This window comes from Diplotaxodon limnothrissa, linkage group LG3, assembly GCF_057381915.1.
Source record: "Diplotaxodon limnothrissa isolate DT_005_m linkage group LG3, D_limnothrissa_male_GT1.1, whole genome shotgun sequence".
Lineage (NCBI taxonomy): Eukaryota > Metazoa > Chordata > Actinopteri > Cichliformes > Cichlidae > Diplotaxodon > Diplotaxodon limnothrissa.
In genome coordinates, this window is record NC_140598.1 from 46,311,469 (window position 1) to 46,450,504 (window position 139,036).

General features: G+C 41.6%; 8 protein-coding genes, 1 long non-coding RNA gene and 4 pseudogenes across 10 annotated transcripts; 1 reads left to right on the forward strand and 12 right to left on the reverse strand.

Moving 5' to 3' along the window:
• Window positions 1–766: 766 nt before the first annotated feature.
• On the reverse strand, window positions 767–6,134 carry LOC146636135 (uncharacterized). Its single transcript, XM_085349464.1, has 8 exons — window positions 5,885–6,134; window positions 4,966–5,099; window positions 4,769–4,815; window positions 4,219–4,372; window positions 3,894–4,130; window positions 3,572–3,796; window positions 3,118–3,181; window positions 767–2,045 (listed from the first exon to the last, which is right to left on the reverse strand). The coding sequence occupies exons 1-8, from the start codon at window positions 6,060–6,062 to the stop codon at window positions 973–975; spliced, it is 2,112 nt and encodes a 703-aa protein (XP_085205590.1). The 5' UTR covers window positions 6,063–6,134; the 3' UTR covers window positions 767–972.
• Window positions 6,135–7,730: 1,596 nt separating this feature from the next.
• LOC146636136 (tripartite motif-containing protein 16-like) lies at window positions 7,731–11,709 on the reverse strand. Its single transcript, XM_085349466.1, has 7 exons — window positions 11,434–11,709; window positions 9,918–10,292; window positions 9,725–9,820; window positions 9,224–9,457; window positions 8,510–8,672; window positions 8,352–8,411; window positions 7,731–8,254 (listed from the first exon to the last, which is right to left on the reverse strand). The coding sequence occupies exons 1-7, from the start codon at window positions 11,671–11,673 to the stop codon at window positions 7,731–7,733; spliced, it is 1,692 nt and encodes a 563-aa protein (XP_085205592.1). The 5' UTR covers window positions 11,674–11,709.
• An 8,609-nt stretch (window positions 11,710–20,318) lies between these two features.
• Window positions 20,319–21,362, reverse strand: LOC146636137 (GTPase IMAP family member 7-like). Its single transcript, XM_085350272.1, has one exon. The coding sequence runs from the start codon at window positions 21,360–21,362 to the stop codon at window positions 20,319–20,321; it is 1,044 nt and encodes a 347-aa protein (XP_085206398.1).
• An 8,910-nt stretch (window positions 21,363–30,272) lies between these two features.
• LOC146636138 (tripartite motif-containing protein 16-like) lies at window positions 30,273–35,319 on the reverse strand. 2 transcript variants are annotated; one of them, XM_085349472.1, is made up of 7 exons: window positions 35,071–35,319; window positions 33,155–33,529; window positions 32,983–33,078; window positions 32,040–32,273; window positions 31,015–31,177; window positions 30,883–30,942; window positions 30,273–30,799 (listed from the first exon to the last, which is right to left on the reverse strand). In XM_085349472.1, the coding sequence occupies exons 1-7, from the start codon at window positions 35,308–35,310 to the stop codon at window positions 30,273–30,275; spliced, it is 1,695 nt and encodes a 564-aa protein (XP_085205598.1). In that variant the 5' UTR covers window positions 35,311–35,319. The 2 variants fall into 2 exon arrangements, with proteins under 2 accessions (XP_085205598.1, XP_085205597.1); XM_085349471.1 differs by having other exon boundaries at window positions 32,983–33,056; window positions 33,133–33,529; window positions 35,071–35,310.
• A 3,720-nt stretch (window positions 35,320–39,039) lies between these two features.
• On the reverse strand, window positions 39,040–41,747 carry LOC146636139 (uncharacterized). The gene is made up of 2 exons (XM_085350273.1): window positions 41,741–41,747; window positions 39,040–40,643 (listed from the first exon to the last, which is right to left on the reverse strand). The coding sequence occupies exons 1-2, from the start codon at window positions 41,745–41,747 to the stop codon at window positions 39,040–39,042; spliced, it is 1,611 nt and encodes a 536-aa protein (XP_085206399.1).
• A 3,557-nt stretch (window positions 41,748–45,304) lies between these two features.
• LOC146636140 (GTPase IMAP family member 7-like) lies at window positions 45,305–47,500 on the reverse strand (annotated as a pseudogene).
• Window positions 47,501–48,192: 692 nt separating this feature from the next.
• LOC146636141 (tripartite motif-containing protein 16-like) lies at window positions 48,193–56,458 on the reverse strand. The gene is made up of 9 exons (XM_085349469.1): window positions 56,394–56,458; window positions 55,459–55,526; window positions 54,772–55,049; window positions 53,182–53,556; window positions 52,989–53,084; window positions 52,480–52,713; window positions 48,966–49,128; window positions 48,817–48,876; window positions 48,193–48,719 (listed from the first exon to the last, which is right to left on the reverse strand). The coding sequence occupies exons 1-9, from the start codon at window positions 56,456–56,458 to the stop codon at window positions 48,193–48,195; spliced, it is 1,866 nt and encodes a 621-aa protein (XP_085205595.1).
• Window positions 55,650–56,924, forward strand: LOC146636142 (uncharacterized). Its single transcript, XR_014905435.1, has 3 exons — window positions 55,650–55,697; window positions 55,775–55,850; window positions 56,715–56,924. It is a non-coding gene; the product is annotated as an uncharacterized LOC146636142 (long non-coding RNA).
• Window positions 56,925–65,927: 9,003 nt separating this feature from the next.
• Window positions 65,928–84,882, reverse strand: LOC146636143 (E3 ubiquitin-protein ligase TRIM16-like; annotated as a pseudogene).
• Window positions 84,883–89,894: 5,012 nt separating this feature from the next.
• Window positions 89,895–93,007, reverse strand: LOC146636144 (uncharacterized). The gene is made up of 2 exons (XM_085349470.1): window positions 92,992–93,007; window positions 89,895–91,480 (listed from the first exon to the last, which is right to left on the reverse strand). Exons 1-2 carry the CDS (start codon window positions 93,005–93,007, stop codon window positions 89,895–89,897), a joined length of 1,602 nt encoding a protein of 533 aa, XP_085205596.1.
• Window positions 93,008–96,002: 2,995 nt separating this feature from the next.
• Window positions 96,003–98,791, reverse strand: LOC146636145 (GTPase IMAP family member 7-like; annotated as a pseudogene).
• A 19,882-nt stretch (window positions 98,792–118,673) lies between these two features.
• Window positions 118,674–128,383, reverse strand: LOC146636146 (uncharacterized; annotated as a pseudogene).
• Window positions 128,384–132,334: 3,951 nt separating this feature from the next.
• Window positions 132,335–134,531, reverse strand: LOC146636147 (GTPase IMAP family member 7-like). Its single transcript, XM_085350275.1, has 2 exons — window positions 134,520–134,531; window positions 132,335–133,192 (listed from the first exon to the last, which is right to left on the reverse strand). Exons 1-2 carry the CDS (start codon window positions 134,529–134,531, stop codon window positions 132,335–132,337), a joined length of 870 nt encoding a protein of 289 aa, XP_085206401.1.
• Between the last annotated feature and the right edge of the window lie 4,505 nt (window positions 134,532–139,036).

A 139,036-nucleotide genomic window follows, 5' to 3' on the forward strand; every position in this document is an offset into this window, starting at 1 on the left:
AAAGAACTTTGAGAAGACTGTTGTGATTTGGGACTATGTAAATAACACTAAAGATTGAACTGAAAATTGAAAAAAGGGCCATATGACCAATTACTGTGCATGCTGGTAATGATACACTCAACTCAAAGATTCACAATGACAAAAGTTCATGTTTTTGCACAGGCAAAATTTCAGGCGGGGAAACATAGTTGTTGCACTTTGTTGGCAACACTCTGGCAGTTTTGTAGCCCCTCTAAATGTCCTTTCTTCACACCTTTTCTTCCTCAGTGTCTCATGTTAATCACAACATGCAAGTGCAGTACAACAAGAACAAAACTATGATGTGGAGGGAAAAAATCTCAAAACAAAACAAATGGGCAATGGGAAATCTTGTCAGAAATTAGTGCTTTTATTGCTTAATACATCATCTTTGATCTGTCAATCATATCACCAATATATCATACACATTTCAAGTAGTTCTATCAATATCAGATCGTTTACAATTAAGTAAAACTAGAGATTTGACAATATCAGAAAAAAACAGAAACAAAACCTAATTTCTTCAGTGGTTGTTGGAGTTTTTTAAGTCTGTGTTTCATGGTCATAAACAGTCTTGTCCTTTATATGGACAAGACAAAATAATGAGGCACCAGGGAGATCAAGCAACAACCTCACAAGCAAAACAAGCATACTGACAGACTTGGTGAGAATATTTTAAGCTCATCGTTTTACTTTTTAAGGACCACAAACCTATTGAACATAAATCTCTCATAAACACACCAAAGAATATGTTCCCACCACCAAATGGCAGTCAGGCAAAAAAAGTGTTAAGTGCTAAAGTGGCTAAACAACAAAACCCTCCTGTCTAACGGACTGGACTCCAAATTTTCTCTACCGCCTTCTAAATATTTAAACATTATATATAATGTACCAACATCAAGAGGTAATAAAATAATCAAATGTTCACATAAATATCTGATTATTATGAAACCCTTACATTAAGTGAGTGAGAGATTTTCCTTTTTCTTCTACAGCCTTATATGTTTTCTGTACAGCTTCTGAAAGTGACTCTGCATCCTTAGCGGCTTCATTTCCAATGACACCTCCCATTACTCCTCCTACTCCTACAGCTGCTGTCAAGCCTACTGCTCCAGCAACTACTAGTGCTTTTGGTTCGTGTGCAGCTGGCACTCGTGCTAATGTGGAAAGCTTTTTTGTGACATTCATCAGTTGTGGGTTCTTCACAGCTTTGATAGCAAATTCAGCCAATGTTACAACACCAAAAAAAGCACCGAGCAAAGCTCCTGTTGCAATCCCTGCCATTTGGATCAGAAACCTCTTAAACACATCAGATTTAGCCTGGTTTCTGATCTCTTCTGGGGTTTTATCTGGCATTGAGTGTCTAATGTGCTCTACCTGTTTCTGTATTGCCGTCTCCACATGTTGCAGCATTTTATTTGTGTAGTAACCTCCGTTTTTTTCCACCACCACTTTTTCTATTGTTTTCAGCAACTCCTCCACCTGGAACTGGTTGCTCCTGTAGTTGTTTGGCTGGTTGTTGTTCCAGTGTTTGTTATCAAAGACGTGACACCGACCATCACACTTTGACACCAGATCACTCAGATTTCTGTTCTGACTGACAAAATCTTCAATTTTCATCTTTTTCTTGAGCTGATCACCGTGAGTGAAAACAACTACAGCATATTTTAGAGCTTCTTCTGAGAAATACTGAACTATCTTAGTGATGACAGCCTGCTCGTGCTCTGTGAATTTGCCCACTTGAAGCACAATGAGAAAAGCATGAGGCCCAGGAGCACACTCTGTCATACAGCTCATTATCTCAGGCTTCAGATCTTCCTCAGACCTTCCTGTGTCAAAGAAACCAGGGGTGTCGATCAGAGTGATGCTTCTTCCACTGACTGTTTTGGTTTCTGCTTGGCATTTCATTGTCCCAGAGTTTGGAGAATGGTAGGTGGCAAAGAGCTCCTCTCCAAGAATGTTGTTACCCAAATCACTTTTCCCAGATCCAGTTTTTCCCAGCAGGACCAACCTCATCGTTGTTGACTCTAGAGGAGAACAGTCACTCTGTTAAGTACATTTGTTTCTTACTTTTGCTGCCTTTGAAATACTTTTTGGTCAGGGTTTCAGGTTTGAAACAGAATCAACAGTCAAAGTCAAACTTCTTTATATAGCACATGTAAAAACAACAACTGAGACCGAAGTGCTGCAAATTTAAAACAATCAAAAGATATAAAAGTAGGAAGATGTGATGCAATTTAAGAAAAAAAAACATTAATTTAGAAGATTTCAGGAAGAAATAAGGCAAATAAAAGTACAGTGCGTGCCAGTTAGTAACTGTGTTGTAGCGTTTTGGACCAGCTGCACTCGGCTAACTAATTACAGACTGAATCCTGAATAAAGACTATTACAAAAGTCTCTGAAATGGAAAAATGGCTTCACTTTTTTAAATAGCTGGAGATGAAAAAAAATAGTTTTGATTACAGCATTGATCTGTTTTATCAAGCGTTAGATTGATAAACAGATAGATAGTCAAAAATCACTCCTAAGTTCCTCGCAAAGGGTTTTTTTAATCAAGAGCCAAAGTCGTAGTGGTGACAGGGAGCAAACACAATAACCTCTCTTTTCTGTTCCTTTTAATTAAGAAAGTTTAAAGCCATCCATGCGTTAACATCCTCCAAACAATCTAGTAGAACCTTTGGAGGACTCACTGATTTATGTTTCAGTGGCAGGTAAAGTTTTTTTGTCTACATAACAGTCAAATGTGATGCCATGTTTTTTTTTTTTTGTTTGTTTGTTTTTAGGTTGAGCCCATAGGGAGCATGTAAATTCAAAAAAAGGGCTGGGCCAAGAATGGACCCCTGGGGGACCCCACAAGAAAGTGAGGTTTATGAGGGTGATATTCCCTGATCTGACAGAAAAGCTTCAGTTGGACAGGTAAGATTTAAACTTTTCCAACTGAATGTTTTTTATATTCCACATCAGATGTTGTAATTTCCTGTTGATGTTTTATTATGGTCTCTTTTTTAAAAGATTTTTTTTAACAAAAAGAATCAAATTATTATTTATGTCTAAAAAGCACTGTCTGGATTCTTATCTGTGGATATTTTCTACACCTACCTTGATCTTGGTCTTTATTTTGAACATCTTCAGTGAATTGTTTATTTTGGACAGAGCCAAATGTCTGCAAAGACAACAAATTTCCAGCATTAGTAATGATTCCTGTATATACTGTATATATTGCAGAGGAAACAATAGCTGATTGGTTAATGATTGTGTATACAGTATGCTGATTGGTTAATGATTGTGTATACAGTATGTTTCCAAGTTAAAGTCAAATCAGGTTTGTGAAGCCTCCTGAAGCCTTGCTGCTTTGAAAAATAAAATATGAAGGATAAACCAAATAGTGGGGTCAGATGAGACTGTTCCTGGCGACTGATATAGGAAAATGAGCTTTTCCAATTGTGAGATATTTGATTATTATATTCTGAGTTTAAGATAAGGAATGGTGGCATTCTTTAACTCTCAGCATTTGTCAGTAGTTGATTTTTAGGGAAAAAAATATTTCCATTACCTTGAGTGTCTCCGCGTCATCAAAGTGAATGACGATGCGGATCAGGAATGGTGTGATGCCTGTTCGCTCCTGTTCAAATATGTGCATTTCCTCTGTTAACACCCTCTTCACTTCACTGTCAGGAAATTTCAGAGCAATCCCAGCACCAATGACGGGAAGAGAGACAGATGTGAATCCTTTTGTCTCACAGGAAGATAGGATCTTTCTGATGCCCATTCGAAGAACCTATAGTAGGTAAAAGTACTGGATTATGGCAAATGACTCCATTAAAAGTGTCCTCACAAACAGGCAGTATAATAAAATCCCTCCTTTACTATCTCACCTGGACTGGCACGCCGTCTGGGTCACCGTCCCAACGAACAAGATTGAGGAAGAAGACTGCATTACATTGAAGTCCAGGTAAGCCCTCCAGCAGTACTGAGTCACCAGGCATTGTTTCATCTTCTGCTTCCTTTATAAACCTTGTGGTCAGCTGGCGTCCAGCTACTGCAAATAAAGCATTTCCAACACGGGTAGAGTGAGGATTATGGCCAACCATAGGAGACACCAAAGCATCCACCTAGGACAAGAGCAGGAGATTTGGTGGGTTTAGAAAATGTGTTTTATTGTGAGTTGTGATTTATCTTAATTACAGCAACATTTCTCACCTGTTGGCTCTCGATCGATCCCTGAATAACCTCCATGAGGACTCTGCCTCCAGGAGCTCTGGCAGTGGCTCCTCTTGCTGTATCTTCATCAGGTGCATCTATCCCTTGAAGAAGCCTGTCACATGGTTCCTGTATGGCCCTCACCGCCTCCACTCTGTTATCAAACAGGATGACTTGGCTCAGACTTTAACCTCTAACACTACCAAAGTCCTTCACAGCAGCAAGAGTTACTTCAGACTCTTCCCAGACTCATCTGTGTACACTTTCACCTCACAGTCTGAGGAGAGCTGCTGGACTGAACCAAAGCTTCAACCTTGTAAGGGTTTAACTCATAATGGCAAAAGTAGCCACCAAAGAAAGCGTCTACCTCAGCTTTCCAATCACTAACTTGATCTGCAGCACCAGGTTGAGCTCGCCTCCTGACTAAAACTCTCCCCTCCTCACAGTAAAGATCAGCAGAGCAGGCTAAACAGGCAAGCATGTTCTCAAGTTCTTGCTGAGCATGTGGACATATAGGTAACTAAGATAATTATTAACATGTAGTTCATACCCGTCATCGCTTGGTAGAAGAGATGAGGCAGGAATGTGCTCAGGAGTCTGTGATTGGGAAGACATGCAAATGAGAACAGCTATCAATTTGTAGCAAACCCCTGCTTACATTAATATTATAATAAAATGGACAATGTTCATTTCATATGGATGCATAAAACTATTAAAAATCTAGATAAACAAAAACATGAAATTTACCTCTGCTGGATTGGAAGTGGGGGTCATGAAGTGAGAGGAGGTAGAATTTTGCAGACTTTCTCGGACAGTGAACACCAAACGACAATCTTCAATCTCCAAAACATGCTTTGATCTCTGAAGGACTCTCTGCTGATCTGTTGACAGATATCTCAAATTACAGACTGAATTTATTATATAACTTTAACTCTTTCTTTTTGTTTTCTTTGCCCTTTTTTGTTCTTTTTTCCTCCTCTTTTCACCCACTGCCAGTTTGGTAGAAACTATAATTCAGTGGTCAAATCAAAATCAAATCAAATTTGTTGTCACACCACATTACTGGTGCACTGGTACAGCACATGTGAGTGAAATTCTTGTGTGCAAGCTTCACAAGCTACCAAGTCAGAACATATGAAGTATGTCCAACACAATATATTGCTAACTTCTGCTTTATAGCCTTTGCAACTCATTTCACTTTATCTACTAAAACACATTCAAACAGCAAATTCAATAAAAAAAAAAAACTGTATTTGCAATAATATCGTCATCTCATAGTAGCTCTCTCCCTCTAAACAGCCCACTCACAGAGGAAAGAGCTCAAATGTGACGGTGGGAAATCAGAGTTTCCCAAATTCCCTGAACTCAGCATTGAGGCAGCTGCTGATCACCGAAAACGAAACTTAACGTTGCGTAACAAGTTTCGGTTTCCAGACTAACGTTTGGTTTACGTTTCCTTTCTCACTACTCCCACCCACAGCTGTACTTCAACGGTGAAAATGTAATATTTCTTAAACAGCTGAAACCTTTCTGTTAGAAATGATAATAATAATAAATAAGATATTTCGTGCATAAATAAATCTATTTATTATATATATATATAAAATATATATTTTAATAATAAATATAGAATATTTAGATATGTTAAAAGGCATGATAAACTTACCTTTTTTATTTTGGAAAACCACGCTGTAGACGTTTGCGTCCACTCTCGTCAGTTGTCCGCAATCTCCTCCGCCTGATTTGCGACGATTACGGAAATAATTTTGTAATCTCGTCAGATGTTCTTTTTTAAGACTCTCGCACTCAAAGAAAACCGGGTGCTGGTAAAGATCAGCCATCATCCCGCTGTAACCGAACCAAACATAAGCAGCGATTTGTAAGAGCTCAGCACTCTCGGATCGGAGTAAAGGAGTGATGATCCTGCATGGCTTCCTCCGACAATCGTGTTTGTGCGTCACATGACCAAACAACAGCGCACGCCCAATGATGAATTTACAACAGTGATAACTCCTTTTTAGTAACTCAGTCTACAAGACGTTAGAAAGCTCACAGTAAACATCTTAAAACGAGTTTCTCTTCCAAGTCTTGTTTTTTTTTTTTTTTAAATAAATGCCCCCGCCTCTGTAATTAGTGATTTTGCTTATGAACACTTTGGAATACTGATTGTTCACAAGAGCCATTACCAATATTAGACTAACAGCAGGCTACTAAAAAGACACGGACAGAGGTAAACGTGGCAGGTTTTACATAATAACATGGCACATGTCAAAATAGATTACACTGCAGATGTCAACATGTTTGAAAAACAATAATGGTCTCGCTTTATAAAAAAAAAACAACAACTATATTTTCAATACATGTGACTTTGAGTTCAATTCAAATCTAGCCTTGGGACATGTCTTTGTACTCATGTACTAGGCGTACTCCTGCCTTTGTCAGTAGAAGATTATACATTGCTGAAAAGTGACGTGTGATTTTTTTATGACTTATATCTTTGCTTATTTTGACCGACTAGTCAAGAGGATTAACAACAGGCGTTGCATAAAAGAAGTGACCTGCTTTGAAAGTATCTTGCAATGACTGTTTGCACCTACATGGTAACCAATACAGTTCTTTTTGGACTCTTAAAATATCTAACTGCTTTTTACACTTACTGACAGCCTCGAGACCAGATCTCTTTTGAAGAAGACATTTTTAATATAACATGACACTTTACTTGGGAGTATATGAAGTCACTTTGTCAAAACTGCAGCTTCTAACTTGTGATAGGAACATACTTTGGCTCAAAAAGACTGGATATCATTAATGAGAGACACATTTGACAGATCATGGACAAACAAGTCATTCACAACAGTTTAAATATTGGCAATCATTTTTATTTATTGATTTATTTTTAGCACAACCTCAGATAAACAGGAAAGGAATCCTATGAAAGCAGTCTAAAAACAGTTAAATTAAAAATACAGGACCATTAATTTGGCAAACCTTTGAGAAATGAGTGCAGTACCTTTGCAAAAGTGTCACAAAAGCCACACTAACCTTTATCCTGCTTTCCCATCTTCTAGACTTTGGTCATAGTTCAATACAGCATCAATGTAGCTATAGCTGACTGCAAAGCTGACTTCATCTGAACCCATTCATCATTAGTACAATAAGCCCTGTGCGCAGTATGTTGTCAACTTTATTCCCCCCCCCCAGAAATTAAAGAAGTAAAATGGAAAGAAAACAATGAAGTACATGCAAGTGAAAAAGTCCATTTAAACTCAATTTAAAAAAAACAAACAAAAAACAAAAAAAACAAACACCTGTTAAGAATAGATTAGAGTGAAAAATCTTACAATTTCAATGTCCTATGTCACAGTGGAGCACCTGGGTCACCTTTCAACAGCCAAACAGTGCGAGTCATTCAGCAAATAAGTGTCAAGTTCAATGTGCTCACAGGTTTCTTCACTGCTTATTTTAGGTCTTGAAAGACATTAGTCAACATGGTAGAGGTGAAAAAGTTGGCATCACAACTTCACTTCTGCATAACAGCCAGAGCTTCCTTCCTTCAGCCCAAGGCCAGGATAGAGAGGCTGAGTGAATACTGTGCACACTTTGTGAAGCAGAGTCATGATGTCAGAGATGCTGTAAAACGACAGAGTACCTGACCTGTAATCCAGGTACACGCCAATCTGAGAGGTACGAGGACCTGACACCGCCTTGGTTACTGAGTCATGTCTGAAAGTATATCCGTTTGCAGAGCACTCCAAACTCCAGGACTTGTCATTCTTCCCAAATTCTGAGTCGAATGATGTCCGGCTGATGTTTTTGTAAGACACTGCCACTGACCAGGCGCCACCACTCCAACTGACCTCCCAATAGCACCGCCCTGTTAAACCCTCTCTGCACAGCACCTGCTTCACACCTCCAAACCTGTCCGAGTGAGATAAATGAAAACGCTCATAGCAGCCACTCGTCACTCGTTTAGATTCTTGTGAAATGACAAAGCATTTGTTGACCGAGTTGGGATCCAGTGTTAGAGGACAGTGATCTGATAGACAAGCAAACCAGGAATATCATCAGCCTTCTAGTATTTATTAAGTGATTACTTCATTTATATAATGATCTGCCTTAACAGTTTTACTTACAGCGCAATAACTCTCCCCTGGTCTTTGGCACAGGTGGCAGCACAACATCTGTAACAGACACTAACAGGGAAAAGAAATATATATAAAAATAGAAAACAGAGGAACTGTATTCAACTATTTAATATTTCCTTCAGGCACCTTTACATATATATGCGCACCTGTGGCAGAGATCTCAGGCCATGTGGTCTGCTGAAGGTTTTTCATGTCATCTGCCAGGTCAGACACATAGTCAGTCACCGCTTCCATTGAACGTTTAGGACGAATAACAGTGCCTCTTGGCAGGTCTGGCGATTCACATGAGATTGAGAGAGACTGGAAGATCTAGAGGAAAAATGACAAGTCAGAACAGAAAAAGCATATTAACTGCATGTTACATGGAACATTCTGTCTCAATTCATTAAAACAAAATTCCAGGGGAAAGACACTTCCTAATGGGAAGTTTCATGTCCCTGCTGCCAAGGTGAGAGTGTTTTTAGAAGTCTTTCTAGCATTGTGCTCCGGGAGTTTTAACTGAAAACTACTTGATCTAGGTCCTTCAAATCTGGGGTGGGGGAGTCTCCTGTACTATGGCTCTGCAAATTAACAGATTTGGAGGCCTGCAGAAACTGCCATGTTGCAGATAGGAACCTGACATGTTTATCTTTCCGTATATAAAGGCGCACAATATTCCCAAAGTCCAAATCAGGCAGCTGGTTTCACAGATAATATAGCCAAAATATGGAAACATGGGTGTAATATTCTCTAGCACATTTTACTAATACTTGTGTCTTGCAGCTATAGATGCTTGATTGATTCTGAATTGAAATAATAAAATGTGTACGAGGTGAAAATTATAAAAAGAAAGACTGGTTGGTCTAGAACACAACTTTTACCTGAATGAAATGAATATGGTCAGCTGTGTGAGAAACCTGCTCCACATCAGCATCTCTTCTCCTCAGCTTGGCTATCTCCTCCTTCAGCTGCATCTGCAGATCTTCTGCCTCAGCTATTGCAGTTTTCCTCCGAGCTTCAATCAACTCCTTCATTAAAGCACGTCGTTTTTGGATGGAGGAGATCAGCTTGTCAAAGAGCCTGTCATTGGACTTCACAGCAGTCTGACACCAAATCTGTTTATATATAATGTATAAAGAAGGTTCAATTTACAATAGATGCACAACATAGAAAGTTTTCTAGATTCACTTTGTTCCTGGCAAAAACATATGAACATAAAATAAATTCAAAACAAACGTAGCAGGTGTACACCAAAATGCAGGAATACGTGTTGCAATTACAGACAGTCATGTTATCAGCTCTCACTGCCAGATGTCAGAACCTGTACAAAAGACACTGCTGTGGTCAGAGCAGAAACATGTTTTCCAGTCTTATTTCCACACCTCGAAGTCCTTCACAGCTTGGACCAGCTCATTCAGCTCCTCTTGTCTTTCCTGGAATCTCCGCTTGACTGCACTCTGGATCTCACCAAGTTTTACCTGTAAGAAGCAACCACCAATGTGTCATTGTGAATATTTCAGTCACAGGAGTCAAATTCAACCACTCTCCAGATTTACATTGGCTTTTTGTCTCTACCTGCTCCGCAGCTCTTTCTGCTGCAGCTGACACTGTTGAGTGGCGCCTGTGATCGTCCAAGGTGCACAAATAGCAGATACACCTTCGATCAGTCTTACAGTAAACCTCCATCAGCTTGTTGTGCTTCGCACATATTTTTTCCTTAAGTGGCACTGTAGCAGACACCAGCTGGTGAAGCTTCAGCACAGGAAAACTGTGGTGAGGCTCAAGATGAGCAGGACAGTACGATGCCAAGCAGGTCAGGCAAGACATGCTGGCTTTGTTTCTTTTGGTCCCACAACAGAAATCACAGGCAATGTCTGTTGGTCCTGCAGGAGCAAGAGAAGAAGCTGGACGGGCCTGTTGGGTTACTGTCCTCTTCAGCTTCTCTACAACCTACAGTGATCAAATAAAAGCGGTCAAAGGTTTTGCACGACAAACAGAATCGAAACTATAGAAAAATGTGTTATTTATTTTAAGACAGCACTATCATTTAGATAGTGCTGTCTTTGCTTAGGCTGCTGCCCCCGCGACCCGGCCCCGGACAAAGCGGATGAAGATGGATGGATGGACTATCATTTAGAAAGCATGTGCTATGATGATAATATAATTCATTTAAGTATTTTAGGGGTAACAAGAGCAGACAATGCAAACACCCACAAGAAAATCTAATGACATGCCAAAGAAAATATAAAATTATGATTACTGGACACTTTATGAGGTGCATCTGTTCATCTGCTTGTTTCAACACAAATATCTAATCAACTAAACACATGGCAGCAACTCGCTGCGTTTAGGCATGTAGACATGGTCAAGATCACCTGCTGAACTTCAAACTGAGCAGATGATCTGCAACAGCCACTTCCACAGCAAAGAACACAACTCAGGCCAGAATTCACACACGCTCACCAAAATTAGACTACTGAAGAAGATTGTCGCTGGTTCTGAAGAACACATTTCTCCTGCAACTTTGGCATGAACAATATAAGAGCATGGATCCATCCTGCTTTGCATCAGTTCCGGTTTGTGTTAGAATGCTGTAGAGGCGATATCCTCTAGCACACTTTGCCTCCCCCAGTCCAAACACCACAGTCTACCAAAGTATTGTTGCCTACCATGTCCATCCTTTTATGACCGCAGCATGTCATCTACTGATGGCTACTTCCAGCAGGCTAACACACCATCTCAAAGCTCAAATCATCTCAAACGGTTTCTTAAACATAACAATGAGTTCACTGTACTCACTTATACCAGCTGCCCTTCCTGACTCAACCCAAAGGGATGTGTCTCAGACTAGAATCAAACCAAGCAAACCACCACACCATTAATGAAAATCTGTTTATAAATGTTGTAAATGAAAACAAACTAGAAATTGGATAATGATAATATCAGAAAGAATAATTTAGAAAAAGAAAAATATTTCTCATTAAGTATTTCTCTGAGCTCCGAGTATCTGAACTTTAGTTAACTTGCTACGTTTTATTGTCATTTTATTTATTTTTATTTATTTTCAAAAGCAGCACCGTGGATGCATCACCTCAGCCAGCATGTTGTTCCTCCCGAGGACAGGCCTTGGGCTGAAGGCCTCCCTACACTGAGGACAGCTGTACGTTCCCTTCTCCTTTTCCTGGTCCCAGCATCCCTCGATACAGCTTCTGCAGTAAGTGTGTCCACACTGGATGGTGACAGGATCTTTGAGCAGGTCCAGACATACCGAGCAGTAAAACTGATTCGGCTCCAACTCGACGCCACACTGCGGCTGCCACTTCTCTGCCATTTGGATGAAACCCACGTGAAGAACACTTCTCGTTTTCTCTGAAAAAGCGGAGGTTTAAAATCTTAGCGTTTCCGATTCATCATTACTGTACAATTTATATACTGTGGGAGTTACGAACTAGCAGATGCCACCGATAAACTGCAGATTACGAAAACTTGTACAGAAAATAAAAATACCAGGCTCGGCAATAGACCACGTGAACTGGACGGACACTCAACATTTAACAAGGAGACAAATTGGGTTGCAGAACCAGTCACATATTTTTTTTTCCCCTGGTGGCCCTAAGCCTCTTCAGTACATGCTCTACTAATACACTGTCTGTAATATGGGACCCACCAAATCAAAAGCGCAGTCCATTGACAGGAACCGCAAATAGTCGCACCTTATCTAAGAAACACTGTAATCAATTCACCTGTGAGCCAAGCGCGGCAAACAATCCGGGGTCTCAACACTGATTGGTGCTACGTGTCATGCGTAACAAGGGTGGAGGTGGCGCAGCAGCATCAGACCACAAAGAAGTTGGTCCGCAAAGCTGGGCGTGCTAACCAAAACAAAAGTCGATACAGACGTATTAAAACGCTCTTCTTCTTCTTCAGTCGAGTTTAACGGCAGCTTGTATCCAAAACTGTTGCATTACTGCCATCTTATTAAAACACTCCTCCGAAGTGCGGGGCTAAATACCCAGGTCACGTGACTACGACTAAACGAGGTAATGGGTACCTGCTGCTTCGACGCATGCCAGAGACATTTGGGGTGGTCTCCGCAATTGTTTAATTATTTATTTGATACTACCGCTTCTATTTATTACACATGCTCGAAAGAAAACACCATCTCTCTCATTATTATTTTTGCTGTGGATTGTAAAGAGCCTTAAAAACAGCTGGAAATCTGTGTGGTTATGTCATCAAACACGCAGACTTTTCTCTGTATGTTTTACTTTATAAATTGATTTATTGTGAGCAACACGAATGTTGCTGAAGCACATTGATCACCACAGTCACATCCTGCTGTCTGCAACGGTCTCAATACCTTCTCTCTTGTTTGTGCAGGGATTTCTCCAAAACGTGCTGATCATAAGTATTGTGCAGGGATTGTCTCTGTCACTGTTTCACAGAAATCTTTCAAACTTCTACTATATTTACAAAAACAAACAAAAAACAAGGTTATTTAGTTTAATTGTAACATTTAATGATTAGTGTCTACATTTTTTACAAAAAATAAAATAAAACTGCGGAATAACACGTATATGTCAAACAGCTAACATAACATCAAAACATTTAATAAAAATGACTTGACACAAAATCTGTTCAGACGAACAACAAGTAGATCACACGTCCTTTGCTGCCTGTTGAGATGAGCCATCTCAGTAAATTCAATCAAGAGTTGAAGAGTTTTCTTAAGTAGAAATGTTGTTTCTCATGTAGCATCAATGGTGAACTTTCTTGATCTCATCTGTTTGTTTAGCAGCTGGCTCGTATCTTCTGGATCATTTTTGTAGCTTGCAGTCACTTTAACTGAAGATCTAATTTGTAGACTTTTAGAAGTTATCCTGCTTTGTCTACATTGTGGCTGAATGTCAGGTAGTTCTGTAATCTACCAACTTACATGCTGTTTGCTTGCTCTGCAAAACAGATAAAAATGTAATTACTTTAGAGGTGGATGCAACTATTCAATAACTGATAGGGAAGACAAAGAAAGTGTGTTTATAGGACACAATTCATACGCAAATGGAATTTCTTGAGTTTTACCTTAAAGGAAATGACCAATGTAATTGTGAATAAGCAATCAAAAAAAGTGGGGAGTGCTGAGAAGCTACAGCTGGACAGAAGGAGAGTGAAATTGCTTCCTCACAAAGTTTTGTTGATTATTGTTTATAGATTTCTTTCCAGTGATATGAGGTCTAGCAGGTGTGTAGGGGAGACCGGGGATAGTTGTAACATTTTTGACATTTCTGTCTGTAAATTGGAGCTCTTTTAAGGTAGTGGATTCAAAATGTAATGCAAAGTATTTACATGTCTCTGCTATTAAATAGTGCAGCTATTTTCTCTGCAGCACAATTACCCATTGCATGGTATGGTCTCAAACACGAAGAGTGAAATGTTACGATTAACCCCGTAGTCTGGGTTAGTTGTAACATATCCTGGGGTGAAATGTAACACAATGAAATAAGGGTACTAACAAAACATTAACATGTAATCTTTGTTTATTCAACGCATGAATGCACTTACATCCATTTATGTAGCTCTGTGTGTGTGTGACAGAATGCAGAAATCTAGCTTTTGAACATATTCCAACCCCCCAAAAAAGACAAATTATGGAATTTTCTGCAACTGAATATTTCATTAATTTTGGTTGGTCTTCCTTGAGTTTGGCCTCATTGGCTCAGTGGGCATTATAACCTACAACTCTTGCACCAATTTTGAACATAACAATGAAGCTGAAAAAATGTAGTTGTTCACCAGCATCGCAATTCCATTACTTTTTATCATGGCTTACCTTGGTGTGGTTTGCAGAGTGCTTCAGAAAGATGAGGAAATCTGTTTCTTGCACCCATCCTGATTTATTTCCACTACCAGTACTTCCTACTGGTCCATCTCTGACACAGTGGTCTGCATAATGTATGTGTGGGAACACAAACAGTGAAGTAGTTGTGTTGCTAATGGCATTAACCGCATATACAAAAGCGACCAGTGAACCTCTCTCTGCTGATGTCGTTGCCCCAACTTGTTTAATATAAGTTAAAGTAATAGTGTGGTAAGTTGTAACATCTGCATTATTGTTACAACTAACCCAGACTGTTGCTGTTACAACTGACCCAGACTCCTATAGCCATGAACTAGCTAACATTACAGCCAACGGCTAAAACATTAGCACTAAAGACCTACACAGAATATATCCCCATAGACATACAAATAACATAATTCAAGTTTGATGAGTTTAACTGCAAAGCAGATAATGCTATTAGAAATTGAAATAAAGTAGAAAAACTTACTTTTTGGCATACAAATTACTTTTTTTCATGTTAAATTGTCTGTGTTTGACGAAATGTGCTGATTTTTCACATGTGATAGCAGAACTGAATTGGGCATGCACAGGATGAGTCACATCATTTGAAACTTAGCCCTGATTGGAGAAATTGGAAGTGTTACAACTATCCCCGGTCTCCCTACTCAAACTTATTTCAGAGGTATTTTGATCATTCTTTTGTTAGGAAGCAGAAGTTCTTCCAAGGTTTTCTGTAACTAATGGAGTCAGTGTAATGACATGACTACACATGCACACAGTGCACTGACAGTATGTGTAGGAAATCACAGTATTGTAGGGTGGCACAGTAAATATGCAAACTCGCATATAGAATAGAATAGAATAGAATAGAATAGAATAGCCTTTATTGTCATTGTACAGAGTACAACGAAATTGGAGTGCCACTCCCTTGGTGCAAGTTTCAATAATAAATATAAATGTAAAATATAAAAAGTACAAAAAAAACAATCGTAAGTACTCAAACAATAGTATGTACAATATATACAGGATAGCAGCATTAATATAATGACAGTATGAATAGCAGCATAATATAATGACAGTGACGGTATGGAATAGGTTCAATTGTTTTTGTGCTTATTTACTACGGTGATAGCTCTGGGAAAGAAGCTATCCCTGAATCTGTTTGTCCTGGTTTTATGTGACCTGTACCGTCGGCCTGACGGTAATAGTTCAAACAGTTGGTTGCTGGGGTGAGAGTGGTCCTTGATGATATTGCCAGCTCTGCTGAGGTACCGAGAGTTTGCAGTGACCTCCAGGCTGGGCAGAGAGCAGCCAGTGATCTTCTGGGCTGTGTTTTAGAACAACATGACAGTTTTAGAACAACAAAGCAATATTCTAAATGTTCATATACAACTATGGAGCACTGCACTACCATAGGCAGAGAAATACATTCAAATCCATATTTGTTTTATTCTGGAACAATCACTGCTAAGTAATAATGATTACTTAAAAAAATATATATATATCTTTTTTATAAACAGGAGTGTGTTCTTGTTCGGACCTTTCACTAGACTGGCATTGGTTAGCTTGTCTAGTCAATTGTAGTATGTGTAAACTATGATGTTTTCATTTGCAGTAGCAGACTTAAGTTCACCTAGCACTCACATATCAACACTTATAGTTGTCTCTGTCCCCGTTGCTTTATTGGGAAGGTTTCTAGGTTTTGGATAGGCAATGGACTCATTCAATCAGGGGTAGGGGAACTCCAGGCATCAAGGGCCGGTGTCCTGCAGGTTTTAGATGTGTCCTTGATCCAACACAGCTGATTTAAATGGATAAATTACCTCCTCAACATGTTTTTGATTTCTCTGGATGCCTGGTAAAAAACTGATCATTTGTTTCAGGTGTGTTGACCCAAGGTGACATCTAAAACCTGCATGACATCAGCCCTTTGGGCCTGGAGTCTCCCACCCCTGATTTACATGAACAAACTGGAGTCTATTAGATGCTCAAATGAAGCTTTCTGAAGCATTGAAGCTTGTGTTAAAAACGCTTCATACTAGCTTTTCAACACATTCCTCTCTGGTGACATCTGGTGGCCAAAATTATGAAGAACAGCTTGAATCTACAAATTAAAGTGTAGTGCTTCATTATGACTGCCCATTCTACAGAGTTCATTGTTCTGTCTGATATTGGGCCTACACGTTTGTTGCTTTGAATATGTATGTTTTTTGGGTGAAATAATTATGTCTATTTGCTTAATAGATAAATTTGATCAATAAGCTTCCCTTATTTAAACATGTGCCATGGTGTGGTCTTTCTTTGCTTGTGACTTTTTGATGTTGGTAAATACAATAAATGAAAAACACATTAATATACATATAATAATGTACAACACATTATGGTACTTATACAATTAATCACTGGACAGCTGGACAGGTATGTTTGTAAATAATATTATTAAAAATAAAATAAACACAATCAAAACAAAGACAAACAACAAGAATAAAAAGCTGGCAAACCCACCCGATTGAGGAAAATCAACTCAAAATACTCCCACACAACAGAACCTCCCCTCTTCCTTGCTGGCTCAGTATCGCTCAATAGAATGATGAGTAGTTTGTTGTCACTCACTATCAAAGCACTCCACAAATCCCGCGAATGATCCACTTCCTTATAAACCATCGAATCAGCTACGTTCTAAATGTCACTGATCACATGACTCTGGCCAAACAAATCAAACCTTGACACAGTGCTTCTGAAGCAGTGTGGTTTTTGACACACGTGCTGGAGCGTCAGCTTTAAGTGGGCCATCATTAGATATAATTATTAGCTTTGAATTAGGTATTGTAAGCATATCTTAGAGCAACGATTAAACATAAGTTTTATCATTACTCTAAGGGAGGGAGAGAGAGAGAGAGAGAGAGAGAGAGGCCATTATTCAGGCCATCTTAAACTTGACAATGTGACTTTGTAGTCTAAGTAAGAAAGTGTATGGAAGGTTTTGGGATGATTTTTGCAGCTGTTCCTCTCTTTGGAAACAGCAATTACACATTTATGTAGAAATGGGTTATCAGACGGTGCTTTGTTTTGTATGTAACATGAGATAACTTGAGATGCAGATAGAAATCCAGATGAGCCCCATGAACGCTCAGTCACAGCTCTCTCATACTGAAGGGTTTAGTTCCCCCACCCCTGTTATAGAGGTTCATTTGATAGTTGGGGTTTTCTCTGTGCTATTGTCTGATCTTTACTTTTCAAAGGATTTTGAGGACACGGTTACTGTGATTTGGTACTATATAAATGAAACTAAAAATTGAATTGAAATATGGGCCATATGACCAAACAACTGCACATGCTGTTAATGATAAATTCAGAACAGTACTGGGGACACTTTTCTAGTAAAATGGAACTCTGAATATCTCATTTGTGACAGTGAACGTTATAAAGCTTCCATTGCTTGAGCCACAGCAATAATACTAAGGGTAAAGCTCTAACCTTTTTCCATGCCACACCTAGTGGGATGTTATTACACTTAAGTTATGACTAATATAGGTGTGTGCTTGGCCTCACCTATATTTACATGAAATAACAAATAGCCTGTCTGGTGTGTACTTCCTCGAACTTACACAGTTTGCAAAGCACTATCATGCGAATTTGTGATAGAAATTAAACTTGATTGTAAACAAAAAAAGGCAAACCACACTTCATTTAAACATTTTATTCACCTTAAAGCTGTGGAAGGTTGCATTATGCTGCAACATGAGTGCTCAAGTAAAACCCCAGTTATAGTTAATAAACACCAACAGATTCTGGCCCTAAAGTAGCAAATGAGTTGCTTTAAAAAAAGGATGGGGTGTCAGAGTAACGTGAAAAAAGACAAGAGTTCAAGTCCGGCACTGGCAAAGTTACATCCTTCCAGTAACTGAAACACAATTGCTTTTTGCCAGGGAAAGATAGCCGTTGTCAGAATCAGAATCAGAATGGGTTTATTGCCAGATGTTGAGGTTTACAACATTAGGAAATTGCTGCGGTGCTTCAGTGCAAACAATAAGAATTAAAGTGCTATGTAGAAAGAAAGATATGTGCATGAGATATACATGAGATATATACATGAGAATAAGAATTATGAGTGCTACGTAGAAAGATATATACATGAGTGCAGGTGGTGATCAGTGCCAGACATGAAATGATGCAGTGACACAGCGTAGGGTCATGTGTTAGTGGCGGGGACAGTCATGTGGTTATTGTTCATGTGTCCAACAGCAGAGGGGAAGAAACTGTTCTTATGGCGAGAGGTTCTGGTGCGAATGGACCGGAGCCTCCTGCCTGAGGGGAGCAGGTCAAACAGACTGTGTCCAGGGTGAGAAGGGTCAGCTGAGATCCGGGCTGCACGCCGCAGTGTCCTGGAGGTGTACAGGTCCTGCAGAGATGGGAGTCTGCAGCCAATCACCTTCTCAGCAGAGCGCACAACACGCTGCAGTCTCTGTTTGTCCCTGATAGTGGCTCCAGCGTACCACACGGTGATGGAGGAGGTGAGGATGGACTCGATGATTGCAGTGTAGAATTGCATCATCGTCCGTGTTGGCAGGTTGAATTTCTTCAGCTGCCTCAGGAAGTACATCCTCTGCTGGGCTTTCTTGATGACGGAGGTGATGGTGGGCTCCCACTTCAGGTCCTGGGTGATGGTGGTACCCAGGAAGCGGAATGAGTCCACAGAGGTGATGGGGGTGTCAGTCAGGATGATGGGGGGGAGTGGGGCTGTGTGCTTCCTGAAGTCCACAATAATCTCCACTGTCTTCTGGGCATTTAGCACCAGGTTGTTGTGGCTGCACCAGGACACCAGACGTTCAACCTCCCTCCTGTAGGCAGACTCATCCCCGTCCGAGATGAGCCCAATAACGGTGGTGTCATCTGCAAACTTGATTAGCTTGACAGACTGGTGGGTGGAGGTGCAGCAGTTGGTGTACAGGGAGAAGAGCAGAGGAGAAAGAACACAGCCCTGAGGGGAGCCGGTGCTGATGGTCCGGGAGTCCGAGACATTCTTTCCCAGCCTCACATGCTGCTTCCTGTCCGTCAGGAAGTCAGTGATCCACCGGCAGATGGGATCAGGCACATTCATCTGGGAAAGCTTGTCTCGGAGATGGTCTGGAAGGATGGTGTTGAAGGCAGAGCTGAAGTCCACAAACAGGATCCTGGCGTAGGTTCCTGGGGAGTCCAGATGCTGCAGGATGAAGTGTAGGGCCATGTTGATGGCGTCGTCTACAGACCTGTTGGCTCTATATGCAAACTGCAGGGGGTCCAGGAGGGGGGCCGTGAGGGTCTTGAGATGGGAGAGAACTAGGCGCTCAAATGACTTCATGACCACAGATGTCAGAGCCACGGGTCTGTAGTCATTTAGTCCAGTGATCCTAGGTTTCTTGGGGACAGGGATTATGGTAGAGGACTTGAAGCAGGCAGGCACATGACATGCCTGCAGTGAGGAGTTGAAGATGCCAGAAAACACTGGGGCCAGCTCGTTTGCACAGTGTCTGAGGGTGGCAGGAGACACACCGTCTGGGCCGGGAGCTTTCCGAGCATTCAGATTCTTAAACTGCTTCCTCACATCTGCTTCATGAATATGAAGAGTTGTGGTCGGAGGAGGTGGTGTGAAATCCTCTTTTGTGTGGGGTGAGGAGGGGGGTGTTGTAGGTGAACAGTTTGAAGGTGGTGATGGCTCTATGGAGGGGGGAGAGGTGGGGGAATGAGTGTCCAAAGTGCCTCTATTGTTGGGGTCGTTGGAGGTGTGAAGGCTGCCTGATGGCACTATTGCTGTTTGTGAGCCCCTCCAAATATCTTTCCTCCAGATGAACCCTCTTACTGCTGGCAATGGTGTTGAATTAATCAGAGCCTTCACTTGCTTTACCCCACATTTCCCTTATTCCCAACTGTATGAAAAATTTTGACACAGTGGCCCAAGGCAAAGTAAGCGAAGAAAAAAGAAATAGGCGCCTAAATGACGGAAACCGCTGAATAAACCTTTAATAGTCCCAAAAACCTCCAAATAAAAACAAATTTATGTACTGCCTCCTAAATATGTGAACATTATATGTAATGTAACATTATCAAGAGGTAATTAAATAATCAAATGTTCACATAAATATCTGCTTATTAAGAAAATCTTACGAAAATTCAGTAAAAGCTTTTCTTTTTTCTTGGACAGCCTTATATGTTCTCTGTACAGCTTCTAAAGGTGACTCTGCATCCTTAGCGGCTTCATTTCCAGTGATGCCTCCCATTACACCTCCTGCTACTGCTGCTGCCAAACCTACTGTCCCACCAGCTACTAGTGCTGTTTTTCCTACTGTTGCAGCAGCAGACACACATGCTAACATTTCTGTGACACTCATCTTCACAGATTTCACAGCAAATTCACACAATGTTACTACACCAAATAAAGCACCGAGCAAAGCTCCTGTTGCAATCCCTGTCGTTTGGATCAGAAACCTCTTAAACACACTAGTTTTAGCCTGGTTTCTGATCTCTTCTGGGGTTTTATCTGGCATTGAGTGTCTAATATGCTCTACCCGTTTCTGTATTGCCGTCTCCACATGTTGCAGCATTTTATTTGTGTAGTAACCTCCGTTTTTTTCCACCACCATTTTTTCTATTGTTTTCAGCAACTCCTCCAGCTGGAACTGGTTGCTCCTGTAGTTGTTTGGCTGGTTGTTGTTCCAGTGTTCGTTATCAAAGACGTGACACCGACCATCACACTTTGACACCAGATCACTCAGATTTTTGTTCTGACTGACAAAATCTTCAATTTTCATATTTTTCTTGAGCTGTTCACCGTGAGTGAAAACAACTACAGCATATTTTAGAGCTTCATCTGAGAAAGACTGATGTATCTTAGTGACGACAGCCTGCTCGTGCTCTGTGAATTTACCCACTCGAAGCACAATGAGAAAAGCATGAGGCCCAGGAGCACACTCTGTCATACAGCTCATTATCTCAGGCTTCAGATCTTCCTCAGACCTTCCTGTGTCAAAGAAACCAGGGGTGTCAATCAGAGTGATGCTTCTTCCACTGACTGTTTTGGTTTCTGTTTGGCATTTCATTGTTCCAGAGTTTGGAGAGTCATAAGTGGCAAAGAGCTCCTCTCCAAGAATGGTGTTACCCAGGTGACTTTTCCCAGATCCAGTTTTTCCCAGCAGGACCAACCTCATCGTTGTTGAATCTAGAGGAGAACAATGACTCTGTTAAGTACATTTGTTTCTTACTTTTTTCTCCCTTCTTAAAAAGGTGTTTTGCTTATGGTTTGAAGTTTGAAACAGGATGCAATAGATACTGAACCGTTTTAGTCAGATACAGAATCAATATTAAATGATAAGATGAGAACACTGGTCCACTAAGGAAATTTGCTAGGTCAAGCCAGTGATTGGTAAGGTTAATGCAATCATTTACAAATTGGCTCTTTGATGATTTTTTTTTTCAAATGCTCTATTAGATGTCACAATTTACTATTCATGTTTTAATGTAGTCCCTTTAAAAAAAGAAAAAAAAAAAAAAGAAAAAAAAATATATATATTAGGGGTGCAACGATATTCGTATCGATATTGAACCGTTCGATACAGTGCTTTCGGTTCGGTACGCATATGTATCGAACAATACAACATTTGTAATTTATTTCATCAACTTTCCTTCTGACGATGCTGTCTGTGTTGAGCGCTCAGTGAATCTGCGTTCGACTACTCCGCCTAGGCTGCACTGTCCAGCGCAGATCCACTGAGCGCTCAACACAGACAGCATAGTCAGAAGGAAGAGCGCAGGGCAAGCTAGCAAGACAGAAGTTAAGCTCTCCTTGCAACATGGACCTCCCCCACCCTCATTCAGATCTGGCGTTTGGAATTATTTTGGTTTTCATGTGACGTATGACCCTGAAGGTAAGCGAGTCATGGACTAAAGTAAAACAGTATGTTGGATGTGCCATGCAATGCTCAATTACATGGGTGGGAACTAGTGTGTTAGCGCAGTTAGCTCGTTAACGTGTTGGCCGTCCAGCCCCATGCACGGGGCGATCGGTGGTAGCTCGTTAACGGAGATTTGCCGTGTTGTGGCGTTAAGGTCATTTCAACGAGATTAACCTGAAAGCACTAGTGGGAACACAACGAATATGACTGCACATTTATGCCGACATCATCCTAGTGCAAAGACAAAAACAACAAGCATGCTACTAACTTTAGCCGAGTCATTTAGACAGCTGTTAGCACGTGATTCTCCTTAATTATGCTGCTGAGAATATAGCCCAGAAGAAGCGGATAGTATAGCTTTTATTTTGGAAAGAGACATTTCTCTGTAATAAACTCTCTTTTAGAAAACAGGAAATACTTTGTATCAATAGGTAACTTCACATCTGAGCAGACAAGTATCACATGTGGAGTTCCCCAAAGTTCCATCTTGGGACCCCTTCTGTTTAACATCTACATGCTCCCACTGGCACAGATTATAAACAACAACAAAATAAACTACCACAGCTATGCAGATGACACACAAATATATATCACAATGTCACCAGGAGACCGAGGCCCTGTACAGGCTCTTGGTAAATGCATTGAGGAAATCAATGACTGGTTGTGCCACAATTTTCTCCAGCTAAACAAAAACAAAACTGAGGTAATAGTCTTTGGCGCCAAAGAAAAACGATTACAGGTTACCAGAGAACTTCAATCTATACATCTAAAAACCACAAACCAGGCGAGAAATTTGGGTGTAGTGAACTACAGTTCATTCAGAACTCTGCTGCTCGAGTCCTCACTAAGACCAAAAAAGTGGACCACATCAGTCCAGCTCTGAGGTCCTTACACTGGCTGCCTGTCCGTCAGAGGATAGACTTTAAAGTTCTGATGCTGGCCTATAAAGCTCTGAATGGTTTAGGACCAAAATACATCAATGACCTCCTGACCCAGTATGAACCATCCAGATCCCTCAGGTCATCTGGATTTTATCAGATTTTATCAGTTCCCAGAGTCAGAACCAGACACGGAGAAGCTGCATTCAGCTTTTATGCTCCTTATATCTGGAACAAACTCCCAGAAAGCCTCAGATCAGCTGAAACACTCAGTTTATTTAAATCCAGGTTGAAGACTCACCTGTTCTCAGCTGCATTTGAATAAAGCACCAATAAAGATCACCCATCATCCCGCTATAACTCAACTATACACAAGCAGCAATTTGTAAGAGCTCAACAGGGGCGGATCTAGAGAGGTGGCATAGGGTGGCATGTGCCACCCTGAAGTGATCTCTTGCCACCCCTAGTGCCACCCTAGTTTTTAATATAACATTGTTTATCAAAATGAGATTGCATTAACACTTTGAGCCTAGCTACAGTTAGCACTGAAAATAAATTCCAAAACTGAATATATTGCATAGTGTTACCCTGAAGCGCCTTGAGGCGACTTTTGTTGTGATTTGGTTCTATATAAATAAAATTGAATTGAATTGAATACCCCCCTCCACCACTAACAAATGGTTCAGCCCATAGTGTGGACCAGCTTTATTTCCTGTTTTCAGTAGCAACCAATGCCTATGATTGTCCCAGAGCACATTTGAATCAACACAATGGACATTACACACACACACACACACACACACACACAAATATGTATATACGTATATATGTATGAGAGAGAGAGAGAGAGAGAGAGAGAGAGAGAGAGATGTTGTGTTGAGCTCTTGAATAAAACTCCCGCTCAAGCGATAACGTGGAGCAACAACAATCTTTCTTTAATACAGCTTACTCTTGTGCTGTTTTACATGCCACACACTTCCCGTTGAGTGGGTAAGTACTGCCACCTAGTGGCGTATGATGTACATCAATATAGATTACACCACATCCCCCTTACTGAAGTTAGGCTGGTACATTCTTTTGCTCTTCAAACAAAACATAACTGCGTAATATTTTTTTTCAATACAGACATACCCCAGCATTTCAGGAAACATAAACTCTTACACTCTTAACACAAGTTAAACCTTCTTGTCCTTTTAAACATGCTATTCTCAAAAACAAAACTTAGCATTTCGAAATACAACTTTTCCCTTTCCAAACAATTAGCTTCACAGATCAAGTCTTTTTGGTTTAATCACTTCCCTACCAGACCGGGTTCTAACCACACCTGGTGTATGGGGTGCGCTTGGCTCAGAAACGGTCTCTATAGGGGTGGACAGGATCTGTTTTGCTTCGGTTTGAGTCTCTGTGGGATCGGCACAAGATGACTGCGGTTCCTTCTGAGGGCCCGGTGGCGCCTGTGTCCGGCAGCCTTGCCTCTGTCAGTGCGCCCCAGGGCAGCTGTGGCTACAATGTAGCTTGCTATCACCAGTGTGTGAATGTGTGTGTGAATGGGTGAATGACTGAATGTAGTGTAAAGCGCTTTGGGGTCCTATGGACTAGAAAAGCGCTATACAAATGCAGGCCATTTACCATTTACCATTGTCCCTTGGGGTCCACTGATGATGTACGATCGTGGAGTTGGGTGGACTGATGTCACTGTGCCTTGTGCTTTTGCATCCGTGATCCAGACTGGTTGCCCTGGCAACAATTTATCCAATACTCTTGTTCTATGTCTTTTGTTAAAACATAAACTTCATAGTTACACCTGGTAAAGCAGCAACGCTGATCGTTTTATTAAAGATGAAAGAATTTAGAGAGTTTTTAACTCTCAGTGATGCTGCAGTGTTGTTTGACCTGAAGCATACGGAGTTTAGGACCCAGATTACTCCCAGATTTAAGAGCATATTAGTCCGACAAATACGACAATAACGACGGCCGCTTGCATGTTCTGCAAAAAAATGTGCTTTGTCGTGTATCTGACGGACAAACACCAAACCAGTTCCACATCACTGAAGTTGCACCATTTTTACAAACCAATTCTGGTTCATCTGTTTCACTCAACAATCGGCCATGTGCGTATGAAAACAAAGGCACTGCGCATGTGCGTTTTACTCATATTCTATCGCGATATTTCATTTTCCTATCGTTGCCTAACATTATACCGGTATTACCGTGAACGGTATAATATGGCCCAGCCCTACCTGGGACTACTGGTGACATGCTCAAAACAGTAGTCCTTTGCAAAGTCTTTCATTTCTTGACAGGCAAATTGTGGGCCATTATCTGTAATCAATGCTTCAGGTATTCCATGGCATGCAAATATTGACTTTAAATGCACAATCACATTGGCTGAACGAGTTGGGCTGAGTTGAGCAATCTCGACATATCTCGAGAAATAATTACTACCAACAGATAGTTTTTGTCTTTTAGTGTGAACAAATCAACTCCTAAATTCTACCATGGCCTCTCAGGTAAACGTGTGGGCATAAGAGGTTCCCTCACATTAACTCTCTCCTGTATCTCTCCTGTATGCACAGCCTGCACTTAAGGACAAGTTCACTGATCTGATTACTTAAGCCTGGCCACCACACTGCTTGTCGGGCACGTTCTCGACACTTAACTACCCCTTGGTGACCCTCGTGTATTTTGTCCAAAACTGCATTTCGCATGTTTGCAGGTATGACCAACCTTGTGCCTTGCAGTAGTAGTCCATCGTGTACACTCAAAACTGCTCTTTCTGACCAGTAGTGTTTTACCACTCCCTGCAGCTGGTTCCTGTCAGGCCAGCCCTCTGCACAGAACTTCATGACTTGGGAACAGACGCTGTCAGACTGTAGCTGCTCACGGAGATCTGCAAGGTATTTGCTGCTAGTAGGAAGGCCCTCCAGCACTGCGTCAACGTAAATATCGGTGTCCTCCATAAGATCATTGTCTCTGGGCATCACGCTGTCTGCCAGCGGTAACCGTGACAGCGTGTTGGCTGTGGTGAGGCTTTTGCCTGGAATGTGCGTTATAGTGTAAGAATACCTCATTAGGCGCATGCAGAATCTCTGTATCCGCGGTGGAAGCAAATCCAAGGCTTGTCCTCCAAGTAGGCTCACAAGTGGCTTATGGTCGGTCTCAAGCTCAAAGTGTAGCCCTAGAATAAAGTCACTGAATCTTTCACAGGCCCAGGTGAGCGCCAGCACTTCTTTTTCCAGCTGAGCATAGCGCTGCTCTGTGGCTGTCAATGATCGCGAGGCATTCGCAACTGGTGACCACACGTCATTGTCTTTCTGTAGCAAAACTGCCCCCAACCCGTATGAAGAGGCATCTGCTGAGATCTTTTGGGGTTTGTTTGGGTCGTAAAGCTGCAGTACTGGAGCGGATGACAGTTCTTTTAAACTGCTAAACGCGTTTTGTTGCTCGTGCCCCCAATACCACATTTTTAGTTGAAAGCAAGTCTCTCAGTGGTTTGTCTTTTTTGGAGAGGTTTGGGATGAATTTCCCCAGCTGATTTCACCATTCCTAAGAAGCTCCTAAGCTCACTCACGGTGCTTGGCTCTGTCATATTCTGCACCGCACTAGTTTTGTCAGGGTCAGGACTCATGCCTTCAGATGACACAATGAATCCTAAGAATTTCACTGCTCTTTTGCCAAACTGACATTTTGACATGTTCAGGGTGACGCCCACCTTCTCTGCATGGTCGAGGACAGCGTGGAGTCTCATGTCGTGCTCCTCTCTCGTGGATCCCCAGACCAGGATGTCGTCCATGTGGCACATGTGTAACACTGATGTAGCGCTAATGAAGTAATACAGGCTAGGGATTGAGTGTGATTTTATGGTTATTATTAATCAGAAGATTTAGGGACGCCACTGGAGCTGATGGGCAGTAATTAATAAATACACACAACACAAAAAATGGTTTTGCAGGTACCATGTATTTAACCAAACCCCAAAAAAGAATAACAAGAAAAGAAAAACTTAAATAATCACTCCTGCTGCAGCTATCCAATTAATCAAAAACCCAGTGAGGGTACACAAAGACAACTAAACAGATTTATCTGGCTTATACCAAGCAACACAGGTTCTCAAAAAAAAAAAAAAACAGTTCCCCCATAAACACCACATGTTAATATCAAATCCACTGATCCACACTGAAGTCCATGAGTTTAATCTGAATGTCCATGAGAGATGTCCAAGCGCTATTGTCCATAAATGAAAGGAATGGTGTGTATGATTGCGGAAATCAGTGTATTTGGAAAATGGGGACAGAGCGTTGTCTTTGATAGCTTCCTACCCAACCGGTGGAAGCGTCAATTGCAGAATGTGTCCTGCTCCTAGCCGTTCATTGGCTCGCCATCCTTTTCCATACCCCAAAAAGGTTCACCTGGCCTGCATTAAATAAACAAGGCCAATAAGAAATCACAAGAATAATACAAAAATGTCAGCCAATTAAGCTAAATACATTAAGTTATTCTTGTTCCTGTGTACACAATTTATAAATAAATAAACAAACAATATATTGGTTAAATATAATATTTCTAACCAATAAGGATTTAACTGAAAACATTTCAACTGCTACATACATACATACTATGTAGCTCCACAACATTTGTTATTCAACAACTATCAGTCAAATCAAAATCAAATTGTTTGGACCGGCAGCAGCCGATTAGGGTCAGCTGGTAGCAATACAAACAGTCAATTAAAAGTTCAAACTCACCAATTCCGTTCTGTTCAGTGCACAACAACATTATGGCTCTGGCTCACAGTAATCAGCATCTAAGTTGCATAAGTTAGTTGGTGTTAAAAAAATGCATTAAAACGGGAAAAGCAAATGTTTGCCAATACACACCTGCAACAGCTCTGTCACCTGGCTTGCCTCCACGCATCTGACGGGAGGAAGCCGGGACAGGCTTACTATGACCTACATGCCATCCGATTGGCTGAGCAAAGTCATGTGGTTGGAGTCATGCATTTGTGATGCGTTCAATGGCAGGAAATAAGTGCAGGAAATTACTCTGGGTTACACATGACTCCCGCGAGGCCGGCTGTCACTTCCGTCATCATCATGTTTTGGAAATGCTCTGATGCACTGGAAATACCAAATGCCAAACGATTGAAATGGTATCTACCAAATGGCGTAATAAGTGTGGTGAGGAGAGCAGATTCTTTGGACAGCGGTATTTGCCAAAAACCCATGTTAGCATCAAGCTTGGAGAAATACTGCGCACCTGTGAGCATGCCTAGTGTTTGGTCTACAGAGGGGAGGCTATATCTTTCACGACACACCGACTCATTTAATGGTGTCATGTCCACACAGATATGGACTTTCTCTTTGTCCTTTTTGGGGGCTACGACCATGCCGCAACACCAGTCTGTGGGCTCTTCCACACGACTGATTACTCCCAACTGTTCCATCCTTTCCAGCTCTGTTTTGACTTTGCCCAGTAGTGGCAGTGGAACACACCTTGGCACTTTCAGTGAATAAGGTTTAGCGTTGGGCTTCAGCTTAATCGTGTATGGTTTTTGAACAAGCCCGAGCCCATCACATAGTTTCGGGTACGCTTTCTTCACTGTCTCAAGGTCAACATTGTCCATTTGGGCAATTAGTTTCAGTCTCACAGAAGCTGTCCTGCTTAAGAGAGCTACACGCAGATTTCTGACTACATAGATTGTCTCTGTAGTGCTCCTGTCACTGTAGGAAATGTCCTCCTTTGTAGACCCAAGTACCATCAGTGCTGCACCTCCTGGTCCATACAGTGGCTTTTCAGCTTTTTGCAAATGTTCATTTGGCTGCTTAATGTCTTTGAATGTCTCCTCTGAGATAGCTGTGACATCTGCCCCCGAGTTTAATTTAAATGTCATGCTTTTGCCTCTCATGCAGATGTTAGCAAGCCACGGGTCTTCTCCTGCCACCTCATGCACAGTTGTAGATCTACAAACTCTCCCGTAGGGTCCACGTTTTCCACAGTTGTGGCATTCTGCATTTTTGGCTGGGCGCTGTGCTGCTGGGTGCATCTGTGCTTTTCCACATTTAGAACATGTTTTATTCTCTTGTTTTGTTATTTGTGGTTTTTGTGGCTTGAACTGCTTTTGGTCTCTGCTTCTGAATTTATTTGGCTGTGATTTTCTGACATGCACGGCATGCACGGCTGTTTTGTCCGTGCTGCTTTCACCTATTAGGACAGTTTGCTGTCTTTTTATTTCCTCAGATTGTCTCGTCATTGTGATAGCTTTGGTTAGGGTCAAATCTTTGTTGAGCTCCATTCTCTCCGACAGTGATGAATCTTTAAGACCCACAACGAGCCTATCCCTCAAAAGTTCATCGTGAAGTTCACCATATTCAGTTTTCAGCGAGAGCATATAGAGCTGTTATGAAGGAGTCAACTGTTTCTGCTGGCTGTTGTACTCGCTTATTAAACCTTGCTCTTTCATAGATCACTTTCTTTCTGGGGACAAAATGTCTATCAAATGCGTTTCTGACCGCATCGTACTACTGGCACTGCCCGTCTGTTAGGTCAAGTCCCCTTAGCACGTCGTCAGCCTCGTCTCCCATGCAGTAAACTAATGTGTTCACTTGGTTAGCATCTGTTGAACTGTTCAGATTACTTGCTCGAAACGTCTGATCCACTTCTCCCATCCCTTGGGCTTTGCGAAGTCGAACAGTTCCGGTGGCTTGATGGTGAAAGTAGCCGCTGGTGGCACTGCCATAACCGGGCCAGGTGTCGCTGCTGCTGCCGGTAGCGCCGCCGCTTGCTCCGACATGGTTGTGTGTTTCGCCAAAATCTGAGACACTGAATTACTGCTCTTTATTGTGAATATTTTAATTCTGACATTAAAAAGTCTCAGACAAATGTTTTCTTTAGCAGTTATATTTTATACCATACACCAACACAAATGTAACACTTCTTTTTCCCCGAGGCATTAAAGACAAAACAGAACAAAGACAATTAGGTGCATGTAGCTTATAAAGTGACCGTTCAAAGTCACTTTTAAAAAAAAAAAAAAAAGCAAAACAAACCCGGGGTAATGATATTACTTAAAGCAACAAACTCTTACATTTACTTAGCAGTGATTTTATTTCTCCAATGTTCTAATCTAGAACCACAACTCTACACCTGCCTGGTGAGGATAGAGCACCTAGAGTCACGCCTTTCAACATCCAAACAGTGTGAGTCATTCGAGTCACTCACAGGTTTCTTCACTGCTTATTTTAGGTCTTGAAAGACATTAATCAACATGGTAGAGGTGAAAAAGTTGGCATCACAACTTCTTCACTTCTGCATAACAGCCAGAGCTTCCTTCCTTCAGCCCAAGGCCAGGATAGAGAGGCTGAGTGAATACTGTGCACACTTTGTGAAGCAGAGTCATGATGTCAGAGATGCTGTAAAACGACAGAGTACCTGACCTGTAATCCAGGTACACGCCAATCTGAGAGGTACGAGGACCTGACACCGCCTTTGCTACTAAATTATGTCTGAAAGTATATCCTTTTGCAGAGCACTCCAAACACCAGGACTTGTCATTCTTCCCAAATTCCGAGTCAAATGATGTCCGGCTGATGTTTTTGTAAGACGCTGCCACTGACCAGGCGCCACCACTCCAACTGACCTCCCAATAGCACCGCCCTGTTAAACCCTCTCTGCACAGCACCTGCTTCACACCTCCAAACCTGTCCGAGTGAGATAAATGAAAATGCTCATAGTAGCCACTCGTCACTCGTTGAGAATCTTGTGAAAGGTCCAAGTATTTGTTGACCGAGTTGGGATCCAGTGTTAGAGGACAGTGATCTGATGGACAAGCAAACCAGGAATATCATCAGCCTTCAAGTATTTAGTAAGTGATTACTGCTTTGATATACTGATATACTTACAGCACAAAAACTCTTCTCTGGTCTTTGGCACAGGTGGCAGCACAACTTTTATACCAAAAACTGATAGGAACAAAATAAATGAATAATACTGGATTAAGTGGAATCAAGTGGATGGATATTTCTCTCAGGTACCTGTTGCAGAGATCTTGGGCCATGTGGTCTCCAGAAGCTTCTTCATGTCATCTCTCAGCTGAGTCAGACATTCGGTCACGGTTTCCACTGAATGTTTAGGACGAACAACAGCGCCTGTTGGCAAGTCTGGAGATTCACATGAGATGGAGAGAGACTGGAAGAGCTGGGAAAAAAAAGAAAAAAAAAAAAAAAAAAGATGTTGAAATTTAATTTTTGAACATATAACATATTTAAATAAAAACATTTTATGTGTAACTATAAAGGAAAAAGAAGAAAAAAAATCCCAATAGGATGTGTGCAAAGTTTCAGCTCCCTGCTTTTCTCAAAAAAGTATTTCTACAATAGATCTAGTTTTTCAAGACTTGTTCTAATATGGCTCCATCAGTATCGGCTCTCAGGCTACGTCCACATGTACACGGGTATTTTTCAAAGTGCAGATTTTTCTATGCTTGGCACCACATTATTGTTTCAGTGAAATTAATTTCTACATTTGTACAATGGTGGACTGTCAGTAATTTTACTCTCTGCAGTGTTTTTATATATACACATACATACAGAGCGAGAGATGGTGCACCATATACAAAATGTATATCCTCCCTCTCATTTTTTCAATGTAAATGCTCATATTCATTGATGAACATTTGCTGCACAGCAACACATTTTAAATCAAATTTATGTATCCTCATAAACTCCCCAGCAAGAAGTTACAATGTGTGCTCAAACTGCATGTTTCACATTAGGTTTCTTTCACCTGGATTTTTCTTTGCTTGGGTGGGAAGCTTTGATGGCCTTACATGAAATGAGCGCTACAAAACATAGCAATTAACAAAATAGTGATAGTGCAGTGTTTATGTCTTCATGAGGTAATGTTTAAACAGGTTTTCCTCCACAACCATTTGAGCTTTTATAGCTCCAGATGTGACTTTTTGGTTATAAAACACTGAATTAAATATAGAGTCTAAATGGTGACAGAATTTTAGAAAGAAACATGAGTTGGCCTACAACACAAAAGACACATTTCCTACCTGAATGAAATGAATGTGATCTTCTGTATGAGAAAGCTGTTCCAGGTCAGCGTCTCTTTTCTTCAGCCTGGCGATTTCCTCCTCCAGCTGCAGCTGCAGAGCTTCTGCCCGAACAACTGCAAGTTTCTCTTGAGTCTCAATCAGCTGCTTTATTAAAGTACGTTGCTTTTGTATGGAGGAGATCAGCTCATCAAAGAGCTTGTCTTTGGACTTCATTGCAGTCTGAAAATAAATCTGTTTTATACAAGGAAGGTTTAGATTAGGAAAAAAATACTTTTTGGAGGCGAATTTAGAAAACTGCGGCAAAATTCATAAACCAATATAAAGAAAATAAAATGTAGCCACTGCATTTAGTAAATATGTAATAGTTAGTGTCTCATTGATGGATTTTAATTTCTGATTTTTACTCCAAGTGTTTTCTGGAGAGCTTTATTTTTACTTATGTTGTCCTCATTAGCTCCTTTAAGTGACCAATTAGGTTTGTTGTTAAAAATGTGTTTGTCGTGGTTCATCTGCAGTTTACTTTGCATCTTGACTCACTGTGAAAAGTTTCCATGTAAACAATATCTCAAAGTGTACATGCAACTATGTGCCTGTTGCACACAGATGAAATGGGCCACAGTCAGCCAATTCCATTTGCTGACTGAATCTCTTGTATTAGGTACATTGAAGATACAGGATTAAAGCCTGTTAATGCTCTTAATAGAAAAAAAAACAAAAAACTGTATAACTCATATGTATCATCTCTGTATGATTGTAGGGTCTTCACCTTACGGTATAAAGCACATTAAGGAGGCAGTTATTCTTATGAAAGCTGTATTAATCTGAACGCAGTAGTTGGAATTTAACCAAGTAATTTATGAGTTTACACTACCACAAAGCACATGTACTAGACAGCACTGTGGTCAGTAGAGATATTTGGTTTCTAGTCTTATTTCCACACCTTGAAGTCCTTCACAGCTTGGACCAGCTCATTCAGCTCTTTTTGTCTCTCCTGGGATTTCCGCTTAACTGCACAGTGACTCAGAAAAAGCCGTCCCTGCAAGAAGAAACCGCAGGATCAGAGAAAAATTAAAACACTCCAGATTCATTTTGGTTTTTTTATTGATCTTTACCTGCTCAGCAGCTCTTTCTGCTGCAGCTGACACTGTTGAGTGGCGCCAGTGATCGTCCATGGTGCACAAATAGCAGATACATCTTCGATCAGTCTTACAGTAAACCTCCATCAGCTTGTTGTGCTTTGTGCACATTTTTTCCTTAAGTGGCACTGTAGCAGACACCAGCTGGTGAAGCTTCAGCACAGGAAAACTGTGGTGAGGCTCAAGATGAGCAGGACAGTACGATGCCAAGCAGGTCAGGCAAGACATGCTGGCTTTGTTTCTTTTGGTCCCACAACAGAAATCACAGGCAATGTCTGTTGGTCCTGCAGGAGCAAGAGGAGAAGCTGGACGGGCCTGTTGGGTTACTGTCCTCTTCAGCTTCTCTACAACCTACAGTGATCAAATAAAAACGGTCAAAGGTTTTGCACGACAAACAGAATCAAAATAGAACTGAAAGAGGATGAAGTCAGCAAAAGCATCCCAATTGTGTATTTTCTTTAAAACTGTAGAAAATGCAATAATAAAAAAAACATAATATGTTGTTGTGTACAGAATAGCTGGTTATGAAAATAATGTTGTGTATTAAAATATTTTAGGAGTAACAACAGTGGGTGTGGTAATCACCTACAAAAAATCTAATGCCATGCCAAAATAAATAAGAAATTATACTCCTGGGACGTTATTAGACAGAACCAGAATGGAAAAAAAGACTAATTTCAATGTGGCAGACATGCTGGTGTCAGTCTTTCAGAAATTGCTAATCTTCTGGGACTGACACACACACACACACAGGAACCAAAAAATAAAAATACATAAGATATAAATAAAAGCCAAATAAAAGAAAGAAAAAAATGAATTAAATAACTAATTTAATTTCCATGGAAAACTAAGTCTCACTGAGGTTAAAAGCCAAAGATTAAAAGTGGGTTTTAAGACGCGATTTAAAAGTGGATAGTGAAGGATACTCTAACGTGCCAGGGCAAAGTACTCCATAATTTTGGACCCACGATAGAAAAGGCCCTGTCCCCTCTGAGCTTCCTCCTGGATCTCGGTACCTACAGGAGCAGCTGGTCAGGTGACCTGAGAGACCGACATGGTGTGTGGAGATAAAGCTCAGAGAAGTAAGGCAGGGCAAGATTGTGAAGGCATTTAAAAACAAACAGAATTTTAAAATTAGACACAGGCAGCCAGTGCAGTGAGGCTAGGACAGGGGTTATATGCTCTCTTTTACAAGTTCCTGTTAGGAGTCGTGCAGCAGCATTTTGAACCAGCTGCAGACGTGAGAGCAATGACTGACTGACCCCCACATAAAGTGTGTTACAGTAGTCCAGGCGGGAAGAAATAAAAGCATGGATCACGGTTTCAAGGTGCTGCCTCGAAAGAAAAGATTTTACTCTTGCCAGTCGCCTTAAATGATAAAAACTGCACTTCCCCACTGCTCTGATTTGGTTGTCCAATTTAAAAATCACTATCCAACTTAAAACCAAGTTGGATAGTGATACAGACTGCTGTTAATAATTAATAATTTAATGGTGTTGGGGATATTTTCTTGACACACCACGTGTCCTTTAGTAAGAGATGAGCTTATCTGAGAGATAGCTGCAGATCATGGCACAAAGCTGAAACCTGACATAAACGACAAATCTGCAGCAACTGTGTGATACTGTCACGAAATGTTGAACCAAAAAACACCGAGGAATGTTTCCAGCACCTTGCTGAGTCTGTGCCACGAAGAATTAAAGCAGGTCTGAAGAAAGGAGTGGGTCAAACACGGCACTAACCACGTGACCGGTAGGCGTAAATGTGTATTTAATTAACAAAACAAGCAAAAAAAAAAAAAAAAAAAAAAAGGGGTACATTAATTAACTCGGATTTTTTTTTTTTTTTTTTTTTTTTTTTTTCCCCCCCAAGCAGCACGGTGGATACATCACCTCAGCCAGCATGTTGTTCCTCCCGAGGACAGGCCTTGGACTGAAGGTCTCCCTACACTGAGGACAGCTGTACGTTCCCTTCTCCTTTTCCTCCTCCCAGAACCCCTCGATGCAGATTCTGCAGTAAGTGTGTCCACACTGGATGGTGACGGGATCTTTGAGTAGGTCCAGACATACCGAGCAGTAAAACTGATACAGGTCCAACTCGACGGCACACTGCTGCGGCCATTTCTCTGCCATTTGGATGAAATCCACAGGTGCACAGCGAGTTTTTAACTAATTGAAGGGAAACGCAAGGAAATGTGGGGTGGGGCTTCAACTTCTGCAAGTCTTAAACCAATTAGTATGTGACAGTTTTGTTATAAAAGCTTGCTAACGCCACTTAAAAAAAATTAATACATTAAAATAATGACAAATATAAAAATAAAAAGCAAACAATAACCACTGTTCCCTGCAAATGTTATGTATTTTATTTATTAATTTTTTTTATTAATTTTTTAAACCATAATCAAACTTAAAAAAGTTACAAAGTTAATGTAAATGTTAAAAAAAAAAAACATACACGAATGCATGGGAACAGGATGGGGACAGCTGAGAAGCTGGTAATTAAGGTGTTTCTTCTCTTGTTGGTATGATCGTTTTTGGGTTTTTTTTGCCTGTCCCGTTTGGCTCTTTTGCCATCAGAATTACTATCTAAAGGCAAAGAAAGATGCCCAACGGATTTACTTTACCAAATCGACCAACCCAGCCTTGCCGTATTGGTCTATTTGATTCGTCTTTTATTGTTTATTTTAGTTTAACCTGCTAAATGCGGGACAGATATGATTGCTGATATGATTCTTGTGTTATTTCCTCATTTCCCAGTGAGGCAATATACTGCAGACATTAGCATTACATGAAGCAAATGATGATTGTTTTCTAGTGCTGTAAGTTATGACCTTTGATATGTGTGCACACATGGGTGTGGCTACCTAAGAAAAAGACCTAATAGCCTCTGGCCAAAATGACTTTATCTTGTACATTTGAATATACATAAATGTACACATAAAGAAATAAATACATCATTCTTTTAGTATTTAAAGATAAAAGATAGATGTCAGTAGTTTTCTTAAGTACAGTATTGTAATTATGAATATACATTGATTAGTATGTAATTTACATCTTCCAGCAAACTGATGTGTTCGCATAAACCTAGAATTAATTGATCAAAATCAAAGGAATTTTTATTTGTGGTTGCACCTTCAGACTCATACCTACACCTGCTACACATACCTACAGTATGAAGAAAAGACACAATGTGACTGGCATTGAGGTAAAATGAGTGTAAATATTTGCACAGTAGCCTTTCACTAATGGCCAGACTTTAAGAGATAGAATGATTTTTAAAGTGACCACAAAGCTACCTGGCACTTCAAGTAATACAAGGCAGAGATGTAATTTAATCAAACCGTCTGAATTTTTGATGTCTAAAGTTTTTTTGATCTCTATGTCACAGTGTCCCTAATAAATAGGCCAGTGAGTGCTACTGCTAGTTTTAATATAAACTTTAGAATAGAAAAGCCTTAATAAAAGAGATGAAAAATAACTTTAATAGTATAAAAGTTACTTTTTTGCTGAACTGGATGTCATCATGGCACAGAAAGTTTAACAGAATTATGTCTGGGGAAAAGAAATCCTGCGATCTGCTGACATCTAGTGGTGACTCACTGTAATTACGACTCTAATCATTGAGACTCCTTTTGCGTCTCTATGGATCTTAGCGGGACTCTTGTTTGAGCAACACGATTTTGCGCCTACACGTCACCAGCTGCTGTAGGCGCAAAATCCCTACTGTATATTTTGAGTTTAATATTTAGCTCATGTTTAATTCATATTTCATAGAGATTTGTTGTTGATCATTTCAGGAGTAGTAATGTGCACATTTCAGTTATGTTTACTCAGGGCCAAGACAATCATATTGCACTGTTTGTGATTAGGAGATAAAATAGGTGCTTACCACTTTAAGAACAGAGACACAGTTGCAGGGGGGTGGTTTAGTAAGTTGAGGGCCATGCCTGAAAACATCAACAAATTTTCATTCAAGTGGAAGATTTTTCTTTTTGGATATCAGAACATTCACCAGACACTCCTTTTTTGGGCTTGTTTTATTGGAAATGACACTGCAACATTAAATGCCTCACTGTGAGCTTCACATCAGAGAACATTTTCAGTTACTTAAAGTGATGAGTTTCGTTGGAGGATGTGGAATAGGAGACTTTAAAAATATTCCCTAATTGGGTCACTTTATCAGAACAGCTCCTTTATCAGAGTTACAGGTTATCTGTTCTGCAGCCTCTAAGCAGCAGTAACATACCGATTACTTTTAGCCCACACGCTAAAGTTAAAGTAAAACAGGATGCTTCTAATAATTTCTCCCAACAGGCGATGAATAAAAATAAAAATTCACTAGATAAGAAATGACAGGTTGTTGATCAACATTTAAAATATATGTATTTTTAAACAACTATTTAGCTTAATTTTCAGTTAAATTCACAACAAAGCACAAAGAGACAAGAAAGTTTTATAGGAACAGTGAAGGGTACAAAGTTTGATCTTAAATAATGAAATGACTTCTAGGTAAAAAGGTCTGGCTGCTGAGTCCTCCCACCATGACTGGTACATTCCAGCTTTGTGTCACATCTCTGTTATAGTTAAAACAACCCCAAAACACTTCAATAAAACACACACCTGTGCATACACAACTATAGCTCCTCTAGCATGCTTCCTTTTTCCTCTGTCCTCCATATCAGTTTCACAACTTGTGATAAACTATAGCAAGACACGCTGAAGATAAATTTTCCCTCATAGGCAGCAGGACGAGGAGACAAGAAGGCACAAATTAGTGAAACAACAGTTGCCAAGTCATCTTTTTACAACTTGTAGTTAATGAGTCCTCCCAGGTTCAACTTTATATTGCTTGAGCTTTCCCCCTCTATTTGTAGTCAATTTCAAATGTGCTCCTTTTCTTGTTAATAACTTCCCTTCTCTGAGTAATCTTTGTTACATCAACAGACCTTAAAAAAGTCTGACCTCTAAATAAAATCAATAATAAACCATGATTCACTATGGCAACATGGAAATAAAGAACAGAGTTTTAATTTGAATCCACCTAAGCGAAGAAAATGAACATGCGTCAGTGCCAACCAACACGTTTACCTTAAAAAAAACAGGAAGGAAAGAAATAAAAAAATGACAAACTATATCATCATTATTAATGAAATAGAAGTTCAAAATATATCATTTATTTTTATACTTTTTGTGGTCATCATTTACCCAGCTTAAATGCATTTTTGAAGTTTTTAAATCTAATTATTCAGCTGTAATCTGACAAATTGTAGGAGATGAAAACTGAAGGTAAAAGTGTGGAGAAACAGGACAGACACAGTTTAATGCACCTGTGATATTAGTTGCCCAGACAAGAAAAGACTCCAGGGTTGATCCGCCCTCAAGTCAGATCTTTTATAACCGTTTGCTTGTTTTAACTATATTTTTTCATCAAAAATGTAATCTTAAAATTTCATTTTAAGAATATAATTATTTCTGTCATTACTAGATAAAATCCTTGAGATGGTTTAAAGGAAAACTCTGCTATAATGTTTCCCAGCCTAACCAGATCATGTTTTCTTAATAGATAGAATTAATACAATCAATAGTTTTATATTTAACAAAAAAAGAAGAAATTAAATCTCTGTATTTGAAACACTATCCATTTTAAAAACACAAAAGTAAAGCCAAAAATGTTAGCAACAATGTCTTAACTGCTTTTTTTTTTTTATTAAGAGCCAGCCTCAACTAGATCTATATTATAACTCATACCACCCATTACAGGGATGTAAGTGATTACACCATTGTTGCCAGTGTTACAATAATTTTAATAGAAATAGTCGAGTTGAATCGCTGAAAGCAGAAATTCTGTTGGTACAGGTTGATTCACTGTACGCAACAGCTTTCAGCTACCTTAACAGCTACATCCATCACTTGTACTACTCCATCTATTGCCTCCGCAACTACTCCAGCAGCTCCTTCTCCTTCTACTACTTCCATTTCCACTCCTTCAATTGAAGCTTCAGCCATGCCCTCTACCACCGCTGTTACTGAAAGAGCTTCCCCCACTGCAGACAACGCTACCTCCTCAGCCGCCTCCTCTGCTGCTGACAGCACCGCCCCAACTGTTTCTTCTTCGACTGCTGTTGTCAACGCAGCTGCTCCTTCTCCTTCTGCCAGTACTGCTGCCACTTCTGGTGTTTCTCCTGTCATTGATGTTGTCATCTCTTGTGTCATTTCCACTTTTACTTGCTCAGTTTCTTCTTCTTCTACTGGCACATCTGTTTCTATAGTTGGTAAAACTTCTGCAGTCCCAGTTTCTTCTTCGACTAGTTCCTCTGTTCCATCTTCTGCTTCTGCATCTTCGGCTTCTTCTTCCAGTGTCGCTGCTTCGTCTGTTATTGATGCGCTCACTTCCTCTTCATTTGTCTTCCTAAAAATTTTAAGTAGTTTTGAGAGAATATCAGCTCCCGTTTTTGCTCCAGCGACGCTCCTTTCCACTGCTGTTTCTTTTGTTGGAGTTCCTTTATTCGGTGTAGATACTGACTGTGTTTGTGCTTTTCCTCCTGCCTTTACCGCAGTTACTCCTGTACTTGTTTCTTCCTTTGACACTGTTTCTATTCTCTTCTTCCTTGCTGCTTGTTTGATTGTACTGACTCCTTTTATAGCTAGAGGTACAAGTGGAGCAAACTCCAATCCACCAAGCAAAGCTGCAATTAGTAGACCTTTACCTGCGATGCGTGCAAATTTAGCCACGTGCTGTTTATAGACTCCACTTTTAGCTCTTTCCCTGGCTTCTTCTGAAGACATAGTCTGTGATGTTTGTTTAATACGCTCTGCCTCTTTCTGTATTTCTGTCTCTACTGCTTGTAATAGGTCATTAGTGTAATATCCACCTTTGTTTTCCATCACTATATCATCAATGGTTTTGAGAAGCTGTTCCACTTGGAACTTGTTGCTCCTGTATTCATTCTTTGCCTCATTATTCCAGTATTTATTATCTATAACGTGGCATCGGCCTCCACACTTCTGAACGAGATCAGCCAGGCATTTGCTCTGACTGACGAACTCTTCAATTTTCATTTCCTCCAGCAGTTGGTCACCGTGAGTGAAAAGAATTACAGCATATCGTAAAACCTCCTCAGAGAAATACTGGAACATGTTTTCGATGACAGACTTTTCATGATCTGTGAATTTCTCCACTTTAAGAACAACGATAAAGGCATGAGGACCAGGAGCGCACTCAACAATACATTGCAGTATGTTGGGCTTCATGTCCTCTTCTGATCCGCTTGTGTCAAAGAAGCCGGGCGTGTCAACCAAAGTTATGGATCTTCTGTTAATGAGTTTGGACTTGGAAATGCAAAAGCTCGTCTCTGAGTCAGGGGAATGGCCCATTTTGAACGTGGATTCTCCAAATAAAGTGTTTGCAACACTGCTTTTTCCAGCTCCCGTTTTCCCGAGGAGGACAATCCTCCGTGTTGGTGGCACTACAAAAAAAAAAAAAAAAAGGTTTCAGAGTATTTTTTTAGTTTTTACCATTTTGTTTATTGCATCATTTCTAATGTTGCAACTGTTATCGGCAAGTTATTTTTCAACTCTATTCCTCAGAGACAAAAATGCTTCATGCAAGCATGACAGTCTCAGTCAGTAATCATATTACACTCTGCTCACTTGCTGTAAAAGTATATTATCTATGTCTCTGTCAAGTTTATAGAGAAAATTTAAAGTTCATAGAAATTAGAACTAGAAATGTAGGACATTATGTCTTACACATTACCTACATATATAATATCTTGGGATTACATTGCCACAGCCTCTTCACAATGCATAACTTCAACATTATGCACTCCACACTGTATATAAATGCCACTTGTTTTGCACATATTCAACTCTGTATATTTTATATATTTTATTATTATTATTATTATTATTATTTTATTTTATTTTTTTACTATTTAATTTGTAAAAATGTGTATACACACACACACACACACACACACACACACACACACACACACACACACACACACACACACACGTAGGAAAATATTTAGTATACACATCCAGAAATGCATACACTATTATATATTGTACATATATTTATTAGTTTCAAGTTGGCCATTCTTGTATTTTGCTCGTTTGTGTTGTTGTGTTTGCACATCTCTGTTGCTTGTGGGGCTCGCACACAAGAATTTCACTCGCATGTGCTGTGCCAGTGTGCCTGCACATGTGATGTGACAATAAAAAAGTGATTTAATATAGTTCCAGCTTTCCTTATACTGCACTTTACCATCCAGAGTGAATCATCATTATGGATATTTATTAAATAACCTGAGACTAGGACACAGCATAATGTTGCATAATGTGAGCCAACTGGAAGCAACAAAAAAAAGAATACATCGTTAACATAGAATAAATTAGCACAGTTGATAGAATTGCTTTTATTTTCTTGAATTATTAACACAACTTTAGTCACAACGATGCAAATAAAATTTGTATTGCAGTATCTGGAAAAAAGATATTGTGTGATGAATAAAGTAGCTGCAAATGTACATGGATGATAATAGAAACAAACTTAACTTACCATTCATGTTGGCAAGAAAGAGAAGTGCAACAGGCGGATAGATCCTCAAGTCTAAGTGTTTGATGTCCCTTACTTATCTGTGCTTGCATTTGGTTGCCTCTACCTTTACTTACAAACTTATACTGATTGACTTCCTTATTGGCTGACAGATGCTGAACTGCATTAACCTGTGAATGTGAGACGAGAGACAAAGTTTAATCAGATTAGCCTACAGATATCTTATGGTCCCACTATTGAAACTCAGTTTCACTGAAATACCTGGCACATCCCAGCCACTGCTATCCGGCTCCAATGGCTACTGGATATTTACACTATCAGTCAGTTTAGACACACCTTCTCATTTAATGTTTTTTTCTTTATTTTCATGATTATTTATATTGTGATCTCACTGAACGCATCTAAAGTATGAATGAAATATGTAATTATGTAGTAAACAAAAAAGTGTCAACAAACAAAAACTCAAAAGATGTTTTATATTTTAGATTCCTCAGAATAGCCACCCACTGCTTTGATTACTTTGATTACAGATTTCCACTGGTCTAATGTCCATTCCTTGTGTTTCTTAGCCCAAACAAATCTCTTCTGCTTGCTACTTTTCTTTAGTTGTGGTTTCTTAGCTGCTATTTGACCATAAAGGCCTGATTTGCGCTGTCTCCCCAGAACAGTTCATGTAGAGATGTGTCTGGTACTGGAATTCTGTGTGGCATTAATATGGGCTCTACTCGGAGGTGCGGTTAAAAAGTGGAGCGGAAAAAAACCCATTAAATGAGAAGGTGTGTCCAACCTTTGGCTGGTAGTGTATATATCTATTTAGATTAATTTCACCTTTAACTTATTAGTTGCATCTTCTTATACTGCACCATCAGGATCTCCTGGTGTTGGTAATGCCATTATTAAGTTTGTATTCTATATTATATATCTTGTTTCACTGCAACCTGGCGACAGCATACAACACAGATACTAGTACACTTGCAAACACACTCGTGGCCAGTTAAGTGGTGATGAGCAACTATTTGGTTCAGAAAAGACAAATTCTCTGTGAAGCAGAAGTGAAATGCCCAGAAACTGCCCTATAGGTGCAACTTTTATCATATTTAGAGATCAAAGTTACTTGCACTACTCATACCTCTAAAGTTCACTGAAGCATTCAAAACCATAAATCATGATAATAAAGATACACTGATTGAAAGAATTCCCATAATCCCTATCATAAATGACACCGCATTCCTGAATAAGACTGAAAACAAAACTAAAGGTTTGTCTTACAGCCCTTTACACAGAAAGAAAAAAAAACTGTAATAATGAGATGTGTGGACATTGTTGGTTGTTCTAACAATAAAGTTCTGGAGTACAGAACAGATAAGGTAAAACAACATTGCAAACAGAGGCTGAAAGACTACTCCTGATGCACGAGGCTCATGTGGAAAGGTACGGACAGAGTACTACAATTGTCCTTGGACCCACTAGTAGGCCTCTGTGTGTCAGAATCGACACTCTGGACCATATCATGATTTACACTGACATTTCTTTTTATTCCTACATGATTTTCCCAATCATTGGGGTTGAAGAAGAAGGCTATGTCTGATCACAGTATGACAATCACGAGAATGTATAGTCTTCAATGTAAAATTATTTTATTCCTTTAAGACTTTATGAACGTTGGACACATAAGCCAAAAGTGAAATGTGATGATAATATGACAAAGGTCAATGTGAGGTGGGGCCTGGTCTCTTATCTACTTAAGTAAACTACGATATCGCGTTGGATCTATTACAAATGACATCTTGTGTAACAGGATCATACAGAGGCCAAAGGAATGATATACCTCTAATGTTGGACACCATATCTGGTAGATATGATAGATACTTTGAAAAACAAAAGAATCTATAATTCTCTGATATTGTTGAATTGAAATTTCAGGCTGTATGTATTAGTTATTTGTGTGATAGAGAGATGATAGTGAAATAGTACAGCATAGGAGTGGACTTATGTAGTACACATAAGGAACAGAGGTCACTGACTTAGACACAAGATCTGCCCCTGTAGTATAAATATAAACAGTCAGTCTGTCCATACATACATACTCTGCATCTTATCTAGGTTTGGGTGGTGGGGGCAGCAGTCCAAGCTTCTCCCCAGCCACCTCCTCTAGCTCTTCCATGAAACAGAGCCAGCTGAAAGATATATTCTTATCAGTATGCTGTGGGTCCAGGACGAAACAACCCACCTAGCGGGTGTCTCCTTCTTAGATGCTTGCACCACGTTAACTGTTTTATTTTCAGCATGGAGAAATAACATCTCTGCTTCTCACCATATTTCAGAGACAAAGCCCACACACCCTGCTTATTTCTGGTGCGTGTATCTACTTGTACTCAGAAAAAAAAGAGAAGATTAAGTGACATGGTTACATTGTTAAAACAACTCCTCCCAGAACTATATTTACTATTTAAATAAAAGTGACTTGACTTGATTTATCTGACTTACTTTGTCAAAGACTTGTCTATTTGTCCGTGGCTTATGTGCTGACATGCTGAATGTGGTTGTGTTTACATAATGGGCACACAGGTTTGGGATAGAAGAAAGGATTAAGGGGGTGGTGTCTGCGTCTTTTAATAGATGATACTGTGACTGTGATTTGAAAGAAATGAAAGAAAGAAGGAAATTTGTGTTTACAGGCTTTATAATGAAAAACCGGTATTAATTGTGTCCTTACCATATGCATGTCTTTCTAGTATACTGGGGTTTCTCATAATAATAATGGAAAGTTGGACCGTCTGTCTTTCATAAACAAACAGAGTGGAGACATCTTAAAAGCTTGTAAAAGGAGTTATTTAAAAAACATACCAATCTTTAGGAGGGACAATGTAATACATTTTGAAGGCTAAAGCATAGCAAATACTAGAAATACCAAATCACGGTATATTATAACCAGCTCCCAGGTCGATATAATATTGTTCACCCTAAGAAACTACAGAGATTCATCAATAGTTTTTTTTTATTGCTGGAAGAAAAGAAAAGAAATAAATTCAGATATATACATTTCCGTTTAATATGTACCTGTTTCATTGAATTGTAGTATGACATAATCAAGTTTAAATCAAAGCATTTACACAAGTTCACTCCTGAAGGTCTTAAAATGTGTGTTTATTTATAAGTTGCTTAAAATATTTTTTCAAATCCATAGTAATTTATTATTCTGCTTACAGCTGACAGAAATGATTAAGAAGTGAATACCAACAAATATAATGTTTTACAAATATATTGTTTTACATCTGTGTTTATTGATGCACTTTGATAGATTGTAAAAAAAAAATGCATCAGCATCTATAACCAATTGTATAAAGAAAATTATTCTTGAAAAGTACCTGTACTTGCTAATATTTAACTGGAACAAAGTAGTGTAAGTGTTTAGCAAATGCTACTTTTCCTTGACTAAATACCTAAATAGTTCCTCTACTGCCACTATCTCTACTTATAACGTAATTACACAAGTCATAAGAAAAAAACACTCCTTTCTCTGCTTTCTTTGCTTTCCACTCTCTGTCGTTGTCATGATCCTAACAACTATTTAACAGTGTGTTCCAGGACAGCTTTAGCAGCTTTCTGAAAGGCTTCCGATGCACTTTCTGATTGTTCAGCTGCAGCATATCCTAACCGACCTCCCTCTAACCCTTTCTGTATAGCAGCTAGTGATACTGTTGCATCTGTCTGCACCTGCAGATTCAAAAAAGTTGATGTGACCATCTTTGCCACACCAAGAAAGGCTCCAACCAATACGCCTGTTGCTGTACCTGCAAATATAATCAGCAGCTTGTTCATCACACCCTTTTTAGCTTCAATTGCAATCTCTTCAACTGACATGTTTGCTGATGACTGTCTAATAAGCTCTTCCTCTTTCTGTAGTTCACTTTCTATCTTTTGTAGCATCTTATTGGTGTAGCAGCTTCCATTGTTTGCCTCACTTATTTTGTCTATTGTCCTGAGTATCTCTGCTACTTGGAACCGATTGCTCCTGTAGTCATCTTCTTTGTTGTTTTCCCAGTATTTATTATCAACAACATGGCATCTGCCTCCACACTTCTCCACCAGATTGCTGAGCTCTTTGTTATGACTGATGAATTCCTCGATTCTCGTTCCCTCTGGGAGCTGGTCGCCATGAGTGAAGACAACGGCAGCGTATTTCATAGCATCTTCAGAGAAATCTTGACATATTTTTTTGATTACATCTTGCTCCTGCTGTGTAAATTTCTCCACTTTGAGGACGATGAGAAAAGCATGAGGTCCGGGAGCGCACTCTGTCATGCACCTCACTATCTCATCCCTGAGTAATTGCTCAGACATGCCTGTGTCAAAAATACTACGAGTGTCTATAAAACTGATGTTATTTCCATTTACAGACTTAATTACTAAATGGGTTGGATTCTTTCAGAAACGGGTGAATGGCATACGTCGAAGACATTCTCTCCCAGTATGGTGTTGGCCAGACTGCTTTTCCCAGCCCCAGTTTTTCCAAATATCACAACCCTCTTTAAATTCAGTGCTAGAAGAAAAGAAACACTTGTGTAAATGAAGGGACGTAGAGGCCAATTTCAAAATGTCTTGTTGAGCTTGCTGCTGAATAATCCACTGGTTATGTTTTAGTTTATGTGTTTGCTTGAGTAGATGTATTTTCTCTGAAATTTCCTGCTATTACATCTGCAGTCAAAATGTTTAAATGGATATTTAGAGGATGTGTGCTCATGATATTCACCACTGATACCTGGGTTACTGGCCTTAATTTGTTAACTAGAAATAAGTGATGAGAAAATGATGGGAAATGCATTAATTGTGCATGTGTAAATCAAACTAATACTAATACCTCTACTGCTACCACTAATAATAAAAAACACAAACACTAAATCCTTCTCTTGTGCTGTTTTGTAGTAGTGTATACACCTGAGACTGTCACCTGTCTGTCTTGCACTCCCTCTCTTTTTCTTTCGCTCTGATTGTGTAATAAAAGTATGAACATGTGTTTATAAGTTACACTTGTGTTTGAATCCTGCAGCTTATCACACATTTGATATATTGATATATATATATATATATATATATATATATATATATATATATATATATATATATATATATCTATATCTATATATCTATCTATATCTAGATCTATCTAGATCTATCTATATCTCTATATATCTATCTATCTCTCAAATGTGTGATAAGCTGCAGGATTCAAACACAAGTGTAACTTATAAACATAGATATATCATAATAATCTAACAATAACTATAATATTGGCCATATTATATTTACATTACCACAGTGAGATGACTTTAGTCTCATGAACAACATTAACTAGTTATTTACTAACTAATCTCGAAATGACTGTTCAGCACAGAAATGAAGCCCAACAATCATGTTTTACAGTCCCGTGGTCTCAGCCTCAGATACTCAACTAATCAAAGTGATGTCATGAAAAAAAAATGAATGACCAAAAAAAACAAAAAAACCCAACATTTTTTCTCCTTCATTTCTGTCCCACAGTGCTGTATGAAACATTTCTCATGGTTAGTATCATGGTTGCTTGGCATCCTGAGCAGCACGACGAAGGCTAGACCGTTCACAAGCCTCTCACTTCTGCACTTCCCGTACTTATAGTACGCACCGTCTGTAGTACCCGTACTGCGCGTACTCCCAAGCGTGCGGTCCCTTAATTGGGATACAGCCGGAGAGAGCGGGCAAACACCCCACACACTCCCACAGCATCACAAGATGTAACACAGCTCATGGACAAACAAGTCATTCACAACAGTTTAAATATTGGCAATCATTTTTATTTATTGATTTTTAGCACAACCTCAGATAAACAGGAAAGGAATCCTATGAAAGCAGTCTAAAAACAGTTAAAAATACAGAACCATTAATTTGGCAAACCTTAGAGAAATGAGTGCAGTACCTTTGGAAAAGTGTCACAAAAGCCACACTAACCTTTATCCTGCTTTCCCATCTTCTAGACTTTGGTCATAGTTCAATACAGCATCTATGTAGGTATAGCTGACTGCAAAGCTGACTTCATCTGAACCCATTCATCATTAGTACAATAAGCCCTATGCGCAGTATGTTGTCAACTTTATCCCCCCCCAGAAATTAAAGAAGTAAAATGGAAAGAAAGCAATGAAGTACATGCAAGTGAAAAAGTCAATTTAAACTCAATAACACTAACAAGCAAACAAAAAACAAACAACTGTTAAGCATAGATTAATTAGAGCAACAAAATCTTCCAATGTCCTTTGTCACAGTGGGGCACCTGGTATTTCTTTCAACATCCAAACAGTGCGAGTCATTCAGTATTTAGCAAATAAGTGTCAAACAAGTTTGATGAGCTCACAGGTTTCTTCACTGCTTATTTTAGGTCTTGAAAGACATTAATCAACATGGTAGAGGTGAAAAAGTTGGCATCACAACTTCTTCACTTCTGCATAACAGCCAGAGCTTCCTTCCTTCAGCCCAAGGCCAGGATAGAGAGGCTGAGTGAATACTGTGCACACTTTGTGAAGCAGAGTCATGGTGTCAGAGATGCAGTAAAACGACAGAGTACCTGACCTGTAATCCAGGTACACTCCAATCTGAGAGGTACGAGGACCTGACACCGCCTTGGTTACTGAGTCATGTCTGAAAGTATAACCATCTGCAGAGCACTCCAAACACCAGGACTTGTCATTCTTCCCAAATTCTGACTCAGATAATTTCCGGCTGATGTTTTTGTAAGACGCTGCCAATGACCAGGCGCCACCACTCCAACTGACCTCCCAATAGCACCGCCCTGTTAAACCCTCTCTGCACAGCACCTGCTTCACACCTCCAAACCTGTCCAAGTGAGATAAATAATATTTCTCTTTGGAGTCACTCGTCACTCGTTTAGATTCTTGTGAAATGGCAAAGCAGTTGTTGACCGAGTTGGGATCCAGTGTTAGAGGACAGTGATCTGATAGACAAGCAAACCAGGAATATCATCAGCCTTCTAGTATTTAGCAAGTGATTACTGCTTTAATATACTGATCTGTATTAAGTGTTTTACTTACAGTGCAAAAACTCTTCCCTGGTCTTTGGCACAGGTGGCAGCACAACATCTGTAACAGACACTAACAGGGGAAAATATATATTTATATATAAAATGTAACAGACAACAGAGGAACTGGTACTCAGCTTATTTAATATTTCCTTCAGCCACCTGTGGCAGAGATTTTGGGCCATATGGTCTCCAAGAGATCCTTCATGTCATCTGCCAGGTCAGACACATAGTCAGTCACCACTTCCATTGAACGTTTAGGACGAACAACAGCGCCTGTTGGCAGGTCTGGCGATTCACATGAGATGGAGAGAGACTGGAAGATCTAGAGGAAAAATGACAAGTCAGAACAGAAAAAGCATATTAACTGCATGTTACATGGAACATTCTGTCTCAGTTCATTATGTTTATATCTTTCCATATACGAGGCACACAACATTCCAAAGTAGTGCAAATCAGGCAGTGGCTTTCACAAAAATTAAAGCTTGGCTGTAATGTTCCCTAGAAGACTTTTCTAATACTTGTGTCTTGCAGCTATAGATGATGATTGTGTCATACTGAAATGAAATAATAGAAGCTGTGTCCCAAAACGTTGGCTGCATCCTCTGGAGGCTGCATTTGAAGGCCGATTACGTCACAGCCAGGCGACGAAGGCTGTCCCAATTCGTCGACTCCTTCAAATGCGGCTGACAAATGCGCATGACAAAAGGGCATCCTCCCCTCCCTCCTTTTCCTCCCCATCCCCAGCTACTTCCCTCTTCCCACTCCACCACACAGGTAGGGCCTTGGGGTGCGGGTGTGTCACAAGTTGTGCAGGGGAGACATTCCCCCCCCCCTCTGTCCCATTCTGGCCACCTGTGCCTCAATTTTATCTCACAACTTAGACATCCACATTACATACACTCTCATAACACACACACATATATGTATGTATATGTACACACACACGTATGTATATGTACACACACACGTATGTATATGTACACACACACACACACATGTATGTATATGTACACACACACGTATGTATATGTACACACACACACACATGTATGTATATGTACACACACACACACATGTATGTATATGTACACACACACACACATGTATGTATATGTACACACACACACATATGTATGTATATGTACACACACACACATATGTATGTATATGTACACACACACATATGTATGTATATGTACACACACACACACGTATATATGTATGTATATGTACACACACACACACACACACACACACACACACACATACATACGGCCTTGAGGGTGGGCACGTTAACGGCGTCCAGTGGACGGTCTGTGTACTCAAACCTACCTCTGGCGCCGGTGCCCACCTCTCAATTTTAAATCCATGTAGACATTGAGGGTTCTCGGGAGGGGCCGTGCTAACACCTGCTGCTCTCTGGCAGTAGCACCATGCTCTCCCTTGTTTTAAATGCACTTTAGAACAACACGCAGCAACACTACACATGAGCGGGAGGAGGGAGGTATGGGGTCTTCATACACCCCCGTTCTCTGCTAGCCATTGGGGCGGGGGGGCTGGGAGGAGATGTTGGCTGTCCGATTGGCCTCTCTGCTGCTGCGGAACCTGGGACGGTCTGCTTGCCTCCACCCCGGGGGGAAGGGTAACATCTCTTGGGTCTGGGTTCTGTTTCCCCCTCTGGGGGCGAGGGTACCTGGACCCGGGGTATAGAGTATGTTTGGGGAGTATGATTGTGTGTACATGTCCATTTATGTCAGTCCTTACATTGGGTGAGTGCTGAGTGTTTGTATATGTGTGCATGAGGGTGGGAATGCATGTTTGTGTCTGTGTGTGCCTGTTTGTCTGTGTCTAAATGTCAGGTCGGGTCTTAGACTCCACCTCTCTGGGAACTCCCAGGCCCTCCAAGGCCTATCTCCCCTCACCACACTCCCTGCCGGTGACTGATGCCCTCAGGGGTCGGTGCATTGGTGGTTCTTGGTGTCCGGGTCTGGGCACTCAGGTATGTACCAGCTCGCTCCCGGTGGCTACCTGGCGGGGCCTGGTGCCTGTTGTTCGGTCAGGCCTCCTCCGGGGTGCGGGGGGCCCTCGGGCTTCCGGGCCTGCGGCTCGGTTCACTCTGGCACAGCTGGCTGCCGGCAGAGCCGGCGGGCACGCCGGTGCAGCCCCCTCTAGCTTCTGCTCGGTGGCTACTGGGTGACGCCTCGTCTGGGGATCCTCAGCCCTTCCCATGAGGGTGGCACGGATGCCCCTCCGGTGGTCCTCCTTGGGCTCTCGCACTCTGGGGCCTCTGGATGTCTGGGGCCTGGATCTCCTCCATGCCTGCTTCATGCCCTGGGGGACAGGGCTATGGCTCTCTACATCCTCTTGCAGACCATTACATGTGGAAACCATTTGAATACAAGCGCGCTGATCCACAGGTATGCACACGGGTGTTCACTGCTCGTAGACTTAAATTACACCTTTCTTGGCTGCTACTTCAAAGCACATTGTGCGCTGTCTGTCCTGCGTGCTGCACAACAACATTGAATATTTAGTATTTACTGCTGTTTACACTTGCTAGATTAATGTGGTGTTGTGTTTAGTATGTTGCTTTGGTTTTTTTTTTGCTTGTTTTCTATTCTTCTCTCAACAGGTGATCCAGGAGATTTTTTTTTCCTCCCCCCTTTCTCACTGTCCTTCTCCCCTTCTGTTTTTCTTTTCCTTCCTCTTTCTTTCTCCCTTTCCTATCCCTCACTCATGTCTGTTAAAAAAAAAAAGAAAAAAAGAAAAAAAAAAAAAAAAAAAAGACAAATGCGTCCTTCATTTCCCCGAATTTGAAGGATGGGTCGGGTGTGTCCTTCGTGGCCCACCATATCCCAGAATTCATAGCGCGGCCCAGCCAAATTTCAGCTGCGAACAATGGCGGCCACTACTAAGTTTTAAAATTACTCTTATTAATCTTTCTGGGCCACAAAATAAACTTCTAACATATTTTCAGGCGAGAAAGTAGCTCTGTAAACTTCAAATATCTGCTTGGTTTATCAAGACATCGCATATTTGCAAAAGCGTGCCGACGTTTTCGGAGACGTCTGTTACCCACCAGTTCGATAGCAAGCCGTGGGGTTCAATGGTCACTCCAGCCGGCGAGAGCAATGGACTCCCAGCTTCATCGTTTTCAGACCCCCGCTCTTTTGCTACTCAGGTTAAACATGATATAAGTCACTTGGATAACTTAAAAATGTAATTGTTTGCCTTTTATCTGTGTTTTATTTGTTCCGGAGTAAATCGGTTTGGCTGAGATCAAAGTTATTAGATTAAATAAAACTTTATTAATCCATCGGGTGGGTTCCTCCGGGATTTTCACACAGCTGAATAAACGTTGAACAGAAAACTGATTAAACAGAAGCGTGAGACTGTCGAGAATTTACGGCAGTGTCCTGTTATATTTTAGATAGCAAGGAGCAGACGGCCAAGTTTATTAAACTCCACCGAGACAGCGGTGACGCTAATCAGAAGGCTAGACCGTCCCATTTCACAGCCTCGCACGTCCGGCCTTTGAAGGACCCGGCCCACGTAGACCGCGAAGGCCGGGTCCTCCGAAGGATGCAGCCGACATTTTGGGACACAGCTACAGTGTGTTAGGTGACAATTATAAAAAGAAAGATGGGTAGGTTGAGAACACACAACTTTTTACCTGAATGAAATGAATATGGTCAGCTGTGTGAGAAAGCTGCTCCAGGTCATCATCTCTTCTCCCCAGCGTGACTATCTCCTCCTTCAGCTGCATCTGCAGATCTTCTGCCTCAGCTATTGCAGTTTTCCTCCGAGCTTCAATCAACTCCTTCATTAAAGCACGTTTGTTTTGGATGGAGGATATCAGCTCGTCAAAGAGCCTGTCATTGGACTTCACAGCAGTCTGACAACAAATCTGTTTATATATAATGTATAAAGAAGGTTCAGTTTAAAACATAACATAACTTAACATATCAGAAAGTTTTCTGAATTCACTTTGTTCCTGGCAAAAAAACATGAATAAAAAATAAATTCAAACAAATGTAACAAGTGTATTAAATACACCAAAATGCAGGACTAAGTCGTGCAAACAGTCATGGTTATCAGCTCTCACTGCCAGATGTCAGAACCTGTACAAAAGACACTGCTGTGGTCAGAGCAGAAACATGTTTTCTAGTCTTATTTCCACACCTCAAAGTCCTTCACAGCTTGGACCAGCTCATTCAGCTCCTCTTGTCTCTCCTGGAATCTCCGCTTGACTGCACTCTGGATCTCACCAAGTTTTACCTGTAAGAAGCAACCACGAATGTGTCATTGTGAATATTTCAGTCACAGGAGTCAAATTCAACCACTCTCCAGATTTACATTGGCTTTTTGTCTCTACCTGCTCAGCAGCTCTTTCTGCTGCAGCTGACACTGTTGAGTGGCGCCTGTGATCGTCCAAGGTGCACAAATAGCAGATACACCTTCGATCAGTCTTACAGTAAACCTCCATCAGCTTGTTGTGCTTCGCACATATTTTTTCCTTAAGTGGCACTGTAGCAGACACCAGCTGGTGAAGCTTCAGCACAGGAAAACTGTGGTGAGGCTCAAGATGAGCAGGACAGTACGATGCCAAGCAGGTCAGGCAAGACATGCTGGCTTTGTTTCTTTTGGTCCCACAACAGAAATCACAGGCAATGTCTGTTGGTCCTGCAGGAGCAAGAGGAGAAGCTGGACGGGCCTGTTGGGTTACTGTCCTCTTCAGCTTCTCTACAACCTACAGTGATCAAATAAAAGCGGTCAAAGGTTTTGCACAACAAACAGAATCAAACTAGAACGGAAAGAGGATGAAGTCAGCTAAAGTATCCCAATTAAGTCCACAAATAGCAAATATACCTTCCATTAGCCTTTATAACTATACAAATTAAAAGTAACTATAAAAAAATGTGTTATTTATTTTAAGACAGCACTATCATTTAGAAAGCATGTGCTATGATGATAATATAATTCATTTAAATATTTTAGGGGTAACAAGAGCAGACAATGCAAACACCCACAAGAAAATCTAATGACATGCCAAAGAAAATATAAAATGACTATCGGACACTTTATGAGGTGCATCTGTTCATCTGCTTGTTTCAACACAAATATCTAATCAACTAAACACATGGCAGCAACTTGCTGCATTTAGGCATGTAGACATGGTCAAGATCACCTGCTGAAATTCAAACTGAGCAGATGATCTGCAACAGCCACTTCCACAGCAAAGAACACAACTCAGGCCAGAATTCACACACGCTCACCAAAATTAGACTACTGAAGAAGATTGTCGCTGGTTCTGAAGAACAAATTTCTCCTGCAACTTTCAGTTGATAGTGAGTGTTTGGCATGAACAATATAAGAGCATGGATCCATCCTGCTTTGCATCAGTTCCGGTTTGTGTTAGAATGCTGTAGAGGCGATATCCTCTGGCACACTTTGCCCCTCCCCCTAGTCCAAACACAGCATCACCGAAACACCACAGTCTACCAGAGTATTGTTGCCTACCATGTCCATCCTTTTATGACCGCAGCATGTCATCTACTGATGGCTACTTCCAGCAGGCTAACACACCATCTCAAAGCTCAAATCATCTCAAACTGGTTTCTTAAACATAACAATGAGTTCACTGTACTCACTTATACTTATACCAGCTGCCCTTCCTGACTCAACCCAAAGGGATGTGTCTCAGACTAGAATCAAACCAGCAACCCTTTGCTTGCCAAGCAAACCACCACACCATTAATGAAAATCTGTTTATAAATGTTGTAAATGAAAACAAACTAGAAATTGGATAATGATAATATCAGAAAGAATAATTTAGAAAAAGAAAAATATTTCTCATTAAGTATTTCTCTGAGCTCTGAATATTTTAACTTTAGTTAACTAGCTACCCCAAATAAATGGTAATTTTATTTATTTATTTTCAAAAACGGCACCGTGGATGCATCACCTCAGCCAGCATGTTGTTCCTCCCGAGGACAGGCCTTGGGCTGAAGGCCTCCCTACACTGAGGACAGCTGTACGTTCCCTTCTCCTTTTCCTGGTCCCAGCACCCCTCGATACAGCTTCTGCAGTAAGTGTGTCCACACTGGATGGTGACGGGATCTTTGAGCAGGTCCAGACATACCGAGCAGTAAAACTGATTCGGCTCCAACTCGACGCCACACTGCGGCTGCCACTTCTCTGCCATTTGGATGAAATCCACGCGAAGAACACTTCTCGTTTTCTCTGAAAAAGCGGCGAAGCATGAGGCGGGGCTTCAAAATCCGCGCGTTTCCGACTCATCATTACTGTGGGAGTTACGAACTAGCAGATGAAACCGCTGAACTGCAGATTACGGAAACAATACAAAAATGAAAATACGAGGTTCGACAGCAGACTATGTGAACTAGACGGACAAATTTGGTTGCCAAGTCATTTTGGTATTCCGGAAAAAAAAGAAGAAAAAGATTAATACCTTTTTCACTTTTACCTTACTTTTTTACCCATTAATTCCGATACACATTTTTTGCCCCAGTGGCCCTGATCCTCTTGAGTACATGTTCAACTAAAACCCTAGCTGTAATTTGAGACCCACCAATTCAAAAGTGCAATCCAATGAAAGGCACCGCAAATAGTCACGGATACTGCAATTCACCTGTGAGTAGTGATATGTCCTGTGTGTCGAAGCTTCGAAGTAGTGACGGCCCACTTAAAGCTGACGCTCTGGGGAGTGTGTCCAAAAAAAAAAAAAAAAAAAAAAAAAAAAAAATCACCACACTGTTTCAGAAGCATTGTGTCGAAACTTGATTCGTTTGGTCAGAGTCACGTGATCAGTGACGTCTGAAGCTTCATTTAGAACCTAACTGCTTCGGTACCTGATTCATTGGTTTATAAGTAAGTGAAACATTCGTGGGATTTGTGGAGTGTTTTGATGGTGACAGATAGCAAACCACTGATTTTTCTACCTACAGATATGGAGCCAGCGAGGAAGAGAGGAGGTTCTGTTACGTGGGAGTATTTTATTTTGAGTCGATTTTGGTCAGTCGGGTGAGTTTTCGAGCTTTGTGCTCTTGTTGTTTGCTTTTGTTTTGTGCGTGTTTATTTTATCTGAAAATGTAAAAATCTTAAAATGTCAAAAACCTGCATTTCATAATATAAATATCATTAAATAACTTCCATTTGAGTCTTTACATTTGATATTATACAAAAATATTTTATTTTTAAAATAATCTTAAAATGTTTTTACATCTCCTCGAGGGCAGGAGGGGATAACACTACTCTGGGAACTCGGTACAGGTGTTCTAAACAGAAAGTTTAATGGCAGCGTTCTCACAAAACAAATAACCCAAATTCAAACAACAAATGTGGGGGAGAAAGGGACAGTTATGTTGTGCCAAAAAAACCCACCAAAAAGACAAAACCAAAACTTAACTGAGCTATTATCCTAGAAAAACAAAAACAGGGGGAAAAGACCCTAATCCTCAACTCAAAACAAGCTCAAAATTACACAGGTGGCACCAACCTACTTACCTAGTGTTTTTAACAAAAGAGGACTCTACGTGAATAAGTGTATGCGGTCCCCAAACTTACCTAGTCCACTTTACTCCCACCACAACCATGAAACAAAGGAAATACACCAGAACAGCTTTACACATGTGCCAAACAATTCAAAGCATGGAAGGAAGAGAGCCACACGTGAGTCTCGTTATCAAGGTGTGCACTCCTGGTTTGTCCAATCAAAGCCTCCTTCCTCTAATTAGCTGGAGATCCCCAAATTGACACCAGCCTGCAGTCTGTGTACCTAAGGGAATGGAAAACAAAAGGAGAGAGAAAGAAAACATACAGGCTGCAGACACGTAACAATGTTATTCTGCAAAATGTGCAGCAATTTAATTTATTTATTCTCTTTAGCTGACAGTTTGTGGAACCCAGGAAGACCGTATACCTGCTTCTCTACAGTTTCTGTGGACTCCAGCCTCTTCTATTCCATGTAAGGAGATTTTCTTTAAGGCAGGAGAAATTATCTCCACGAAAAGAAACAGGTTCGGCCATCGCACACTGGCAAGGCAAGTTTATTTATATAGCACAATTCAACAACAAGGTGATTCAAAGTGCTTTACAGAGACATTAAAAAACAAAAACAATAAAAAGCATGATTTAAAATTGATTAAAAAAACAGTAGATAAGATCAGAACAGTAGATAAAAGCAGTAGTTAAAATATAAGTTTTGAAATTTAAGCTTAAAAGTGTGGATTTGGTGCTTTATTCAAATGCAGCTGAGAACAGGTGAGTCTTCAACCTGGATTTAAATAAACTGAGTGTTTCAGCTGATCTGAGGCTTTCTGGGAGTTTGTTCCAGATATAAGGAGCATAAAAGCTGAATGCAGCTTCTCCGTGTCTGGTTCTGACTCTGGGAACTGATTAAAAAAAACGGATCCAGATGACCTGAGGGATCTGGAAGGTTCATACTGGGTCAGGAGGTCACTGATGTATTTGGTCCTAAACCATTCAGAGCTTTATAGACCAGCATCAGAACTTTAAAGTCTATCCTCTGACGGACAGGCAGCCAGTGTAAAGACCTCAGAGCTGGACTGATGTGGTCCACTTTTTTGGTCTTAGTGAGGACTCGAGCAGCAGAGTTCTGAATGAGCTGTAGTTGTCTGACTGATTTTTTTTTTTTTTAGGTAGACCTGTAAAGATGCTGTTACAGTAATCAAGCCTACTAAAGATGAATGCATGGACTAGTTTTCCAGCAAAACTAAGACTGACATTTTTCCACTGTCTGTATTCAGACATATGTCATTAAACACTTTGGTCAGAGCGGTTTCAGTGCTGTGGTTCTGTCTAAAACCTGACTGGAAGGCATCATAGCAGTTATTCTGTTTTAAGAAGTAATTGAGCTGTTGAGAAACTGCTTTTTCAATGATCTTACTTAAAAATGGGAGATTTGAGATCGGCCTGTAGTTGTTCATTTGTGTCTTGTCAAGATTGTCCTTTTTCAGTATAGGTTTGATTACAGCAGTTTTTAGTGATTCTGGAAACACACCTGATAATAAAGAAAAGTTGACGATCTGTAACAGGTCTGACTCCAAAGTCTTTGAGACCTTTTTGAAAAAACTTGTTGGCAGGACATCTAAACAGCAAGAGGAGGAGTTCAGTTGACCTAAGATGTCCTCCAGGTCTTTGCTGTTAATAGGGTGAAACTGTTTCATGGTGTTTAAACAGTTTTTCAGTGGACACAGTACATATCCTGGATCTGCTGTTGATGTACCAATTGCTTGTCTAATCTTTTGGATTTTGTCTGTGAAGAATTTGGCAAAGTCATTGCAGGCCATGGTTGAATGAAGTTCAGCTGCCACTGACACAGGAGGGTTTGTTAGCCTGTCAACTGTAGAAAATAAGACCTGAGCATTATGACTGTTTTTGGTGATGATGTCAGAGAAGTAGGACCTTCTTGCACTCCTCAGTTGTAAATTATTATTATTATTATTATAATAATTAAATTATTATTGTGAAGTTTCTCTTTATAGATGTCATAATGAACCTGGAGGTTTTTCTCCATCTGCGCTCAGCTTTCCTACACTCTTTTTTTTTTTTTTTCCCTCCATTTTTCACCAGTGTGGAGTTTCTCCATGGAGACTTTTTCCTTCCAGCGATAACCTTCACCTTAATGGGAGCAATAGTGTCCATTACATTTAACATTTTTGCATTGAAGCTATTGACGAGCTCATTGACTGAACCTCTGGACAGGTCAGGTGTTAATGGGAAGACCTGGTTAAAAATCAAATCAAATCACTTTTATTGTCACATCACATGTGCAGGTACATTGGTACAGCACATGCGAGTGAAATTCTTGTGTGCGAGCTTCACAAGCAACAGAGTTGTGCAAAATACAATAACATAAACAGGCAAAATATACGAATGGCTAAATCTGAAACTAATAAATATATGTACAATATATAATAGTATATGCAAAAAAAAAAAAAAAATTTCTGGATGTGTATACTAAATGTTTTTCTGTGTGTGTGTGTGTGTGTGTGTGTGTGTGTGTGTGTGTGTGTGTGTATACATATTTTACAAATTAAATAGAGTCAACAATAAATAAAATATATAAAAACATACAGAGTTGAGACATGTGCAAAACAGTGGCATTACTGTACAGTATGGAGTGCATAATGTTGAAGTTCCAGTAGTGAAGCTGAGGTGTCTATGAAGTGTTCAGCAGTCTGATGGCCTGATGGAAGAAGCTGTCTCTCAGTCTGCTGGTACGGGACCGGATGCTGCAGAACCTCCTTCCTGAGGGAAGTAGTCTGAACAGTTTATGGCTGGGGTGACTGGAGTCCTTGATGATCCTCCCCGCTTTCCTCAGGCACCGCTTCCTGTAGATGTCTTGGAGGGAGGGAAGCTCACCTCCAATTATCCATTCAGAGCACCGCACTACTCGCTGGAGAGCTTTGCGGTTGTAGGCGGTGCTGTTGCCATACCAGGTGGTGATGCATCCAGTGAGGATGCTCTCAATGGCACAGTGATAGAAGGTCCTGAGGATGCGGGGGCTCATGCCGAATCTTTTCAGTCTCCTGAGAAAGAAGAGATGCTGTTGCGCCTTCTTCACTGTTTTGTTTATGTGTACTGACCATGTAAGATCCTCAGCCAGATGTACCCCAAGGAACCGGAAGCTGCTCACTCTCTCCACAGCAGCGCCGTTGATGGTGATGGGGGTGTGTACTTCTCTGCACCTCCGGAAGTCCACTATCAACTCCTTTGTCTTTGCGACGTTGAGGGTGAGATGGTTGTCTTGACACCAGTGGGTCAGGGCGCTGACCTCCTCCCTGTAAGCCGTCTCATCACCGTTGGTGATAAGACCCACCACTGTAGTGTCGTCCGCAAACTTCACAATGATGTTGGAGTTGTTAGTGGCTGTGCAGTCGTAGGTGTAGAGTGAGTACAGGAGAGGGCTCAGTACACACAGAGGGAGCTGCTCAGTCCTAGATCCTGCAGTTTCCTGTCCAGCTTTGAGGGAACGATGGTATTGAATGCTGAGCTGTAATCTACAAACAGCATTCTCACATACGTGTCTCTCTTCTCCAGGTGTGAGAGGGCAGTATGTAGTGTCAGGGCTATGGCATCATCAGTGGACCTGTGTGGCGGTATGCGAACTGTAGAGGGTCCAGTGAGTCGGGTAGTGCAGAGCGGATGAAGTCCCTGACCAGCTTCTCGAAGCATTTGCTCACGATGGGGGTCAGGGCTACAGGTCGCCAGTCGTTCAATGAGGAGATGGTGGAGGATTTGGGTACAGGGACGATGGTGGCCATTTTGAAGCAGGCTGGGACTACAGACAGAGAGAGGGAAAGGTTGAAGATGTGTGTGTGAACACTCCAGCCAGCTGAGCCGCGCATGACTTGAGGACGCGGCTGGGAATCCCGTCCGGACCAGTAGCTTTGCGTGCGTTCACCTTCCTGAAGCACTTCCGCACATCCTCCTCAGACACAGTGTGCGCACTGACGTCATCCGCGGTGCGCACACTGTCCGGTCTCGTGGTGTTCGCTGTGTCGAATCTAGCGTAGAATACGTTTAGATCCTCACACAGAGAGGCCGTGGTCTGCGGTGTGCTGGTTTTCCCTCTAAAGTCTGCGATCATGTTTAGTCCCTGCCACATACTCCGAGGGTTGTCAAACTGTTGCTCCACCCTGTCCCTGTACTCACGTTTGGCTGCTTTGATCGTCTTCCGGAGTTGGTAATGTGCGTGTTTGTAGTCCGATGTGTTCGCGGAGGCAAAGGCGGTGCTCCGTGCCGCGCGAACATCTCCGTTAATCCAGGGTTTTTGATTTGGGAAGGATTTAGCTGTTCTGGATGGGACGACATCTTCCACGCATTTACTGATAAATCCGCAGACTGAGTCTGTGTACTCATCAATGTCCCTAGCAGCCACGTGAAACCTTTCCCAGTCCGCGTGATCAAAACAGTCCCGCAGCGTAGACTCCGATTGGTCCGTCCAACAGTGCACCGCCCTCCGGGTTGGAGCGTCCTGTTTCAGCTTCTGCCTGTAGGCGGGCAGGAGCAGGATGGAGCGGTGATCTGATTGGCCGAATGGGGTGAGGGGGAGGGCTTTGTACGCATCCCGGAAAGAGGTGTAGCAGTGGTCAAGTAGCCGGTCTCCACGAGTGTTAAAATGGATGTGTTGGTGGAGTTTTGGTGAGACTTTCTTCAGGTTTCCCTTATTAAAGTCTCCGGCTGTGATAAACGCTGCCACTGGGTGTGCGGTTTCCTCACTGCTGATCGCGCTGTACAGTTCCCTGAGTGCTCGGTCAGTGTCAGCTTGTGGGGGAATGTAAACAGCCGTAATAATCACTGCTGTAAATTCCCTCGGTAGCCAGAATGGCCGGCACTTAATCATCAGGTACTCCAGGTCCGGTGAGCAGAAGGATTTGACCGGGTGCACGTTCGCATAATCACACCAGCTGTTGTTGATCATGAAACACACACCACCGCCTCTGCTTTTCCCAGTAAGATCCTGTGACCTGTCCGTGCGGTGCACAGAGAACCCCGGTAGTTGTATTGCGGAGTCCGGTACCTTGTCCGATAGCCAGGTTTCTGTGAGGCAGATCACGCAGCAGTCCCGCATCTCTCGCTGGAATGAGATCCGTGCCCGAAGCTCGCATAGCTTGTTCTCCAGAGACTGTACATTAGCCAGTAATAAACTGGGTAACGGTGGTCTGTTAGTGCGCCGTCTCAGTCGAACCAGAACGCCAGATCTTCTCCCTCTGCGTCGGCGTTTGCGGTCTCCAGGGCCAGAGAACAAAGGCGTCTCAGGTGAGATGAATGGGGGGTCTGCGAACGGAGGGTCCGTGTTGCAAAACTTGAACTCCGGAAAGTTATAAGAAAGACCGTCTTTTATGTCCAGTAAGGTTTGTCGGTCGTACACAAGGAGACGTGCTAGTCGTGAAAAAATAAAGGAAAAGTAGAATTAAACACAGAAGAAAGCCGTTGCTTGGGGAGCTCGCGACGAGGCTGCCATACTCGGCGCCATCTCTATGTAAAATCGCACTACTGTCTTCAGTTATACACCGTTTTGTGATCACTGCTGTTGATATATTTATGTGGGCTGAGATTTTACTTTCAAAGAAAACACAGTAATGATCAGACAGGCCCACATCAGACACAGTAACCTTTGAAATGCTCAGGCCCTTGGAGATCAGTAGGTCAAGAGTGTGTCCTCTATTATGTGTGGCCTCTGTTACATGCTGAGTCAGCCCAAAGTTGCCCAGAGTGTTACTCAGGTCTTTAGTCCCTTTGTCCTGAGGGTTGTCCACATGGATGTTAAAATCCCCAACAATAATTACACAGCCGAAATCAACACAGATCACAGACAGCAGTTCACTGAGGTCATTAAAAAAGTCTGTGCAGTATTTGGGAGGCCTGTAAACATTAAGAAACACAACTTTGGATGGGGCCTTCAGCTGTAAAGCCACATATTCAAAAGACTGAAAACTTCCAGGAGATAGCTGCTTACATTGAAATGACTCATTAACCCTTTAAGACCTACCATAGAACCAAGTCCGCCAGAGCTGATATTATATTTTTACATGCTGTGGAGCCATTTTTGGGAGCATTTCAAGTTGCTATACATCAATACAACCATTATAGCCCAAATTTTAATAATATGTATGCATTGAGTGCATAGTAATTACATAAAGTGCAATAAACTACAAAAACATTTTAAATCGTTTTTGTTTTTTTAACATATATTTCTAGTTAGAGAAATTTAAGAGGTTTATCTCTCAAAACTGTAAATACAAAAAAGTTGCACAAAATAGTTTCCCACCACAGGAAATTTATTTTGAGTGTCTTCATAGTTTTATTTTTGAAATACACCAATTTTTATATACCGCAGGAAGAACGAAAATAAATATTATAATACCAATTTGCAAAAAAGCAGCATATGGATCAAAATAAACTATTTCCAGCACTGCAATAGAGTCCTAAGTCCTAAGCATCCCAGAAACTACACAGAAAGTCATAAAGTCAAAGATAACTTTTAAAAACACCGCACAAGGCGCACAAGTAAAAAACTAAATTTTCCGCGAAAATGACATCACTCACGGTTTTGGGCAGGTGATGGCGGACATGCGATCGTTCACGCTTATGTCTGTTTCAATGTGCGAAGTGTTACGAACTAGGGCTGCCACGATTAGTCGACTAGTCACGATTACGTCGACTATCAAAATCGTCGACGACTGATTTAATAGTCGACGTGTCGTTTGAAGCTTTGTAAGATCCTGAAAGACGCAGGAATAAGTAGCAGGATTTAAGAGTGTAATAACAGACTGAAACAGAAGATGGCAGCACTGCATGTACAAGGATGCCAACTGCCGTTAAACCCCGAAGAAGAAGAAGCTGTGTCCCAGAATTCATAGCGCGGCCCAGCTCAGTTTCCAACAATGGTGGCAGCTAGTTGGTTTTACTCTTATTATTCTTTCTGGGTCACAAAATAAATGTTTAACATATTTTCAGGCGAGAATGTAGCTGTGTAAACCTCAAATATCTGCTCAGTTTATCAAGACACCACATATTTTCAAAAGTGCTCCGACGTTTTCAGAGACGTCTGTTACCCACTAGCTCGATAGCTAGCCGGAGGCTAGGCTAGGCTAACTAGAGCCGTGAGAACACCGGACTCCCGGCAAATCGTTTTCAAACCCACCGCCGTCTTTCGCTACTCAGGTTAAATATATATATATAAGTCACTTAGATAACTTCAAAATGTTATTGTTTGGCTTTTTTTTTAGTATTTTATTTGTTCCTGAGTAAATCGGTTTGGCTGAGATTAAAGTTTTTACACAGCTGAATAAACGTCAAGCAGACAGCTGATTATCAGAAGTGTGAGATGCTCAAGAATTTACTCCGGTGTCCTGTTATATTTTAGATAGCAAGGAGTTTATTAAACCACAACAATCTGCAGATTTCATTAAAATTTAATAAACTATCATCTTGTCTTTATTTTTAGTTAGCACATACCTTAAACACTTAAAGCTGTAAGCTAATGATAGTTATATAAGAGCAGATGCATGCTGGTGCAATAAGCTGTATGTCCAATGGATGATCTGATTAGTCGACTAATCGCAAAAATAATCGGTGACTAGTCGACTATCAAAATAATCGTTTGTGGCAGCCCTATTACGAACAGCTAATCGGATCGGCAAAGCGTGTTTCTGGAATATTATGTTTTTGTTCCTGCAAGCGCTTTTTATGCAATATTTGCAAAGCTATATGTGGAAGGAAATCGTGACCTAGGACAAGCTGATGGCTTAAGATGTAAATACAACTCCTCCGGTTTTATATGCAAAAAAAATTATTGCGCTAGCTTACGCGGTTCCGGTTCTACAGGGATTGAAAAATAGTTACGCAAAATGGAGCGTGCCTGCTCCGACCGGCTTTAAAGGGTTAAATAAGACAGCAACCCCTCCTCTCCTGCTCACCCTGGCCTCACTGATAAAACTGTAGTTAGGAGGGGTCGTCTCGATGAGAACAGCTCTACTGTTACTTTGGTCCAACCAAGTTTCAGTTAAAAACATAAAATCAAGGCTGTGCTCAGTGATTAAATTAAAATGTTTTCCCAGCTAAAGATCTAACGTTTAATGAAGCCAACTTGAGTGTTTTAGAGGTATTATTTGCCCCCTCGTGTTTGGGAGCAGTCTATGGCACACAAGGTATGTTTACTATATTTAAAGGTCTTTTAGAGTGCCGCTCTCTGTGTTTTGACCAGGCCACATGTCTCCTTCTGTCACCTAAAAGTACAGAAATGTTAAAACCTTCTAGTAAACAGGGTCTCAGCTTCTCCTGGGAAAAGTCACCACTGCCATAATCCTCGCAGCCCGGACCCTTCACACATCAGACTGCAGAGACAGAGCATGAAGGTGGTAAGGAGGAACTAAGGGGGGCTTCGATTGCTCTGTTGAGGGCGGGGCTCGATGGCGAACCTTTGGTTGCTCTGGTGGGGGGCTTATGGGGGACAAAAAGGGATTGGGCCGGGGGGTAGATCTGAGCCCAGCATTGACCCGCTCCATCATCTCCTCAGTGAATTTCAGGTGTGGCGAGGAGGGAGAAAGGGAGGGGGAGGATGGTGATGGCCTATCAGGGGTTTGGGGGACTGGAGAAGGTCGTGGTCCCTGGTTCTGGTCGTTGGTGTTGTTGAGAGAGTTGGAGACAAATGGGGACCCCTCTTCTTGCCTCTGATGTCTCTCCTTTCTGATGCTCTTCCCAGGTGGGGGCAGATGGAGCTCCTCCTCAAGGTTTCTGCTGGGCTTTGTCTGTTCTTGGAGTACTGTTTGTTCCTCTTTATGAGATAACTCCTCGTTTATCTCAGCCTTGGCACCAAGCACAGATGGATGATGTATGGAATAAAAGAAGTTGGAGGTGAACAGTTTCACCCCTGACTTGTTAAAATTGAATCCATTTGCTTTAAACGGATGCCTGCGTTCCCAAAAAATATTAAAATTGTTGATAAAATGCACTGAGTGGTCAGTACATGCTGATATAAGCCATTTATTCAGTGCAAACAACCTGCTGAATCTCTCGTCTCCTCCTCTGACCGGCGGTACAGGTCCACTGATGAATACAGCTGCATTCAGAGAGTTTACAGTATTTAATAATCTTTCCCATCTTCTAGACTTTGGTCATAGTGCAATACAGCATCTCTGTACCTATAGCTGACTGCAAAACTGACTTCATCTGAACCCATTCATCATTAGTACAATAAGCCCTATGTGCAGTATGTTGTCAACTTTATTTCCTTATGAAATCCCTCCCAAGCATTAAAGTAGTAAAATGGAACAACGACAATAAGGTACATGCAGTTGAAAAAGTGAATATAAACTCAATATTTTAAAATAACAAACAAACAAAAAAAACTGTTAAGCATAGATTAATTAGAGCAACAAAATCTTACAATTCCAATGTCCTTTGTCACAGTGGGGCACCTGGTACGTCTATCCACATCCAAACAGTGCGAGTCATTCAGCATTTAGCAAATAAGTGTCAAACAAATTCAATGAGCTCACAGGTTTCTACACTGCTTATTTTAGGTCTTGAAAGACATTAATCAACATGGTAGAGGTGAAAAAGTTGGCATCACAACTTCTTCACTTCTGCATAACAGCCAGAGCTTCCTTCCTTCAGCCCAAGGCCAGGATAGAGAGGCTGAGTGAATACTGTGCGCACTTTGTGAAGCAGAGTCATGGTGTCAGAGATGCTGTAAAACGACAGAGTACCTGATCTGTAATCCAGGTACACGCCAATCTGAGAGGTACGAGGACCTGACACCGCCTTGGCTACTGAGTTATGTCTGAAAGTGTAACCGTCTGTAGAGCACTCCAAACTCCAGAACTTGTCATTCTTCCCAAATTCTGAGTCGAAGATGAATGAAAATGCTCATAGTAGCCACTCGTCACTCGTTGAGAATTTTGTAAAAGGTCCAAGTATTTGTTGACTGAGTTGGGATCCAGTGTTAGAGGACAGTGATCTGATAGACAAGCAAACCAAGAATATCATCAGCCTTCTAGTATTTAGTAAGTGATTACTGCTTTGATATACTGATATACTTACAGCACAAAAACTCTTCTCTGGTCTTTGGCACAGGTGGCAGCACAACTTTTATACCAAAAACTGATAGGAACAAAATAAATGAATAATACTGGATTAAGTGGAATCAAGTGGATGGATATTTCTCTCAGGTACCTGTTGCAGAGATCTTGGGCCATGTGGTCTCCAGAAGCTTCTTCATGTCATCTCTCAGCTGAGTCAGACATTCGGTCACGGTTTCCACCGAATGTTTAGGACGAACAACAGCGCCTGTTGGCAAGTCTGGAGATTCACATGAGATGGAGAGAGACTGGAAGAGCTGGAAAAACAAACAAACAAAAAAAAGAAGAACAAAAGTTAGGTTTAAATTTAATGTTTGAACATATATTTAAAAAAATAAATAAAATAAAATGTTATGTTATATGTAACTATAAGGAAAAAGAAAAAAAAATCCCAATAGGATGTGTGCAAAGTTTCAGCTCCCTGCTTTTCTCAAAGAAGTATTTCTACAATAGATCTAGTTTTTCAAGACTTGTTCCAATATGGCTCCATCAGTATCGGCCGCTTGCCCCTCCCTTTCTTCCCTCCCCATCCTCAGCTGCCTCCCTATTCCCGCTCTACTACACCCACTGTTACGTTCTGTGAGGCTGTGGGTCTCAGCCTGTTCCGCAGGCATCAGCTCCAGCTGTAGGTCCATTGGTGTCGACACCTGTTGATCAGGGGCTGCCTGAGGACAAACCCATGACATTGCCTCGCTTCGAACCCCTCTCCATTGAATCAAGTGAAGGCTCGAAGCAGGATGCTAAGCTCCGTGTACGCCTGGCTCGTCTCCAGTTAGAAAAGGAGGACCGTGAGAGGGAGTTCCAGCTAAAGAAAGAGCTGGAGCTTAGGCGTTTAGACGCAGAGCTTGCTAGAGCCAGAGAGGTCGAATTGAGGAAGGTGGAGGTGGAGGCAGAGACAGCTGTGAGGTTGCGACAGCTGGAACTCCGGCAGGTTTCCCTTCCTCCGACTGCCTCCATTCGTCAGGCAGACACCCCGTTTGACGTAGGGAAAAACAGTCGTCTGGTTCCGATGTTCCGTGACACTGAGGTCGACAGCTACTTCGAGTCGTTTGAACGAATAGCCACGGCCTTGCACTGGCCACGGGATTCATGGGCCATTTTGCTCCAATGTAAGCTGGCGGGTAAGGCTCAAGAAGTTTGTTCCTCGTTGTCAGCTGAGGACAGCTTGGACTATGACAAGCTGAAAAGGGCTATCCTGCTGGCCTATGAGCTGGTCCCAGAAGCCTATAGGCAGCGTTTCCGGGGGTTGAAAAGAGGTCAGGGTCAGTCCTATCTTGATTTCGCCAGGGAAAAAGGTGTTCTTTTCGATCGGTGGTGTGCGGCCTGCAAAGCCACTGACCTGGCTTCGATCCGGGAACTAATGCTCATAGAGGAATTTAAGAACTGCATTGCTGAGCGCATCGCGGTATATATTAATGAACAGAAGGTTTCCTCGCTACAGCAGGCTGCGACGCTGGCTGATGAGTTCGCGCTCGTCCATAAAACCAGTGTCAGTAGGTATGACCGGCGCGATGCCCCAGTGAAGGCTAGCGAGGTGCCAGTTGCACAGCACCCAAAGAGTGAGGTACTTGTGTTTCGTCCCAAGGCAGACCGAAAGTGTTTTTTCTGTTTTAAGTCTGGCCACCTGATCGCAGATTGTGAAGCTTACAGACGGAAACAATCAGTCTCGACTTCACGTAAACCAAAAGGGGTTGGGCTGATTAAAACCATGCCTCCTGTCAGTAGGCCCCCTTCCCCTGAGACCCCGGATGAGTGTTTTAAGCCCTTCATTTTTAAGGGGATAGTTTCGCTTTCTGGTAAGACCGAGGATAAGCGTGAAGTGACCATTCTGCATGATACTGGTGGCTCACAGTCCCTCATACTAGCTAGTGTGCTTGAATTTAATGAGAAGTCTGACTGTGACTCTAGCATCATTGTAAGAGGTGTTGGGATGAGTTTTGTGCCTGCTCCCCTCCATCGTATCTGGGTACAGAGTGAGCTGGTGAGTGGTTTCTTCTCAGTGGGTGTGCGGCCTTCTCTCCCGATTAATGGGGTGGATTTTATAATGGGAAATGATATCGCGGGTGGGAAAGTTTACCCTACCCCTGAGGTGACCAACAATCCTGTTATAGAGCCTGTGTTAGATGCCCTCAGCCTGCAGCACCCGGATGTGTTCCCGGTGAGCGTTCTGACTCGTTCACGTGCCCAGCAACAAGGTGGGGGGGTTGATTTGTCAGAATCAGTGATTGGCTCTATTCTAGAGAAGGATGTGATGCCCTGCACCGATGAGGGAGATAATGGAGCCTTAGAGTTAGCTCACAGTGTGGTTGAGCCAGCTCCTGTGTCTGGAGCTCCTTTTCTGCTCACCCGGGAAGCACTTGTGAAGGCTCAGAAAGAAGACCCTTCATTAGTTCAGTGTTTTACCGCAGCAGCTCAGGATAAGGGAGGTGAGGGGAGCAAGAGGCAGACATTTTTCGTTTGGGAAGGTTTATTGATGCGCAAGTGGACCCCAAGGCCTGGAGAAGACTGGAGCGTAGTGCGGCAGTTGGTGGTTCCGACCAGTCTGCGGTGGCATGTGCTGCAGTTAGCACATGATCACGCATGGTCAGGTCATTTGGGTGTCACTAAAACATATGACCGTATACTGCAGCATTTCTTTTGGCCGGCAATGAAAGCAGATGTAGTGCAGTTTTGTAACACCTGTCACACTTGCCAGCTTGTGGGTAAACCGAACCAGGCGGTGCCCCCCGCCCCCCTACGTCCTATCCCTGCTGTCGGTGAACCTTTTGAGCATATCCTGGTAGACTGTGTTGGCCCCTTACCAAAGACGCGGGCAGGGAATCAGTTCTTGTTAACCATAATGTGTGTGTCCACTCGATACCCAGAGGCGATTCCTCTGCGGAAAATCACGACAGCAAGCATTACCAAAGCACTAGTCAAATTCTTTACCACCTTTGGCCTCGCGAAAACCGTGCAGACAGATCAGGGTACCAATTTCATGTCCAGGGATTTTAATCGGACTCTACGGTCCTTTGGAGTTTCTCATTCTATGTCTAGTGCTTATCACCCAGAGTCACAAGGTGCACTGGAGAGGTGGCATCAAACTCTCAAGGCGATGTTGAGTAAGTATTGCCACGACACCGGAAAAAGCTGGGATGAAGGGGTCCCTTTTGTATTGTTCGCTATACGTGATGCGAAGCAGGAGTCTTTGGGGTTCAGCCCAGCTACCCTGGTGTTTGGACATGACGTGCGGGGTCCGCTAAAGGTGCTGAAGGAGAGTTTTCTCAGTGGTTGTGTGCCTAAAACTACTGTGGTGGAGTTTGTAAAAACATGCAAGGACAGGTGGCAACGGGCTACTTTGTTAGCAAAAGAGGCTCTCTGTGTATCCCAGGCAAACATGAAAAAACGATGTGATCAAAAAGCAGTGGAAAGACAGTTCCAGCCTGGGGACAAAGTTCTTGTGTTGTTGCCCGTGCCCAGTTCTGCCCTCATGGCTCGTTTCTCAGGCCCCTATGTGATAGTGAAAAAAGTGTCTGACACCAACTATATTCTCAACACCCCAGAACGCAGAAGGAAGACTCGCCTATGCCATGTCAACATGTTGAAACCATACCATACCAGAGACACCAGCATGACAGAATCATCAGACACTGCTGGGACGGCTGTCCCCGGTTCAGTCCCTGTTGCCCTGCTAAGTGTTGAAGTTAAGGGTGATGATGATCTGGGTACCCTTTCTGAGGGACAGCAATGTGGGCGGTTGTCAAATTCTGTTTTTTTAGCTAAGGCCGAGGCCAACCTATCTCACCTTCCTCCGTCCCAGTGTAAAGAGGTACTTGACTTACTGCACTCCTACCTGTCTCTTTTTAGTGACGTACCCTCGCGTACCCACGTTTGTGAGCATGACATTGACGTTGGAGACGCAGTCCCAATCAAGCAGCATGCATATCGTTGCCCCTTCGCCAAACGTGAGGTCATGAAAGAAGAAGTTGAGTACTTAGTAGAAAACGGCTTGGCACAACCTAGTTGTAGCCCCTGGAGCTCCCCATGTTTACTAACACCTAAGTCTGATGGCACACCCCGTTTCTGCACAGATTATCGGAAGGTAAACGCTGTAACGGTCTCTGACTCTTTTCCGCTTCCTCGTATGGAAGACTGCATTGACAGCATCGGCCCTGCCAAATTCATCACCAAACTCAATCTCCTTAAAGGCTACTGGCAGGTGCCTCTCACTCCCAGAGCTTCAGAGATTTCTGCATTTGTCACCCCTGACCACTTCATGCAATACACAGTAATGGCCTTTGGCATGAAAAATGCCCCAGCTACTTTTCAACGACTGATGCAGTTGGTGTTGGGAGATGTGCCCCAGTGCAATGTGTATCTAGATGACGTGGTGCTATACACAGACACATGGGCAGATCATATGTCCCTTCTGAGGACAGTGTTTCAGCGGCTAGCCGAGGCCTCGTTGACCCTCAATCTCGCTAAGTGTGAGTTTGGTAAGGCAACCGTCACTTACCTAGGTAAGCAGGTGGGGTTTGGGCAGGTCCGCCCAGTGGAGGCGAAGGTTGCTGCAATCCTGGACTACCCGAGTCCAGCCACCAGACGGGAACTAAGGCGGTTCCTAGGGATGACCGGATATTACCGGTGTTTCTGTAAGAACTTTTCTGTGGTCGTGACCCCGCTAACCAAACTGTGTAGCCCAAAGGTGCCTTTTGAATGGTCAGTTGAATGCCAGCATGCCTTTGAGTCGGCAAAATCTCTTCTGTGCAGCACCCCTGTATTGGCAGCTCCAAACTTCTCTCGCCCCTTTAAGCTAGAGGTCGATGCCAGTGCCACCGGAGCCGGGGCAGTCCTGCTGCAGGATGATGAGGAAGGCGTGTGCCATCCGGTCTGTTATTTCTCTGCAAAGTTCAAACCCCATCAACTGAACTACTCTACCATAGAGAAGGAAGCCTTAGCTCTGCTTCTAGCTCTGCAGCACTTCGAAGTGTATGTGGGCTCCAGCGCTTCCCCGGTGACCGTGTTCACAGACCACAACCCCCTCGTTTTTCTGAACCGGATGTACAATCACAACCAGCGACTGATGCGCTGGGCACTCCTGGCCCAGGATTACAATCTGATGATCATACACAAGAAAGGTACTGACAATATAGTGGCTGATGCGCTCTCACGCAGCTCGCAATAGGGTGTTGTTGTTGTTGTTGTTGTTGTTGTTTTGGTAGGGCTTCAATGTAAGGGGGGGGGGGGGAATGTTACGTTCTGTGAGGCTGTGGGAGTGTGTGGGTGGGGTGTTTGCCCACTCTCCCCGCCTCCACCCCTCTTGCCACTCCTACCCCTCTCTGTCTCTCTCACTCTCCTCTCTCCCCAGGACACAGCTGCTGCTGATTAGCCTCGTTTGCCACCTGACTCCAGTCAGCAATCATCCTCTGAGGCTATTTAAACTGGGGATGAGCTGTGAGCAGGGTGGCTTTTTCCTCGGTGGCTCTACGCGTTTCTGTGCTAGATTTTGGACAGACAGCCTCTTTCTGACCAGTGAGCAGACGGGCTTGTGGGCCCTGAGAGTGTCTGGGGAGTAGGGTAGGAAGTGTGGGAAGTGCCTCCTTTTTATTGTGTTTGTTTGGTAGTCTTCCTGCCTTTCGTGGCTGCGAGCGTTTTCTTTGTTTCTTTGGCGTTGTTGGTAAGACGGCGTTAAGTTAATGTCGTTTGTAATCCACCTGTACCATTTCGTAATAAAGTTCTATTAATACAGAACAACTCTGTCTGTTTTCCTTTTCATTCTGGTTCCGGACTCATTTGTTACTGGTCCCCTCACTCACATGCCTAGACCCCTTCGGGGGGAACGTAACACCCACCCACACACGCAGGGCTTGGGGTGCAGGTATGTCATGTTGAGGCCAGTAGTAAAACATATGTTATTTTATGACCAGTAGTCAATGTAGTTGAATTATGATAACAGCTGTAGGACATATATTATCCTTTAGTTTAGAAGGTGTGCTGTGTATGTAGTTTAGTCCTTATTATACTCTTGAGTAAAAGAACATAATCATTTTGTAGTTCATTAGATAAAGTGTGCATCACTCTGTATCCTTGATCGGCTGTGAATGTCTTACACTGTTTTCTTGACATGTTTTATTGTTGAATCATAAAAGAAGGTTGCAAGCAGGAGACTTGGTGTCTAGGGAGAAGAGATAAACCACATTCCATACCCCCACCTTACAGAAGAGCAGAAAGACAGGGAGCCGAGGTCATAACTTAGGCGCCGTAAGAGAGAAAGAATGTGAATGTTTAGGCTTTTACGACTAGGTGGGGGCCACTAGAGACTATGAGAGGCTGTGTAACCCGTCACCATTTTGAGACTCGCTGTGACTCTCTGCAGGCAGGTCTCCCCATCGTGATGGTTCTAATGCTCATAAGTATTGAATTGTATGGAAATAAATGATTGTTGATTGAGCATTTATACACCGAGTACTGTCCTTCCTTCAGCCCAAAGATTAAAAGAATTGGGAGATTTCAACAGTCACCAGGGTGCAGGGGAGGCACTCCCCCTCTGTCCCCTTCTGGCCGCCTGTGCCTCAATTTTATTCTGCAACCTAGACATCCACATTACTCACACTCTCACATAACACATACAGTGGGGCAAAAAAGTATTTAGTCAGCCACAGATTGTGCAAGTTCCCCCACCTAAAATGATGACAGAGGTCAGTAATTTGCACCAGAGGTACACTTCAACTGTGAGAGACAGAATGTGAAAAAAAAATCCATGAATTCACATGGTAGGATTTGTAAAGAATTTATTCGTAAATTAGGGTGGAAAATAAGTATTTGGTCAATAACAAAAATACCACTCAATACTTTGTAACATAACCTTTGTTGGCAATAACAGAGGTCAAACGTTTACTATAGGTCTTTACCAGGTTTGCACACACAGTAGCTGGTATTTTGGCCCATTCCTCCATGCAGATCTTCTCGAGAGCAGTGATGTTTTGGGGCTGTCGCCGAGCAACACGGACTTTCAACTCCCGCCACAGATTTTCTATGGGGTTGAGGTCTGGAGACTGGCTAGGCCACTCCAGGACTTTCAAATGCTTCTTACGGAGCCACTCCTTTGTTGCCCGGGCGGTGTGTTTTGGATCATTGTCATGTTGGAAGACCCAGCCTCGTTTCATCTTCAAAGTTCTCACTGATAGAAGGAGGTTTTGGCTCAAAATCTCACGATACATGGCCCCATTCATTCTGTCCTTAACACGGATCAGTCGTCCTGTCCCCTTGGCAGAAAAACAGCCCCATAGCATGATGTTTCCACCCCCATGCTTCACAGTAGGTATGGTGTTCTTGGGATGCAACTCAGTATTCTTCGTCCTCCAAACACGACGAGTTGAATTTATACCAAAAAGTTCTACTTTGGTTTCATCTGACCACATGACATTCTCCCAATCCTCTGCTGTATCATCCATGTGCTCTCTGGCAAACTTCAGACAGGCCTGGACATGCACTGGCTTCAGCAGCGGAACACGTCTGGCACTGCGGGATTTGATTCCCTGCCGTTTTAGTGTGTTACTGATGGTGACCTTTGTTACTTTGGTCCCAGCTCTCTGCAGGTCATTCACCAGGTCCCCCCGTGTGGTTCTGGGATCTTTGCTCACCGTTCTCATGATCATTTTGACCCCACGGGATGAGATCTTGCGTGGAGCCCCAGATCGTGGGAGATTATCAGTGGTCTTGCATGTCTTCCATTTTCTGATGATTGCTCCCACAGTTGATTTTTTCACACCAAGCTGCTTGCCTATTGTAGATTCACTCTTCCCAGTCTGGTGCAGGTCTACAATGCTTTTCCTGGTGTCCTTCGAGAGCTCTTTGGTCTTGGCCATGGCGGAGTTTGGAGTCTGACTGTTTGAGGCTGTGGACAGGTGTCTTTTATACAGCTGATGAGTTCAAACAGGTGCCATTCATACAGGTAACGAGTGGGGGACAGAAAAGCGTCTTACAGAAGACGTTACAGGTCTGTGAGAGCCAGAGATTTTCCATGTTTGAGGTGACCAAATACTTATTTGCCACCCTGATTTACGAATAAATTCTTTACAAATCCTACCATGTGAATTCATGGATTTTTTTTTTTCACATTCTGTCTCTCACAGTTGAAGTGTACCTCTGGTGCAAATTACTGACCTCTGTCATCATTTTAAGTGGGGGAACTTGCACAATCGGTGGCTGACTAAATACTTTTTTGCCCCACTGTACATATAGGGCCTTGGGGGTGGGCATGTTTTACAGCATCCAGAGGATGGTCGGTGTATTCCAACCCACCTCTGGCGCTGGTGCCCTACCCTCAATTTTAAATGCTAAGGGTTTTCGGGAGGAGCCATGCTGCTCTCTGAGAGGAAGCAAGTACCATGCTCTCCTGTGTTTTAAATGCACTTTAGAACAGCACACAGCAACACTACATATGAGCGGGCGTAGGGAGGTTTGGGGTCTTCACTCACCCCGGTTCTGTTAGCCGTCTTTGCTGGGGGGCTGGGAGGAGGTGCTGGCCGTCAGATTGGGGTCTGGGATGTGGGGCCTCCCTGCTACTGCAGATAAGGAGGTGGTCCGCTTGCCTCCACCCCAGAGGTTACATCGGTTACATTTCCTGGGTCTAGGTGCGGCTTGCCCCTCTGGGGGCGGGGGTACCTGGACCTGGGATATAGAGTATGTTTGGGGAGTGTGACTGTCTGTGCAGTGTCTATTTGTGTCTGTCTACACGTTGGGTGAGTGCTGAGTATTTGGTTGTGTATATGGGGGTGGGAATGCACGTTTGTGTCCGCGTGCACCTGTTTGTCTGTGTCTAGATGTCAGGTTGGGTCTTAGACTCGACCTCTCTGGGTACATCTCAGGCCCTCCAAAGTACGGAGGCCTATCTCCCCTCACCACACTCCCTGCCGGTGGCTGATGCCCTCAGACGTTGGTGTGTTGGTGGTTCTTGTCGACTGGGGCTGGGCGCTCATATATGTACCGGCTCACTCCTGGTGGCCGATTGGCGGGGCCTGGCGCCTGTGGTCCGGCTGGGCCCCTTCCGGGGGGTGGGGTGCCCTCAGGCCTCTGGGCCTGAAGCTCGGTCCTCTCTGGCACAGCTGGCCACTGCAACCCCCTCTGGCCTCTGCTCCGTAGCTGCGGGGTGACCTCTCGTTTGGGGCTCTACTCAGCTCTTCCCAGGAGGGTGGCACGGTTCCCCCCCCTTTGGTGGTCCTCCTCGGGTCCTCATACTCTGGGGCCTCTGGATATCTGGGGCCTGGATCTCCTCCATACCTACTTCATGCCCTGGGGGACGGGGCTATGGCTCCCCACACTCCCTAGCAGATCGTTACATGGAGAAACCTTTGGAATACAAGCATGCTGATCCACACAGGTGTGCACACAGGTGTACACACGGGTGTTCACAGACGCGGACAACACCTTTCTTGACTGCTGCCTCAAAGCACATTGTGCACTGTCAGTCTTGTGTGCTGCACAATATCGTTTAATATTTAGAATCTACTGTTATCTACTGCTAGCTAGTTTATTGTGATGGTGCTGTATTTATTATGTTGCTTTTTTTTTTTTTTTTTTTTTTTTTTTTTGTTTGCTTTCTCTTCTGTTTTTTTTTTTTTTTTTTTTTCTCCATACAGGTGATCCAGGTGTTTTGTTTATTTTTCTTTCTTTCTTCCCCCCTTTCTCACCGTCTCTTCTCCCCTCTGGTTTTCTTTCTCTCCCTCTCTTTCTTTCATTCTTTCTCCCTGTCCTATCCCCCAGTCATGTCTGTCTCGTTTGTAGCAACCAAAAATAAAATAAATACATAATTATAATAAAGGTCAATCAAATGGACCAATATGGCAAGGCCATGATGATCCACTTGGTAAAATAAATCCGCTTGGCATCTTTCTTGGTCTTAAGACAACGATTCTGATGGCTAAAGATCCAAACGGGACAAAAAAGAAAAAGTATCGGCTCTCAGGCTACGTCTACATGTACCCGGGTATTTTTGAAAACGCAGATTTTTCTATGCTTTGCACCTTTCGTCCACACGTAAATGGCGTTTTCGGTCACTGAATGGTAAATGGTAAATGGCCTGCATTTGTATCGCGCTTTACTCAGTCCCTAAGGACCCCAAAGCGCTTTACACTACATTCAGTCATTCACCCATTCACACACACATTCACACACTGGCAATGGCAAGCTATATTGTAGCCACAGCTGCCCTGGGGCGCACTGACAGAGGCTGAGTTTTTTTTAAAAACTCCTGCCAGGGTGGAGATTATCGAAAACTCAGTTTTTGCGTTTACATGTGGACGAGGAAAACGGAGAAAATGCACCGCCAAAGGTGTGTGCCACGCTTTTGTTTCTGTGAAATGAATTTCTACAATGGCGAACTTAGACAAAATACATTTACTGTTAATTTTAATCACTGCAGTGTTTAAATGCTTACATATACACACAGTTACTGTCCCTCCACACAGGACTCAGTTCTGCTTCTATGTGCCATCTTTTTTTACTCTTTCCCACAGAGGCTTCTAGACTTCTGATTGGCCAACATTTCTACATGGCTAGGAATATATCGCCACCTGTTGCTTTGGCATGTTCCTAGCAGCTTTTCCTTCGTATTTGGCGTTTACATGTTGATGGGATTTAAAAAAAAAACAAAACCGAAAACTGAAAATTTCCGTTGTCAAAAATACCCGTGGACGTAGCCTCAGGGGGCGTAGCTCAAGTTAACAGAACGGTGGATACATGACGTTCCTATAAAGGACAGTAGAGTCAAACCAGTGTGGTAATCAGATGGTGCACCATATACAAAATGTATATCCTCCCTCTCATTTTTTCAATGTAAATGCTCATATTCATTTATGAACATTTGCTGCACAGCAACACATTTTAAATCAAATTTATGCATCCTCATAAACTCCCCAGCAAGAAGTTACAATGTTGGCTCAAACTGCATGTTAACACATTAGGTTTCTCTTTCACTCTGACTTTTCTTTGCTCGGGTGGGAAGCTTTGATGGCCTTACATAAAATGAGCGCTACAAAACGTAGCAATTAACAAAATAGTGATAGTGCAGTGTTTATGTCTTCATGAGGTAATGTTTAAACAGGTTTTCCTCCACAACCATTTGAGCTTTTACAGCTCCAGATGTGACTTTTTGGTTATAAAACACTGAATTAAATATAGAGTCTAAATGGTGACAGAATTTTAGAAAGAAACATGAGTTGGCCTACAACACAAAAGACACATTTCCTACCTGAATGAAATGAATGTGATCTTCTGTATGAGAAAGCTGTTCCAGGTCAGCGTCTCTTTTCTTCAGCCTGACTATTTCCTCCTCCAGCTGCAGCTGCAGAGCTTCTGCCCGAACAACTGCTAGTTTCTCTCGAGCCTCAATCAGCTGCTTTATTAAAGTACGTTGCTTTTGTATGGAGGAGATCAGCTCATCAAAGAGCTTGTCTTTGGACTTCATTGCAGTCTGAAAACAAATCTGTTTTATACAAGGAAGGTTTAGATTAGGAAAAAAATACTTTTTGGAGGCGAATTTAGAAAACTGCGGCAAAATTCATAAACCAATATAAAGAAAATAAAATGTAGCCACTGCATTTAGTAAATATGTAATAGTTAGTGTCTCATTGATGGATTTTAATTTCTGATTTTTACTCCAAGTGTTTTCTGGAGAGCTTTATTTTTACTTATGTTGTCCTCATTAGCTCCTTTAAGTGACCAATTAGGTTTGTTGTTAAAAATGTGTTTGTCGTGGTTCATCTGCAGTTTACTTTGCATCTTGACTCACTGTGAAAAGTTTCCATGTAAACAATATCTCAAAGTGTACATGCAACTATGTGCCTGTTGCACACAGATGAAATGGGCCACAGTCAGCCAATTCCAGTTGCTGGCTGAATCTCTCGTATTAGGTACATTGAAAATACAGGATTAAAGCCTGTTAATGCTCTTAATAGAAAAAAAACAAACTGTATAACTCATATGAATCATCTCTGTATGATTGTAGGGTCTTCATGTTATGGTATAAAGCACATTAAGGAGGCAGTTATTCTTATGAAAGCTGTATTAATCTGAAAGCAGTAGTTGGAATTTAACCAAGTAATTTATGAGTTTACACTACCACAAAGCACAACATGTACTAGACAGCACTGTGGTCAGTAGAGATATTTGGTTTCTAGTCTTATTTCCACACCTTGAAGTCCTTCACAGCTTGGACCAGCTCATTCAGCTCTTTTTGTCTCTCCTGGGATTTCCGCTTAACTGCACAGTGACTCAGAAAAAGCCGTCCCTGCAAGAAGAAACCGCAGGATCAGAGAAAAATTAAAACACTCCAGATTCATTTTGGTTTTTTTATTGATCTTTACCTGCTCAGCAGCTCTTTCTGCTGCTGCTGTCACTGTTGAGTGGCGCCTGTGATCGTCCATGGTGCACAAATAGCAGATACATCTTTGATCAGTCTTACAGTAAACCTCCATCAGCTTGTTGTGCTTTGCACATATTTTTTTCCTTTAATGGCACTGTAGAAGACACCAGCTTGTGAAGCTTCAGCACAGGAAAACTGTGGTGAGGCTCAAGATGAGCAGGACAGTACGATGCCAAGCAGGTCAGGCAAGACATGCTGGCTTTGTTTCTTTTGGTCCCACAACAGAAATCACAGGCAATGTCTGTTGGTCCTGCAGGAGCAAGAGGAGAAGCTGGACGGGCCTGTTGGGTTACTGTCCTCTTCAGCTTCTCTACAACCTACAGTGATCAAATAAAAGCGGTCAAAGGTTTTGCACGACAAACAGAATCAAACTAGAATGGAAAGAGGATGAAGTCAGCAAAAGCATCCCAATTGTGTATTTTCTTTAAACTGTAGAAAATGCAATAAAAAAAAAAAAGAGTCAACATAATATGTTGGTGTATACAGAATAACTGGCTATGAAAATAATGAAATAATGAAAGTATTTTAGGAGTAACAACAGTGGGCTTGGTAATCACCTACAAGAAATTCTAATGTCATGCCAAAATAAATAAGAAATTATACTCCTGGGACTCTGTAATTTAAATACAATTAAATGTGGCATGGTTATTCGTGCCAGACGTGCTGGTGTCAGTCTTTCCGAAAATGCTAATCTACTGGGACTGATACCTACACACGATGTCAGGTTACTGGTGTAGGTGTAGTGGTGTTGGGGATACTTTCATGACACACCACGTGTCCTTTGGTAACAAATGAGCTTATCTGAGTATTGCTGCTGATCATGGCACAAAGCTAAAAATCTCCTTAAACTGCAGCAGACAAATCTGCAGCAACTGTGTCACGTCACTTTGAACCAAAACACTGAGGAATGTTTCCAGCACCTTGCTGAATCTGTGCCACGAAGAATTACAACAGTTCTGAAGAAAGAAGCTGGTCAAACACGGCACTGGCCACGTGACCAGTAGATGTAAATGTGTATTTAATCAACAGAAAAGCCCGAAGAAACACATTTTGTCAATTAAATCACACAAAAATAGCATCAACAATGAAAAAACAAAACAAAACAACAACAAAAAAACAAAAACAAAAAAACCCCCAACAACAACAACTCATATTTCAAATTCAGTTGCTACTTTTAAAAAACAAAAAAACAAAAAAACAGCACGGTGGATGCATCACCTCAGCCAGCATGGTGTTCCTCCTGAGGACAGGGCTTGGGCTGAAGGCCTCCCTACACTGAGGACAGCTGTACGTTCCCTTCTCTTTTTCCTGGTTCCAGCATCCCTCGATACAGCTTCTGCAGTAAGTGTGTCCACACTGGATGGTGACGGGATCTTTGAGCAGGTCCAGACATCAGGGCCGGATCTAGAAAATATCGATATTTTAGTAATTTAGGGTAAATTTGTAGGTTATCATTAACAGGAACAGAGTGCAAATAAACTATATCATTTGGATTGTCTACATTGGAAGGAACTACTTATTCTTCCGCCTGTCATAGTCATGTGCGAAGTACGTCTGTATAAATGTGTCCAGCCCCTTGTTGTGCACACTCACAACAATGGCTGAGCGTAAATCGAGTCATGTGCAGACGTATTTTACTTCCACAAACGGTTGAGACATAGTTCGCAATACATGTGGCAAGAAAGTGAGGTGTTGTGGCAACACTACTAACCTCATCAAGCACTTCAGAGTAAATCATATCACAGAATATGACAAGCTTATGTTGAGCCGAACTGAAGAGGAGGAGTAGACAGAGACAGGTGCTGCTAGGGCGAGACAGACGTCTCTCACAGAGTCCTTTCAAATAGCGCACAACTTTAGTTTTCTTATTTCTATATGATAACTGTGCTTTAATAAGCGATAAGAACAAGTAATCCAATGTCCTGTAATCATTATGACACTATAATTTGAGATACAATAACTGAAATACGTTTTTGTACAAAGTATCGGTATCGGATCAGTATCGTCGATACCACCCTGAATTTTACTTGGTATCGGATCGGAAAGGAAATCAGGGGTATCGCACATCACTACTTGCCACCCCAAGTGCCACCCCAGTTTTGCATATGACAGTGTTGTTTATAAGATAAGATAAATAAGATAGTTTGAGCGTAGATACAGTCAATACTGAATATAAATGCTAAAACTGAATATATTGCATAGTGTCCCCCCCCCATTAAAAAAAATGGTTCAGCCCATAGCAGGACCCAAGCAATGCTTATGATTGTGCCAGAGCACATTTTGAACAACACCATGGGAATTTCGCTTTTTACACAGGTGGTTGGATGTTACACTCTGGACATGGAAGGAAGGTGAGTGTTATTAACCCTCTGTGGTCCACAGACACGCTGCACCTCCAAATCACATGACTGATGTAAGCTGACATAGCAACAAGCTGCAGCCACGCTGACTCTCTATTTCAGCCCACATTGAAAGTTCGGACTTCAAAGTTTTTACATTTTAATTACAGGCCAGTAAATCCAGAGTTATGATAATATATATATAAGCCACGCTTTTTTCTAAATACTGTCATCACGTTTGTGTGTGTGTGTGTGTGTTTTTTAAGCGTTTTGTAAGGACAGCGCGAAAACAGTAAAGAAAGAAAAAAAGCCACCTCTTTCTTATTGGTGGAAAAATGTACCATGTTGACCAATTAAAAAAAATAAGTCAACACGTGGGATTTGGTTGTTTAGGAAGAGGGGAGAGTTTGGGGAGTGACGGTAACGGCAGCAAAACAGAGCGAGCGAGTGAGAGAGAGAGAGTTTTTAGATGTGGGAGATTTGTGAAGTTTAGTGTGGAGTGTTTACTTAGTGTGTTGTGTTGTGTAGTTGTTCTGTTGTGTAGTCGTTGTTTTGTTTTGTGTGTCAGTGAGAGCACTGATGAATGTCACAAAGGCACATTTGCACCGTAAACACTGAGTAGAAAACCAGCGTAGTGATACACCACCTGTTGTCAGGCCTGCAGGTTTATCCCTGTGCTGCTCTGTCTTTTGGTGGAAAACCATTTTTTTTACTGGCACATATAATTTGTGGGGCATCTTAATGCGACACCTGATTGTTCTCTCATTTTAGTTTTAGTAATATTTTTAAATTCTTATACAAAATGAAAAAAAAAAACAGCAGGTGTATTGGCTGCATTTTTAGATAAATAATTGTATATGTTTACAAAATGTACAATTTATATTTGCACATTAAGTTATAAAAATTTACTCAACGTGTCTGTTTTTTTTTACAGTAAAAAAATACAACTAGGATTTTAAGTTCTTTGTGTGATTTCAGATCAGTAGTACTAATGCAGTATGTCAGTGAAAAAACAACTAAATTCAGTTGAGATGAAAAGAATGACACCAAACAAGGCAAGGGGGAAAAAATAAAATGAAACAATCTGATGGTGAAATACAAACGTAAACTCAAAAGGAGTCAGAAATGGCCAGTTGTATTTCAGACCTCAGTAGTCTGAGGCATCTGTTGAGACTATGGTTGGCTTACTGGGGTCGAACATCACCAGGGCAGGGCTGTGCACGATTAACCGCTTGACTTGATCAAACGCTGCTTGAGCTGCTTTGTTCCAGTGGAATGAACAGTCCTTACGCAGAAGAGCTCTCATAGGTTCAACAACTGTCGCATAATTTGGCACAAACTTGCTGTACCATGCACTCAAGCCAAGAAATGAGCGCAGGGTTGCAGGATCAGTAGGGGGCGGAGCTTGCAGGATAGCAGTGACATGAGAGTCATCTGGCAGCAGACCTTCTGGACCGATCTTTTGACCCAAAAAGCTCAGAGTAGTTTGACGGAGTTGACATTTGTCAACATTGAGTTTCAGTCCTGCATTGTTGATTCTGTGTAACACAGCACGCAGGTTGGCCTCATGTTCAGCTTCTGAAGTTCCGTATATGATGACATCATCAAGATAGCATTGCACCCCTTTCTGGCCACGTAGGATTTGTGTCATCATCTTTTGGAAGACTGCAGGTGCTGAACTCAACCCATAGGGAACTCTGCAGTACTGGTACAGTCCTTCATGTGTAATGAAAGCAGTGAGCCCTCTACTCTCTTCATGTAGTTTCAGCTGATGGTAGGCGGATTTAAGATCCAGGGTGGAGAACATGACAGCCCCATGCAGCTCAGACAGTATGTCCTCTATCAGTGGCAAGGGATGACTGTCAACGACCACCGCTTTGTTAGGTTCTCTCAAATTAACGCACATGCGTATGCCACCAGTCTTCCTTCTAGTGACTACAATCGGGGAGACCCATTCAGATGCATCGATTTTCTCTATGATGCCATGTTCCTCAAGGTTCTTGAGTTCTGCGGAAACAGCATCACGGACTGACAGGGGTAAGCGTCGAAGTTTCTGCTGTATTGGCTTCACTTCAGGTCGCACCTTCACTTTATGTACAAGGTCCTTTGCACATCCGAATGCAACTGGAGACTCACATCCCTGTTTACATTGAGTGGGCAGAGCAGAGGTTTGCTGAAGTGTAGCACAGACCTTGGGACTGTCAAGAACTAATTGTCCCCCTTTTATGTGTAGCTGGAAGGCAGTCACCAAGTCCATTTCCAGTATGGGTGTTCCTGTTCTCACAATGTAGAGATCAGTGGAGGCACTCTTGCCATTGTAAGTAATGTCAGCTCTAAGACACCCTAATACATCCAGTTTCTCTTATGAATATGTAATAAGCTGAACAGCTGGGTTACTTAACTTAACTGAGCCAAAATTTGTGCTGTAAACATGTTCAGGCAGTATGGAAACACCAGACCCTGTGTCTACTAGTAGCTTAACAGTACATGCCTGTGCAGTATTTGGTACAGTGACAGTAACAGTGCACATCAGTTTAGCCGGATCACCACTGACACAATTGTCAACAGTTAAAACACACATTTCAGGCACAGTCACTTCATTAACAGGCTTATGAGAAGATTTACACACTCTCGAAAAATGTCCAATTTTCCCACACGTATTACATTTGCAGTCTTTTGCGGGGCAGGATTTATCATTGGCTTTGTGATCAGCTGAACCACAACGGTAGCACGTCGGAGCTGTATCCGTTTTTTTAGCTGCTTTGTATTTTGGCTTGCGCATCTTCTTTTGTACTTGAACAGCGGCAACAGGCTTTGTTTCACCAACAGCAATGGCCTTTGCATCAGCTATTGCAGCCTCTGTACGCCTAGCAATTTCCAAAGCTCGATCGAGCGTCAAATCCTCCTCCATTAGCAATCTTTCATGTATACGAGCATTATTTGTCTTCTCTACAAGTTGATCCCGCAACATTTCATTCTCCATAGCCCCGAGCTTACATTGTTTCACGAGCTCACGCAGTGCTGCAACGTAGTGATCTGTAGACTCACCGACAGCTTGGGCTCGTTGCCTGAAACGGTATCTTTCGGCGACAACATTGACTTTAGGATGAAAGTACGTTTCCAAAGCCTTTACGGATCCCTCGTAATCATCTGTAGTGAGTGGTAAGGCGCTGTAGATTTGTTGCCCCTCCGTTCCCAACAGTGAATGAGCAGGGCCCTCTTCCTCTCCGTAGCAAAGTCATTACCCCCGATCGCCAGCAAGTAGTTATCGAACAACTTTTTCCACGCAGCAAATGGAATTTTCGGTTCGCCCGGACAATCCAGGAACACAGCCGGGGGTTGCAAAGAGAGCAGAGCCATAACTTAATCACCACTACTCTCGTCGCCACTTGTTGTGTGGTGTTAGTTCAGCAGGCATTACACACACATGCAGGTAGGAACAGAGGGTTACCGGAGATAACTCCTTTCTTTATTTTTATTTTTCTTCTTCAAAACCACAACCAGAACAACATACTCACTAGCGCCCTCTAGCGCTTCTGGTAAATGCATCTACAGAACAAATGCAATAGTATGTGTGGACACAACACACCCTAAGAAAATTTCTCTAGATCCGCCCCTGCCAAACATACCGAGCAGTAAAACTGATACAGGTCCAACTCGACGGCACACTGCTGCTGCCACTTCTCTGCCATTTGGATGAAGTCCACAGGTGCACAGCGGAGTTTTTAACTAATTGAAGGGAAAGAGCAGTGAAAAGTGGGGCGGGGTTTCAACTTCTGCACGTTTTACACCAATCATTATTTGACAGGTTTGTTACGGAAGCTTGTTAAAGCCACTTTAAATAAATGAATTACAAAATTAAAATAATTACAAATATAAAAATAAACAGTCAACAAAAACATTTTTTCTTTGCACATTTAATGTATTTTATTTATTATTTTTATTTTATTTTAATGTAAATGTTAAAAAAAAATACACTAATGTACGGAAACAGGATGGGGACAGCTGGGAAGCTGGTAATTTTGGTGTTTCTCCTCTTGTTGAAATGATTCTTGTGTTATTGCCACTGCTAAATCCTCAATTTCCCAAAAAGTGTAGTTAACCAAAGACCCTCCAGCAATGAAGCAATACACTACAGACGTTAGCCTACATGATGCAAGATTTTCTTGCTTTCTAGTGGGTTAAGTTATGACCTTATATGTGCACACATGGCTGTGACTATCTAAGAGAAAGACCTAATAGCCTCTGTGGAAGGCCAAGATGCTTTTATCTGGCACATTTGAATATACAGAAATGTGCACATAAAGAAATAAAGACATCAATTCTTTTAGTCTTTAAATATAAAAGATAGATATCAGTAGTTTTTTGAGGTTATTGTATTGAGTACTAGTGATGTGCGGATCGATCCTGAAATATCGATTCCTCCGATACCAATCATTTATGTTCTAGAATTGATTCTCACATTAAAATATCGATATTTTAGTAATTTAGGGTAAATTTGTAGTTTATCATTAACAGGAACACAGTGAAAAGAAACTATAACATTCGGATTGTCTACATTCAAAGGAACTACTTCCTCTTCCGCCTTTCATAGTCATGTGCAAAATACGGCTGTATAAATGTCTCGCAGCCCCTTGGCGCGCGCACTCACAACAATGGCTGAGCGTAATTGTGCGGATGTATTTTACCTCCACAAACAGCTGAGACGTGGTTTGCGATACATGTGGCAAAAAAGTGAGGTATTGTGGCCATACTTGTGTAACCGGTTTCTGCTTCATCCCGCTGCAACAGTTCGGCCCAAACAGACTCCTCGACTCTGCGTTGTGTCGTGTTTTTAAAAAGACAAGGAGTCTCTTATCGATCGTTGCCACTTTATTTCCTGAATGGAAACAACGGTGTTGTATCAGTGCAAATGGCTCGCCACACACCACTCCGCACAGCACACTCTCGTATGGCTACGGCAGACTGGCAGCGATTACTGCAGCAATATTACAATTTTTAATATACAATAAAATAACAGCAACAACAAGTGATGTACCTGAATGGAAACAACGGTGTTGTATCAGTGCAAATGGCTCGCCACACACCACTCCGCACAGCACACTACGGCAGAACATCCCATTAGCATTCCGCTTTAGCATACAGTTTCACACATTAATAAACAAATGAAAAGTACATAAAACTGATGTTAGACATGTGTCCACTAAGCACTTATTACACTCAGTGCTCATCAGCTAATCAAACATGTTTTATGTGTCTGTACTACTTAGCTATATCGTGTGCGGAACAATACAACTCACCTCTCGTATGGCTACGGCAGACTGGCAGCGATTACTGCAGCCAGCCTCACCTAACCAGCCACACCACGAGGGGGGGGCGCTGTTTCCCCATTACACTGATATTTGTGGCAAGTGGAATAATACCACATAAACACTGTTACACTTGCCAACCTTGAGACATCAGAATTAGGGAGACATTCAAAAGGGCTGTTGGGGGGGGGGGTGATGAATACATTTTACAGTGTCTATTTATCGGATAAAATACGTTAAATGTCACCGTTATTATTGGCCGGCCCGTAAATAGCGGGGGTGTCCAAATTCAGAGGCTGCTTCCACCTGAGGACCCGGCTTTCGCGGTCTAAAGAAAGCCGGGTAGTACGTCACGAGCTCCCTTGGTGGAGTGAAACTCTGCCGTCTGCTCCTTGCTATCTAAAATATAACCGGGCGCTGGCGTAAACTCTCGACCGTCTCACACTTTGTTTAATTAGTTTTCTGTTTGACGTTTATTCAGCTGTGTGAAAACCCCGGAGGAACCATCCTGAGGGATTAATAAAGTTAAATTTAATTTAATCTAATCGAATAACTTTAATCTCAGCCAAACCGATTTACTCACGAACAAATAAAACACTGAAAAAGCCAAACAACACTTTTAAGTTATCAAAGTGACTTATACATGTTTAACCTGAGTAGTGAAAGACTGCGGGGGTTTGAAGACGATGTGTCGATCGGCTCAGATATTTGAAGTTTACACAGCTACATTCTCACCTGAAAATATGTTAAAGGTTTTTTGCGACCCAGAAAGAGTAATAAGAGCAATATTAAAACTAAGTAGCTGCAGCCATTGTTGGAAACTGGAATAGGCTGGGCCGCGCTATGAATTCTGCGATATGGTTTTTCAATTTTGTTGTCCGGGTGGAAAATCGGGAGAAATTCGGGAGAATGGTGGCTCCGGGAGATTTTCGGGAGGGCACTGAAATTCGGTATTCTCCCGGAAAAATCGAGAGGGTTGGCATGTATGGTTGTGGCAACATCACTAACCTTGTCAAACACCTCAGAGTAAATCATATCACAGAATATGACGAGCGTATATTGAGGCGAACTGAAGAGGAGGAGAGGGACAGGTGCTGCTAGGGCGAGACAGACGTCTCTCACGGAGTCCTTCAGTGCTGCAGGCAGGCAACGTGTTCAAATAGCACAACTTCAGTTTTTTTTATTTCTATATGATGAACTCTGCATTATTAAGTGATAAGAACAAGTAATCTGATGTCCTGTAATCATTATGATGCTATAATTTGAGATACAATAAATAAAAGTTTTTGTACAAAGTATCGGTATCGGATCAGTATCGTCGATACCACCCTGAATATTACTTGGTATCGGATCGGAAAGGAAATCAGTGGTATCGCACATCACTATTGAGTACAACAAGTACAGTGTTGTGCTCATGAATATACATTGACTAGTGTGTAATTTACATCCTCAGGCAAACTGATGTGTTCTCTCAAACCTGGAAGGAATTTTTATTTGTGGCTGCACCTTCAGACTCATATACAGTACGTTTTATTGTCTAAGAAGGGTTCCCCTTCAAAGAAGCAACGATATGAAGAAAAGAAACAATCTGACTTATGTTGGGATAAAATGAGTGTAAATATTTGTACAGTAGCCTTTTTCAAATAAAAGGACTTTTAGAGAGAGAAGGATTTTAAGGGGATGACGGGACGATGAAGCGACCGGGCAAAGTACAAGGCAGAGAGGTAATTCAACCAAACAGTCTGATCTCTATGTCACAGTCACACTGCTGTGTGTCCCTAATAAAGAGACCAGTGAGTGCTACTCCTAGTTTTAATATAAGGGGGTAATAGTAGAAAAGTTGCTTTCTTACTGAACTGGATGTCATCTTGGCACATGAAGTTTTAACATAATTATGTCTGGGAAAAACATGTAATCTGCTGGCATCTAGTGGTGACATACTGTAATTACAAGACTCTGCTCATTGAGCTCCTTTTGTGTCTGTATGGATCTTAGCTGGACCCGTGTTTGAGTCATCACCAGCTGCTATAGCAGCTCTGATGTGGTCTTCACATCAGAGTAAATTTTCAGTAACACCTAAAGTGATGAGCTTTGTTGGAGGAAGGGGAACAGGAGACTTAGGGTCACTTAAAGGCAGATCCTTCACCAGAGTAACAGGTTATCTGTCGTGCACCCTCTAAGCAGCAGCTGGCAGCAGTGACATACTAATTACTGTGGTAGTCTTTAGCCCACATGCTACAGGTTCAAGTAAAACATGATGCTTCTAATACACCCCCCCCCCCCCAATGATGAATTAAAAAAAAATGGATGAGATAAGAAATGAATGACAGGTTGTTGATCAACTTTTAATATATATGTATTTTTTAAACAAATATTTAACTCCGTTTTCAGTTAAATTCACAACAAAGCACAAAGAAACAAGAAATTACACATTAGTGAAGGGTACAAAGTTTGATCTCAAATAATGAAATGACTTCTAGGTAAAAAGGTCTGGCTGCTGAGTCCTCCCACCATGACTGGTACATTCCAGCTCTGTGCCACACCTCTGTTATATGCTGAAGTAAAAAACAAAACACTTCAATAAAACACACACCTGTGCATACACAACTTGCTCCTCTGGCATGCTTCCTCTATCCTCTGTCCTACATATCAATTTCACAACTTATGATTTTTTGGTCATAGGAAGGAGGACGAGGAGACAAGAAGGCACAAATTAGTAAAACAACTTATAGTTAACAAGTCCTCCCAGGTTCAACTTTTTATTGCTTGTGATTTTTTTTCTGTGTGTGTGTAGTCAATTTCTAATGAGCTTCTATTCTTTTTAATAACCTCCCTCCTCCCAGTAATGTTTGTTACACCAACAGACCTATAAATGTTTGTCCTCTAGCCATAAAGATTTGGATTTTGAATATTATTGCGTCTGTTGTTCTGCTTTTTTGTCCACAGTCATTGCAGCTAGAATGCATTAAAGCTCTACGGCCTAGTCAAGGAAGAGTTTGCAAATAAACGCAATAATAAACCGTGATTCACCATGGCAACAAAACAAGAACAGAATTTTAATCCACTACAGAAAAAAAATCAATTTTCTTAATGGATAGAATTAATATCATCATTAGTTTTATATTTAACTTAAAAAAAAGAAAAACATTTCAATCTCTGAATTTGAAACACTGTCCCTTTCAAAAATAGAAAAGTAAAGGCAGACATGGTAGCAATAATGTCTTAACTTCTTTTTTAGGATTAAGAGCCAGCCTCAAATAGATTTATATTATAACTTATACCAAACATCATAGGGATGTGAGTGATTACACCATTGTTGCCACTGTCACAATAATTTTGAATAGAAATAATTGAGTTACTTTTATGAATCACTGAAAGCAGAAATTTTGTTGGTACAGGTTGATTCACTGTATGCAACAGCTTTCAGCTACCTTAACAGCTACATCCATCACTTGTACTACTCCATCTATTGCCTCTGCAACTACTCCAGCAGCTCCTTCTACTACTTCTATTTCCACTCCTTCAATTGATGCTTCAGCCATGCCCTCTACTGTTACTGAAAGAGCTTCCTCAGACAATGCTACTTCCTCAGCCGCCTCCTCTGCTGCTGACAGCACCGCTCCATCGGTTTCTTCTTCGACTGCTGTTGTTACTGCTTGTCCTCCTGCTTCTTCTTCTGCCGTCACTGCCACTTCTGGTTTTTCTCCCATTACTGATATGGTTATGGCTTGTGTCATTTCCACTTTTACTTGCTCACTTTCTTCTTCTTCTTCTTCTTCTTCTTCTGCTGGCACATCTGTTTCTATAGTTGGTAAAACTTCTGCAGTCCCAGTTTCTTCTTCAAATAGTTCCTCTGTTCCATCTTCTACTTCTTCTTCTACGACTTCTTCTTCCAGTGTAGCCGCTTCATCTGTTATTGATGCGCTCACTTCCTTTTCATTTGTCTTCCTAAAAATTGTAAATAGTTTTGAGAAAAAATTAGCTGCCGTTCTTCCTCCAGCTGCTCTTTTTTCCACTGCTGTTTCTTTTGTTGGAGTTCCTTTATTAGGTGTGGATACTGACTGTGTTTGTGCTTTTCCTCCTGCCTTTCCCACAGTACTTGTTTTTTCCTTCGACACGGTCCCTTTTCTTTTTTTCCTTACTGCTTGTTTAATTGCACCGACTCCTTTTATAGCTAGAGGTACAAGTGCAACACACTCCAATCCACCAAGCAAAGCTGCAATTAGCAGGCCCTTACCTGCGATGTGTGCAAATTTAGCCACACGCTGTTTATAGACGACAATTTTAGCTCTCTCCATGGCTTCTTCTGAAGACCCTGATTCTTGTCTAATGCGCTCTGCCTCTTTGTGTATATCTGTATCTATTGCTTGCAGTATCTCATTAGTGTAATATCCACCTTTGTTTTCCATCACTATATCATCAATGGTTTTGAGAAGCTGTTCCACTTGGAACTTGTTGCTCCTGTATTCATTCTTTGCCTCATTATTCCAGTATTTATTATCTATAACGTGGCATCGGCGTCCACACTTCTGAACGAGATCAGCCAGGCATTTGCTCTGACTGACGAACTCTTCAATTTTCATTTCCTCCAGCAGTTGGTCACCGTGAGTGAAAAGAATTACAGCATACCGTAAAACCTCCTTGGAGAAATGCTGGAACATGTTTTCGATGACAGACTTTTCATGATCTGTGAATTTCTCCACTTTAAGCACAATGAGAAAAGCATGAGGACCAGGAGCGCACTCAACAATACATTGCAGTATGTTGGGCTTCATGTCCTCTTCTGATCTGCCTGTGTCGAAGAAGCCGGGCGTGTCAACCAAAGTTATGGATCTTCCGTTAATGAGTTTGGACTTTGCTTTACAAAAGCTCGTCTCTGAGTCAGGGGAATGGCCCATTTTGAATGCGGTTTCTCCAAATAAAGTGTTTGCAACGCTGCTTTTTCCAGCTCCCGTTTTCCCGAGGAGGACAATCCTCCGTGTTGGTGGCACTACAAAAAAAAAAGGTTTCAGAGTAACTTTTTTTTTTTTTTTTTTTTTACATTTTGTTTCTTGCTTCATCTCTAATGTTGCAACTGGCATCAACAAATGCTTTTTCAACTCTATTCCTCAGAGGCAAAAATGCTTTGGATAAGCATGACAGTCTCAGTCAGTACTCATATTACACTCTGCTCACTTGCTGTCTAAATACGTTATCTATGTCTCTGTCAAGTTTTTAGATAAAATTTGAAGTTCATAGAAATTAGAACTAGAAATTTAGGACATTAGATCTTACAAATTACCTGCTCAAATTGCCACCTGGATTATCATCTAAAAGGACAAATGCTATCTACACATAAAATATAAACTATATTTACTACAAGTGTATGTCTGCCACCTTCAAGGGTATGGAAAGTATTTAATCACACATCATTTAGACATAATAAAAATGGCAGTTTAAAAATACAGCAAATAAAGTGAGCAAAGGAAATCAAGTGGTCTATTACATGTGTGTGCACAGCAAAACAGCAACAACAAAAACAAATAAATATATTTTAAAAGACAAAAAAATGCCAGATTGAAGCATGGAGATTGAAATATCTTGGGATTATATTGCCACAGCCACTTCTCAATGCATATAGTTTCAGCTTTCTTTACTATCAAGAGATAGTGAGTCATCGTTATGGATAGTTATTAAATAACCTGAGCCTAGGACACGGCATAATGTTAAAATACTAGACAACTGGAAGTAACAATAAAAGGAATGCATCCTTAACATAGAATACATTAACACGGTTGATAGAATTGTTTTTATTTTCTTGAATTATTAACACAATTTTAGTCACAGTGCTGCAAATAAAATTTGTATTGCAGTATCTTACAAAAAGTAGTTCTGTAAAAGAAATTTGAAATTTTGTTCATTTTGATTCATGGATATGTGTGACGAATAAAGTAGCTGCAAAAGTACATGGATAATATAATCAGAGATAATAGAAAAAACTTAACTTACCATCCATGTTGCCTAAAAAGAGAGAGAAATGCAAGAGGTGGATAGACCCTCAAGTCTAAGTGCTTAATGTCCCTTAGTTATCTGTTGTAATGTCCTATGATAAGTAATGTCCCATATGTATGCTATTGGTTGCCTCTACTTTTGCTTCCATACTTATACTGGTCGACTTCTTTATTGGCTGACAGTGGCTAAACTGCAATAACCTGTGAATGTGAGACAAGAGGCAATGTTTAACAAGATTGGCCTGTAAGGGTGTTATGGTCCCACTATTAAAATTTTACTGAAACACCAGGGTACATCCCAGCCACTGCTATCCAGATCCAATGGCCACTGGATATTTACACTACCAGTCAAGAGTTTGGACACATCTTTTCATTTAATGGTTATTCTTTATTATCACAATTATTTAAATTGTAGAATTTGGCTCAGTGTGCCTACCATTTTGAATAAATCCACAACAGTGTCACTATCAAAGCACCCCCACACCATCACACCTACTCCTTCATGCTTAACGGTGGGAACCATCCATGTAGAGACCATCCTTTCACCTTTTCTGTGTCGCACAAAGACATAGCAGATGGAACCAAAGATCTCAAATTTGGACTCATCAGAGATGAGTCATGTAGAGATGTGTCTACTACTAGAACTCTGTGTGGCATTTATCTGGGCTCTAATCTGAGTTGTTGTTAACTTGAAAAATTAAGAAAAAGCATTAAATGAGAAGGTGTGTCCAACCTTTTGGTGGTAGTGTATTCATCTATTTAGAATAATTGCATCTTTAAGCTTTTTTCAAGGGTATTAGTCGCATCTTCTTATACTACACAATCGGGATCTCCTGGTGTTGACAATGGCATTATTATTTTTGTATTCCATATTATATATCCTGTTTCACTGTAACCCGGAGAAAGTATATAATACAGATACTCATACACATGCAAACACTCTAATGGCCAGTTAAGTGGTGATGTGCAAGTATTAGGTTCACAAAAGACAAATTCACTCTGAAGCAAAAGTGAAATACCCAGAAACTGCCCTATAGGTGCAACTTTTATCATATTTAGAGTTCAAAGTTACTTGCACTACTCATACCTCTAAAGTTCACTGAAGCATTCAAAACCATAAATCATGATAATAAAGATACACTGATTGAAAGAATTCCCATAATCCCTATCATAAATGACACCGCATTCCTGAATAAGACTGAAAACAAAACTAAAGGTTTGTCTTACAGCCCTTTACACAGAAAGAAAAAAAAACTGTAATAATGAGATGTGTGGACATTGTTGGTTGTTCTAACAATAAAGTTCTGGAGTACAGAACAGATAAGGTAAAACAACATTGCAAACAGAGGCTGAAAGACTACTCCTGATGCACGAGGCTCATGTGGAAAGGTACGGACAGAGTACTACAATTGTCCTTGGACCCACTAGTAGGCCTCTGTGTGTCAGAATCGACACTCTGGACCATATCATGATTTACACTGACATTTCTTTTTATTCCTACATGATTTTCCCAATCATTGGGGTTGAAGAAGAAGGCTATGTCTGATCACAGTATGACAATCACGAGAATGTATAGTCTTCAATGTAAAATTCTTTTATTCCTTTAAGACTTTATGAACGTTGGACACATAAGCCAAAAGTGAAATGTGATGATAATATGACAAAGGTCAATGTGAGGTGGGGCCTGGTCTCTTATCTACTTAAGTAAACTACGATATCACGTTGGATCTATTACAAATGACATCTTGTGTAACAGGATCATACAGAGGCCAAAGGAATGATATACCTCTAATGTTGGACACCATATCTGGTAGATATGATAGATACTTTGAAGAACAAAAGAATCTATAATTCTCTGATATTGTTGAATTGAAATTTCAGGCTGTATGTATTAGTTATTTGTGTGATAGAGAGATGATAGTGAAATAGTACAGCATAGGAGTGGACTTATGTAGTACACATAAGGAACAGAGGTCACTGACTTAGACACAAGATCTGCCCCTGTAGTATAAATATAAACAGTCAGTCTGTCCATACATACATACTCTGCATCTTATCTAGGTTTGGGTGGTGGGGGCAGCAGTCCAAGCTTCTCCCCAGCCACCTCCTCTAGCTCTTCCATGAAACAGAGCCAGCTGAAAGATATATTCTTATCAGTACGCTGTGGGTCCAGGACGAAACAACCCACCTAGCGGGTGTCTCCTTCTTAGATGCTTGCACCACGTTAACTGTTTTATTTTCAGCATGGAGAAATAACATCTCTGCTTCTCACCATATTTCAGAGACAAAGCCCACACACCCTGCTTATTTCTGGTGCGTCTATCTACTTGTACTCAGAAAAAAAAGAGAAGATTAAGTGACATGGTTACATTGTTAAAACAACTCCTCCCAGAACTATATTTACTCTTTAAATAAAAGTGACTTGACTTGATTTATCTGACTTACTTTGTCAAAGACTTGTCTTTTTGTCTGTGGCTTATGTGCTGACATGCTGAATGTGGTTGTGTTTACATAATGGGCACACAGGTTTGGGATAGAAGAAAGGATTAAAGGGGTGGTGTCTGCGTCTTTTAATAGATGATACTGTGACTGTGATTTGAAAGAAATGAAAGAAAGAAGGAAATTTGTGTTTACAGGCTTTATAATGAAAAACCGGTATTAATTGTGTCCTTACCATATGCATGTCTTTCTAGTATACTGGGGTTTCTCATAATAATAATGGAAAGTTGGACCGTCTGTCTTTCATAAACAAACAGAGTGGAGACATCTTAAAAGCTTGTAAAAGGAGTTATTTAAAAAACATACCAATCTTTAGGAGAGACAATGTAATAAATTTTGAAGGCTAAAGCATAGCAAATACTATAAATACCAAATCACGGTATATTATAACCAGCTCCCAGGTTGATATAATATTGTTCACCCTAAGAAACGACAAAGATTCATCAATAGTTTTTTTTTTTATTGCTGGAAGAAAAGAAATAAATTCAGATATATACATTTCCATTTAATATGTACCTGTTTCATTGAATTGTAGTATGACATAATCAAGTTTAAATCAAAGCATTTACACAAGTTCACTCCTGAAGGTCTTAAAATGTGTGTATATTTATAAGTTGCTTAAAATATTTTTTCAAATTCATAGTAATTTATTATTCTGCTTACAGCTGACAGAAATGATTAAGAAGTGAATACCAACAAATATAATGTTTTACAAATATATTGTTTTACATCTGTGTTTATTGATGTACTTTGATAGATTGTAAAAAAAAAATGCATCAGCATCTATAACCAATTGTATAAAGAAAATTATTCTTGAAAAGTACCTGTACTTGCTAATATTTAACTAGAACAAAGTAGTGTAAGTGTTTAGCAAATGCTACTTTTCCTTGACTAAATACCTAAATAGTTCCTCTACTGCCACTATCTCTACTTATAACGTAATTACACAAGTCATAAGAAAACAACACTCCTTTCTCTGCTCTCTTTGCTGTCCACTCTCTGTCGTTGTCATGATCCTAACCATTATTTAACAGTGTGTTCCAGGACAGCTTTAGCAGCTTTCTGAAAGGCTTCCGATGCACTTTCTGATTGTTCAGCTGCAGCATATCCTAACCGACCTCCCTCTAACCCTTTCTGTATAGCAGCCAGTGATACTGTTGCATCTGTGTGCTCCTGCAGATTCAAAAAAGTTGATGTGACCATCTTTGCCACACCAAGAAAGGCTCCAACCAATACGCCTGTTGCCGTACCTGCAAATATAATCAGCAGCTTGTTCATCACACCCTTTTTAGCTTCAATTGCAATCTGTTCAACCGACATGTTTGCTGATGACTTTTTAATAAGCTCTTCCTCTTTCTGTAGTTCACTTTCTATCTTTTGTAGCATCTTATTGGTGTAGCAGCTTCCATTGTTTGCCTCACTTATTTTGTCTATTGTCCTGAGTATCTCTGCTACTTGGAACCGATTGCTCCTGTAGTCATCTTCTTTGTTGTTTTTCCAGTATTTATTATCAACAACATGGCATCTGCCTCCACACTTCTCCACCAGATTGCTGAGCTCTTTGTTATGACTGATGAATTCCTCGATTCTCGTTCCCTCTGGGAGCTGGTCGCCATGAGTGAAGATAACAGCAGCGTATTTCATAGCATCTTCAGAGAAGTCTTGACATATTCTTTTGATTACATCTTGCTCCTGCTGTGTAAATTTCTCCACTTTAAGGACGATGAGAAAAGCATGAGGTCCGGGAGCGCACTCTGTCATGCACCTCACTATCTCATCCCTGAGTAATTGCTCAGACATGCCTGTGTCAAAAATACTGCAAGTGTCAATAAAACTGATGTTATTTCCATTTACAGACTTAATTACTAAACGGGGCACACTTATTTCAGAAACGGGTGAATGGCATACGTTGAAGACATTCTCTCCCAGTATGGTGTTGGCCAGGCTGCTTTTCCCAGCCCCAGTTTTTCCGAGTAGAACAATCCTCTTTGAAGTCAGTGCTGGAAGACAAGAAACACTTGTGTAAATGAAGAGATGTAGAAGTCAATTTCAAAATGTCTTGTTGGTTTGCTGCTGAATTTGCTGGTTATGTTTTATTTTATGTTTTTGCTTAAGTAAATGTATTTTCTATGAAATTTCCTGTTAAATGGATATTTAGAGGATGTGTGCTCATGATATTCACCCCTTATACCTGGCTTACTGATCTGAAATAAGTGATGAGATGATGGGAAATGTATTAATTTTGTATGTGTAAATCAAATTACTACTAATAGTAATACTAATGCTTCCACTAATAATAATAATAATAATAATAAAAACCAATAGTAATAGTAATGCATTTTATTTCAGGCACTTTTCAAATCACTTTGCATCATCTAAAATAAGACAATGGGAAATTTGTGTGACAGACAGATAATGATCAGAGTTTGTTAGTTTAAAGAGATGTGTTTTAAGATGGGATTTGAAATTAGAGACCAAGATCAATATTGAATATTACTGGTGAGGAGTTGAGGCAACTGCAACTGTAAAACATACTGAAGCAGGAGGGTGCAATAAGAACAAACTAATGAACATAGGTCATGCGTGTGTAAGTTAAATGTAGTACACAGTGTTACAAAATTGTTACAATAGCAACAGGCTTCAACAACTGAGAACCTCAGATGTATGACATCACATCCAGTAACATTCAAGTACAGACAAGTACATCAGTTCGAGGATTGAACTGGAAATGCCTGACTGACAAAACATTATGTCTGTATTTTGCGATTGATGGTGTTAACAGTTGATTTGCAGAGTGTCTGTGTCACATATGGTCAAAGTGCATGCAGCTGAATTTGTGTAGGTCCATCACTAAACAGTAATGAGTTATTAACAAGCAGTAATAAGTTACGGTGAAAACTGTGTTTGCTGTGTTCCTGAAATGATAACAATTTAATCTGAGTGTAATAACAAGACATTTATTTTTCTAAAGCTTTTTAATGTAAATACACAGATCAGGGTCACAAGTCACCCTTTGTTTTCTGCGTTCTTCAGCCATATTAGCTTCAAACTCCACTTTACGGGCTGTGAAACTGCTGTTACAGAAGCCACACTATGCTGAAAAGACCCCAAGATCAAAAACTGAAGAGATGGAAGAAATTTTGTTGCCTCTTCTATTTTGAGTACTTTAATGTCAGGGGTTCCAGGTCATGTCTGAGTCCATTAAACAAACTTGACGGTTTGGTAAATTTCCTATCACAGCTTTGTCAGATTAGCTACTCCAAATCACCAGTTTGCTGATTCTGAAGATGAATTATACCTGCTGTTTAGGGCTGCCACAATGTCAGATTCAGGCTTAAGTGTGACCAAAAGAATTCACAACAATTTTATTACCATCAGATTATATATAATTAAAATAAAGTGTAGAAACGAGGAGAGAACCTGTAACCATAACTGCACAATTAGTACAATTATAAGCATAATGTGTGTTACCATAAATGCTATAAGTTACTGGGTATTTGTCATGCACCCTTGTGCATCATGGAGGCTGAACAGAGAATGAGAAAGTACACATATGTGGTTTCTATATCACATCACACTGACTGTTCACAGCAGACCAAAAACGATCGTTAGACCACTTCAGAAATATCCTGGTGATCCTGATGGCAAGGCTGCCCCTCTCTAATATTTGGAGCAATGAATTGATTCATTCAGTTTTTTCCAATTAATCAGAAGCTAATAATTGTGTTTGTCAAAACAAAACATTTCCTTTAAACACATATGTGTTCCCTTTAATTGTATTTGATATAAAGTAAGCTTGACTGACCGTCCATGTTGTTAAAAAGAAATCACAGTCGTCACCGGAACCTCACGATGTCCTTGCCGTGTGTTTTTCCACCTGCTCTCTTGCTGCACTTTTTCTTTGCTTTCGTTTGTCACCGGTCGAACTTGTTAACTGACACTGTAACTACACAAAACAATGAGCAACACCTCATGCTGCAGGCTGCAGTACACCCAGAAGATATGTTTTGCTGTAAATCCATGCAAACCCACAACATGTCACTGTATAACTGTTGACAATTCATGTATCAGAACTGGTCATCACATTAAACTGTGATGACGAGTACTGATATATGAAATGTGGACCGTTTTGTTTCTTGTGTAAGTGGTAATAGGGCTGAAAATCAAAAGCTGCATATAACATCAAAACTATTTATTTAAAAAAGGAGATTAATGGAAAAAAATAGTCTCATGGAGATACTTCAATAACTGTGATTGCACACTGAACTGTGACATAGTGTCAGTAAATCCTCTCAGTGCCTTGAAAAATAGAACAATTCAGAGGTTGAATAAGGGAGGGGTGAAATGTTTCTGTTCCTCATTCTAGTTAAACAAGTTTCAAACAAAGAAGGTATTTTTAATGAAGTTCAGTTTGAAAAATGTGAGAGTGATGCATTCATTCCATCTTGACAGTTTACTGTAATGTATGTGAAGGTTTACTGTAAAGCTTTGCCATTAATGCACAACTGCCATTATTAAACAATCAATCAGTGCATCACATCTAATTTCTTTTTTTTGATAAATTCATAAAAATATAGCATATTCAGGGCTGAAAACATGTAGAAGCTCTAATAACTAAGTCAATTTTTACACCCACTCCAAGTCTTACAATCAGAAACCAAACCTGTGGTCATTCAGTTTTTTCCAATTAATCAGAAGCTAATAATTGTGTTTGTCAAAACAAAACATTTCCTTTAAACACATATGTGTTCCCTTTAATTGTATTTGATATAAAGTAAGCTTGACTGACCGTCCATGTTGTTAAAAAGAAATCACAGTCGTCACCGGAACCTCACGACCAGCTTCTTCAATGATGAATGCAGATGCTTCACTGGCTGATGAGCTGAACACGTTTTATGCTCGCTTCGACGCCGCAGCAATTAAAACAACAAACGGCTGCGCGCGCTCGGAGTGCACCAGTGAAGAAAATGCATTCGTCATCACAGAGCATGCCGTGAGGAACACCTTCAGGAGGGTGAACACCAGGAAGGCAGCAGGACCAGATGCAATCCCTGGCCGGGTCCTTAGAGCCTGCGCTGATCAACTAGCACCGGTGTTCACGGAGATCTTCAACCTCTCCCTGGCCCAAGCTGTGGTTCCCACGTGCTTCAAACGGTCCATTATTGTCCCTGTTCCAAAGAAACAACAGCCCGCTTGCCACAATGACTACCGTCCAGTAGCACTGACTTCAATTGTGATGAAGTGTTTTGAAAGACTGATGAGAGATCACATCACTTCTTCACTTCCTCCCACCATCGACTCACTTCAGTTTGCTTACCGGACTAATCGTTCCACAGACGATGCCATATCTCACCTGCTCCACACATCCCTGAGTCACCTGGACACTGGCAGAGGGAATTATGTTAGGATGCTGTTCGTGGACTACAGTTCAGCATTCAACACAATAATTCCCTCTAAGCTTTTCACCAAGTTGATGGATCTAGGACTCAGCTCATCACTGTGTCAGTGGATCCTCAACTTCCTCACAGACAGACCCCAATCAGTGAGGGTGGGAAAACAAGTCTCCCCCTCCATCTCACTCAGCACTGGAGTGCCTCAGGGCTGTGTTTTAAGCCCCCTGCTGTACTCACTGTACACTTATGACTGTGTAGCCACATCCGACACCACCTCCATTGTCAAGTTTGCTGATGACACTGCTGTTGTGGGCCTGATCTCCGACAACATCGAGACGGCCTACCTGGAGGAGATTAGGAACCTGGAGACCTGGTGCCAGGAGAATAACCTCCTCCTAAACATCAGCAAGACTAAGGAGCTGATCGTGGACTTCACTACAAAGCAGGCGAGGAATTACAAACCCCTCATCATCAGTGGCACGCCAGTGGAGAGAGTGGACAGTTTCCGATACCTGGGTGTCCACATCACTCAGGACCTGTCATGGTCCTGTCACATTAACACCCTGGTTAAGAAAGCCCGTCAGCGTCTCTTCTTCCTCAGAAGACTTAGAGACTTCCATCTGCCACTGAAGGTGCTCAAGAACTTCTACTCCTGCACCATCGAGAGCGTCCTGACGTCAAACATCTGCACCTGGTTTGGGAACAGCACCAAGCAGGATAGACGAGATCTGCAAAGGGTGGTGCGCTCGGCAGAACGCATCATTCAATCAGAGCTCCCTGACCTGCTGTCCATCTACACCAAGCGGTGCAAGTCCAAAGCTAGGAAGATTATGATGGACCTCTCCCATCCCAACAATGGACTCTTCTCACTGTTGAGGTCTGGGAAGCGCTTCCGCTCCCTTAAGGCCAAAACAGAGAGAATGAAGAGGAGCTTCTTCCCCCAGGCTATTCGGGGCCTGAACCAGGTGTAGGACTGGACTCTCCCAAACACGTCACTATAAGACTGGACTCTCACACACGTCACCACACGCACCACCACACATTTCCTATAATCCTATAATTCCTATAATTTATAATCCTTATCTTTATAATCTCTTCTGCTATTTGCACATTCTTTACTGTAAATTCCTAAGTTAATTTGTAAATTTTTGTAGTAAATTGTAAATATTGTAGAACTTTTCTTCTGTCATTTAATGGTCGGGCATTGTACAGCTACAAGCATTTCACCCCCATGTCATACTGTGTATGGTTGTGTGTGTGTGACAAATAAAATTTGAATTTGAATTGAATTTGAAAACGATGTCCTTGCCGTGTGTTTTTCCACCTGCTCTCTTGCTGCACTTTTTCTTTGCTTTCGTTTGTCACCGGTCAAACTTGTTAACTGACACTGTAACTACACAAAACAATGAGCAACACCTCATGCTGCAGGCTGCAGTACACCCAGAAGATATGTTTTGCTGTAAATCCATGCAAACCCACAACATGTCACTGTATAACTGTTGACAATTTATGTATCAGAACTGGTCATCACATTAAACTGTGATGACGAGTACTGATATATGAAATGTGGACCGTTTTGTTTCTTGTGTAAGTGGTAATAGGGCTGAAAATCAAAAGCTGCATATAACATCAAAACTATTTATTTAAAAAAGGAGATTAATGGAAAAAAATAGTCTCATGGAGATACTTCAATAACTGTGATTGCACACTGAACTGTGACATAGTGTCAGTAAATCCTCTCAGTGCCTTGAAAAATAGAACAATTCAGAGGTTGAATAAGGGAGGGGTGAAATGTTTCTGTTCCTCATTCTAGTTAAACAAGTTTCAAACAAAGAAGGTATTTTTAATGAAGTTCAGTTTGAAAAATGTGAGAGTGATGCATTCATTCCATCTTGACAGTTTACTGTAATGTATGTCACGGTTTACTGTAATGCTTTGCCATTAATGCACAACTGCCATTATTAAACAATCAATCAGTGCATCACATCTAATTTCTTTTTTTTTGATAAATTCATAAAAATATAGCATATTCAGGGCTGAAAACATGTAGAAGCTCTAATAACTAAGTCAATTTTTACACCCACTCCAAGTCTTACAATCAGAAACCAAACCTGTGGTCTAAATATGAGCTAGAAGCTAAATTTTGGTGAAACTATTAATCATGGTCTCAAAAGAGTGAAATTGGGTGGTTGTTACATTTACAAGGCTAACATGTAATTTAGAAGAAAATTATTTTATATTTCTATGGTTAACGTAATTAAATCATGTACGATCTGCATGAAATTCAACAACTTAAAAATTGCTACATTTATTCTTGTTGAGATGACGTGATACAATCTAGTGAGAGTCGTTGGTTACCTGCCTTGCTAAATTCACAAGATCACACAAGATTGCAAACCGCAGGAAAATCACTGGAGTTATAAGAGGACGAAAAGCTTAAACACACCATGTATATGCTATTGCTATTTATTGTGGCTTAACCTACACTCTAAAAAATGTTTTGTTGGCTTAACTTAAAAAAATTGAGGTAACAATTTCCACTTAGCTTTTTAAGTTACAAATTTTGCATATTATTAAGTAAATCCAGCAAGAAATTTTTAGGTTTGGCTAACTCAACTGGTTCAACAAACCAACATGATTTACTTTGACCTCTAAAAGCATAATTAAGTTTAAGCAACCTAATATTAATTTAGAATTCCTGGAAATATTGAGTTGACAAATTACATTAGCTGAGTTAATCTAACTTACTTTTTTACATATATCCTACTCACAATTATCCATGCAAACATAGCCATTTAAATTATTCCAACTGATGAAACAGTTTATTGCATAACATTTTTGAAGAAATACACTTCTGTGTCATACAACATAAATCAAACATTACAGCAGCCCTTTAATTATAAATGAGTGGGCAAAAACAATGTATTTCAGTACAATTCCTTCACAAACAACCTCAGTAACAAAAGAAAATGTAACATGTTTATTAACTGGACAAGGTGTGTTGAATCAGAAGCTAAAACATACCAATTTACTTCGTTTTTCTTACTCCACAATGGTGTCTACAACTTCTGATTAACTGAACACACCAGCCAATCAACAGTGTTTAGTTATTAACAGAAACAAGCAGAGCAGTGGGGCCTGATGACCGACTTTGAGAACCACTATAAAGATTTGTAAAGGTATATTAAATAAAGCAGCAAATATATATATAAAATCTTCCAAATAACAATAATTTTAAATCACACCCTTCTAAAATACCTCAGAAAACAAACATTGCAACGTAAGGCAATTTGTTTTAGCAAATCTGCTTATTATTAAACATTAACTTTAACCTATCAACTTGGTAAATATCACAGAATCAAGAAAATTACCAAACATTTTAATATTTAACAACGCAACAATTCAAAGGTAAGGTTATACGCATTATGAACTCTCAAAACTACACTTGTCTAAGACTGCATAAAAAACACAAGCATCAGCACATCTGAATATTGCAGCCTAAATTACATTTGTTTTATGACAGAAGTTTGTACTTAAGAGACATTACCCGTGGGCTGGCTTTAAGCCCATCAAGTTCCAGAAACACCTTCTGGAATACCTCTAGAGTGTTCTTTACTTGTTTGGGGTAGCTCAGATTGAGAGCGTATATAAGTCCCATCATTAAGGCACATGCTCTGGGCACATCAAGGTCTTCCAGGACAGCTGTTCCTTCAATCACAATTTTAGCGACGGCTGGAAGAGACACTGCTGCACGTCTGGTGACTACGATCTTTACCACTTCATCTGGGAACTGTTCTTCACCATCCTGGCAAGTAGGTTAAAAAGAAACATGTCGGTATTTTATGTGCCATTTAAAAATATAACACAAAACAATGTGATATTTACCTACCAGCTGTTCTCTGAAGAGATCCTCTTCTTTCTCTTTCAGATCCACCATCAGGCAACGGATTGCGACCTCTCTTCTTGTTTCCACCGAACTCTGGAGAATAAAAAAAGTTTACTAGGCGAAAAGTCAAACATATTACATTTATAGGACTAGCGTTTTGCTAATTATTGATTTAATTTTTGTTTTTAACAAATAAACAATTTAATTTTTATAACTTGAATTTAATCTGTTACATACTGCCCTGCTTTCAATGCACCCTTTGCTAGCAGTAGGATAAGGTGAGTGAAAGTAAATATAACCTAGATTTGGAGACTATTTCAAACAGTTTTTGTTGAGTTCTATGGATTCAACTATAATAGTTATATGTGAGATATGTGATGCAGAACTGGAAAAAGCCACATGTGGGCAAGTCTTGTAATGATGTGATTAAAACATTAAAAGCTCCTATCTACCCTCTTTAATGTATTTGTGTAACTTGTCTTCCTCATAAACGTTTATTGTGCAGGTGATGAACATACTTGTAACACTCCAAATTATTACCTCAGTTTTTTTCTCCTCACATTATTTGTAATATGACCCATACTTACCTTAATGTATTGTCAAGTTACATGTGACATGGAAAGTACCTATTTAAATTTACCTACCTCAGTTTGCAATTATGTGACCAAAAGTTACATTAATGTCTTTTCATCTCACTTATGAGGTGCAAAATACTTATGCATCTGAGTTTTACTTTTTCTCTTCAATCTGAGTTACCAAGTTACAAATGCATCACTATATTCTTGACTCTTACAACAAAGAAAACAGACAAATATATTTTGAGTGATGTTTTCTTTAGCAAATTTTTACTCTGTCCACCTCTGATGTTCACTTTTTCACTCTTCAGTAAAAGATAGCCAACAATGCTCCTGAGATAATGAATTAGATAATTAACTTTTAAGGTGTGTAAGATTATCAATTATATTCAGCTTCTTTTTTTTACCTCTTGCAACATGTTCCTGATGTGCTCAATCTTAATTTTTGCAGCACCGCCTTTTGAAGAGACCAGGGACATTATTCTTGTGGAATACTGGTCCAGTTTTGCCATGAATGTTGTTTCCAAGTTAACAGTGGTGATCCTTTGGAATTCATCATTTATCTGTAAAAAATAAAAAAAAAGACACAATTAAAAGCACAATGTGTTAATGTAATGCACAATGTCACTATTATAAGTTATCCTATAAATTATGTAATAAAATCACCTGTGCTGTATCAAAAAGCGCAGGCCATCTACTTCTGAAGTCATTCACAGGTGGTGCCAGATTAACAACTTCCTGTCTGCGATTCGAGAATGTTTTGGCCATTTTTTCACTGATGATCCGATAGTTGTTCCTCTTCTTCACTTCATCAAGAAGTTCCAATCTTTCCTTTTCCAAGCTTTCCTCTGTTTCTCCTTGTGGGTGAGGTGGCAAATAGTTCACCTCAGCCTTTCTTGGCTTTTTGAGATTCTTTGAAGGTGTCTTCTCATGTGCTTGCTTTCTTTTGAGAGAGTTCACATCCAGCTCAGGGCACCCAAGCCCTCTGAGTTTACTTCTGTAATTGCCCATTTTATATTTCAGTCTTTGTTGCCATCCATAGCATCCATTATAGGATCCCGGTTCTTTAAGGCAAGGATGTTGTTGAACAAGTGCTTTAGCTACATCTGCTAATTGTGCAGATGTTGGGTAGGCAACATACTGAAAGATCGTTTCAGCCAGTTTCTCAAGGATGTCTGGAAGAAGTGGAGTAAAGTTAAGTTTCGTTCCATCCTTTTTGAAAGTTTCATTTCCTGAAGCAAGTAAAAGCTCTGTGTCATAAGCAAAGCGAGGAACAGAAAAATTGGTAGGCCAGCGCTGAAAACGCCGACTCAAATGTTCAGGTGAGGAAAGAATGACTGTATCCTGAGATCCGGATGAGCAACTGGTGCCACAGGACACACTTGATGTCTCTGAGACTGATGTCTCTGAAATTGCTGAAGCATTGACCAAGGTCTCTGATGCAGATTTGAAGGAACTGTCTACATCACTAAATGTCAGAGTAATTGTGGGAGGTTCAATAATCTGAACCACCTTAAGTGTGTCCTTGTCCTTGATATCACCTGTTGATGTCAGAGAAAAATATTCTTCTCCAAAGTCAGCATCCTTATAGTGCAAAGTAAACTTCCCATCAACCTCAAAAGTCTCTTTCACAATAGATTCAAGTTCTTCCACTGTTCCAGGGATTCCATGTGGTAAGTCCAGTTTTTGAATGTTATGCTCTTTGAGTATGATCCGAAGTTTAGCAGGATGAGACATTGAGGTACCTATATAAAAAGGAAAACAAAAAAACAAAACAGAATTTAGCTTTTGAATTTTACTTGTGGTGGAATATACCTCCTATCACCCTGGAAACTAGATACTTCTGCAGAGAAGATCAGTCATGTGTAAAATGCCTTCCAGACTTGTGGTAGAGCAAGATAGTTGTACTACTAAATCTCTAATTATTGATTAAACATTACTATCCACAACATTACCATTTGAGCTATAAAGATAAACTAATACAAGGAAGATAAAGCAGCTTTGGCCATACTGTATTGTATTGGCTACCTTGCCTTCTATGGCACATGGATGTAATGCTTTAGGGTCACCATACGCTTCCCTGCTACAGTGTATGCTGCCAGTGGGATAATATCAGACAGATCACAGGACTCAATAACTTTAACACTTCTAGTGTTTTCAAGCTCAAAGCTCCTGAAATGTTCAGAATACCACGCATTTAAGCATTTCACAATGAAGCCAACTTTTCCATTAATTACCACCATCTGAATCAGTTCTACAAAATCTGGCAGACCACCTGTTGATCCATGTGCCAGGATCATTCCAGTGGTGTAACTGGTGCCACTGTAAGACACAGTATTTGCTATCTGGACATTTGACTCCCCAGGGAACTTATTTTCCACTGCTTTCCTAATGTCTTCTCTCAGCACAGTCAAATTCACTGTTAATAGTTTTGTTACCTGTAAAGAAGGCTGGGCTGTTTGATTTCCATGTAGATGGTAGGCAATCATTAACTGATGCTTCACTGATAGAGACAACAGAATGTTTCGAAAACAGCGAGTATGCCTCACCACACGCTTAAAAAAAGCTGTGCTTGGCTTCAAAACGCATAGTCCACAGAAAAACAAGTGGACCAAAAGCTTTTATGAGTTGTGGATAGTGCTCTAGGAAATGATGTTTTGGAATCAGTCTTTCCTGTGGGAAAGCTTCCTGAAATCTTTGCCGATGCTCGAAAATCTTGCTGTCAAGAAAACAAATGGTTGAATCTGTATGAACAGATGAAAGGACAAGTTCAACTATATCCTTAAGGTTGAGAAGGAGCAGCCATGTTGGTTCACTCTCTGGTATTTTTTCCCCAACTATAAGGGGGAGGAGGCGAAGCAAAGCCCAGTTTTCATGCGCACTCCCCCCAACAGTTTTTGTTGCAAAATTCAATGGAACTGGTTGTGGGGCATTAGTTCTATCAGCCCATCTGTATGGAAACTGTTTAATTGATTTGTTAAGCTCATCCAAAGTAAAATACTTTCCCTTGATTAAGGTACTAAGGCAAAGTGCTAATTCCAAAGGTACAATACCTTCAAAGAGATCATGTAGCAAATCTGGCGGATAGCCAGTTAAAACATCGAAATGTTTTCGATTTTCAGTCAGTGGGCAAAGTTTTTTTACTCCGTAACAATGAGACTGACTTTTATCTCCTTTTGCAGTGTCAACATGTACCCTGTGTTCTTGTATTGTTCTTTGACTAAATGCTCCACTTCGAACGTCACTTACTTGGATTTGGGTTCGTTCTCCAAGACAAAACCTGCAGACATACGCACTTGAGAAACTCTCCACAAATCCTCCGAGAGAGTGTGCACCAAGGTTGTCTGCAACAACACAAAACACAGTACCTTTGACGCATATGCCTAATGAGGGAATGTAAAGTCCTTCTTCTTCTAGGCATGCAAGATCTTTCAAGAGTGGCTCAAAGACAGCACTGTAACCAAACTGTTTTATATCATCAGATTTGCATAGAATGGCTAGGTAGATTGATGTCAGTGAGGACCTGAGCAATGGTGGTACATTAGCCAAAACCCAATACACTGCTGTAATTTTGTGCTTTTTTCTTGAGGTACCAAGTGGATTACACACTTCAAACTCATCCACATACAAAATGAGGGAAATGGCTGGACTCTCTTCTGATAACAGTTGATTATTTTTAAAATTAGTGCCATGATGAAATGAAGTGTATTGTGTTTCAGAGCTATAATCCATTTCTGAGGTCTGTGTAAGGAAATCTTGGATCTCTTTCTTTTTCAAGACTTCATTCAGCGACTTTAAAACAGGTACATACTGGAAACTTCTCCGTTCCCCAACACTAAGCAAATACTCAGTGGGTTCTACCAAACAAAAATGCTCCTTGAAATATTGGCTTCTTTTGTAAGAGGTAGAAAGAGGACCTTTATTTCCAAAAGCCAATGTGAGTGGGTTGCACTGACAGAGGTCTGCAACCATATCTGAAATCACTAAATCATCAAAGGCACAATTATGCTTCTTTAGGCTTAACTGTAAAATCTGTTTTAGAATAGGACCTGAAGCAGAGGAAGAAATGAATTGTAACTGTTCAACTAACTCATCAATACACTTGTGAGAAACATTGTATATACTTTCCAGTTTTAGTAGTAGGTGGGCTAAATGTTTCTCAATTAAATTAGGCAATTCACCAATTTCTTCATCCTCTGCATTTGCTTCATCTTCACTCAATGGATTTTCAATATGTTCCTCAAGAGGATCATCTCCTGTATTCAAACGATTGACACACCTCTGTATCAGCTCAGGCTTGAAGTCATCCAATGAGTGAGGATTGTGTTTTCGGTTCCTATGAGAAGCATATGTTCCATGAACGTTTGTTTTGAAGTTACAGTTTTCAAAAACACAAGCGACAGTTTCCAGTTTTTTTAAATGGTGCCCAATATGCTTAAAATATTCCCTTTGAGTTGAAAATGTGCTTAAAGAGCAACATGGACATTTGAAAGACAAGACTTCTGAGCATGTCATTGTATCAGAGGATGAATGGCTTCTTGATAAATGGGTTCGCAAGCTATTCCATGTTTTAAATGAGCAGTAACAATCCCAGTATAGACAAGGCATAAATAGTTCACCATGGCTATGTCTAAGCCTGTAATGCTTTAAGAGCTGTTTCCTTCTTGGTGTTTCAAATTTGCAAATTTTACAAGTCCAGTGCATTTTGAAATTTATTGCAACTTTTGGTAATGCAAAGACTTATCGAGGCTTTTGAGTTAACAAGTTATTTTAAGTATAAAACCTTCTCTAATACACTACAATGAAACACTGAAAAGATGAATCCAAAATTCAAAAATAATATAATAAATCTACAGACTGTAGTTTAAAATTGGAAAAATTGTGTCATATCCAAATGTGTGAGAGAATTTTCTATTTAATTATTTGAAGACCACTGTTGACATGCCACAATACCACACTTCACATTATGCTTAAAATTACAGAAGGTAACGAAAGCAATTCTTGTGTGCACACACACAATTTTGTTTTTTCTTGCTAGGTCAACTAACTTTAACCTCAGGCATATTTCACATTCGAGCTTAAAATATCAATACATTTCATAGAAATACTTTAACTCACATAAATACTCTGGCATAAATTCACCACATTTCACTCTGTCAGTAATTAGTTACCTCACCCAAGACCGTGGAAACACAAATTTACTCTGACACCATGGTAAAAATGCAGGCAGCTGCTGACTGGTAAATTTGAACATATACAGGTTCAAATTGAACATGCTCTGCTGTCTGCAAGGTCTATCAGCTAACCAAATGCACCCTGACAAGTGACAAACTTTAAGTATAAGTAGAAAAATTGACAATGTACTCTCGTATTTGCGAGGAACGTTTGCTAGCTAAAAGAAAGCTAGCTAACAACTTTAGCATAGTAAAGTTGCTAAAGTTAAACTATGATTAAAACCATCGAATTTAAAGTGTACAAATATAACTTGTAATTAATCTATTTAGAATTCAATGCTTAGTTAACTCACCGAACACAGTCTAGGTGAAACACACCTCTACTCCCACAAAGTGATAAGAATGCAGACAACTGCTACACCTGTGATGATACGAACATATGCTACGGGGTTACCCTCTGCTGTATGCATGGTCTCATACACACCTATGGCTAACCAAAGTAACCACCAGAGTGACAGATTTAATTGACAGATTTCATTAATAACAGGAAAAAATTCAAATGCTTTTACTTTTATAGAGTAACAACTAGCATAACACAGAGTGTCAATTCACATCATGTAGCTGCCATTGTCAGACTAAACTTACGCAGTAAATTCCTGTACCTAGTACATATTTATAAAAGAGTATAAAACAAGAAACTTACCAGGTAGTGGTGCCAACCTCAGTTTTTTTCCGTTTCTTCTTTTTTATGGCAGTTGTAATAATTTTTTCGTTATGGTCCAGTTATGGGCAGTTCAAACATGAAGGATGTTCAAACTCACTTTTACATGTTACACAAACTTAATATTTTCTGTTGTTGATTGATGACAAAAGTATTTTGTTCAATATACTAAAACATTTAAGTTAAGGAGGTGTTTATTAATTTCTGTGTTGCACTGACTTTTAACATTGATTAGTCAACTCACTGAAACGTGTACATGTAGTCAACTTACTTTTTTAAGTAGAAAAATGTTTTTTGTTAAGTTCTACCTACAAACACCATGAATATTTTTTAGAGTGTATCAAGGACAAAAACATTAAGAAAATTCAGTATCAAACCTTGTAGCTGGGCAGAAATCTGTACCATCAGAAACTGAATTTGAATAAGTTAAATTTGAATTTGAATTGCTCGGATTGAATCTGAATGGTATGAATAAATGCTTTTAAAAACTGAATATGAATTAGCCTAATTTGAAATTCAATTTATTGGTTTGAAAATGATCATCACTAAACTGAAATTGAATTTTATGGTTTGAAAATGAATTCATTTGCTTTGAAACCATATTTTACCCTTTAAAAATTTAGCTGTCGAATAATTTCAGATTCACTTCTCACCATTCAATTTCAGTTCCAAAATTCAGTTTTTTGGGACTTACATCCGGTTCCGGTTCAAGAGTAATCAAGCGCAGATTAATAGAACTACGTTTTACTAGCGGACCGAAAGTGTTACTGACGGGAATCTACAGGTCTTGAGCTAAATTAAGACTTCAGAAGTCATTCGTCATGTCGAATGACCAGCGGATAAACTCTCAGGTTGGTAATAAATGTATTACATACATACACTTTAGGGAGAAAACATAAAACTTTTTTTTTACTGTACAACATCAATTTAGAGTAAACTTGTTTTGTTTTAGATAAATAAATATTGAAATATCTTTTGAATTAGTTAAATGTCAGAATAAAAACAGAGAGCTGTCTATTTATTATCACTTTCATCAAATTTAGGAGCACATGTACACTAAGTTTATTGTTAATTAATAAGAAAACTCCAGACGACTCCATTCTGAGCTGAAGAAGCTTCTGATAGGTTAGTAGAGTCCATGTGAGTAAATTGGTGGCACACCTGTGGATGCATACAAGACACCCCCAACACACAGACCTGTTTCTTTGACATGGGAAAATCTAATCTAAAAAAATAAACATTAGCCTGATTTGATATTACAATTAAAAACTGTATCTGTTTTTATCTGAAGAGTAAATATCTGGTTTCAACTGTATATTTGATGATGTTGGTGTTTGGCTTGTTGTCAGCACAAAGAGGGAGAGAGAGGAACAGAGAGGGAGAGAGAGGAGAATGAGGACAGAACAGAGATGGAACAAGAGCAGGTGAGACACACATGTTAGTCAAATGTTTGTTTGCCAAAACTCATCAAAAAGTGTATCTAGTAGTGATGGGATTTCCGGCTCTTTTTAGAGAACCGGCTCTTTCGGTTCGGCTCACTAAAAAGAGCCGGGTCTTTAGGTTGTTTTGTTGCTTTAATTAATTAATTATCAACAACAATATACAATTATGCACAAAAGGAATTAGTTATGTAAAAAATGTGATTTTCTTTATGTATGTTTATACAGTGGGGCAAAAAGTATTTAGTCAGCCACCGATTGTGCAAGTTCCCCCACTTAAAATGATGACAGAGGTCAGTAATTTGCACCAGAGGTACACTTCAACTGTGAGAGACAGAATGTGAAAAAAAAAATCCATGAATCCACATGGTAGGATTTGTAAAGAATTTATTCGTAAATCAGGGTGGAAAATAAGTATTTGGTCAATAACAAAAATACAACTCAATACTTTGTAACATAACCTTTGTTGGCAATAACAGAGGTCAAACGTTTACTATAGGTCTTTACCAGGTTTGCACACACAGTAGCTGGTATTTTGGCCCATTCCTCCATGCAGATCTTCTCGAGAGCAGTGATGTTTTGGGGCTGTCGCAGAGCAACACGGACTTTCAACTCCCGCCACAGATTTTCTATGGGGTTGAGGTCTGGAGACTGGCTAGGCCACTCCAGGACTTTCAAATGCTTCTTACGGAGCCACTCCTTTGTTGCCCGGGCGGTGTGTTTTGGATCATTGTCATGTTGGAAGACCCAGCCTCGTTTCATCTTCAAAGTTCTCACTGATGGAAGGAGGTTTTGGCTCAAAATCTCACGATACATGGCCCCATTCATTCTGTCCTTAACACGGATCAGTCGTCCTGTCCCCTTGGCAGAAAAACAGCCCCATAGCATGATGTTTCCACCCCCATGCTTCACAGTAGGTATGGTGTTCTTGGGATGCAACTCAGTATTCTTCTTCCTCCAAACACGACGAGTTGAGTTTATACCAAAAAGTTCTACTTTGGTTTCATCTGACCACATGACATTCTCCCAATCCTCTGCTGTATCATCCATGTGCTCTCTGACAAACTTCAGACGGGCCTGGACATGCACTGGCTTCAGCAGCGGAACACGTCTGGCACTGCGGGATTTGATTCCCTGCCGTTGTAGTGTGTTACTGATGGTGACCTTTGTTACTTTGGTCCCAGCTCTCTGCAGGTCATTCACCAGGTCCCCCCGTGTGGTTCTGGGATCTTTGCTCACCGTTCTCATGATCATTTTGACCCCACGGGATGAGATCTTGCGTGGAGCCCCAGATCGTGGGTGATTATCAGTGGTCTTGTATGTCTTCCATTTTCTGATGATTGCTCCCACAGTTGATTTTTTCACACCAAGCTGCTTGCCTATTGTAGAGTCACTCTTCCCAGTCTGGTGCAGGTCTACAATACTTTTCCTGGTGTCCTTCGAAAGCTCTTTGGTCTTGGCCATGGCAGAGTTTGGAGTCTGACTGTTTGAGGCTGTGGACAGGTGTCTTTTATACAGATGATGAGTTCAAACATGTGCCATTCATACAGGTAATGAGTGGGGGACAGAAAAGCTTCTTACAGAAGACGTTACAGGTCTGTGAGAGCCAGAGATTTTCCTTGTTTGAGGTGACCAAATACTTATTTTCCACCCTAATTTACGAATAAATTCTTTACAAATCCTACCATGTGGATTCATGGATTTTTTTTTCACATTCTGTCTCTCACAGTTGAAGTGTACCTCTGGTGCAAATTACTGACCTCTGTCATCATTTTAAGTGGGGGAACTTGCACAATCGGTGGCTGACTAAATACTTTTTTGCCCCACTGTATATAAATATTTATGGGGGCCCCTAGAGACGAAACACGTACAAACTCCAAAACACATTTCTAGCGTTAACTGAACTTCCAAAACAGAACTACCCTAGATCACTTAAATTACACAATCGAATTCATATGTCTATTGTTTTTGTATTAATACACAAACACTCGCACACAAACACACTGTGCCTAGCATCCTGGAGCATTTCCGTCGTGTTTTGGAGTTTGTACGTGCTTTGTCTCTAGGGGCCACTGTAAATATACTTTTATTTATTCACTCCACATAAAATGTAATAGATAAATTATAAAATACAAAAACCTACTATTTACATTTCATACATTTCAACTTTTAACTACTTACATTTTCAGCTTTTTCCTTTTAAACTAATTTAAAGTGAAACAACACAAAACACTGCAAACCACAACACAATAAAATATAAATTAAAATATGGGGGAAAAAGGGAAAAAAAGAACGCCCAGATCTTTAATTAAGGGAAAGGTTGGCATTTAGAAATATTAATATCACACTCAACTGACTGTGTTTTATCTTCCCATTGCACTGATGGGTGGACAGTTCTTAGGTGCCTGTGCATGTTGTTTGTGGAGCCGGCTCTATATGATATCCTTTTCTTGTAGACTCTAAACTCTGCCTTTGTTTTGTCAATAAGATGAAAGAAATGGTTCCAGACTTTGCTTCTTTTCTTGGTGTCACTCATTTTCTTTACTGTACCTTTCCAATGTGATGGTGTTGTCTCTTGTTGTTGCTCCCGGCTCTCTTTCTTTCCCTCTCCCTCCTGCTCTTGTTGTGTGCTACAGGGCTTTGGAGTTGACGTCACGCCGCAATGCATTGTGGGAGCGCGGCACCATTTTCGGGGTCTACGAATCAAAACAAACACACTGTGTTGGAACGACGATTACAAGATGCTTAAAAGCAGCTCAAAAGAGAATGGACTGTATAGAGACCGATTTCGTTCAGAGGCGAAGCGGCGGTACTTGCAGAAATTAGCGTGCATTGGAAATGTGGACCGGTATGAAATACGGCCATGGAGTAGAAACCCTGAAGACCAACCGCTATTGACGTAGCCTGACATATTTTCATACCTTATCTGTGGAGTCAGCGCGTACAAGTCGTCATTCAAACAAAGGTAAGTCAGCTCGAGTACTGCGTGTGAAATGCGTTTGATTTCCCTGCAAACATTCAGATTAGTGCAGCATAAATTCATTCATGAGGGGAAATTACAGTGAGAACATGTGGAGGCTGTTAGAGGGATAACATAGTGAGTTCAGTGCATTGATGTGACATTGTCCTGAAGGATTTAGTTATTCTGTATGGTTAAAGAAATTGCAATGATTTATTCATATTTATTATAAATAATTCTAATTATACATCTTGCTTCCATATTTGTATCCTGTGTCACTAAAAATACATTTTATTTTATTTTTATACATTGATTAATGACCTGCAGACTCTCCTTATCATACTAAGTGACTCATAATTGTCACTTTATGCTTTCTCCATCTCTAAAGTGATGACATCCTTGCATTACATACTTTAGGTTCATTTTCTGCAGGCAGGTTTCTGACAGAGAACAGGCAGATTTACACTATAACATGCAGCGTTCTATAGATGGACACATAAAGAAATGAAAAATTACATGTATGTGCTAACTTTCTAAACACTTTGTTACATTTATGATAAAGTAGATAAAACACATTTACGTCGGCCTTGGCTCATAGTTCTTGTCTTTAAATTAACTTTGTGTGCGTTTCAGGTCCTGCACTCTCAAAGACTGAATGAACCAGCATTGCAGCCATGGGTCACTGTGAGCATCACAGGGAAGGTTGAAGCCGCCCACTGCAGCTGTAAGGCCGGAGTCCCAGAGACCTGCACCCACGTCGCTTCTCTTCTGTTTAATGTAGAAGCAACAGTGTTGGTCCGTGGCACAAGGACTGTTACAGATGAACCTGCATACTGGGTTTTGCTGGGTAATGTGACCAAGATACAGTCAGTGGTTGGCCATAAGATAAACTTCTCCTCTTCAGCTGCCCAAAAAAAGGCTCTTGATCAAAACATAAACAGACCATCTGCATTGACAGGTAAAAGGAGCTGTCCTCAAAAAAGAAAAATCCCACCTGCTAATGTGGAGGAATTGTCACTGCTATAATGCCATGTTTTATCTAGGGGTCTAGATTTATGCCTGCAGTGCACTGCCATGTAAATAATTTGCATTTACTGAATATGTACTGACTGAGTCCCACTGTTCAAAAGTTGATTAAAGAAACAAACTAATTTTTGCCTCTTTTTTTATTTTATTAAAACCACTTTATAGAACATCACATCAGTTACAATGTAGAATCCATGTCATTTATAGTTTACAAATGACAAAAGGTTTACATAAAATCATGACAGTGTTTACATGATTTCACCCACTACTAACATTACTTTATTTACTGTATCTTTTGAAAAAATACAGCAATTTTAACAGCACAAGACTTAAGAACATTTAACAGGAGCAGGTTTAATTCTTCCCTGGTTTTATTATCACACTGTTCACCAAACGCAGCAAACCTTCACCATCTTATCCAGGAGGGTCACCTCTTCCCCCTCACATGGAAGAAGTAATCTGATTGGCATGGTGGTATGTTTGAAGCAGGTCCCTTGTGTAGCGCTGGGACCCAGTCACGATGTGTTTCATCCATTTCATAGACTAGTTTGCTGCAATAATGCCAAATAATTAGCAACTCTATAAATAGAAGGTAGTTCTGCAAAATCACTCAGTAGGATGTTTGTTCTAATTTGCTATGAGCTCAGAGCGCATCGAAAATAAAACTAATAGGCTATAAAGAGTGATATGAACATATTTAGAACTTACTGGAATGAAAATGTCTGGAGCACCAACAGATATTTGGAGATGGAAGAGAACTGGAGCTCGTCTCACAGCTGCTATCCAGGCTAGACGCCTTCGTTTGGTAACATCGATACACGACCTGCCTCATGTTGCTTCCAGGATAGGAAAGAATGAAAAGACAAACCCTTTTCAAGCTTATTCTCTTGCCGGTCATGCGATCGAACATTGCAGCCGACCACACAGCAAGAACGAACCATGGCTATGCTTTCGCTCCTTTTTCACTTAGACCCCCAAAATGGCGGATTGGGCCAAAATCCTTTCCACGCCCACCCCCGTGACATCACGCTCCAAAGCCCTAGTAGGGGCTGTTGCGAGTGTAACTACCGCCCCGCCCCCTCAGCTCAGCGCTGAGCAGAGGGGGAGGGGCGCAAACGCAAGGCTCTGTTTGCCGTCTCTGCTCAGCGCAAACACAAGGGTGACTTGTAGCGTGAAGTGAAAAAAAGTGAAAGAGAGGGCAATAGAAAGAAAAAAAAAAAAACACGGGAGCCGGCTCGTGTCGTTCACTTCCAAGATCCGGCTCTAAGAGCCATTTCGTTCGCGACCCATCGCTAGTATCTAGTACCTAGTGTAACTTTTTAGATACCATTTGTTATTTTTCAAATTCTATATTTATTAAGTTATGCAGGCTTGTTTGCACAACAAGACTAAATAATTATGTAAACTTTCAGTGTACTAAATAGTGTACTTTGGTAGAATTAAAAAATATGTGTAGTGCAGGTCTACACTGAGTACTTTCAATTTACTTGATTTTATTGTGTACATCGGTCCCACATAATATGAATAAGTATGACTGACTTAATTTTCCACTTTCACTCAAGTAATTAATGCTTGTCAAATCAAAGTATTTTATTTACATCAGATTACTTAAAAAAATCATGTTTGATGTACTAATATTAATCTGTTATCATAATATCAATGTATTGCATAATGTCAATATATTTTAATGTTTAACACCAACTTATTTGTATTTGCCAGTGGTAAGCAATGATATTATGTAATATAAACACATTGCAATTATGTTTCTACAACACAAATTATGGCTTTAAATCCTACTTAATTTTTTCAATTGAAATATTAACTGATCATTATTGACAAAAAAGGCAAAGACTGAGTGCTACTGAACAATTCACCTTTATTAAACTGTAACAGTAGTGAAAGCAGCAATTCTGCCATGAACAAATCCAAAATCACATCCATATAAACTTGTTAACACATTTTTAAAGATAGCCTGCAGAAATAACTAAAAGAAGTTAGTTTGAGAATATATTTGCAAATATTTCACAAAAAACCGACCTTAACAGCAAATAAAAGAAAGTGCTTATAGATGATCCTATCATCTCTTACATATAACATTTGTATTAATTACACAATTGAAAATGTAAACTAAATTAAGACTACTTGAAAAAAGACACACTTTTATGAATAAACAGATTTACACAAATATAACTTGTGTATTATTTGACAACAGTTTCAGCTTCTGTACAAGTACAAAATTTCAAATAAGTTGAGCCTTAAATGACATTGTTACATAACTAATACCAAACACCTACATGAATTTTAATCTTCATTTTAAACATGTAAGCAGGACATTAAGGTTGACTTAGAACATAGTGCTAAAAATCGTCAGTAAAAATTTCTTACAACATGATACCAAAAGGACAAATTATCCTGCATTGCAGTCACATGAGGGGAAAGCAATAAAAACATAAGCAGTATAACGTTACTGAACACAAAATGAAAAACTGCAAAGAATTGCAGAAGTGCAGTCTTTGACTTCTCAATGAAACAGATGGTTTTTGAAAGCAAGAACTTTAGAGTTTAGCTCCATCCAGTTCCATGAAAACCTTCTGGAAAACGTCAAAGTTGTAGCGAAGGTCAGCAGAGTAGGCAAGGTTTAATGCATACATGAGTCCAAATAGCATTATCACAGCAAATGCTACATTATCCAAATTCTTCGCCACCCTGATGCCTGCAAGGACAACTCTTGTTCATCTGCTGAAGCTTGCTCTTTAAGAAGATAAATTCAAACAGTGGTGTCTTCAACAGTCTCACTGATGGCACGTTCTTCCATGCCCTGTAAAAAAGAAGCCATGTTAGTCATTTCATGCCAAGTAAGTAATATGACACTGTGGAAAGTCCGGGGAAAAAAAGACAAGTACATACCACATACTCCCGGATAAGCATGCCAGGGTCTTCACCCATGTAGATACACACTCAGCATCAACATCTTCACACTGAAATGTAATGTATGTAATTAGCATCTTCATTCAGCCCTTGTCCTTCATTTAAGTTTTAATAGTGTACTTTACATGAATGTTTTTAAACTAAAGGCACACAAATTAAAAATAGGTTTACTGGCAATTAATAATAAGTTGACAAAGTGAAGGTTCAAAAAACAAGCAGATGTAAAAATACAATATGAGAGAATTTATCATGGGAAAACATTTGAAATCTTCCACAATTATAAAGTTTCATCCAAAGAGGATCATGTTAAGTGAATGTTGATGTCATGGTTCGGCTGTGTGGCAGGCAGGATGAGGACCCAATCGCAAAAACTCACGGACTCAAGGGATGAACTCAAAAGGCAGCTTTATTGCTTAACAGAAGATGACAGGCGATACAAAACTAGACTGGGGAAAAACTAACATAAAGCTCACCAAGGAACACAGGGAAATCCACGCAGCATGAGGGAGAACGCGACGCCGAACAGAGGGAGACGCAGACAGAAATACACAGAGGGTTAACGAGGAAAGTGGGAACACACGGGGAACACAGCTGACACAGATAACCATAACGAGACAGGGCGGGTTGAACATAACACTGACGGGAGACGGGCAGAGTCAAACAGGAAGTACGGAGGTTCAGACAGGAGGAGAGAGAGCACGGGGAAAACACAGACATAACGGGCTGAGGAAGACATGGAATAAAACACGAGGGCTCACAGTTACACAGGGGCACACAGGAGGTAACCAAATAAGGAACATCTTAACAGAAGAACCTAGGAACCAAGGCATGACTAGGGGATGAAATACAAAACCTACAAAAACTGAGAATACCGGGCCCACATGGCCCGGGACCATGACATCACCCCCCCCTTAAGGGCTGGCACCCGACAGCCCAAACCCAGAAACCAAAACACAAGCAAAACAGAAAACCCCCCACCCAGGGCGGGAGGCGGGGGACCAGGACGGAGGGACCAAAACAGGAAACAAAACCCCCAACAGAAAACGCCGGAGCACAAGACACTAGTTCATAACAAACGTCAGGAGGCCGACCCAGGGCCCACAGGCACAAAAGTTCACGGGTGGCACAGGAGACAGAGCTGGTCCGGAGGCCGGCCGCGCGGAAGGCAGCGGCGGCGACAAAGGAGACGACGGAGCAGTTCAGGAGGCCGGCCGCGCGCAAGGCAGCGGCGGCTCTCCAGTGTTAGGCGTGCTGGCCATGGCCCGGTGGGCACAGGACCAGACGAGGCAGGACCAGACGAGGCAGGACCAGACTGTGGCGATGCGGGGGCCGGACCAGGCGTCGCTGCAGAGGCTGAGGCTGGACCAGGCGACGGCGAAGCAGGAGCTGAGGCTGAGGCCGGACTGGGCGAAGCACAGGCCGAAGCAGGACCAGGCGACGGCGAAGCAGGAGCTGAGGCTGAGGCCGGACGGGGCGAAGCACAGGCCGAAGCAGGACCAGGCGGAGCAGAAGCAGATGCTGGAGCTGGACCGGGCGAAGCCGGGGCCGGACCAGGCGACGCAGAAGTAGATGGTGCCTGGACGGGCTCCCCGGGCCCTCCAGCGGAGGCTTGAGGCTGAACGGGCCCATCGGGCCCTCCAGCGGAGACAGGAGGCTGAACGGGCCCCTCGGACCCTCCAGCGGAGACAGGAGGCTGAACGGGCCCCTCGGACCCTCCAGCGGAGACAGGAGGCTGAACGGGCCCCTCGGACCCTCCAGCGGAGACGAGGAGGCACTGGCCGGGCTGACCAGAGCCGCCAGCGGAGACGAGGAGGCGCTGGCCGGGCTGACCAGAGCCGCCAGCGGAGACGAAGAGAGGCTGGAGGGGTTCCCCTGAACCCCCAGCGGAGATGGATGCAGAGCCAGCGGGTGCGGGGACCTCTGGCACCGCGGGCGCTGACTGTAGCGGCACAGGGCACACAGCCAGCTTAGGATGCAACGGCTGGGGCTGTGTAGGGCAAACAGTCAGTTTAAAGTGTGTCAGCACCGCGTAAACCTCAGCTGGCGAAGAAGGCTCACAAAGGCTTCCAGCTGAGGTGGGCAGTGACTGAACAGGTTGCTGGGCTAAGCACTGATGTGGTGACAGAGACAATAACTGAGCTGACAAACTAACAGGCAATGAGGCAAAGGACTGAGGCGGTAACGGAGCGGATGACTGAGCAGACTGTGGAGCTGATGGCTGCGCTAAAGACAGGGGTGCATGTCGCAGTGATGGCGAAACAGCAGGTAGTGGAACCGATGACTGAACAGGAGATGGAGCTGCTAACTGTGCTAAAGCCTGGACTGGTGACAAAACAAGAAACTGCGTAAACAACTGAGCTACAGACTGTGTTATGGATAGTAAAGCCAGTTGAAGTGGTAGTTGCGCTTGTGGTTGAGCAGGTGTCTGACTCTGGGTTGCTCTCTTTCTGGGAACAGGAACAGGTGCTAGGCCTGGCCGAACACCAGCCATCCCCACCCGAGAAACAGATACGGGTGCAGGGACGAGCTGGGCTCTGGCTGCCTTTACCCTGGGGGCCGGTGTAGGTGCAGGAGCTAGCTGGACCTCTGTCGCTCCCACCCGAGGAACTGAGACGGGTGCAGGAGTCGGCAGGGTCACGGCTGACCTCACCCGGGGAACCGGAACAGGCACAGGCAATGGCTGGGTGTCCATCAACCCCACCCGAGGAGCAGGTACAGGTGCCGGGATGAACGGAGCCTCTGCCAGGCTGGGGACAGAAGCAGGGACCAGCTGGACCTCAGCCACCCTCACCCGAGGAGCTGATACGGGTGCAAGGGAGAGCTGGGCCCGCGCTGCCCTGGTTACAGGAACTGGAGGCGGAGAGCGGAGTTCGGGAGCAGTAACAGACACTGGGAAAATCAAGTTAGTGGAGCCAAACACAGTTTTAGCAAACAGAGATTCATGGCGAGTCACTCCTGGCAACTCTGTAGGCCTTAAGCTGTCCATGTTAGGAGTAGCAGTCTCTAAAACAGTCATAGCACAGGAAGATCCAGGTTTAGCAGAGTCAGAGTCAGTAATACCGAGCACAAAGGGATCCGTTGCGGACACAGGAGCATTCACACAGACCGTTTCTAAATATACAGGTTGGAGAGCAGCATAGTCTAGGAGTGGAGACACACCATTCACAGTCTCACACTCAGCAGGTACAGAGACCGCAGAACTGTTAACTTCACAGTGCTGTTCATAAGTATGCGGCTCAAAAACGGTCTTTTGCTTCTCTACGGTCTGTGAGTTAAATGCAGCCGACCTGGGAGGAGCACAGGAAACATAGTCGCTCTCAAACACGGGCGTGAGGGTAGGCACTGCAGGACCAGAATTAACAGACCCAGAATTACCAGACACGGAGTTAATGGCCTCTGGGATGACGCGCATGGAGCTTACAGCGCCAGAATTCTTTAATTCAGCATGCACGGCAGTCTCTAGGAGGGTAATGAACTCAGTCTAGTGCGTAACAGGTGCGGAGGTGAACTTAGAAACATTATGAGGCCTGGAAACACAGTCATATTCAAACTTATTATTCGTTTCTGATGTGCTACGGACATGAAAAACGGCGGGCTCAGGAGCAGGATATTGTCCGAGCCGGTCCGACTTGGAAGTAGCATCGAAGAAGCAGTCAGAGTCACTCACCACCGGAGTTTGCTCAATAACTTTAGGGCGGCGGCGGCGTGAGCACCGTTTTTTCCGGGGAACTGTGCCGTGAGTTCCCGAGGCTATAGGCGCAGGCACCTCGGAGATGTCGGCTGGCTGAGCCGATGACGGGCCGGGCCGCATTGAAGTGACCGGGAGCTTGTGCAGCTCCGAGCGTGGAAGTCCCAGGAAGAGCGCAAAGGACTGCAGCGGGGATAGGCTGCTTGTCGGAGGCACGAAATCTCTCCTCGGCCGCCGAGTAACCCTCTTCTTTGCACAGAACATGTGTGGCGACTGGGGAGGTGAACCGGAAGTTGAGAAGGCCGGAGGAGTTGTGGCAGGCGATAGGCTGAATCCTCCAACTCTTATCGCCGTGGGACGATGTGGGGAAAAGGCAGCAGCGTTTGCAGTTTGGAGGCTGCGCGGCCCACCTAGAGCCAATCGAGTCCCATAAAAGGCGGACTCGTGCTCCCGGGCATGCCGAGCCTCCTGCCTTCTCCTCTCGTTAGGGAAGGCGGAGTCTGCACGCTGCCGGTTCCGTACGGAGTTTGCTGGGTCCATTACTGGTCGTGTTCTTCTGTCATGGTTCGGCTGTGTGGCAGGCAGGATGAGGACCCAATCGCAAAAACTCACGGACTCAAGGGATGAACTCAAAAGGCAGCTTTATTGCTTAACAGAAGATGACAGGCGATACAAAACTAGACTGGGGAAAAACTAACATAAAGCTCACCAAGGAACACAGGGAAATCCACGCAGCATGAGGGAGAACGCGACGCCGAACAGAGGGAGACGCAGACAGAAATACACAGAGGGTTAACGAGGAAAGTGGGAACACACGGGGAACACAGCTGACACAGATAACCATAACGAGACAGGGCGGGTTGAACATAACACTGACGGGAGACGGGCAGAGTCAAACAGGAAGTACGGAGGTTCAGACAGGAGGAGAGAGAGCACGGGGAAAACACAGACATAACGGGCTGAGGAAGACATGGAATAAAACACGAGGGCTCACAGTTACACAGGGGCACACAGGAGGTAACCAAATAAGGAACATCTTAACAGAAGAACCTAGGAACCAAGGCATGACTAGGGGATGAAATACAAAACCTACAAAAACTGAGAATACCGGGCCCACATGGCCCGGGACCATGACATCACCCCCCCCTTAAGGGCTGGCACCCGACAGCCCAAACCCAGAAACCAAAACACAAGCAAAACAGAAAACCCCCCACCCAGGGCGGGAGGCGGGGGACCAGGACGGAGGGACCAAAACAGGAAACAAAACCCCCAACAGAAAACGCCGGAGCACAAGACACTAGTTCATAACAAACGTCAGGAGGCCGACCCAGGGCCCACAGGCACAAAAGTTCACGGGTGGCACAGGAGACAGAGCTGGTCCGGAGGCCGGCCGCGCGGAAGGCAGCGGCGGCGACAAAGGAGACGACGGAGCAGTTCAGGAGGCCGGCCGCGCGCAAGGCAGCGGCGGCTCTCCAGTGTTAGGCGTGCTGGCCATGGCCCGGTGGGCACAGGACCAGACGAGGCAGGACCAGACGAGGCAGGACCAGACTGTGGCGATGCGGGGGCCGGACCAGGCGTCGCTGCAGAGGCTGAGGCTGGACCAGGCGACGGCGAAGCAGGAGCTGAGGCTGAGGCCGGACTGGGCGAAGCACAGGCCGAAGCAGGACCAGGCGACGGCGAAGCAGGAGCTGAGGCTGAGGCCGGACGGGGCGAAGCACAGGCCGAAGCAGGACCAGGCGGAGCAGAAGCAGATGCTGGAGCTGGACCGGGCGAAGCCGGGGCCGGACCAGGCGACGCAGAAGTAGATGGTGCCTGGACGGGCTCCCCGGGCCCTCCAGCGGAGGCTTGAGGCTGAACGGGCCCATCGGGCCCTCCAGCGGAGACAGGAGGCTGAACGGGCCCCTCGGACCCTCCAGCGGAGACAGGAGGCTGAACGGGCCCCTCGGACCCTCCAGCGGAGACAGGAGGCTGAACGGGCCCCTCGGACCCTCCAGCGGAGACGAGGAGGCACTGGCCGGGCTGACCAGAGCCGCCAGCGGAGACGAGGAGGCGCTGGCCGGGCTGACCAGAGCCGCCAGCGGAGACGAAGAGAGGCTGGAGGGGTTCCCCTGAACCCCCAGCGGAGATGGATGCAGAGCCAGCGGGTGCGGGGACCTCTGGCACCGCGGGCGCTGACTGTAGCGGCACAGGGCACACAGCCAGCTTAGGATGCAACGGCTGGGGCTGTGTAGGGCAAACAGTCAGTTTAAAGTGTGTCAGCACCGCGTAAACCTCAGCTGGCGAAGAAGGCTCACAAAGGCTTCCAGCTGAGGTGGGCAGTGACTGAACAGGTTGCTGGGCTAAGCACTGATGTGGTGACAGAGACAATAACTGAGCTGACAAACTAACAGGCAATGAGGCAAAGGACTGAGGCGGTAACGGAGCGGATGACTGAGCAGACTGTGGAGCTGATGGCTGCGCTAAAGACAGGGGTGCATGTCGCAGTGATGGCGAAACAGCAGGTAGTGGAACCGATGACTGAACAGGAGATGGAGCTGCTAACTGTGCTAAAGCCTGGACTGGTGACAAAACAAGAAACTGCGTAAACAACTGAGCTACAGACTGTGTTATGGATAGTAAAGCCAGTTGAAGTGGTAGTTGCGCTTGTGGTTGAGCAGGTGTCTGACTCTGGGTTGCTCTCTTTCTGGGAACAGGAACAGGTGCTAGGCCTGGCCGAACACCAGCCATCCCCACCCGAGAAACAGATACGGGTGCAGGGACGAGCTGGGCTCTGGCTGCCTTTACCCTGGGGGCCGGTGTAGGTGCAGGAGCTAGCTGGACCTCTGTCGCTCCCACCCGAGGAACTGAGACGGGTGCAGGAGTCGGCAGGGTCACGGCTGACCTCACCCGGGGAACCGGAACAGGCACAGGCAATGGCTGGGTGTCCATCAACCCCACCCGAGGAGCAGGTACAGGTGCCGGGATGAACGGAGCCTCTGCCAGGCTGGGGACAGAAGCAGGGACCAGCTGGACCTCAGCCACCCTCACCCGAGGAGCTGATACGGGTGCAAGGGAGAGCTGGGCCCGCGCTGCCCTGGTTACAGGAACTGGAGGCGGAGAGCGGAGTTCGGGAGCAGTAACAGACACTGGGAAAATCAAGTTAGTGGAGCCAAACACAGTTTTAGCAAACAGAGATTCATGGCGAGTCACTCCTGGCAACTCTGTAGGCCTTAAGCTGTCCATGTTAGGAGTAGCAGTCTCTAAAACAGTCATAGCACAGGAAGATCCAGGTTTAGCAGAGTCAGAGTCAGTAATACCGAGCACAAAGGGATCCGTTGCGGACACAGGAGCATTCACACAGACCGTTTCTAAATATACAGGTTGGAGAGCAGCATAGTCTAGGAGTGGAGACACACCATTCACAGTCTCACACTCAGCAGGTACAGAGACCGCAGAACTGTTAACTTCACAGTGCTGTTCATAAGTATGCGGCTCAAAAACGGTCTTTTGCTTCTCTACGGTCTGTGAGTTAAATGCAGCCGACCTGGGAGGAGCACAGGAAACATAGTCGCTCTCAAACACGGGCGTGAGGGTAGGCACTGCAGGACCAGAATTAACAGACCCAGAATTACCAGACACGGAGTTAATGGCCTCTGGGATGACGCGCATGGAGCTTACAGCGCCAGAATTCTTTAATTCAGCATGCACGGCAGTCTCTAGGAGGGTAATGAACTCAGTCTAGTGCGTAACAGGTGCGGAGGTGAACTTAGAAACATTATGAGGCCTGGAAACACAGTCATATTCAAACTTATTATTCGTTTCTGATGTGCTACGGACATGAAAAACGGCGGGCTCAGGAGCAGGATATTGTCCGAGCCGGTCCGACTTGGAAGTAGCATCGAAGAAGCAGTCAGAGTCACTCACCACCGGAGTTTGCTCAATAACTTTAGGGCGGCGGCGGCGTGAGCACCGTTTTTTCCGGGGAACTGTGCCGTGAGTTCCCGAGGCTATAGGCGCAGGCACCTCGGAGATGTCGGCTGGCTGAGCCGATGACGGGCCGGGCCGCATTGAAGTGACCGGGAGCTTGTGCAGCTCCGAGCGTGGAAGTCCCAGGAAGAGCGCAAAGGACTGCAGCGGGGATAGGCTGCTTGTCGGAGGCACGAAATCTCTCCTCGGCCGCCGAGTAACCCTCTTCTTTGCACAGAACATGTGTGGCGACTGGGGAGGTGAACCGGAAGTTGAGAAGGCCGGAGGAGTTGTGGCAGGCGATAGGCTGAATCCTCCAACTCTTATCGCCGTGGGACGATGTGGGGAAAAGGCAGCAGCGTTTGCAGTTTGGAGGCTGCGCGGCCCACCTAGAGCCAATCGAGTCCCATAAAAGGCGGACTCGTGCTCCCGGGCATGCCGAGCCTCCTGCCTTCTCCTCTCGTTAGGGAAGGCGGAGTCTGCACGCTGCCGGTTCCGTACGGAGTTTGCTGGGTCCATTACTGGTCGTGTTCTTCTGTCATGGTTCGGCTGTGTGGCAGGCAGGATGAGGACCCAATCGCAAAAACTCACGGACTCAAGGGATGAACTCAAAAGGCAGCTTTATTGCTTAACAGAAGATGACAGGCGATACAAAACTAGACTGGGGAAAAACTAACATAAAGCTCACCAAGGAACACAGGGAAATCCACGCAGCATGAGGGAGAACGCGACGCCGAACAGAGGGAGACGCAGACAGAAATACACAGAGGGTTAACGAGGAAAGTGGGAACACACGGGGAACACAGCTGACACAGATAACCATAACGAGACAGGGCGGGTTGAACATAACACTGACGGGAGACGGGCAGAGTCAAACAGGAAGTACGGAGGTTCAGACAGGAGGAGAGAGAGCACGGGGAAAACACAGACATAACGGGCTGAGGAAGACATGGAATAAAACACGAGGGCTCACAGTTACACAGGGGCACACAGGAGGTAACCAAATAAGGAACATCTTAACAGAAGAACCTAGGAACCAAGGCATGACTAGGGGATGAAATACAAAACCTACAAAAACTGAGAATACCGGGCCCACATGGCCCGGGACCATGACAGTTGAGGCTTTATCACTTACATTATCCATTTATGCCACAATTCTTTTCAGTATTAGTCCAAGCTCTCCTCTTCTGTTGACCAACTTCACCAGGTTGTCCAGGTGGAGAGCCAGCTGAGCCAGGAACTTTGTCTGAGGGGGGATGGTGGCAATTCTCTTAAACTCAGCGTTGATCTGAAAACATGAGCACAGAGGAATGAGCTTCAAAGGTTTAATACCTGGAAGAAGGCTGCAATCACTCATGCTGAAGAAATGGGCTGTCAAATAACAACTGTGCCTTAACCATTTTAGGCTAATACCGCAAGAACTCCGTGTATGAGGCAAACCTTACCTCATGGACATCAAATAGAGCAGGCCATCTTGCCATGAAAGCCTCCACCATTGGTGCATCATGAACATCTTCATGTCTTCTGTATGAAAAAGTCTTTTCCATCCTGAGTTTCACCAACTCTGTTACTCTTTTTTTATGTCCATGTGGTGGGCTTTGGCATGTCAGTAGCTTTAAGAGTCCCTTTGTCTGCTACTTCTGAAACTGAGGTGAGGTTAAGAAACCCATTCCCAAACAAGGAATCCATAAACTGAAGTCTGAAACTGCCCTGAAGACAACACTGTCTCTTGACTTCAACGATGAGATCCTCAGTTGATTCAGGCGCTCCATTAGAGAGTGAGCCTTCGACAGGTTCCGTCAGCCAAAACAGTCTTTAGGACCATAGGACTCTGTAGGCAAAAAAGAATGACATATTCAGAAAGAATCATTTCTTAATATCCTAATTTTTGTCCTAATTTTTGTTAGGACGATGTTGGAAAATTCACAATACATCACTTAATATGACATAGTCTGTTGAACAAACGTGTCTCCTTGTAGATATCTGCTGTATTATTTGGGCTTGACCAATAGAATAGTCAAGTAAGTGACACTTCACCTAAAACAATGACTAAATGGAAAAATTATTTGGCATTAATGGGCACAGGTTCTTAAACCCACGTCTAAGGTGGCAGGATCCTTATTATAACTTGAGTGCGTGTCAGCAGCAAGAATTAAGGTATGGCACTGTGGAGCTCCCAGCTTCTTAAACTCTGACTGTTACAGCCGGACTAATTAGCCACTGTAGCCATAACTAGCACGAGTAACACAAACACAATTGCTCTTTCAGTGATGTTTTAACTTGCTAAGCCATCAAAAATGTCAGTGCTCTCTGTCACATGCATAAATTCCATATCTGACCGGCAACAGCTGCAATTTGTTACCATTTTTCAGCTTTAGCCACAAAGCTAATAACAACTTTAGCTAGCACTGTAAAAACAACATGCAGATGCATTACAGATTACTTTTCATATAGCATGCACTACAACAATTCTGTGAAAACGTACCCAACTAAAACAAATGTATTTAAATTACTTACCTTCTCAGTATGCCTGACTCAGTGCCAAAGTTTGCATGTGGCTAAACAGTCTAGCAGAATCTGGCGTCAATTTGCTCTCCTTAAATTATGTTGTTGTCTTGGATAAGACTCTAGGTCTTATTATCCAATCATATTTAGTTGTTGTCTTTGAATATATTGCATCATTTCCGGTTGTGGTCAAACATGATTACAATGGTTTTAGTATTCTAATTTAGTCACTTTAAATCAATGCAAGAAAAACGAGTAGTCTCAGTATTGTTTACAATCAAGTAAATGGTACTTTATTTAATCATGTAAATAAAAGAAACATGAAAGGCTTGTGTAGCATTAACTAAATTCATTTGTGCAAATTCAAAAGCCTGCCAATTCCCATTTTTTCAGTGTATGATCATTTTTAGTGCTAGTATCATCTAGTTTTGATTCTGGTTCTGTCTTGGTTAAGTCCTCAGTAGTCCTGATTTTGAACTGTTGTAGTCCTGTTTTAATTCTGGATCAGTTCTGGGTCTGGTTGAATTGGGGTTTAGTCCCTGTGTCTTGATACAGCCCGACTTTGTTCTGCCTTGCTGCTTAATTAAAAAACTAGTTTGAAGTGTCCTGCATATGTGATATATATTTTTTCCTATATGAAGTCATTCTTTTTTGAACAAAACTCAAAACAGAGCCTAATAATCTTTCAGTCATTTCTACCCTCACTTAATTTCCTTTCGCTGCTCAGCTCTCACACAGTGGCTTAGCTATGCTCCAATCCCTCCATATTGTGGCCAATCACATGCGAGGATATAGGATAATATCATTATGTGAAAAACAGAGAGGGTGAGAGACGCGACAGTCAAGTGGAGCGTATGTCTGTCCTCTCAGTAAGTGAGTGAGACAGTAGACAGCGGTGAGGAGGGCTGTGTGAAAGCAAAAATACATAAATATGCCTGACACCTGTAAACGTAGCAGCATCTGGCTGCAGTTTAAAGACTTTTTTGTCTCTGTCTTGGTCTCGATACCCTCTGGTCTTGGTCTTGTCTTGGTCTCAGTTTGGACGGTCTTGACTACAAGGCTAGCATCTACACATAAGAAGTGGCCAGAGAATGGCAGGAGAAACATGAGCCGAAGTACTGGATCTCAGTGAAATAAGGAGAACTTCCCTCCAACTTTTGCCCAATCACCTTAGTGTCCTGTTTATTACATATAATAAAAAGCATTGGGTGTGGTGCTCTTTGTCCATCTCGATCTAAGAGGTAGCAAAAAGACACGGCAGCCATTTTTTAACTTGAACCTTTGATTGCTTGAATAAAGAAAAGAGAAAGTTATTTCTTGAGTTTGGATCATCTTCCCTCATAAAAGACCTGACAATGTCTAACTTGTTTTCGTTGTTTCAAATAAGTGAGACTTTGATAGGAGTCTGGCAACATGAGCAACACTTAAAAGCATTAACACTGATGTTATAATAAAGTTTATTTAAGATCAAATCTTTTTTTAAAAGAATAGAACAACTTAAAGTGGTCTGTCCACTCATCCCAGCAGTTTCCATTACTATTTTGATTTGAAAATGGCTGTGGTAGTTTTAATTGAACTTGTTAAACCTCATCAGCAGGTTCAGCTAAAGTGAAGTCAGTGGAACCTAAATTAAGTAAAAATGAAAGTTACTGTTTAAGCTGGCACTGCCTCTTAAACATGTTTGGCTGAACCTGCTGAGGAGGTTCAACAAGTTTAGCTGAATTATTTAATCAAAATGAAAGTAACTGAAAGTAAAAGTTATTTACTGCTCATCATTAACATGAAGTCATCCAGCCAGAAGATGATTATTGTCAAGAAAAATCGAAGACACTTGGTTACATGTGAAAAAAATAGGTGTTTTATAATTGAACATTATTTGTAACAAAGAAAACATCACAAAACAAAAGCAAAAGTTATTTGAAAGTTATAGATCTATTAATATTATATCCAGAGATTTTTTTTTTTTTACCTGGAGTAATTGACACAGTCATGAGTAAAGTTTGAAATATCAACTACAACATAAAGGCTTTTAATAGCATATGGACAGGGAAAAACTCACATGCTTACATTTATTAAGCTTACTTCATTTATATGTTAACACTAAGTGTTCAACAAAAACTCTTAAGTAAGAAACTTTATGCCATGCAAATACAGAAATCGAATCACGATGAACAAAAAGATTCCAAAACTTCCCATTCTATAAATTTAATAATGACGCTCTGATGGCAGCTTGTAAAGGTGAATGTGAGTAGTTTTGCCCATGTCATGAAACGCTGTGTGGCAGGCAGGAGATGAAGACTCAAAGTGCAGGACTCACAGACTCAGGGGACGAACTCGAAATCACAGCTTTATTTGCTGGTAATAGAAAAACGAGCATACAAAGTAAACTAAGCTAAACCGGGAAACAATGAACTAAAACTGACAGGGAGATCCACACAGCATGAAGGATGACACGACACTGACTCAGAGAAACACAGGGTTTAAATACATTGGGAAATAACGAGGGGAATGAGACACAGAAGGAGAGCACAGCTGGGAGAAATCAGAACTGACGAGACAAGGGAGCAAAGTAGGATACACTCACATGAGACACAGACCTTCAAAGTAAAACAGGAATTAGCACAGACGCAAACTAGACTAGGGGAGACAGAGCAACTAAGAAACACAGACAACACCAACAACAAAGAGACACAGAGGGCAGCTACTAAATACTCAGAGAACTAAACAGAATACAAGACAACCAAACTAAGACACTACACTAAAGAATAAGCTGGGACAACAAAGAGAACTAAGAACATAATACAAAAAACTCAGAGGCACAAGAAACTCAAAACACTGGGTCACTGACCCAGGACCGTGACAACCCAGTTATCTAGCAATATACGCTGATCCTATCCATCTGTGGATTTTAAAGGTACTTTATTGAGAGCTTAACAGAGGATGGAAAAAAGCAGAGATTTAATTTCTAACCCTTTTATACATTCAAAAAATGTGGTTTAGTGCTGTAGTTTGTGTGTAAGCTCTATCACCTGTTTCAAACCTTGATGCTACTCAGCTGCTGGCTCTGCAGACCCAGTCGGAACTGTGTCAGATGAGCCAGATGCTGTTGATGCGTCTTACATTATTTTTGCTGCAGCTGCTCCTGCTGCTGCTACTACTGCTAAACCTAGACTTCTTTCTTTTATTGCTCCACCAAGGAATGCAACCAATAGAGCTCCTACTGTAACTCCTGCAGCTTTTGACAACAGATTTTTAAACACAGATTGTTTTGCCTTTGTTGCAGTTTCCTCTTCTGTTAAGTCTGGAGATGACTGTTTGATGCGACCTTCCTCTTGTTGAATATCTCTCTTCACTTCTTGCAGCATCTCATTGGTAAAGTAGCTTCCTTTGTTTGCCTCAATAATCTTGTCAATGGTTTTGAGTAATTCTGCCACCTGATACTGGTTGTTCCTGTATTCATCTCCCTGGTTGTTCTTCCAGTATTTGTTATCAAAGACGTGGCAGCGACCCCCACACTTCTTGATCAGATCACTCAGAGCTTCACTTTTATTAACAAACTCTTCGATCTTCATTTCCGGAGGAAGCTGGTCACCATGAGTAAAGATTATTGTGGCAAATCTAAATGCTTCATGTGAGAAATATTGATTAATTTTGTCTATTACAGCCTTTTCTTGCTCTGTGTATTTCTCCACTTTAAGCACAATGAGAAAAACATGAGGACCAGAAGCACATTCTGTGAGACAGCTCAATATTTTAGACTTCATCTCCTCCTCAGGTCTGTCTGTGTCAAACAATCCAGGAGTGTCAATAAAGAGCACCATTCTTCCACTGACTGACATGAACTTTGCCTGACATTCCTTTGTTCCAGAAATGACAGTATGATCTACTTCAAACACAGGCTCCCCACACAGGGTGTTGGCAATACTGCTCTTTCCAGCTCCAGTTTTTCCCAGGACCACAATCCTTCTTGCTGACTCTATAAAACAGTAATGATTCATTGTCAGTTATTTATCTATTGCTCTGTCTAAAAAGGTGGAAGAAATAGTATAGAAGCAGTAAAATACCACTTAAACCTTAATGACACTACAATTAAAAAATGAATGTCCAGTCTGTTTTTTTTTAAGTGTAAGTAAAATTGCATATTCTTTACAAATCAGTGAGCTTTGGCTTACAAGTAAATATGGAAAAGTAGAAAAGAGTTTGATTCCACAGACCATTGTGCAGTTTAGACGTGGTTGTCAGCTAGATACTGATTTAAGATAAGATAAGATAACCTTTATTAGTCCCACAGGTGGGAAATTTGTTTGTCACAGCAGAAAGTGGACAGTGCAAAGTTATATAGCAAAAATTAGAGAACACTGGAATACAATAAGAACAATATACTGTACACAACTGTACAGAATAGAATAGAATAAAATAAAAATACTATATGCAATAGAATATAATAAAATAATATATACAAAAGGATAAATAGCATTTAGATGTAATAGAAACAACAAACTTACCCTGTTTATTAAGCTGCTGTAAAAAATATTTTTTAAACACTATTTTTAAATACTATACTATTTACTTAATATTTTTTACTTTAAAACATTTGTTTAGGTATTCAGTGCAGTAAATAATCTTGACGATGAAAACAAACATTTTTATTCTTGGATGGAGTTAAGTGTCCTGCTGACTATTAATACAGAATAAATGATAATAACTTACCATCCATCTTTTTGAAAGAAAACAAAACCAGGGCAGAGACACACGATTACTCACAACCCAAAGACTTTGTGACTGCACCTTTCGTTTTGTTCTGCACCTGTTTGACTTGTATCTTGGCAGTGCTTATTGCATTGTGGGGATTATTAAGACTGTCCAATTGCATGTGAGACAGCAACAGAACACATCTAAATATAAATGACCATGACATTTTTATTGTTTTAGTACATTTCATTAAATCAAAACAAAGTGTGCTTACAACAGAAAATGAAGACATAAAAAAAAACAAAAAAACTTGTCAGGTCTGAGGTAATGAACCGACCCAAATGCAGAACTCTTCCAAATAAAGACAGTGAGTTTATTTCCAGTGAGAAATAATGAAAAATAATGTAACAATCCATCACACATGCTCCCGTGGTGATCTTCCAAAATCCTGCACAGTCCTTGTGTCCGTGGCATGAACTCCCAGTCTGTACAGTGGCTGAGCTCCTGTGACAAACTCCAACCCCAACCCCTAGAAAGACCCTTCTGATTCTGATTCTAGTGAGAGAAAACACATATGTTGATCTGGTAATCCAAGCACACAGTTTTTACAAGCAAATCCATCACTGTACAGATGAGTGAACTCAGCGATTCAGCGTCAACTGAATCTCAGCCACACAGTTAAGTAGGGAGGCTGCTGCTGTTGATGACAATGAGCTGCAGCTGGCAAGGGCTGATGAGCAGCAGTTGTGGCTGACTTCAGGAGGGCTCAAAACCAATCCCCCCAAAACACAAAAAGGACACAATACAACATTCAAGTTCAGATGGATGACTGCGACTGAAACATTTCAGGCAACTGGTGACGGTGTGGCATGGCAGGTGACCAGCGGCGTGCTAGAAGTGTAGGCCATGACTGAACAGGACGTGGACAAGCAGGATGTAGCGCAACATGGATTATAATATATTTTTAATTTATAATTATAATTTCATTCAGAAAAAAATTACAATTTACGTCGGCAGTAATGACACCATGTTACGTCAATCAGAGGTCACTAAAATTTATATTAAGTTTGCCACCCCCAAACTGGATCAGAGCCAGGGACATCTTTAGCTGCATGTTCTTAAATTTCCATCTGCAAAATCAGAAGCCCATGTAGTCCAGAAAAACTACATGGGCTTCATAGATAATTGAAAACTTTCTAAAGGACCTCTGGTCTTGTTAGGAGAGAAGGCATCCAGGTGTCTTCATGATATAAAGACCTGGATGACCTCTAATTTTCTGCTTCTGAATTCAGATAAAGCAGAGGTTATTAACTGCACACGCTGTGAAACTGCTGCTACAGAAGCCACAAAATGTTGAAAAGACCCCAATACCAGAAAGTAAAGAGATGGAAGAAAGTTTGTTGTTGGGGTTTCCAGGTCATGTCTGATTTCATTAAGCAAATACGATAGCTTGGTCATTTTATTGATCACATCTTTGTCAGATTAGCAACTCCAAAACACCACATTGCTGATTTTGCAGATGATTTGTACCTGCTGTTTAGAGCTGTCAAAATCTCACATTCAGACTTACATGTGACCAAAACAATTCACAACAGTTTTATTACTATCAGATTAAAGAATATATGCATTTATTAAATTCATATGTAATTAAAATAAAGTGTAGAAAGGAGGAGAGAACCTCTAACCACATAACTACACAAAAACTGTACAAAAGTACAATTGTAGTCATAATGTGTGTTACCATCAAGAGAAAGAGAGGCTGCATGCCATGAATTACATGGATCTTTGTCATTCGCTGTGTGCGTCATGGAGACTGCACAGAGAAAGAGAAACTACACATATGCGGTTTCTATATCATATCACACTGACAGTTCACAGCAGACCAAAATGAGCCTCAGAGCACTTCAGAAATATCCCGGTGATCCTGATGGCAAAGCATTCAGTTTTTCATTCAGTTTTTTCAATTAATCAGAAGTTAATTAATCATTAAACTCTACTGAGAGCCAATGTGTAGAATATAAAACAGTAGTTCTGTGAGTTTGCTTGCCAGAACATATTAATAGTCTGGCCAGCATTTTGTACTGCTTGGAGGCATAAAAGAGATTTGTCCAAGCTGGCAAACAGGGCATTACAATAATCTAAACCCAATGACACCAATGCATGAATACGTTTTTGCAGTTCAGCTGAGGATATTTTGGAATTTAGAAATGTTCCTTAAATAAATTTAACAGGAATTAGACGGAGATTTTACATGTGAGTCGAAGCCCAGAGAAGAATAAAATATTACACCAAGATTTCAAATGGTGGACTTATCAGTTGAACAAAAAGGAGGGCATGAATGATTTTAGGATGTAATTAAAAGAAGGAGCTGTAACCATGGTCTCATTCTTGTTGGTTTTTAAAACAAGCTCATTGCTACAAAGCTAAGCAGTAACCTGAGTTAAGCAGTGGATGAGGGTAAAAAGGATGAAAAGAACAGTTTTACAAGAAGTACAGTTAGAGCAGGTCATCATGTTAACCCTTGCCCAATATTGTGTTTATTTAATAAATGGTAATAAGGCTGAAAACCAAAAAGCCACATATAATATCAAAACTTTAAAAAAAAGAAGGTTTTAAGCAGATGCTTTTATAACTATGCCCCAGTGTTGAACAGCACAGTAAAGCTTCTGTGCTTTTAAAAATAGAACAATTCAGTGTTTGAATCAGGGAGTGGTAAAATGTTTCGGTTTCCAGTGCTAGTTAAACAAGTTTCAAACAAAGAAGGTATTTTTAATTAAGTTCAGTTTGAAAAATGGAAGAGTGATGCATTCATTCCCTCTTGACAGGTTACTGGCACAGGTACACGTAATTCCATTAATGCATAGCTGCAGTTATTAAACGATGACTCAGTGTTTAGAGCTGTTCGCACTAAAGTAAAAAGCACCATCATTTCATGCGGAAACCCTCTTGGCGCCAGCTGCGGTCTCAAGGCTGGAGCCGAACAAAAACACCCTGATAATGACTGTGTTTAGTCCGTTTCTTCCCATTCCATGCAAGGCCACCTGGGTTGGCTGGAAGACTGTTTACTTAGCCTAGCAGGGCGAAGGACACTGTCTCAGCTGAACTCTGGACACGCACACACATACATATACACTGATATGCACACACTCATCCCCCCTTCCTTTCCAAACGCCTCCGATGCTTGTTCCCTCTTGGGAACACGGTGGGTCTGAGCCCGTGCTGGAATGGTAGCGCTGGGCAGGATGGCTGCTGTGTTTGCTTCGGATTACTCCTCACCCCCCACCCGACCCTGTGGCTTGTCACGTGTTCCATAATGTGGTGCTGTGGACATTTATGTGCTTTTTTTGTGCAGAGGAATTTTTTTGTTTCCTGTTCTCATGCTGTCCTCCCAGGAGACCAGCACGAGTAGAGGTCTCATTTTTTCCTCTTGTACTTTCCCATTGTAGTGTATATTTCAGTGTCTTTTTTCTGTAACGCTACCGATCTCTGACCTGTATCCCCATGTGATGTCTGTGTTGTGTATGTAAGCTTGGGGGGGTTGGGGGGCGCCCTATTTCACTGCAGGGCAACCTGCACGTGGCGAATAAAGCCTTGATTGATTGATTGATTAAATTCCAATGTCTTGTAATAACTGTAGAATATTTAATATGCATATACAAATACATAGAATTTGAAATAATTCAATCAAAATCAGCCACATATGGTCTGAATATGAGCCAGAAGCTACATTTAATAGGGACATGCTGTCTCATGCATAACAAACACAAGCACAAGTTAAACACAAAGATACAAATGTTGTTTATCCATTTCACACCATTTCTGTTAAAATATGGCTATTTTAGACAAACATTTTAAAAATGATCTGAAATTAAAAAATAAAAAAAATGAAAAATTACATGTTTTACCAGCCACCTATTATGAATCCTGATTCTTCAAAAACAAAAACCATTTTCATGTTTTCTCCAATAAATTGTCAGAAAACTCATAAAACATCCAGTGGAACATGGTTTTCATTGTTACTCTGTGTCACAGATATGACAGTTATATGGTTTTGTGACTGAAAATCTTATATATATTGCATGATTTTGATGCTCAAACGTAGTTATAGAAGAAATAGTATGATTAGATCACCATGTAGCATTAGAACTCCTGCTCACAGCTTCAAGAATATGAAACATAACACAGTCAAAATGACAAGACACTCTGGGCCACAGTGGGAAGGTGACAGTTGAATGTTAATACCACGTTTTTTGGGTGGAGTAACTTGTTTCTGGGTAAGGTCAAACTATTTGGCAACTGTACAAATACAAAATGAAACAGTCACAACGCTGAGTTTCAGGTGTGGTCAAATAACAATAGTCACAAGTTGGTGGCTGTAGCTCAGAAGGTAGATCTGCTAATCCTCCACTAATCTGAAAGTTGTTGCTTCGATGTTTGGCTGCTGCAGTCTGCATATTGAAGTATCGTCAGGAGAGATACTGAACCCCGTTGTGAATGTTACATAGAAAAGCACACTGGCATTGAAAGAAAGTAAGTGGGAATGAGGAAAACTGTATAACATGTTCTGAGTATAAGAAATGTTTCCTGTACCAATCTATTTACCACTGCAACGGTTTACACGGTCACTTAATAGTGAGGTGATTGGGTTCTCCTCAAGTTTAAAATGGCCAGCTCATGCATTCACACTATTGGAGCCAATAGAAGAAAAGTCTTATGTGCACTGCAGGTCTCAATTTAAACGACAATACAGTCTGTCTGTCTAACAGAATGGAATGGAAAGAAATTTAGTGTATTATCTTAAATTACTTATTTTTTACTTTATAGTAAATACTCAATAGCAAAATGTACTTAATATGTTATATTTTGATGGATTTTATGCACCCATCAACAACAGCTGTGTTTTAATGAGTAATAGTAAAAAGCAATTTAATACATGTGAAATAAAATTTTGTCATTGTCATAAGCAAACAATCCCAAGACAAACATATTACTTGGTGTTTGGCAAAGAGGTTTAAGGGTAAACTTTACAGGCAGACTTGTGTATTTACGAATACACGGACAATACCTTTTGATAACAGGATGGGTGTTTGGTTGGAATTGTTATCAATGAATCATAAAATATACAC

Coding starts and splice junctions, on each gene's coding strand:
- LOC146636135 (XM_085349464.1), bottom strand. CDS start 6,062: ATGATGGCTGATCTTTACCAGCACCCGGTTTTCTTTGAGTGCGAGAGT. Junction 4,816..4,965: donor CCACTTCCAATCCAGCAGAG/GTAAATTTCATG, acceptor TCCCAATCACAG/ACTCCTGAGCACATTCCTGC. Junction 3,182..3,571: donor ATGACGCGGAGACACTCAAG/GTAATGGAAATA, acceptor TTGTCTTTGCAG/ACATTTGGCTCTGTCCAAAA.
- LOC146636136 (XM_085349466.1), bottom strand. CDS start 11,673: ATGGCAGAGAAGTGGCAGCCGCAGTGTGGCGTCGAGTTGGAGCCGAAT. Junction 10,293..11,433: donor GGAACAACATGCTGGCTGAG/GTGATGCATCCA, acceptor TGATCACTGTAG/GTTGTAGAGAAGCTGAAGAG. Junction 9,458..9,724: donor AAGCTGTGAAGGACTTCGAG/GTGTGGAAATAA, acceptor ATATATAAACAG/ATTTGGTGTCAGACTGCTGT.
- LOC146636137 (XM_085350272.1), bottom strand. CDS start 21,362: ATGAGGTTGGTCCTGCTGGGAAAAACTGGATCTGGGAAAAGTCACCTG.
- LOC146636138 (XM_085349472.1), bottom strand. CDS start 35,310: ATGGCAGAGAAATGGCCGCAGCAGTGTGCCGTCGAGTTGGACCTGTAT. Junction 31,178..32,039: donor ATCACATTCATTTCATTCAG/GTAGGAAATGTG, acceptor TTTTTTTCCCAG/CTCTTCCAGTCTCTCTCCAT. Junction 30,943..31,014: donor GCCCAAGATCTCTGCAACAG/GTACCTGAGAGA, acceptor TGTTCCTATCAG/TTTTTGGTATAAAAGTTGTG.
- LOC146636141 (XM_085349469.1), bottom strand. CDS start 56,458: ATGTGTAAAGCTGTTCTGGTGTATTTCCTTTGTTTCATGGTTGTGGTG. Junction 55,527..56,393: donor GTGGGAGTAAAGTGGACTAG/GTAAGTTTGGGG, acceptor CACACTCCCCAG/AGCGTCAGCTTTAAGTGGGC. Junction 55,050..55,458: donor GGACATATCACTACTCACAG/GTGAATTGCAGT, acceptor CCGCTTTTTCAG/AGAAAACGAGAAGTGTTCTT.